We start from the raw sequence: 144179 nt of genomic DNA on the forward strand, positions 1-144179 counted from the left end.
CCTCTAATCTCATCTCTCCTAGAGCCAACTCAGGCCTTGGTTGATACCACCTCTCAGCTTCCTTTCCCCTCTCATTTGAGGGCTGGAGAGTAGAGCTCCAAAAGCTTCCCAATGCCTTCGTTTTAGAGGGCAGAGACTGGGCTTTTGGGCTGCCTCCTCTTTGCATCTGCTGCTCTGCCTTGTTTCTACTCCACCAGCACCCCTAAGGGTAGCCCTCCACCCCAACCCCCCTCCCTGTTTTCCTGCCCTTTTTTGTGTGCAGTCTTCCACCTTTAAGTAGTGAGCTCCTTGAGGGCATTTAATAAATGTTGATTGTATTGTATGAATTGCCACCATTTTGACTTTCCCTCTAAGAAAGAGCCCAGAGGGTGGGAACCCTACTCCTGTCTTTCACCCAAGAGGTGTTCCTCTCTTTCCATACTCCTGCTGAAGAACCAAGGCCTGGAGTCCTGTGACTTCATGAAAATTTGGCGAATTCAATCTCTTCACCCTTCCTGTGTTTCTCAGAACTCAAAACACTTGAGAAATAAATATGTGAGGTTTGTTGACACAAGACAAAAATGACTGGTTTGCCATCCCACAAAATTGTGCAAATTTCCAAAATGCTCTAGGATGGTCACTATAGAATATCTGCATTTGGAGGTGGGGGTGGAGGAGGGTTTGCAGAATGAGTGGTGTCTGGGACATGCCAATGTGTGATGGAAGATGGAAAGATAGCCACAGTCCAGGGGGAGGGGAGAGAGTCTAGGAGATGGAGAGGAGGGGCCCTGAGTTTCCAAGAACAGAGTTGGATCTAGTTGGATCTTCATTGGACCTTCCCTCCTTTTCCCTCTTGTATTCATTCTCTGGGGATGTAGCTAAGAAACTGAGAATCCACTGTAACACTTAAGCATTATAATATTGTCAGCTGGAGATGAGGGTGGGTTTACCTCCTCTCATTTTCTCCCTTCCCTGCTCTCAGTTTTTAAAATCTCTAACATGGACACATCCATATAACCTTTCTGTATCTTTTCTCATTCAGTCACCTCCAGAGCAAACCTGAGAGGGATCTGGAATCTGGAGTCTGTTTCTTCTCCTTCCAGACTCTTAAAGCTGAATATAAAACTGCTCGTCCTGGAAGCTCTGTTATGGAGAGAGGTTGTCTCCCTCCCAGCCCTCCTTAGTAACAGGGCATTTTTCACTTCCTAGGGCCCACCACCCTGAATGGGGAGGCACGTCAGGCACATAGGATACCAGGGAGGATGCTTTACTCTCAGTTAGGCTGGGAGCTGGAAATGGCAGGAGAAAGATGTTGGCTATGAGAGAATCACTTGAGCCATCACAAGTCTTTTCTTTACCTATCCCTTCTGACTTCCAGAGACAAAGGGAAAGGGGCTTTACAGGGTTAATTTTATATTGAGGGAGGGGGTAGGGGAAAGTCTCATTAGTCACAGGGAAAGCCCTAATTTAGGACTCACATAGAACCCTAGTGCTAGCCACTAAGCCCCAATGGTAATTTCACAAATACTGCATGTCCCAAAAGTCTTAGTGTAGTTTTAAGCCCTATGTGCTCTCCATCTTAAAGACCGGATGGGGAAGCATGGATGGCTTAGAAAAACCCAGTCCCAATGATGATGACAAAGGTCAGAGCCATGTGTGTCCTACTGATGAGTGGCTCTCAGAAAAGTTCTTTCCATTAGTAGGGGAGAGATAGAGGGTAGGGTAGGGTAGGGCTGGTGGCCACGAGAATTGTGAAGAACAAAGACTTCCCCCAAGGTGTAACCCCTCCCTCAGTGGTGAGCACTAGATGGCCCCTGAGGTCCAGAGAGAGAGAGAGGGAAGGCTTCAGTCACACTCCTGCTAAAGACTGAAGCAGCAGGTCAGAGAGCGTTACAGCCTGATGGGATAGACTGAGGATGCTCACAGCAACTAGGCTGAATTTCTTCTCTCATGGTCATGAGGCTCTGTCTACAACAGGGGGCTTCCTTTGGAAGACAAACATTGTCGTTGGAGTAAATAATTTATTATTCCAACTGGGAAGAAACCTGCTAACTCATAAATTACTTATGAACCTCCTTTGCTTGCTGGCCTGAGAGTTGATTTTCCAAAACATGTCAGGGAATAGGGGATAGGTAGGGAAAAGGCCAAAGATCAGCTGCGGCACACTGGGGAGCTGCTGGAGGGACTTCCCAGGCACCTTGCCAGGGAAAACAGCTAGATATGTCCCTAGGAATCCAAGTCTCATTCCCCTCTCTTTAATCAGGGTAGGCTGGAAAAATGCAACATTGCCTTCGGAGAAGTCCTACCCTTCCCTTTCTTTGTTGTTTCTGCTCAGAAGATTGGACAAATTCCCTCAATGCCAAGTCACTAGGCTAATGGACATGCAGCCATGAGAACCTGTACCCTACCATAAGGTGCTTTTAATCTAATTGAGGACACAATGAATATACGCTTGAAAAGAAAATAACTACACAATATGAGGTTATATACAAGCATAGCCCAGACTCTTGTCATTGATGAAGAAAATGATTATTTGATGCTATATGCCTGCATAAGGGGCAGAGTTGGTGGGAGTTTTGAAGTTTTTGCTTCTAGCCTGGAGAAAGGATACGCTTGGTTCCAGGGTCTCTTCAAGGAGAGACCCTGGAGAGAGACAAAAAGGTTTATCAAAATAAATAAAAATATGACAAAAAGATAATGTTAATATGTGGTTTTCTAAGTTAATATTGACTGCAGGGATCCATCTCTGTTTGAGTTTGACAATGCTGTTGTAGAAGTGAAGCCAGTGCTTCAACATGGCCTTTTCTCAATCCCCATTCTTCTTGACCTCCCTGGGGTCTGATTACTCTCTCCTCCTTCAGGACACCACTCTCCTGGTTCTCTTTCTACCTATCTGACCACTCCTTTTCTGGCTCCTTTGTTGGGTCTTCCAGATCACACCCTCAAAAGGCGGAGGTCCCTTAGGGTTCTGTCCTAAGCCCTTTTCTCTTCTCCCTCTGTACTACTTCACTTGGTGATCACATCAGCTCCCATGGATGGTTACATGGATTCCATGGATTGACCTCCGATCTCAATCTCCAACTGCCTTTCAGACATCTTAAACTGAACGTCCTGCAGACATCTTAAATTCAGTATGTCCAAAACAGAATTCATTATCTTTTCCCCTAAACTCTCCTCCCTTCTACCTTCCCTGTCGCTGTGGAAGGTAACACCTCCCAATCCCTCAGGCTCACAACTCCTTAGGAGTCATCCTGGATTCTTAACTACTTCTCATTCCCCATATCCAAGCTGCTGCCAATGCCTGTCAAATTTTGCCTTTGCAACATCACTGGAATAATCCCTCTTCCCTCCTCTAACACTGCTACCATTCTGGCACAGGCCCTCATCAGTTCATGCCTGGATTATTGCAATCGCCTGATGGTGGGTCTGCCTGCCTCAAGTCTCTTCCCATTCCAATCCATCCTCCATTCAACCACTAAAGCGATTTTCCTAAAGCACATATCTAATCATATCATATATACCCCCTCCTCTGCCCTGCCCCCAAATTCAGTAAACTCCATTGGCTTCCTATTGCTTCCAGGAACAAATACAAAATGCTCAGTTTGGCATTCAAAGCCCTTTATCACCGGGTCCTCTTCTACCTTTCCAGTCTCTTACACCTTACTCTCTTCCTTCCAGTGACACTGGCCTCCTGGCTCTTCTAAGGAACAAGGTCTTCCATCTCTTGGCTTTGGGGGCCAGCTAGGTGCCACAGTGGATAGAGTGCTAGGCCTGGAGTCAAGAAGACTCATCTTCCTGAAGTTAAATCCAGCTTCATATACTTACTAGCTATGTGACCCTGGGCAAATCACTTAACCCTGTTTGCCTTCAGTTTCCTCATCTGTAAAATGATCTGGAGAAGGAAATGACCCACCTAGGCAATATCTTTGCCAGGAAAACTCCAAATGGGGTCACCAAGAGTCAGAGAGACTGAAAATCTCTCTGCTTTGAGTATTCTCTCTGGCTGTCCCCCATGCCTGGAACACTCTCCCTCCTCCGCTCTGATTACTGAACTCCCTGGCCTTCTTTAAATCTCAACTAAAACTTCACCTTCTACTGAAAGCCATCCCCATCCCTATTAACTCCAATGCCTTCCCTCTGTTAATTATTTCCTACTTATCCTAAATATAGCCTGCTTTGTATATATTTGTTTGCATAGTATCTCTCCCATTAGATTGTAAGTTCCTTGAGAGCAAGGACTGTCTTTTGCCTGTATTTGTATCCCTAATGCTTAGCACAGCATCTGGCACATAGTAAATGTTTAAGAAATGTTTACTGATTGATTGTATAGCCCTAACTTTCAGTTTGCCTCCTTAGAGACTTTTGGGAATTGCTTACCGAGATTAGGGAGCTAAGATATCTTCTTCCCAGTAGGAGAGCTCATTCGCTTAGTGTATTATCTATAATTTTTTAATCTGTAAAAATTCTCTGATTTCTGTGTATTGCTTGGACAAATGGATTTATTTACCATTCACCATTTGTGATGGTCTTTTTGTAACTAACATTTAGTGGGAGGTGAATCAAGTCTTTGGATATAGCCTGAGGCACTTCTTGCCCTTTAAGGAATAGCACCCAGCAAAGCAGTTTGAACCTAAAAAACATTTTCCCCTAGACTTCCCCTTAGTATTTAGGGGAGCAAATAGGTATAATTCTAGTCTAGTACTAGTCAAGTTCTAATCTGAGGAGAGCAAAATGGCCAGCCTTGTGGCCCCAATCTCTTACTCCCTTTCAGGCAGGAATCAAAATTGTCCTTGGAGAATGGGACAGGCAAGATTCCAGGGTTATCTTATTCATGCCTCCTTGTGAACCAAAGACAGATCCATGTGGACATAAACATAACCTACGTAGGTTACACACAACCTACATAAAAAGTGACAAATGAGTTGGATAAACAGAATATGCTATATGAATTCAGAGGAGGGATAGGGAGATTATGAAAAGCTTCCTGAAGTATGAAGGATGTGAACTGGGTTTTGAAAGATGGGGTAGGCTTTGGATAAGTGAAGGAGAATGGAGAAGGAATTTCAGGAAGGAATAAATATGGAAGCAGGAATGAACAATAGACAGTGAGTTGACCAATCTGACTAGTCAGGTTTAGGAAGGTTAGTTATGTTTGTTGAACACATTAATGAACAACAGATAGGTTGGGACTAAATTGAGGAGGGCCTTGAATGTCAGACTAAAGGGTTTGGATTTGATCCTCTAGGCAATGGGGAATCATGAAAGGATTTTGAGCAGGGAAGCAAGATGATAAAAGCAGCATTTTAGGATAATTAGGAACGTAGGGCAGAGGAGCATCACACTGGTAAAGCACCTGTTATGTATGGTCACTAACACAAAGAGGGGCTTCAGCTGTGTCCCCAGCACAGCTTTGACTGGAGGCAGCCATGCTGCTGGCCAGGAGTTGAGAACTAGCCTTAGGTGGCCATCCTGAAATATAATGATTGACTGTGGGTGCTTGAGAACCATGTGAATACTTTAGGGAAAGAACTTTCTCACTCTCTGGCAGAATGATTTCCTAGACTACTGGATCATCTGTATGCGATGACCTTCTTGGTTACCCCTTCTTTGTGTTCCTATCGCAGCACCTGGCCGACATATAGTAAGCACTTAATAAATGCTTGCCAATTGAAAAAAAAAAAAAACAGAGACTTCTGATGTGCAGCCTTGGCCAGCCTCACCATGCTGTTCACTTTAACTGTGAACTGGGAGATTTTTCACTTTTCACACATGGGAAACTGAAGCACAGAGGCCTCTTAGGATCACCCATCCACCTTCTTCTCTCAGCCCCTACATCCACAATTCAACCCAGGGAATGGCATTTTCCTAAAGGATCCCATCACTTATTCAGCACCGCCCACCTCATCCCCCCAACTTCACCCTAGTTTTTATTTAATGAAATATTCATAGATGCCTGGAGCATCGTAGCGCTTCTCCTCCCCCTCTGGCCCCTAGGGATTCCTTCTCTTTGTTAGAAAACTCCACATCTTGTGTTATCAGGGCCTTTGATGAGGAGCCTTGCTCTCTCTCTCATCATTTCCAGGCCCCATGTGGCCTTAGTAAGGATACAGTAAGGATACTGAAGCCCACTCTCTAACCCTCATCAGGCAGAAGGGGGTGGGAATCACACCATCTGCCCAATGTGGCCAAAGGGGAGAAAAACTAGTTCTGCCAGTGGCCCCAGGGAAGAAGAGTGCTCCAGAACCACGAGGTAGTACTGCATTCACAGCAGTTGGGGAGGGGGAAGAAGGGGGATCATAGTGGGAAGAATGCAAGTACAGTTTTCACCAGGATTGACTCCAGTCTTGGACTCAAAACCCTGCCACCAGCTGATGCAGTTATTACAGGCAGATGTGCCATTCCTCAGGGCTCTTCTCCCTTTAAAGCCTCTCATACTGCCAACAACATGAGGACAGAAGCAGGGCATGAAGGACTTCACAGTATTTTTTTTTCTCCCCTAGAAACTTCTGTGGTACAGTGGGTGAACAACACAAAGCCTAATCTTGCCTCAGACGATAGATGTGTGACCCTGGGCAAGTCATTTCACCACTGTGTGCCTCAGTTTCTTCATCTATGAAATAAGGAGGTTGTGCTCTATGGCTTCCAATGTCCCTTCCAGCTCTAAATCCACGAGACAGACTATGGACATCCTTCCCACTTGGGACATAGGCTGCCCCTTTAGAGGGAGCTGTTGGATCCCATCCAGTCCCCACTTCACCCTACACTAGGATATCCCATTCCTAGTTATTGGACTTTAGAGTTGAAGGGCCTTTAGGGGTCTCTGGTCTAAGCGCTTCATTTCAAAGATGAGGGCGCTAAGGTCAAGAGAAAGGAAGTAAGTGACCGCTCGATGAGATCGCAGAACCGGGAACGGCAAAGACCCCTTCCCTCTAACCTGTAACTCTAGCCATGAACAAGGACTACGTGAATGCTGCAGCAGTGATTAGACTGGGCTTACTTTTTGGTTGTTCAGAGGACAAGGAAGGCTGTGTTTTCACACTGGGGAAGTGGAGAGCGTGACTCTGTCCTGTTGGTTCCTGATTCAGTCTAGGCAGGTCTTAAAGAAACCTTTTACTGAATTCTTCTATCCAGAGGATCAGGGATTAAGAAGTAGGTATTTGGGAGAGATCCAAAGGGAAGGTACAGAATTAACCCTCACCATCTTCATGTAATCACTTCTGTTCCCCTTCTGCCTCTAAGCCTGGACCTATATTCAGGTCCCTGGCCCTAGGCAGTTCGGAGGTTGCACACTGTAGGGGATTCTACTGCCTCCAATGGGAGAAGGCCTCCTGGTACAGGATGGGAGTCCCAGTTTCTCACATCACACTAGATTAAGCAATATTAGCTAGACCCATATCGGGGTAGCCAGAAAGACCTACCTCTGCTCTGTCCAGGAAGGCTTATGCTTAGGAAGCAGCAAAAGGGCAGAGTCCTTCCCTAACCTCAGCTGTGTGCTCCTAAAAGAGAAATTTGGATCAGTACAATAGGTAGGAAGGGCAGTCCTGCTTCTCTGGTTTAGATTTAATTCTAATCACATATAGGAAATAAAGGCTAAACGGCTCCTATTAAGAAACAACAGTAAATTCCAGCTGTTTCCCAGAATTCACATACAATATACAAGTTCTCTCTCCCTCCCCTGGATTCAGGCCCTGCTCCCTGCTGAGAAGGGACAGGGAAGGCAGGGGCTAGAGCAGATTTGTTTAGTGTCTAACGAAGGTATCTGGTATGTATTAAATGTCTGGCTAGTTATTGGTAATTTGGGTATTGTTATCTGGATGCTTCCTAGAGAATGTTCTTGGTATATATATGAAGTGAGAAAGATTTAAGAAATTATGAACAAAGGGATTTTCAAGCTTCTAAGAGGTCATTACCCACTAGAGCTGGGGAAGGCACCTAAAGTTCACCTATGATACACCTCAGACTACATTACAGCATAATTAAGTGCATTGATAGAGAGGGCCTGATCCATGACACCAACAGATACCGTATCACCACAGCTTTGTTACTCACATCATCTCCAGACTGCCAGTCTGTGAGGCTATGGGGTGAGTAGGGGAGAAACAGTGTGAGGCATACACTCACTACTGTCTTACCTTAATGGGCTCAAGGCCAGCAAAGCAGAAATTACAACCCTCCAAAACAATTTACAAAACTTATTCTCATGCAAGGAAAAGAGGGTTAAATTAAAAGGTAATTGGCTAACATAGTGGATCACAAAGTCATCACATACAATCCAGAATACTCTCGTGTTCTACTACCTGGCTAGGTGTGTCTGGGGAAGAAATACATTTGTGGTGCTAAATGTCCCTTTTCTTTTTTGGGGCCAAACCTGGGAGCTGGAGTTATCAACCTATGGGCTTGTCAGAAGATCGAAACGTAGTTACAGTTTCAGATGCATAGAAGGTAGGAAAACAGGGGAGTAACTCCCTTTCCCATACTAGAAAGTGCTCCCCCAGTATCCCCCCCCCCACTCAATGGCATGTAAAAACCGCACTCTGTTTTGTTCATCCCAATGATTAATTTGGCAAAACAACAAAGTAAGTTTGTAGGGATGGGGTATTGTGGCATTCCCTTGGATTTGTGCTGCCCCACCAGAAACTGGAGAATCAGAATCCTTCCTTGAGAAAACTCCAGGTGGAAAGTCAGGCTCAAGTGTACCAGGAGGGCAGCACATACCAGTTACAGCAAAGTTCTTACCTTTATTCTGACTTCTTTTGCTCAATCTTATTTCTTTTGGGTATATGCTAATTGTCATTTTAAAAAGTTTTATTGCCCAAAAAGCACCTACATTTTATAGGGGCTTTGTTCATTATGCAGTTGGCAACGGACAAGGGGGTCCTTTTAGAAGATTAACTTGCAATTGGAAAGTGTTCCCCTCCAAACCACCCCTATTCCCACCTCCCACCCCCAGCTGAATCTTAGGGCACTGAACGAGTGTTTCTTCCCTCATTCCAGAATAAGATCATGCATCGTGGGGTACTGACTCGTCAGCATTATGATGCTAATCATTGAAATGTGACCTATGCTTCCCACACATATAAGCAATTAGAACAGCAAGCTTCTTGCGTGGGGGTGTCCCTACTATCGATACCCACGAGACAAGAGAGGCAACAGAGAAGAGACTACTGTCTACCAGAAGGATAGAAAGTCCAGGGCTGGGCTGACAAACGTTTCCTTTCTGAACAACCACCCACATCTATTGTGACCAAAAGAAGTGAATACTCCAGAGCCTGGTAACCCACTGAGTACACCTTCTCAGGGGTATTCATTTAGTTGGCAGAATGGAAAATGCCACTAGTTAAAGGAACAACCTTGTTTTTACATCAAGCTCTTGACAGCATCCACTGGCCTGTAGGAAAACAACAGGGGAATGTGGGAGGAATTTTCTTGCATGGAAGCATCAAGAATTGGTCATGTTGTTTCTGCCATTTTGCATATACACTAAAAAGGAACAAATGAGTCCAATGTGAACTGACTGCTAGGGCAGTTGGAAGGATGCAGGAGTCTAAAGGGCTGCTCTATTAAGAGTACGTGAGGGTGCCAGAGACTTTAAGTGACTCAAAGCAAGATCAGTATTTTCTTCAAAATAAACTTTTAGCACTATTAAATTAAGAAGAGTCCTTGATACTTAAAGCTTCCTAACAAACCTCAAAAGGGCTTCCAAGGAGTCCAATTTCCACGTTTCCTCTTTTTACAAATAAAGTAATGGAGGCTGAGAAAAGTGACCTACTCTCAGGTTACTGTAGACTTGAAAGAGAATCCAGGATCCCTGCTTCCAAGGACCACTGATGCACTTTGACCTGTTCATGCCTTTTTATCTGTTCAGTTGTTGTCAATGTTTTCCCACATAACCTCGACAAAGGATCCATCTAACATATTAGGTCCCTTTGTCAGTCTTTTTACATTTTCCGGGTACCACCCTTGGTCTCACCCCATGACGAGCCCATATCCATATTCAACCATGTATTTCTTCAATGATAAATCTTTTCTGCCACGTCTTGTACACAAGTCCCATATGCAGCAGCCTACTTTTGCCCGCTATCTTTTGGGTCACCTGCAACTTTGACTCTTTTAACATTCTGACATTCCATGGATAACGACGTTGTATCATAGGGAAAACATTTAATAGAATGGGGTTTTTTTTTGTTTTTTTTTTTTTTTGCTGTGGAGTAGCTTGGGATCATTAAAAGAACTACAAAATTCTCCAAAAGCAATCCATCCTGTTCTCTTCTTTCTGTCCAATATGCTTTGCGCTTCCCTTCAATTTTGAGCCAGTTTATGATCCATCTGCAATCCACGTCACAGATACACACACACTCAATACTCTAGTCACCTAACTATATCATAATCAAGACAATGGGAATTTTGAGCCGCTCAGTTTTTCCTACATGGCAGTCTCTTTTTGGAAATCATAGTCTCACTGACGAGGTAATGATCTGGAGCTTGATAGAATTATAATATTATTTGCAAAATGGAATGTCTCACTAAGTAAAGGGAAAATCTCTCTTCCATTTGGACCTTGCACAATGCATCTTCCATTCAGTGGCAAATACCTTTGCCAAGCATACATCTCTCCATTTGTGCCTCTCTTGATCTTAATAATAATCAATTATTGAATAGTCATCTTTGTAATTGCATTTATTAGGAGTTTTTGCATGATTTTAACAGGTGCATGAGACCCCTTATTGATCTATCAAGTCAAATGCTTTTGTCTAACAACAAAAAAATCTGAAATGGATATCTTGCATGCTCTGCACATTTAATTCAATAGAACTGACAAGATATCTGCCTCAGAGAAACATTTGTGAAACTCCACCTATTCCTTATAATATTCCATAAAGATATTCTTTATATGCGCATAGAACAATCCATTAAAGATTGTATAAAGATCAGAGACTATATATGTAGCTTGCTAGTTATTAATGGTCTCAACCATCTTTTTGCGTAATAAAGCAGTCCCATGCTGTTTTTTTCCCCCAGTTTTAGTGTGTTCCCCTACCTAGGATATCTTATTAAACAATCCTTCAAGTGCCTTCACGGTTGCTTTACTACTAGATTTCTTGAATATGTTCAGTCTAATCTAGCACTGCTCCGTGCAACCAACTTCTTAACATCAGGGACTGAGGCAGTAGGATTCATGTGATGATTCTTGTCACCGATTATGACAATAGATCATTATGGAAATTTTGAAAAATTTGTTCCATTTTCTATTTGCTGGTCTCCTGCCTGTTTCATTAATGAATGCTCTGCTTTTAGGATGCTGATCTCACTCGTCCTCATTTTCATCACTTTTTGTTGTCCTATGAGGGGACACTTGGATATTTTGATACAGCTGTGATCTCCCTGCCACAGGTACTTCCTCCAAAAATGATGACTGTAACCAATCTATGCCTTCTCATCCCATTTTAACTCTTGGACACATCCTTCTGTAAATTCTCTACTGGGAGTGCTAGGGGCTTTTTCTAGATCTCTTGACATGGCATGGACAGCAATGAAAAACATAGGCTATTAGTTATCCCTCACATTTGGCCCACTTTCTTTTCTAGTTATACATTTCTGTGATGGCTTTATGTTTATCCTATGGAATTCTTGGCATGTGGTCTGCTCATGACTACCATGCATTTCTCCAATGTCCTTTAACTTCAAGTCTTCATTGACTATGGCATTCTATGACTTAAAGTTATACAGCTCCACTAGAAAAAATGTTATTTAAAAATATAGTTATTTGTTTCAGGAAGAAAATTGGGGTCAATTAAAAAAACACTGTACAATTTTCTAAGGCAAGCTTGCCTGCTTACCTTCTCCTAATAAATTCTTAGCGCAGGTTACAGTAATACTACTTATAATCTTCCACCATCCTTTGTAGTATTTTAACAAAAGAGTTTATATTCTAAATTGATATTGCCTTTGGCTCCATGTCTTGACTTAGTGAGAAAGCATAAAAGCACTGTGCCAAGGAGATCATGTTATTGATTAGTTTTGAGGCTCTTTTGGCCTCCCTGGTGTGGTAACTTTGCAGGAAATGATAATTGTTATAACATTTGCATTTTTCCATTCCCCTTTTTTGCAACATCAGTGACTTATTTAAATAGGTCAGACTTGTAGCTGTCATTTTCCCATCTTTATCCTTTCTTCTAATTTAATGTTATTTTGACTGTTTCTTGCTCTAGTCAGTGGTCTGACTGCATGACTGGATGAGAAGATAACTAATTCTGATTTGACTCCCAAATCTATAACCAGTCTGTTAAAATCTAGTGAATCAAATTTTGTTATATCGTTCAATGCTTGCCATATCCAACACCTTACCTACATCATGGACTGAATATGAAAACTGAATTAGATAATATTTGTCAAGTACTGGATATAGTGTCTGGCACATAGCTGCTTAATATATCCCTTTCTTTCCTTCCCTCCCTCCCTCCTTTCTTGGGGACAGTATTCATGGCATTTTGCAAGAAGAAATCAACTCTGAAAATCACACCTCTTCAACACTACACCCCCCCCCCGCCTCCCTCTGATTGGAGAGTTTGTTTCAGATGCTCTACCATTTAAAGAGGGCACGCAGAGAATTCATCTCATCATTTTCTTGTCTACTTTTCTGGACTTCATGATTGCTAGGAAGTCCATTATTCTGCAAGATAAAAATCAACTCTGAAACTCTCACTTCCTCAGATCACTTTCCACTCCAGCTCCAAGACTTCATTGTGCCAGGTAACCTCCCTTATCTCTCTCCTCCCTCTCCACTCCCACTTTTCAGTTTCTTTTTAAGCATTGTCTTTCCACATTAGATTGTGATCTCCTTGAGGTCAGTGACTGTTTTATGCCTTTCTTTGCATCCCTAGTGCTTAGTACAGTGCCTGGCACATTGTTATTGTTGTTCGGTCAGTCTGCCTCTTCGTGACCCTGTGAACCATAGCACATCACGTCCTCGACCTGAGGAGCTCACCTTCTGATGTCACGCACTTTAATTAATACTTTCCAAGGGGTTTTTTGGGAGTTGTTTACTATTTCCTTGTCAGAACTCTCCACTATGACTTGTCCATCATGGGTAACTACCCACTTGCAAAGCATAGCTCAGTTTCATTCATCCCTCCTGGATCATTGCCCTCTCAAAGGGGAGGGACTTGCATAGCCTTGCACACAGTAGGCACTTATAAATGTTTACTGGCTTTATTGAAATAAAAGCATTAAGCTTCTAACCTTTGGCCTTCATTGTTTTTCAAACCTGTCACTTCTCAATGTTTTATTGATGATTTTTTAATACTAGTCATTTCCCAATAAGTGCTCCCATAAAACCCTTCCTTATAATAAAGATAAACAGCTAAGGTAAATTCCAATCCAACAACTACATGTGATAGCGTATGTAACATTTTGTACTCATAGTCTATTACCTTTCTACTAAGAGAAGGGAAGTGTTTTTCATTATCAGTCCCCTGGAACCAAGATTGATCATTATATTTAATCTGATTTTTGGTGTCTTTTAGAGTTTTCATTTACATTATGAGTCACTGTGCATATTTTCTTCCTGATTCTGCTTTCTTCACTCTGCATCGATTCATAAAGTCCTCCCGTATTTCTATGAATTCCTCATTTTTTACAATGCACTAATATTATATTGCATCCATATATCACAGTTTGTTCAGCCATTCTCCAATCAATGGGCATGCACTTTGTTTCCAATTTTTTTTGCTACAATGAAAAGGGCTACTATAAATATTTTGGAACGGGATCTTTGAGGAATAGATCAAATGGTAGGATACATGAGTCTAAGAGTATGAACAGTGTAAGTTGCATAATATATATCAGGTTGTTTTTCAGAATGGTTTATTGGTGTGCCTTTTCCCCCCATAGTCCCTCCAAAATTGACTCTCTTAAAACTTTTGATAATTTAAGGAATGTGAGGTGAGACTAGGGTTGTTTTAACTTGCCTTTCTCTAATTATTACTGATTTTCATATAGTTGTTGACTGTTCTTTTGAAAACTGTATGTCATTTGACATATCTGTTCAGCAGCATGCATCATATTTTCCAACATATTTTCATCCTCCTCACCTTTCTAACTGAAGTCATTCAGTGTCAAAGTATGGGCTTGGTTTGGAGGATCTTATCTACTTCTTTGTAGAATTTCTCTACAATGGACACTGATGCATAAGCTGCAATTATTTTCATGGGGGGCTTTGCTTATGCTCATAATGAGTACTAAAAGATGACCACAGGTCCTATTAAATTATGTTTCTAATTGCCATTATAAATGTGATGAAACCAATTCTGCTAACACTTTTGTCTGACTTTCAAAGGAGAAAAACATTTATCAAATGCTAGTACACTGTCAAACTTAAATTAAGATTGACAGTATAGTAAGCACTGAAATGGTCAAGATAAATTAAGACATGGTCCCTGTTCTCAAGAAGTTTACAATCTAACCAGTTCATATCTTTTAAGGAGACAATTATTTTCTCCCCTTCAAGATTTGTTAGTACAAGGTGGACCCATGTTTATCAAAACTATTTCAGATTCTCCAGAGATGTAAATGCAAGGTTAGGAACAAGGGACTAGAAGATCCTAATTAGGAATCCAAGAATTATTTCAAAAGAAGTACTATAGTTTATATCACTGGAGGTAGATGGTAAGTGATCGATCATTTGTGTGTGCAAACCCAGAACACAAACAGAAGTTGCTCTGTCATCTTTGGAACCTGTCTTTAGTTGTCCACATAGAGGCCTGGCTTCAAATGGTACTTTCATCATTCAGGCCCCCATGGTGGCTCATTCTGAAAATTTATTTCTCCATGAAATTTTTGCAACTGGGGAAAATTCTGTTGAATTGGTTCAGCAAGAGATTTAGGCCACTTTCCCTGAGCTTCCCATTAAGTGGATCTTAAGTAGGCTTTCTGGGGCCAGATAGGTCAGGCCCAATGTGGGCATGATGGCTGCTTTGATCTCCCAAAACTGCTGAATTTACAAATGACTATCTTAGGTCAGCTCAGAAGAAACCCTTCTGGAAAGCCCTCAGAAATGTTATTTTAGCAGGAAATACACACACACACACACACACACACACACACACACACACACACATTATCTCTCTCACAAAGGAAATGAGATATTTTTAGGTCTGACCATATAAGCTCACCAAAGAGATTATAATTGTAGGGAGCAGAATATCCTTAAAGGACATTCTCTCTGTTCTGTCCTCCAAAGAGAAATTTTACTCAAATAGAAGTGAGAGTCACGATTTCAGAATCCTGTGGCAACATGAAAAGGAAGTGGTATCCAGGGAGAAGACCAGAATTTGCAGCTCTGCTTATAATGCAAATATGAATTTGAAGTGCCAATTAGTGCCTACTACCTTTAAATCTCTAGCAAGTGGAAAGATCGATCTTGTACAATGTTTCTTAGTACAATCTTTGAAAAGAAGAGAACACAGATTTCTGTAAAAATATATATGTATATATAGATGTAGAGGAGCAATGTGGAAGATTCCAAACACACCTGGGACAGGGAAAACATTAGAGAGCTATGGTGACAACTGGAGGCTTGAATCACTTATTAACATTAAAGGGAGTTGATGTCCATTAGGTTAACAGTATGTGGCACAAATCACAGAGTGTGGCATTTGGTAACTGAATCAGAAGAGAATCTCAGAAAACAGAAAAACAGTGAAAGGAGAAAGTGAATAGTCCTACAGCAGCCAGCTCTTTCTAGCAATGGAGCAGAGGTCTATCTGGGGGAAGAGCTATCTACTCAATATACCCTCCTGAGTGCTTCAGGGAAGGGAAAGGTCAGTTTTTCAGCAAGAACACATGAACTGATATAAAAAATAAGTGTTTCCTACCATGCCTGGGGAGAGGAAGCTGTATGTTTGTCAGCACATAGTCTGAATGCTGGTCACCAGCTTCTGAAATGTTCAATGACATACTCTGTTAAGTAGAGTGGGAAGGCAGCCCACACTGAACACACATTCCCACCACAGTCATGACTGACAGCAGCAACTGCTCATGTTCAACAAAACTTACCCTTAGAAACTAATCTTATAACAAAGGACCAGGCAGGACAGAGGAGAAAGACACTATGGGATCCATATGGGCACCATTGCACAGGGACATCATCATCTTGTGCTTGAGGCACCTAGGATACTGACCTTTCTTTAAAAATAGCTGCTGATCCCTGGCCTGCACAGGAGGCATTAGTGTAATGGAGGATGTAGCAACACTTCACTAAAACCCCCAACTCCTCCCCTCAACCAGTCAATACTACCTAAGTGCTCAGATGGGAAGAGAAAAACTAAAAGAGAACCCACAAAGTGCTTTCCACCTTAAACCTTGCTCCTGTCCCTGCTAAAGTCTCAGTGTCTTGGCCAAAGGAGTTCAGGCAGCACTGAGCCAGCAGCTGTTGGCTTCAAGCTGCCTTTGGCCCGAGAGCAGCAAGTTAAAACGTTTGCTTTGGCTCAGGCTTGCACATTTGGCTGATTTCCACTCTTCAGTCCTGCTTATCTCCTTTCTGCTTCCAGGGGTAGATGAGCTCACCAAAAAACAGCTTCTTACACAGTGAGCCCCAGGAGTCCTTAGGGTAACAGCTGTACGTGGGGAGACGGTAGGTTTGTACCACACGGCCATACGACAAAGGGTTGATCTATAAATACACAACCAGGAAAGGCAGGAGCAAAGATGAGACAGTATACTTTGAACATTTCTTTTTTTTTTTTAATTTTTTTTTTTTGCAGGGCAATTGGGGTTAAGTGACTTGCCCAAGGTCACACAGCCAGTGTATCAAGTGTCTGAGGCTGGATTTGAACTCAGGTCCTCCTGACTCCAGCGCTGGTGCTCTACTCCCTGTGCCACCTAGCTGCCCCGAGACAGTATACTTTGGACTTAAACTAAAGACAGTAAGACATGGAGTAAATTATGTATGTAATTGGTTGTACATGTATAATCTGTATCAGATTGCTTGCTGTATTGGAGAGAGGGGAGAGAAGGAGAAAAACTTGGCCCTCAGAATCTTAAGAAATGAATGTTGAAAACTATCTCTACATATAATTGGAAAAAATGAAATACTACAAGTGCAAAAAAAAAATAAAATGAAGATTTTTTTAAAAAAGGACTAGAACTTTGGTCCACAGCTTCAAAAAAAAAAGTATGTATATATTTACCTCCTTGCTTTAGTCTTGATCTTTCTTACATATTCCCAACTGTGCTGCTGGGCACCTCAGGGGATCTACAGGAGGTAGAAGAATTTGCTTTTGGGCTCATTGCCAGATTTCCTCCTGATGACTATGTGCCGTGTTTAAATAGTTTTGCAGTAAAAGGTACAGGCCATGCTGAGAATTCAGAGCAGTGCCACATATGTATGACATCTCTTAGAAGATTCCTGCTCCTTGAGGATGTACAGAGTGCAGATGCAGACGAAGTAGCTAAAGGTCACAGCGTGGCAGGTCACAGCGAAGACCTCTTACAGTACTTTAACCTAGGATTTTTCTTGGTCTAGATTGAGGGCTTCCCCCATGCTCTAAGTGCTTTGTAAACTTCCCTTCACTGTTTTTCTAAGCAATATATCCTTAGGTGACTTTCTGGGATAACCTAGGTCATGTACAACTAAGCTCAGAAGTGAAAGAACTAAAGATTTGAGATCACTTAACCTATGGTATGTCCTTAAATGTTCTATTTCTTTACTAGATGTGCTCAGAGGGGAGGGGAAAGGAATGGATCCTTTGAAAAACTCCTGTGTCCCACTTCCTCCCAGTAATAAGGGGTTTTCAGTGGGATGATCCAGGTTGTAAAAGAAATAAGCACAGTGGCAACTGCTGTAAGTATATAGGATGTGGAACCTACCCAACTTCTGCCTTCTTGTTATGAAGCTATAAGGACCCGAGTTCTTGTAAGAGGGCACTAGGTTAAATGATTACAGTGAGACTTGTATGCAAAAACTATAACAACTTTTCATTGCATAGTTTTAAGTTTCTGAAAACCAAATATAAAGTCCCACCTAAATCCTAGATTGTAGGTCATATAGAACTCTAAATGAACTAGGAATCAGGATATTTGGTTCCAGTCTTGCTTCTGGAAGATGTCTTCTGAGCTTCTGGGCAGTCTAATAAACCTTCAGGACCTCAGTTTTCCCAGCATTATCCCTTACTACAATGCCATTCAGGAGTGGAGGTACTTAGAGAAAACATTTTACTGAATTCCCAAAAGATCTTAGAAACTAAACTTCTTTGGATAGGTTCAAAGATGAACCTGACTTATGTAGTGTTCCTATTTATTGGAAATGGTATTTCAGAGATGTATCAGTGGACTAATATGGGGTCATGTTATAAGTTGGTTTCAAGGAAAGGAAACCTCATCTCTATGCTATTGGTTTGCTATTTCTTAACTTTTCATTCTGTACAGGATCACAGAATGAGAGTTGGGAGGGGCCTTAGAGATTGTCTAGTCTAGGCCTTGCTCAAGGTCACATAGCTAGTAAATAGCTGAGTTGACACCTGTACCTAAGGTCTTCATGTCCCTAACACTGGGCTCTTTTAATTCTATTTCTACAGGTTATCAAACCTCTCTTCTTCGGACAGCAGAGTATAAACCTTTATTTAACCTAGCAGTGAGGAAAAAAAAAAGTAAGACAAAAATTCTTGCTTAGTCCATGTTTTGTAACTTCCAATGAGAAACTATTGTTAGTGACAAGTCACTCCCACTGAAAGATTTATTAGTCATCTTTCATATGTTCCTTCAGAGAGAATGAGCTTTATATACTGAAGTATGAAGCTCTGACGTTTGTTGTTGTCAAGGCAAAGCTGGGCCTGTAAAAACCCATAACAGTTCCAACTTGTCTGAAGCTTCACTTGAGTTACTACAGTGACTCAATATTGTTAAATAAGAACAAAGCATTTCCCAAATGGACTGCTCTGAGGTAAAAGGACCAAACTAGAGCTGTAAAAAGGCAGACACATTTATAAAAGGCTTTATGTGCAGTCATCATTCTTGTTCCTAATTATGATGTGTAATATTCCTCCTCCTCTAAACAGAAACCAGTTTTATTTAAGACACTACAACTAGTAGGGCAAGTTGTTTGGAGGAAAATTACTGAGAACAAACCAAAGGGAACATGCATTTTAGACAAGGTTGAATAATGTGGTCTTGCTGCAGGCTGTTTTATATTGAAGTGCACTTTTAAAAGCATGAGGATTGGCTTCCTGAACTAAATAAATCAATGGTGAGCTTTCTGTGACCTGGTACTAATGGATCCTCTCCTACAGAACAGCAAATTTTCCTACTTCCTTCTCTTGGCTCTAAATGGGTCACTGTCTAAAATTAATCTGCTGGAAGCTGATGGCAGGTGGGGCTCTAAACTCTAAAAGATCACATTCCCACAGGTCCTTTCATAACTCAGCTATGCACAATATGTTCACACTCTTGGTTTAGGGCTGAGAATATTTTCAATAGGTTTGCCGATGAATAAGCTTAAGGAATAGCTGGTGTGTGGTTTTAAAATACATTTTTAACAAGAAAGTTGGGGGTAACTTTGTAAAGCAAAATATTTAATTGCCCAGTGGACCAGAAAATCCCTAGACTATGAATGATGACTTTGAAGGGCTCCAAGATCTCACAGGTTCTACTCTATTTCCATCTAAGTTTCCCTACTAAAGAGACGGTAAGAACATTTCAGCACAGGTTCGTTACTATGTCATATGGGTGCTACTTTCTAGAGAGAGGAAATAAGCCTATCAGCAGCTGAATCTTCATAGGGAAGTAAAACCAAAGCTATTTCAGCAATGTTGCAGGTGAGTCCAGTTTATCTCCCCATTTCGAGAATAGGTACAAATGGACATTTCTGAGAAGTCTGAGGTAGAACAAAATGGGCTTCTTTTCTCTTCTACCCTGTCCATAAAAACCCGAAAGGTCATCAGGGAAGGTAAAATTACTAGTGGGCCCACATTTTTATGTAGCTGGGATGTTTATGTTAGCCCTGGTCACAGGCTGAAAGCAAGCATGATTTTCCCTGGTGTTACCTGCATCAACAGTCGAAGAGGCTTGCCTGCTTCCTGCTCCAGGACTCTGAACTTTACACCAGCTGAAAACCAAAGAAAAGATGTGTGTGATAAAGGAGAAACACTGCTGTTTTTGGCTCCCTTTGGCCTAGTCTTACTGTAGCCAAGGGACAAACACTAGGGGGTGAGTCAATACAAGCTGAAATCACCTGACCGTATGGATGAAATGACTAAAAATATCAGTCACCCTATTCTGCTCATAAACAAAGGGGATGAGTGGGTGGAGGAAGAAATTTCACAGATAGAAAAAGAAAATTTCTCTCTTATCAGTTCCAGGACCTAGAAGCCTATCTGGGAACTACATACAACTTTTGTCCTCTTTTCTGTCTCCCTTTTCTGAATTTTCTTATCTTTTTTTTTTTTTGAGAATGGGGAGTAGGGAATAGTTGGTTATCAAAAGAACCTCACAGAACTTTATTGCAATAAAGAAAGCTGAGATTTCTAACAGAGAGGGGAAAGGTGGTTACTTTTTATAGCTGGACTTGGCTGCCAGTCTGGTGATAATGTTTTTGTTCCTACTGACTACCAAATCAATTCAATTCAACTTAATGAACCAACTCCTCACTCCAATCTAGTTGTACCTACCTTCCACACTCTTCTCTACCATGCGTCTGTCCTATGTCCCAGCCCAACTGGACTACTCACAAATTACCACCTCTATGCCTATATTTTTTGAAGGTTCTCTTTGTCACGGTCTGCTGAAATCTCACTCATTCTTTAAGGCCCAATTTCAAAGCAACTGATTCTTTGAGGATTTTCCTGATCATCCCCCATGTTTTCTCTTGGTCTTTGTATAGCATTAGATTTTTCTTATGCTTTTATAGTTTCTGCTGATTAGAATTATTACATAGTGAACAGGTAGTTATATATTAATAAATGTGTTACTTCTTCCCTCGAGACAGCATGATCTGGTGGACAGAGTTGTTGTTCAGTCATTCAGACCCCATGGCCCATAGCACACCAGGTCCTTCTACTCTTTACCATCTCTCAAAGTCTGTCCAAGTTCATGTTCATTTATTCCTTGACACCATCTATCCATCTCATCCTCTGCCATCCCCTTTTCCTTTTGCCTTCAATCCTTCCCAATATCAGGGTCTTTTCCAATGAATCCTGTTTGGTCTCTAGTTCCTCTGCCTCTTTGAAAACCAGCCTGCTCTTCTGCTGATTCTCAGTTCCTATATTGCTGAAGCCTATCTCGCAGAATCTTACGCATAACCACGTTGGTGTGTGAAATGAACACAACTGTTCAGTAATTTGAACATTCTTTGGCACTGTCCTTCTTTAGGATTGGGATGTAAACTGATCTTTTCCAATCCAGTGGCCACTACTGAATTTTCCAAATTTGCTGACATACTGAGTGGATAGAGAACTGGCCTCAAAAACTGGAATTCTTCCCCTGACAAATCTTGGTTAAATGATCCAGGGTAAATCACTCAACCTCTCAGCGCTTTAGGCAACTCTCTAATACCACACGTTACAGAGATGTTAACTTGCATTGGAAGAAGGAGTTTTCTTACCTGGCAGTTCCCTAGATCTATGAAATCACAGGTCCAGTCCCTATCCCTATACATCCCTATTAGTTTATAACCCCTTGAGGCCAAGGGTTCATCTTAATTATCTTTGTATTTTCCCCAGCATGAAGCACAATGTTTTGCACATTGTGAGTGCTTAATACATTATTATTGTAGGAATATTTTGGTTTTCTCTTTTATTTGCAGAATGGAGAAAGACTGATGGCTATGGTGACAGGAACCTTTCCTTACCACCATGTATCCGAATGAATTCCAAACAATGGATCGATTTCATTTTTATCTTAATTGGTTTCACATCTTGGATACCCCTGGCTAATTACCAATCCTGTGATACCCTTGTATAGTGAACATATTGCAAGGTAAATGATCAATGCACATTCCTCAAATTCTTCATCCAGTGATGATGGAACTGGTTGGAATTGGTTCCCCTCACTAAGGCAATGTGGCAAAAATTCATCAAATGGCTTCTGAATTTAGAATCCCATACAACCCCCTCAGAATTAGTATCTTTCCTTCTGGCTTCTGCCTTCATGGGCTCAGTACTCAGTACCTTTGAGGCAAGCAAAACAACAAAAGTCAAAATGTGGCAGCTACAAATTTGTTCTTCAATGACGGGCAGCTTAGGTGTCCTTTAGATCCTTCTGGCTATCTTAAAAGACAGTAGCTTTGAAAAGTTGGTTTTGAAAATATTTACCTCTCAGAGCAAGGATACCGTGGGATACAGCACTTCCTATTTATTTAGCACTTTGATATTTACAAAGAATTTCCTTACAACACTATGAGGAAGGTAATGCAAGTGTTACTAACCCCATTTATAAAGTTAAATGACTTGTCCGTTATTTCACAATAAGGGGTCAGACAGAGATTCAAATTCAGGTCTTCCGATACCAAGATGAGTACTCTTGATCTCATTAAACGCCAAGTAGGAAGCTAGGTAAGATTACCTCTAAAGTTTATTCCAACTCTCAGTTTCTCTTGATCACCTAGTCTGGTAAATCAATCAGATAAATTTACATATCACACAGGCTAATCCAAGATCCAACTTGAACATGAAGGCCTGAGCATAAATGTCTTCTTTGTGCCGTCTGACTCAACATAAACAAGGGCCACATACCAGGTAAGAAAGACTGAATGACACTTAGGCAAAAACTGGGCCAGTGAATACTGCCTGGGGAATAGCCACTTAATTGTAAGCCAGGCTGGTTCTGATCACTCACGTGAATGTCCTGGGGATTCAGGCCTAGATCAAGCTCATCTCTTTTGACCAGATCCTGGTGGGTCATTTCACTGAAGGCCTTTGCCCTTACCCTTATATTAAAGGAATGCTGCAAAATCACACACTTAAGAGCAGAAGGAAGCCTAGCATTAAGTACTTTCTTTTTCTTTTTAACACTGCCCCAAAGTTAAAAATGCTAACATTTTGGCATGTAATTATCTCATCTGTTTTGCATGAAAATTGTTGGGCCTGGGTGCTTGTTTTGCCTAGTGTCAAGCTGAATGATGGCACTCAATTCTGTGTGTGAAGAGAGGACTTATGAAGGAAGACTAATCTGACCAGAACTTGTGATCTGTCCACACACCAAACTGCTACTTTAGTTAGTTTTAAACTAAGTCATACTAATGTTTTCCCTTCAAGTTGATCTGGAAAGTAATTGTCAACAAACATTTTGGAGACCTTTAATGCCAAGACAAGAGTGACTCTGGATGGATGGATGAACTGAACAGGGTTTGGCTCAGACCTGGGAAGTCACTCAGCTGACCTGTCTGGTCTAGGGACTGTGCAGGGAGGAACCTTCACTTATATTTTAATTAAATTTGCACTAGAAACTCTAGATCAAAGCAAATGGGTAGTCAGTGAGAAATATTACAAAAGCACAAAGAACATTTGTGCTCTGAGCCAAGACAGGTGTGAAGGAGTGGGTTTTTATGAACCAAGAGGTTCATTAAAATGGGATGAGATTAAAATCTGTGCCTTACATGAACAAGTCTGCCCAGCCTAAACCTAAACAGGTTTTGAAAAATGATTTTTTTCCCCTGAGACTTCTTTATAATGCCTATTATAGCTTTACTTTAATTTTTTTTTGCCAGATTTTCCTAACTTGATTTTGCAGACTCTCAGATTTGGAAGGAACCTCAGAGGCTATCTTGGCCAATCAGTGTATTTCTTTAGTTTAACTGGTAAAACAGTTAACTTATTATCCAAGTCCAGGCTCACTTTGGAGCACAGACTCTGATAGCATTCCGCCAATTAAAGAATCACTTTGGAAGGAGCATAATAATGGCAGCATTAGATGTAGTACACAATTTTAGATGTAGTAAGTATTTAATATTTATTGAATTCTCTTGCTAGCACAAAAAAACCAGTACCCAGACATAACACCTACCTGCAAGTCTGTAAGACCTGCATAGCCGAAGACCAATGGAATAGAGGGGAAGAGAGTCTATGAGGTCCACTAGCAAATGGATCAGCCCTTGTACGATCACCACCAATAGACGAAGCTAGAACAAGAACAGCAGCACTGTGAAAAGGGCCTCCAGGAGAAACAAGCAGGTCAGCCTATACAAGACATTTCCCTGCCAGCACTGCCCAGTGTAACCCAACTCTGGACCTCCTTGCTGCCATCATGGAAAGAGGCTCTCTATGCATCTAAGACTTTCGCAGGGACTGTACCTTTCTAATCTAGAAAGTCAGAAAAGTACACTGTTGGAGCCTATGAAGACTAATAAAAATAACTAAGCATTTATATGGTACTCTAAGGTTTGCAAAACACTTTACATGTTATTCTCACTGGATTCAGACTCCGAGCGCATTGTCTATTTTAATTCTGAAACTCAGGTGTCAAGGAATCAAAAACGGAGCCAGATTTTCTAGATGAAATTACAGACTTCTTAGCAAGCTTTCTATAACTTTCCCTGAAAAAGGAAGGCAACTAGGTAAGTCAAAGTTGGCAAGGAGAAATCATGTAACAGTTTCTTGAATAAAGGTTTGTCTTAGCACAGGCCACAATCACTATCCTTGCCAATAAGTTATTTCAGAATAGCTACTACTACCTAACACAAAACTTTGTCAGAAGAGGAATAGTGATCACCAGCTGGCCAGTCTTTCATTCATTCATTCATTCATTTATTTGCCAATGTTTCAAAGAGACATTGTGACTTCATATACCCAGTAGCTAAATCCTTTCTAAGGACTGAGGTATTCAGAGGTAAGCACCATTTTAGGCCCCTCAGGGACCACTGAGGCTCCAGTAGGAACGCACTAAATCAAGGGTGAAAAATTCCTGTCATAAAAGACAGAAGGTGGCACAGAAGGCCCTTTGATTGCTGACTGTGTCCTGTCTTAAAGTCTCTGCTAGACATTTCCCTCTACCATTGGTCTCACTGTTTCCAGGGCTTTTCTAGTCAATGCAGATGGCCCAGGACATACTCTACACCTTTTTTTCTTTTTCATAGGCAAAAAGAAAAGAAAGAAAAAAAAGGAGATCCTTTGCTAATATCTATGCTTTATGTTTCCCTACTAATTGCTTTAAAGAGCACCTATCAGCTAATGAGGGAGGCTTGAACCAGAAGAATGCCTACTGATTTCTATCTCAAGCCTAATCTTAAGGTTTTTGGCATCAAAAAAGGCATGGTGGACGCTGACCATCTGCCAGATGGACAAGGATCAAAGCAGACAAGTGGTTATCTTAGCAATTCTGTATGGGAAAATTAAATAGAATCCAGGGGAAAGACAATGGACCAGGTTTTAGTTGAGAGACTGTTTTAAGTACTCCCTAGAGAAGGCAGAACTTGGCAGTATGTACTTTTATCTTTTTCACCTGTGGACCCAGCAGGAAGTATAGCATATTAAATTGAAATGGGGCAAAAAAAAACCTCCCCCAAAACAGATTTTGGATGATTTTCCAACTTCACTCATGATGAATAGCATCAGACACTGGGGTTGTCCACTTACCAGAGTAAAGACCAAATAGTAGAGGGCTGTGGTGGGCAGAAGGAATAACAGGATGGTAAAAAGCAAAGTCCCAATAAATAGCTGTAGGACAAAACATACATTCACATATTGAACATTAACAGGAGGCAGAAGGACCTACACTTGAAAGTATCCTTTTACTAAAACTGGAGAAACTTCTGGTCTCTCCTCTTTGCTCTGAACTCATCCTATAACTAAAAAGAACTTCTGCTAATCTTTATGGTTTGGTTTTCACAAGAAAATTCAATAAACTATTCACTGTCTCTGAAAGCTTCCTTCTTATAATGCGCCTGACTCCGTTCAGTGTGTTGTACTTTAATTGTATCACAATTTAATTACTGACACTATGATGTTGATCACTTACAGCCAAGAGAATGACAAAGACTGTTATAAGCTAAAGGGGACAATTTTCTTTTGGCAGAGTAAAGGAAATATTTATCATTAAGGGGAGGGAAGAGGGATGCTAAAATAAGTGTTTATTAAGCACCTACTGTGTTAAGTGCTTTACAGATATTATCAAGATAAAACAAAAACACATTCCAAATGCTGGACTGTCACAAAGTCCAATGAACAAGAATAGGGTGACAGCAAAGGGGTTTGAAGGAAAGGTGCCTAAGGGGCAAAAAGGAATCAGGAGTAATCTAGGGAAAGAATGCTAGGAGAACTGGAGAGAAGTGAAGGTCAACAACATGTACTCCTCATACTTAGACAGCAGCTTTCAAAAATAATCTGTCCCCCATCCTGAGAATTACTTCAGTACTATTGATTCAGTACCATGAGGAAGAGACAAAGAAGCAGGAAAGGAAAACGAAATTGACTTGCCCAAGATCATTCAGTGACTTCACCAGTGGCACTTGAATATCATGCCTAAACAGAAAACTATTCCACAGGAAAAAGGAGAGTAAGCATTACCAGGAGCTTTCTATTCTGGATTGTCATCCATTTAGTAATTCACAGTTTATGAAAACCGATTATTCCCAAAGCAAAATGTACCGGAAAGCCCACTGGATTCAAAGTGTCAGGCTAAGCTTTGCCACTAACTAGCTATGTGATCTTAGGCAAATAACATCAATCTGGACCTCAGTTTCTCTGTTTGCAAAATGATGATGATCAGTAGCGTTCTATGATTCTATGAGATGCCACTGAAACACCTTGGTCAACTCCTAGACCCTATCCTCTCTCTCCCTTCTCCCAAACAAATGCAGAATGTTATTTTGTTCTACCTTGGATGCATGGATGAGCAGCCTTCTTGTATAAACCAGATCTTCCTTGTAGGCACATTTTAAATCATGATAAATACATGTTTTTCTAGGGCTGTGATTTCCACCCATGGCTATTTGTTAATTATTAATTTAGGAAAGAGTAGAGTCCAGCTATGACTCAATATTTTCATGACTCTGCTTATTTAAGGTTTTTACTACTCTAGATAACTGGATACTGGCTCTTGGCCTTGACCGTTGTGGTTTATTCTGAAACTGTACCATAGGAAACAAGCAGGATGGCCTAATGATGTTAGAAGGTGAGGGAAAAACCCAAACACCAGGCTGACCTGCTTGAAATTACTAGGTTAAAGGCAGGGACCAGGACAAATCAGGAAGGTGAGATATTCAGAGGAGACTATGGTGATAAATAGAGCTAAATGTTGTTATCAAACTATACAGGGGTGCACAATACTGCAGGCAGCCAGCTAGAAGGCTCCCCAAACATGGTTGGCTTGCATCAGCCGTCACCTTCCATTTCACGACCACTGGGTGCGAGTTTGCTCATGTTTTACCACTTAAGTCTTTATCCAAAGCGTAAATAATGATAAACATCATGAAGAGCAGGGAAAACAAGACCCTTTTCATGAGCTCAGACTCTTCTACTGTAAGAAGTATAGCAAAAGTAGTGGGCAGCACTGAATTTTCTTAGACTCTTACATTTAGTACTCTTTCTTTGGCTGTTTCTCATTCTCACACCAAATACCACATATTCTAGAACAAAACAGAGAAAGTGCCTCTAGAAATTCTCTGAACATAATAGATGTTTAATAAATTGCTACTGAATGAATGAATGCTTAGAGTAAGCACTGGTGAAGATTTTATGTTATATGCCTGGCAGTGGCTCCAGGAAGATGAGTATTGTATGTGCCAGCACATAAGAATGTCTTATGGTCTTATCATAACCTACCAGAGATAGATGGAGAAGAGTGGCAGCTAATCTGAGACAGTAGCAGGGATAGAGATTTCTGTTTGGGCAACATTAAAGGACGGACACCTGCTTTAGTCTTGAACAATGGGTAATTCAAAGGAACGGCCTATACTGCAGTCTGAGCAGAAGATGGAATTTAGGTGGCACACCAAATGCTAGAAACCACAGATGAGAGCAGCCTACATTGTATTCATTTCCAAAGACTGGAGAACAAGAATTGCATGTTTTCTGCTAATACCTGATCCAAATCATAGGAACAGGAATCCACCCGCTGCCTCAGGACATTCCATTTCTTTCCTCGGAAGAGACGCCAGAGAGAAGACAAGCCGTAGATCTTCAGACAATACAGTCTACAGAAGAAGGGAACGATTCACTTAACAATCATTTAGGACTCATGGGTCCTATGAGCTGAGAAAAACTGGGGATTCCACAACAAAAATATTTATCAGAGGTGATCTAAGATGATTAGGTTAGTGGATATTTTTCATTAGTTACTCAGAAAGGCTAGGTTACATCACTGCTCCCCCCCCGCCCCCCGCTTTTTTTGTTCAGAGATGTGATTTCATTCATGTAGGAAGGTCTCTTTCAAGGACTCTCTTTCTGCCAATTCGGACTGGCAGCTGCTATGCCACTCAGCACCTTGGAGGAGTATCTAGGGCACTGAGAGGTTAAGTGACTTGCTCAAGGTCACCCAGCCTCTGTCCATTATGATACGTTGACTCTTGAAGGTTCTTTTCAGAGAAATAAACTACTCCTCCCACCCATTAACTGTCCTACTCTAGTCCTCAGAAACTTTAGGTATAATAACAGTCATAATACTAAGTTCATATTTCCTTTTACATTTTACAAAGTGCTCTCCCTGTGGGGCAGTCGGTGGATGTATTACTACCCCCATTTTAAACCTGAGTGAGCATCAGCCCAGAGGGTTTAAATAACTTGCCCGAGGTCACACCACTAATAAGTGGGCATAATGAAAAGACCACTGAGTTTGGAGAAGGAAGACCAGATTCAGATTCCAGCTCAGATGGATGACTAGCAGGTATTTCACCTCTCTGGGCCTGTTTCTCAGCTGAAAAATGGAATCATTAAACTGGCTGGCCTCTCTTGTCTCCTCCAGTTCTAACTCTCCAGAACTCAGACTCGAACTTTTATTCCATGTCCAGTGCTTCTTCCACCACACCAAGATGACTTTGAGAATACTGTACACTGCTGTGGAGTAGGATTTTCCAGATCACACCCTGTACTAGCTGATTAAGATTTTGGTCTTCCTTGTCTGTGGAGAGTTTTAACTAATGAGGGGATTTGAAAGAGGTGGTGTGAAGTGAGTTTAATTTCCTCTGCTGTGAACCTATGGGCATGGTCAGAGGCCTATGCTTAGTGCCTTGGGAGAATAATTATGCTAATTGTACCCACCTGGCTCCATAGACGTAAAAGCAATAGATGTGGAAAGTGAGGAGTGCAATGATGTCTGAAAGTATGGACAACACCACTGTCAGACCCAGGCAGGCTGAAAGACCTACATACCACAGGATCATTTCAATGAATGGGGACAACAAATGGATATAACCTAGAAGAAAAGAATAATTTCCCCTATTTCAGTTGGAGCAGCTTTAAAAAGCTTTTAAAAGCAGTACCCAAAGCACAGAAGTCATACACCAGGAGAACTAGGTTTCTATCTCTATCTAACAAATGGCTTCAAACCATCTTTCAGACACTTGTGCCCCTCTAGGTATTGTGGATTAAGACCAGATTCTCTCCTCCCCATGATTTCTGTGGAGACTACATCTGGGAACCAACTAACTCCCACTACTTTCATTTAAGTTTGCTTTCCTAACAGCAAACATGGAAGCACTTAAGCCAAAACACTCCACTCACATTGAGTCAACACACAACTACTGAGGTCCTGAGGACAAAAAGATTAGCTTTCTTACTGAGAATCAGTGACAAGAATGGGAGGAAGAGGGCATGGTGTGAAAGGATTCCTAAAGCGTATGTACGCAATAAGATCACATTTCTGGAATGAGTTTGGTAGAAATTTTAGCAAAAGCTGTAAAACAAAGTGAGCCATAGGAACTCCTCAAGAAATCTGGAAAATGAAGGTTCAGCTATTTTTAATTCAGTGATACTTAGTTTCCTTGGGAACTATGAGGAAATGCAGCCTCAGAAAAGAACAGACTGGTCAGACCTGATTCTTCTTAGGGTTTTATTACTTCTTACTCCATACTTTACTCATTTTGGCTTTGTTTGATCAACCCAAAAGGGCTAGGGGTGGAGGCCTCTTCTTTTTCTCTGTTGCTGCCAACAGCCTGGGCCTTGCCTGGCCCCACTATTTTATCCTTTAGTTCATCCAGAGACAAGATAAATTTTACCAAAAGGGCTTTACCAGCCCCTCTAACAAATGGAGAGTTCAGGGCTCTTTCCCTGTGATCCTCCAAGTCTGTCCAAACTGGTCATCAACCAACTTTCTTGACCAATTAATTCCCTCTCCCATCAGCCTAGCCTTCCTATGTGACCAGCTGCCATATTGCCTTGAGAAAACTTGACAGTTATTTCAGCTACTCCTCTAACCCAAGTCCTGGGTTCAAAGCTGGCAGTGCTTGCTTCGCACTCTCCCACCAACTTCCAGTTGCCATTAGATGCAACATCAACAAACATCTATTCATATTAAGTCACCAGGCTTGAAACACCTTATGCAAATTCCACATAAAGTAATATTAGTTATAAAGCAATATATTGTGATACATATAATTTTCACCAACAATAAGGGAAGGGACATTTCTTTACATGCATAACACAACCTAATCTTATAATTACGATGTAATTAACTAGCAAGATTAAGAATGGGTGGACCTGTATAGCCTATCAGAAGAGGATCTGGGTGAATGTCATCCTGTCTTCCTAAAATCAATGTAACTCTTCCCTGAATTCCTAGATTGGATTCCCAGGTCTTTTCTTTTGCTCTGTCACTGACCTCTCCCACAAGTACAATCTGAGAGCAAACACTTAATAAATTACTTTCATTCATTCATGCTACTCTTTCCCACCAATGCTACTAGGCCTTCTCATTTCTTACTGGGGCATTATTTGACAGCAGAGCATAGAAAACAAGGAAAAGCTGTACTTACTAATCCAAAGGTGAATGTGGTAGAGAAAGAAGCGACCCAACACCTGATCCAAAGCCCGGTTCATTTTTAGACCAGCAGGAACTCCCATCAGCCACTGCAGCAGGTCCTGGAGTTCCCGGGCTACATGCTGTCAACATAAAACAAAAAGCCCATAGGAGAGAATGATACTGAATCTAAAGTTTAGCAGGTCTTAGCTCTGAGGAGTTCACTGACAGAGCAACACAAGCTTAAATAGGAGGTATGTTATTCTTCCACAGAAAACAGGACAGAGATTAAAGAACTTACCCAAAGGCCCACGGCAAGTCAGAAACAGGTCAAGGGTCAAGGAAAAAGGACCAAACACAAGTATAAAATGGGCCAGGCAGGCCCATTCTTTGTATTCTGTCTTGCTGACCATCAGCACCAAAGGAATGTTTCACTGCACATGCGCAATTCTCTTTAATTTCATTTAAAAAGTGTAGACATGCAATTTAATCTCTTTTAAAATGTTTTATTGAGGACTTTTGTTTGTTATGGCATTTATTTCTCAGTACTTTGCTGTAGCCCTCAGTTATTGAACATTCTGTTGTAACAAAGAAAAAGTTCTGCAAAACTGATTTAGAGCCACTGGGTGTGCAACATTCTGCCCCTCGAGTCCCTCACATCTCTACTGAGAGGAAGTTTGGTTCATCACCTGTTCTCCGGAACCAAAAGTGGTCACCGCAGTGGCTCTGAGTTCGGCTGCCTTTTAGTACTGTTTTCATTTACAACGCTGCAGTCATTCTATAGAACAATCTAATTCAGGCCAATTCAATTCAAACACAAGTAGAATGAGGGCAAGAAACTGATGTAATCTCAGGGTGTTGATATAGTGGAAACAGCAGTGGACTTGGACTTGAATCCCAACTTTCTCATTGATTAATAAGTTATTTTCATCTATAAAACTGTGATCCTAAAGCACAGGGTAATCCTGTCACTCTCCAGCTCATGAAGCTTCAGTTGTTCCCTATGGCCTCTAGAATAAACACAAACTAGTCTATCTGGCATAATGTCCTTCACAATCTGGCTTTCCAGACTAATTGCACACTTCCCTTCATGCCCTCAATGTTCTAGCCAGACTGACCTCCTTGTAAGCAATCTTCTATCATTTTACCCTGTGCCTTTACACAAGTCATCCCCATATCTAGAATGGTCTCACTCCTCACCTCTACCCTGAAGAATCTGAGCTTCCTCAAAACCACAGCTCAGCAAGGGGATTTCAGAAAATCCTGGAAAGGCTTACACGAACTGATGCTGATCGAAGTCAGCGGAACCAAGAGAACGTTGTACACGACAGCGGCAACGCTAAGTGATGATCAACTGACTTGGCTCTTCTCAGCAAGACGATTCCGAAACACTCATGATGGAAAACGCTATCCACATCCAGAGAAAGAACTATGGAGTCTGAATGCAGAGTGAAGCACACTATTTTCACTTTATTTTTTTTCCACAGTTTTTCCTGCTTCTTTTTTCACAACCTGACTAATGTGGAAATATGCTTTGCATGATTGCACATACATAACTTATATCAAGTTGTTTACTTTCTTAGGGAAGATGGAAGAGAGAAAAGGAGGGAGAAAAATTTGGAACTCAAAATCTTATGAAAATTAATGTTAAAAATTGTCTTTACAGGTAATTAGAAAAAATAAAATACTTATTTAAAGGGGAAAAAAAGCACAGCTCAGTTGTCATTCCTAACAGGAGGGCTTTCCCAATTGCATCAGCTGTTAGTTCTCCCCTACCAAATTACTTCATATTTACTCTGTATATATTTTGTTGTAAAAGAAAGTATTTTGTAAAGCTGAAAGAGCCCCATAAATGTGAGTTACTATTAATTAAATTATATATTCATAAATAAGGATTGTATCAATAAGCATTTATTTATGTAATTAAGCATTTAGGTGCTAGAGATACAAAGATAAAAATCAAACAGTCCTTGGCCTCAAGGAGTATGCACTCTGTGGGAGGAGAAAACATGGACATATATAAATACATACAAGCCACCTCCCAAGCAGACAGAAGATGATCTTCAATGGAAAGGCACTAGCCGGAGGGAGGAGGGAGAGGCCTGTGCCAGGAATGGCCTCCTGCAAGAGGTATTAGGCTTAGTCTTCAAGAAAACCAGGGACTCTTGAGATGCAGAGGAGAGCATTCTAAGCAGGGAAAAGGACAGTGAAAAGACATAGAGATGGGAGATGACATGTTCTTTGTGAGGGATGGCAAGTAGGCAGAACTAAATATGGCTGAACCACAGATTACATGGAGAGGAGTAATATATAAAGAAAATAGAGAGAAAGAGAGAAGGGGGGGCAGATCATGAAGAGCTTTAAATGCTGAACAAGGGAGTGTATATGTGATTCTAGAGACAATGGGAAGCCACTAGAATTTATTGATTGGGGGTGGGGGGTGGGAATTAGGTTAACATGATCAAATCTGCACTTTAGAAAATATCACTTTAGTGGCTGTGTGAAGGATGGAATGGAAAAGCCTGAGACAGAGAGAACAATCAGGAAGCTACTAGAATAGGTTAGGCAAGAGATGATCAGGGTCTGAACTAGGGTGGTAGTTATGCGAGTGGGGAGTAAGAAACACTGGAGAGAGAAATGACAAGATTTGGCAACAAATTGGGTATGTGCTGTGAAGGAGGGAGGAGTTGAGGATGATAGTGAGTTTGGGAATTGGAAGGATGGCATTGCCCTTGACAGTAACAGGAAAGCTCAAAAGAGGAACAGATTTTCTGGGGAAGTCTAATGGGTTTTGTTTTTGAGATGCTTACGAGATGTCTAGTCTGACATGTCCAATACACAGTTGGTGATGTATGACTGGTGCTCAGGAGACAGACTAGTCCTTCTGGATGTATAAATCTGGGAGTCATCTGCATAGAGATGATATTTAAACCTATAGATACCAAAGGAATCACCAAGAGAGTAAGGAGGAAAATAAGAAGAGGGTCTAGGATAGAGTCTTGGGCTTCTGAACTCACGGTCTGGGACATGAATGATGACCCAGCAAGGGAGACTGGAGAGGAGCAGGCAGATGCAAAAAAGTTATAAGACTGATGATAGCTTACACCCCTAACTGCAGTACTGCCTTAGACTTGACAATATGATACAATAAACATAGAGGTGGGTTTGGAGTCAGAAAAGCCTGCTTGCGTGACTGGGGCAAGTCATTTGACTTCTCTGAATCTCAGTTTTTTCCTGCCCAGGCATTTTCACCTCCATCCCTAACTCCCCAGCCCTGACTGGCCTACAAAGCTGACTGACTGGTATTTTCCAAATAAGGATACCCACAAGCATGCGATGAGCTGTGTCTAGGAAGACTCTCTGCACAACAATAAAGACATTTAGCTGGTCATCATTGTCTTCTGTATGCTTGTCTTTGAATCCCAACTGATCCAAAGTTTACTGTGACTTCAGAGTATGATGTTGACATGTAGAATGGAATCTAGGGGATTGCTATGTATAAATCTTCACTAAGTACTGTCTGAGACCACCCATCCTATAATACTTTATGAGTCCTATCCTTTCACCAGGTCTATGGCTTTTGAACAACACATGATCAGTATTTTTGTATTACTATAGCCCAACCCTCTTGTTCTGATAGTTTTTCAATGCCATTTGAGTGGTAGCAACACATAAGTGAGGTGTGTATGTATGTAACATACACATGTGGATTTGCCCTCACATTCCTGAAGAATTTATTAGGGATTCAAAGGTTTTTTGGAGTCCCTAATAAATGATTTGAAAGTAAGTTCACTTATTCCTTTTAGTATCAAAAACTTAAGAGTTAGCAGAGCAAGACAGCCACTACTCCCTAGAGAAATCCAAATAGTAATATTCCCTCCCTGCTGCAGGAGCAGATGTATGTCTTTTTTTTTTAAAGATTATTTATTTTATTATTCGTATTAATTTATTTTTAGTTTTCAACATTCACTTCCACAAGATTTTGAATTCCAAATTTTCTCCCTATTTCTCCCCTCCCCCTCCCCCAATGTGCATTCTGATTACCCCTTCCCCCAATCTGTCCTCCTTTCTATCACATCCCCCCTTTTCTTATTTCCTTCCCTTCTATTTTCCTGTAGGGCAAGACAGATTTCTATACCCCACTGCCTATATATCTTATTTCCCAGGGCATGTAAAAACAATTTTTAACATATGTTTTTAAAACTTTGGTTCCATATTCTCTCCCTCCCTCTCCACCCCACCTCATTAAGAAGGTAAGCAATTCGATAACACTTCCATAACAGTGACGTATTTCTTTCTTATCTCTCTCTCTCCCTCACCCACCTGGAACACTGAGGACCAGTACTGGAACCCTGCTATGCCACCATCTAATGACAGATGACCCTTGGATCAGAGTCACGCCCATGGAGAAGTTAGTTATCCATGGATTGGTATTAATTAATATGAGAGAAAATTAGCACCAGAGAACCAATTTCCAAAAGTAGAGCTTGGGAAAAAAGACAATCCTGGAATTTTTAGCTTTGTCACTAATGCTAAATGTAACAAGAAAGTACAAAATGTGACTCTACATTTCAAAGAGATGCACGGGAAGCTTATAGAATTCTGGAACACTAGGTGTATTCATTCTGTTCATTTTCCCAACCTCTAAAAATCCATCTTTCTAGTCTAGTACTTGTTTCTCAACTCTTCCAACATTTACCTTATCAGTAACTGTCATGAAAGCACTACTGCTTTGTGCCAACAAATCTTGCCCTTGCAGCTGAGAAAAGAACATACTTTATAAATAGAACTTATGTAATATTTAAAGCATAAGAGCCTGGCAACAGGAAGAGATTTTCTTTTTAAAATTAAATATTTATATATCTGTGCAATTTTGAAGTCAAAAGGTTTCCAGTCAAGGGTGTCCAGGGAGCTTTGCAATGATTAGAGAAGTTAATCCCCGAACCTGACATAGCATTACAATTTTGGGTATAGGCCATGCCCAACGATCTCAGCCATAATGCTTTGTAGACCTTTTTGCCCCAGTGTGGGTTTCCAGATCTCCAAAGACTTTGCTAGTTTTCAGAAGAAACAGAATAAAACATATGAACCCTCTGAACTCAGATCCTTGATCTGCCTCTGCTAAAAAATGAAAAGACAGGAAAGAACAGGGAGGTAATACCTCACTAAGAATAATAATAGTTCATATGATATAAGGTTTGCAGTGCGCTTTACCTACATCATCTCACTTGATTCTCATAACAACCCCATGAGAGCAGTGCTATATTAGGACACAGAGCCCAATAGCAATCATTTGGAGCAGGAACGTTCCCCTTAGACAAGAACTCATCTGAAGAGGGGCCAATAAGTTAATGAGAAGGGAAGCTTGAGAACATTCAGAAGGATCATGAAACCAAGTCACCAATAACTTTAGATGTATATGTTGACACTTCTTTGAGAAAAATGGGAGTCTGTCGCTACAGGCTCACTGGCTTCTATTGAGAATGATCTCATTTAATCTGAGGATTATTGAAAAGTCAGCTGGCTTTTTCTTTCAACGTGCCATGTGCACATTACTTTATGAACGTGGGATAAGGAATAACGTGAAAAGGCTGGTGAGATTTGTAGACGCCTTCAAGAGATTGCCATGTAGACAATTAGGGAAAGGGAAGGAGAAATAGTGTAGGTTTTACTTCATCTCCAATGGGTAGAAGTTATTAGGGGTTGAGGCACAGGTTTAGGCTTCATAAAGAAGAAACTTCCATTATGAAGGTGGAATGGGCTGATTCACGAAATAGTGAACTTCCCAACATTGAAAGTTCTCAGACAATAGCCAGGTGACCATCTCTCAGGGATTTTGTGGATAGGATGGGTCAAATATGACTAGGGTTAGATGACCTCTAAAGTCCCTTCCAATGATAAAATTCTATCATTCTAATAAGAAAATCAAAACAACAAGTTTAACTAAGTGAAAGAAAGGGGAAGGTGGTCCCAGAAACATAAAGGTGAAGAAAACCAGAACAACTGATACAATACCCATCAGAGGGAGTAAAACCACATTATTGAATTAATCCTTTTGTGTCGTGTTGAAAAACTGCAAAATCAGCCTAAATCCCTACAAAACTCCTTTACTTCTGAGGTAAGGATATAAGAGGCAAGCAATAATCACACCAGGAATTGTTTATTTCCAACAGTTCAAAGGGCCAACCATTATTTTATAAATTCTCAGAGCATCTCTGAGATATAAGAGATGGATATTACTGTCCTCACTCAGGAAATGGGGAAACTAAGACAAAGAATTTAAAGGTAAAATGAGAGGCACCATCTCATCAAATCTGTGGTACAGCAAGAACTAAAATCGTATTTTTGATGCTCAGCCCACTATTGGGTCTCTTTCACACACTAGCATAACTAAGGACAGAGACTGAGGAAGAATATAAATTATTTAAAACAATGTACAAAACAAGGGTTATCAGGTTCCATGGTTCCCAAAGGACACCTAATGTTATAAATATGTCCCTTAAAATTTAAAAATGGCTAACTCCTAGTAGCCACAGGAAAACTCAATAACAGTGAGGATAAGGCATTTTCATGGAGGCTGCATGGGAAAATGCAGCGAAGCCAACACTGCCCTCTCAAATATTCAGAAAGACCTGTGGTCTAATTGCTATTTAGTCATGCCTGTCCATACTGCGCAACTCCTATTCCTGTTCCCCCATTTACCACAAAAGGTCCTCCTAATATGCTAAGAACCTTCCTAGATTTCTTTTGACCTCCAGAAGATTTTAGTAGGGCACACCGGCTGTCAACCCATAACCCCCTCACCCTCATCACATGACCAGTCCATCTTCTTTTATATCCATTTCTCAGATGTCATCCTTTATTCTTGCTCTTTTTTCAAAGTTCCTGTTCATAATCACCATGCACCTCTTCACTGACCTCTGTGTAATATCTATTTTTAATTCTCTGGATCTCTATCTTACAACCACAGAATCACACCAGGAGAATACTGAGACTTAAAAGACGGGTCTTTATTTTGGAGAGAAGTTTCAGTTCATTAAAGGAGCTGTGCAACACTCTGAAAGCATTCCCTTCCTCCTGTTTGATTCTGGGCCCAAGTCATTGTCCATCTGTACTACCTGTCCCAGACAGACACACCGAGGGACCAGCTCCAGGCTGACTAACCAATGCTGTAACCTAGTTAACAGATACAGTCCTTATCTACTTGGCCCTTCTTCTGTAGATGACCAGGTAAACTCCTTTGAGGGGTTACATAAGTCTTCAATGTTCTAGGACTCTATGCAACCAGAACGATGTCATCTGCAAATAGAAACCTCTTGGAGGACCCGACCATTCATAGAAAACTCCTCTTTAATGTGAGCTCTATGATGAATCTCCTCCACTAGAGCATGGAACACCTTTGGCAAGACTATATCTCCTCGTTTTAAAACTCATGTGAAAGTTGTGATCAGAGAGTTATTGAACAGGGCTATTCTTATTGTTATACCTTTTTTGAATGATTTTGAGGCATGGGGGTATTATTGGAAGAGAGCATTTAACATGGCTTTTTGCCAATAGCAATGGTGGGATTTTACATTCTTTACTTCCTTCAATCAATTGTATGACGGTAAAGATGTGGTGAATTGTAGAATGCTGCTTTTAAAAACCTACCCTATTCCTTACTAATGCCCTCACTGAATGTACGTGTAGATTATTCTCATAAAAATTTTGTATGGATGGGAAAGGAGGCATGTAACTTGTTAGTTATGGATGTTCTCAGTCACTACTTTATTTTCTCCACTTCCCTTCAGATAACCTGTGAATCAATATCTTCACACTCTAGCAATTTTGTCATCTCTACTACAGATCACTATATACATCTGTGTAACTCACTGAATGCTGATGATATAAGGCAGGGATATAGTCCTGGTCTTCTACTTCCCTCTAAGGAGAAGGCAATAGAGTCCCCAGAAACTGTGAGATGACTCGGGCAAAGCAGCAGAGAACAAGTTTAGGCATCCAAACTCTGTGGTATAGAAGTGAAATGAGTGTTGATTAGGAAAAATTATTCCCACTGGGATGTGAAAAAAATGAGGTCAAGAGGTCATTTCATAGCACAGCTCTCCTTTATTACCTTAAAACAGCAAGAAATGTACCAAGTGCATAAAAAAAATAGGAGAAAAGAAAGAAATTCTCATAAGGAAAACCAAGAGACAGACTGAAGAAATGAGTAAACAAAAAAGACCTAATAATAAGGGGTAAAAGAATGTAAGTAGAAATCTCCAGAAAGAATAATACTGTAATAACTATGACTAAGAATCCCCCAAAAGAGACTATATAAGAAAAGTAAAAGAAGAATTAAATAATTGGAGGAATATTAATTTTCCATGTTTGGACCATGACAATGTAACAAAAATGATGATACTACATAAATTAATTTATAAATTTAGTGTCATATCAATCAAATTACTAAGGAACTTCTAAGGGATTGCAAAGGGTTTTTTTTTTAAAAAAACTAAATGAAAGGATAATAAAATTAATTTGCAGGAATAAGAATCTTAAGGAAAATAATGGGGAAAAAAGTAGGAATAAAGGTGCCCTAACAGGCCCAGATCTCAAACTACTATAATGCAATAATCATAAAAAACAATTTGGTACTGGTTTAAAAAAATAAAAATTGATCAGATGCAACTGAACATACTAGTTCAATAAATTCAGACACCAACCAATAGAGCAAAGACTTCCTATTTGACAGAAACTGCTGGGAAAATTTGAAAGCACTCTGGCAGAAATTAGGTTTAGGCCAGCATCCTACACCATATAACATAATAGACTCCAATTAGATATATACCCTAAACATAAAAAAGTCGTATCATAAAGAAGTTGGATGAGAAGGGAAATAGATACCTTTTTACAACTTTGGCTAGGGAGATAATAAGCTTTTGCACAAGAAAAGTCAGTGTATGTAGAACTGGAAAGGAAAGTTATTTTGGATAAAAAAATATTTGCAGCAAATTTCTGTCATAAAGGTATGATAGCCAATATATATTTGGAATTGGTACAAGCATAAAAAACAGGAGCGCACATTCCACAATCAACAAGACAGGCAGTTCTTAAGTGAAGAAATATATGCTATCAACAAACAAACAAAAGACTTCAATTCACTAAATATGAGAGAAATGGAAATCAAAGCAACTCTGAGGCTCTACCCCATCATACTGGATAAGATGACAAAAGAGGAAAATGGCAATTGTTGGCGGAACTCTCACACTGATACACTGTTGGTAGAAATGGAAAGTGACCTGGTCTGTCCAGAAAGCAATTTGTAACTGTCCTGAAAGTCATTAAATTGTACCTAGCCTATGACCCAGAGAAAGCACTTCTAGGAACTAATAAATAAAACTAAGATCTGGTTTTATGAAAAAAACCAATAAAATTGATAAACCCTTGGTCAATTTGATTAAAAAAAAAGAAAACCAAATTATGAGTATCAAAAATGAAAAGGGTGAATTCACCTCCAATGAAGAGGAAATTAAAACAACAATTAGGAATTATTTTGCCCAAATGTATTCCCATAAATTTGACAACCTTAGGGAAATGGATGACTATTTACAAAATACAAATTGCACAGGTTAACAGAAGAGGCAATAAATTACCTAAATAATCACATCTCAGAAAAAGAAAGTGAGCAAGCCATCAATGAACTCCCTAGGAAAAAATCTCCAGGGCCAGATGGTTTTACATGTGAATTCTATCAAACATTTAAAGAACAATTAATTCCCATATTTTATAGACTATTTGGGAAAATAGGTGAGGGAGTCCTACTAAATTCTCTTTATGATACAAATATGGTACTAATACCTAAACCAGGAAGAGTCAAAACAGAGAAAGAAAATTATAGAACAATTTCCCTAATGAATACTGATGTAAAAATTTTAAATAAAATATTAGCCAAAAGATTGCAGCAACTTATCAGGAGAATAATACACTACAACCAGGTAGGATTTATTCCAGGAATGCAAGGCTGGTTCAATATTAGGAAAACTATCAACAAAATTGATCATATCAATAGCAAAATTAGCAGAAACCATACTATTTCAATAGATGCAGAAAAAGCTTTTGGCAAAATACAACACCCATTCCTATTAAAAACACTAGAAAGCACAGCCTTAAAATTATAAATAGCATCTACCTAAAACCATCAGCAAGCATTATATGTAATGGGGATAAGCTAGATGCATTCCCAATGAAGATCAGGGGCAAAACAAGGATGTTCATTATCACCCCTATTATTCAATTTGGTACTAGAAATGTTAGCTTTGGCATTAAGAGAAGAAAAAGAAATTGAAGGAATTAGAATAGGCAAAGAAGAAACTAAATTATCACTTTTTGCAGGTGATATGATGATTTACTTAGAGAATCCTAGAGAATCAAGTAAAAAACTATTTGAAGAAATAAAAAAAACTTTAGTAAAGTTGCAGGATATAAAATAAACCCACATAAATCCTCAGCATTCCTAACATTACTGACAAAGCCCAACAGCAATAGATAGAAAGAGAAATTCCATTTAAAGTTACTGTAGACACTATAAAATATTTGGGAGTCTATCTGCCAAGACAAATGCAACAAAGAACAGGAGGGAAGCAAAAATTGGGAGAAAATATTTAAAAGTTCAATTCATCCAAATGTTCAGCTACAATCCTATGACAAATAGTTAGGCTATGCAGATATCTTTTTGGCAAGTGTGTAAAAGTATACGGTCAGTGCTGCCACACGAAAGCAAACTGGTCCCATCGTCTGGAGTCTATTGGGACGGTAAAGAAAGCATTGGCCAAGTCAATAACTGCGTACCAAGTCCCATCATATTTCTAGAGCCTTTCTGTTAAGGTAACAGTATCTGAAACATCAGCATAAAAGGAAGGAGTCATTTTATTCAGTTGTCTATAGTCCACTGTCATTCTCCGCGTTCCATCTCATTTTCGTACTGGCCATACAAAAATATCCCATCCTTGTCACCAAATGTAACAGTAAGGCGATAAACACAACATCAGCGATAATCATGAATATGCCTGTGTAGTTCTGTATTGCAAAGTATGAGAAACTCCATAAAGAAGGTAAAAGAGAAATTCCATTAAAGTTACTGTAGATACTATAAAGTATGTGGGAGTCTACCTGCCAAGACAAACCCACGGCCTATAGGTACATAATTTATGAAACACTCGTCACACAAATAAAATCAGATTTAAATAAATGGAAAAACATCAGTTGCTCGTGGTTAGGCTGAGCTAATATAATAAAAATGACAATTTTATCTAAGTTAATTTACTTCTTCAGTGCCATACCAGTTGAACTACCAAAAATTATTTTACAGAACTGGATAAAATAATAACAAAATTCATCTGGAAGAACAAGAGATCCAGAATATCAAGGGAATTAATGAAAAGAAATGCTTGGGAAGGTGACCTTGCCATACCAGATATCAAACTGTACTATAAAGCAGCAGTCACCAAAACTACCTGGTACTGGCTAAGAAACAGAGTAATGGATTAGTGGAATAAAAGATGCAGTAGTCAAACTCTATAGCAATCTACTCTTTGATAAACCCAAAGAATCCAGCTTCTGGGCTAAGAATTCACTATTTCACAAAAACTGCTGGGAAAATTGGAAAATGGTATGGCAGAAACTGGACATAGATGAATATTTTACACTGTATACCAAAATAAAGTCAAAATGGGTTCATGATTCAGGAATAAAGGCTGATACTATAGGCAATTTGGGAGAGCAAGGAATAGTTTACCTGTCAGATTTATGGGAAAGGAAAGAATTCATGATCCAACAAGAGATAGAGAGTATTACGAAAGGCAAAATGGATAATTTTGGTTATGTTAAATTGAAAAGTTTTTATATAAACAAAGCCAATGCAATAAAGATTAGGAGGGAAGCAGAAAATTGGGAGAAAATCTTTATAACCAGTGTTTCTGATAAAGGCTTCATATCTAAAATACACAGGGAACTGAGCCAAATTTATAGGAATAAAAGCCATTACCCAATTGAGAAATGGTCAAAGGATATGAACAGGCAGTTTTCAGGGGAAGAAATTGAAGATATCTATAGGCATATGAAAAAATGCTCTAAATCATTATTGATTAGATAAATGCAAATCAAAACAATTCTTAGGTACCACATCTCCCCTGTCAGGTTGGCTAACATGACAAAACAGGAAAATGATAAAGGCTGGAGAGGATGTGGGAAAATTGGAACACTGTTACATTGTTCGTGGAGTTGTGAACAGATCCAGCCATGCTGGAGAGCAATTTGGAACTATGTCCAAAGGGTTATGAAAATGTGCATACCCTTTGACCCAGCAATGCCATTTCTAGGGCTGTATCCCAAAGAGATCACACAAGTGGGAAAGGGACCTGTATGTACAAAAATATTTATAGTAGCTCTTTTTATGGTAGCAAAGAAATGGAAATCAAGGGGATGCCCATCAATTGGGGAATGGCTGAACAAGTTGCGGTATGTGAATGTAATGGAATACTATTGTGCAATGGGGAAGATATGGACTTCATAATAACGTGGAAAGACCTATGTGATCTGATGCTGAGTGAGAAGTGCAGAACCAGGAGAACACTGTACACAACCACAGACACATTGCTTCTGTGATGACTAACTTTGACAGACTTGGCTCTTCTCAGCAATACAAAGCTCAAAGACAGCTCCAAAGAAATCATGATGGAAAAAGCTATCTACATCCAGAGAAAGAACTATGGAGTCTGAATGCAGATTGAGGCAAACTATTTACTCTTTTTTTCTCTTCTTTTTTGTTTTTGTTTCTTGTTTCTCATGATTCATTCCATTGGTCATAATTCTTCTTTACAACTTGACTATTGTGTAAATAAGTTTAATACAAAGGTATATATAGAATCTATATCAGACTACATGCTGTCTTGGGGGGGAAGGGGGAGGGGTGGGAAGGGAAGAAAATTTGAAAATCAAGAACATGTAGAACTGAGTGTTGTAAACTAAAAATTAAAAAAAAATCTAATAATAAAAAAAAGAAAGCACTTCTAGGCCTATACCCCAAGGATGCCAAAGATAAAGGGAAAGGGTTCGATACCTACAAAAGTATTTGTAGCAGTATGTTTTGTTGTACCAAAGAAATGGAAAGAAAGTAACTACCCATCCACTAGGGAGTGACTAGACAAACTGTGACAAATGAATGGAAGAGAATATTATTGCATTATAAGACACGAAAAATATGAAGGATTCAGAGAAATTTGGGAAGACTTCTACGAACTGATGCCAAGTGAAAGGAACAGAGCTAGGAAAGCAATTTACATGATGACCACAATATTATACAGGACACAGTTAAAATATTTGTGTTGTAAAGGACAACACCTTTGAAAAACTTCAGAATTCTAATCAAAATGTGACCTTTAGTCAAGTCAAAACACGACTTTAAAGGACTGATGATGAAGCATGCCTTCGACTTCTTGGCAGAGAAGTCACAGACTAGAGGTTATTAGACTAAAGGTACATTTTCAGACATGGGTAATGCATTAATTTGTTTTGCTTAATTATACATATTTGTTATAATGGTGGGCTGCTATTCAGAAGAGTATGAGTTAAGAGATATTGCTAGAAATGCAAAAAACTTTTAAAACAAAGAACATCAATAAAACATGTAAAAATACACAGAAAATTTTTTTAAAAATTCAGAAAAGTGGGACAAATGGTAATCATTATTACTTTTAAAAATTTGACAGCCAGCTTAAAAAAACAAGCTGCACAGATGTGACAATTTCTTACACTATTCTCTTTTTTTGTATGTTGAAATAGTTTTGTTAATCATTGAGTTCATAACAAAAACATTTTTAAAGAGACTAGAATAACCCCAACAACCCCTAAAGTAGCCAAAATGCTTAATTTTTTAAAGTAGAAGGAAAACATGATGAGCAAAATTATAGTTCTTAAAGAATTTGAAAAGAGAATCAATGGTTTAGAGCAGAAAGTGGAAATTTTTAACAAAGCACAGGATACTCTGAAAAATAAAATAGAAGCAATGGAACATAAAATGATTTGTATTTATAAACAGCAGATCCAAAAGCAGGTGCCATGGTCCAATGCCCTTTGAGTACTGTGTGTCCATCTGCCCATGGTATGAGGCAGATGGAGGATTTTTTTCACCGTGCTTATATAATGGGTTGTAGCCAAAACCCTGCTGCTTCTAAGGTTATTATAAGAGAATCAGACCAGGGCAGGGAGTTTACTTGTCCTTTGAAAAATCAGAAATATTAATATGCGTTAGTAACAGAAGGAAGTAGCTATATCTGATCAAATGAAAGAGAATGTTAACTTTGTTTCATTCAACAAATTATGATATGACAAAGTTATCCTCCAGTTAAAATATTTCTAAATTGGGTATCTCCAATAAGTGGCATTAAAAAATCTGGTTTTAAGACCAGAATATAGTCTTTAAAGACAGGTAAAATGGCACAAATTGGGGTAACAATTTGGAATGAGAGTCAAATATTTTATTCTTTCTTGGCTCTATTTCAAGTTTTATCACTACTATGTTCTCTCACACAAGTCACATGACTGTATAGATTACTTTGTTTAGCTGTAAAAACTTATTTTCTGAGCCTTTTTTAATTGCCTTGAACAGAGAAGTTGGTGTTAACTATTGAATACTCTTAAGATTTTAAAACATCAGTTATTTTATTGTGAAATCTGCTAGTATATCTACGATTACTTTACATTTTAGTAGTAGCAGCAGCAAGGAACAATCTTGTTTATTCAAGAGTAATGGTATTTTGGATTTCTGAGTTTCATCAGGCCAGAACAAAGGATACAGGTTGTAGCTACACTCTCCACCCACTGCCAAGAGAGCTTTAAGTATTCAATCACACCAGGAGAGCTTTGGGGAAAATCAATCGGCCAACAGATCTTTCTGAAGCACCGACTACATGCAAGGCATCGTTCTAGCTACTCTGAAAGGATACAAAGAAATTTAGGTAGAAAGGGCTTTTCCCTTTAAAGGGAGGAAGGAAGATGAACCAATTCCTGGCTCAGTCATAGGGCTTCAGGTCTAGAATTTCAACTTAACTCACATCTGCAACTGGGATGAGAGCATCAGCCAGCTGACCAATCCGATTCTTCCTGTATAACCAGGACAGCAGCATGATCCCCAGAGCCATGTCAAGAAGGAGGGAAACAAAGACGTTGGCTTTCCTGTGAGAGGGGTAAAACGGTAGAAGAGTAAGGTAGTGAGTGGGATGTAGTGGAGAGGTACTTATTTAGAGTGGGAAGACCTCAGTTCAAATACTGGCTCTGTTCCTTACTACCTTGCTGACCTTGGGTAAATCACTCCCATCCCTCTAAGATTTAGTTTCTTCATCGTTGGACTAGAGGATTTCCTAGTGCAAAATTCTATGAAAGGTAGAACTTGGTCTTAGGATGGTCTACACTGGCAGTTAAAATACATACAGAGAGGAGACTGTCTCAATAACAATAACAACTTACATATGTATAGGGGTTTACATTACGAAACACTTTTATATCCACTCTTCTGTTGTATTCTCATTACAAGCCTGTGAGATAGGCAGGGCATGAATTAGGCAGAGAAATCTGCCAGGGTTCACACAGGCATTAAGGAACAGGGCAGTATTCAAATGCAGGGCTTTAGACCCCAAGGTCAGTACTCTTTCCCACTGCATCACCCTCTTGAAGGACCCTTAAAAGGAGTTTAGGTGGGATTTATCAGGATAAACGTAGGCTATTTTTACTTTCTATTAATTCCTAAAATTAGAGAGTGATGGTGAGGGGCAGCTGGAGACATAACAGAAGGTCAGAACTCTCTGCCAAGGAGTCTTCTTTAAGGTTTACTATTAGTGAAAACCTCAAACTGCCCTAGGGAAGGGTTATGCCTCAAGATGCTAGATGAAAAAACAAGAGGGTGAGAATACTGTACCTCATCAGTTGGGTTTGGTTCTCAGCTTTTTGGTTGCTAAAGACAAATCTGAGATGTTCTAGTCGACATCCAACCTGCTCACAAGTTGAGAGTTTGCTCCATATGAAGGACAAAGGCCAAAACTTAAGTATTCTGCAGAAATAAAATGGAAAAATATATTTCTGCCACTAGAAAAAGGATAGAACGTTACATGTCAGTATTAACACTACCTAATGATTCCATTTTGCCTGAATTTTTATCTCTTAGAAGGTTAGGAGTGAGAATTGCTCTATCATGGGCCCATGAGCCTCTCAAAAGTATCTAGTAATGAAAGGAATGTGAAACTAATCTTACAACTGGGAAGCAGTTTCTGAGGTCTCCAAATATTGGCACTCATGCCAATGAGCCTACTGCAGGTCAACTGGACAGTGGAAAAGCACTAACAGAGGCCTAGAGGACTGCTACTAGGACTTGAATAACTTCAGAACTACTCAAGTGGACTAGGTACAGTCCTAGGCATATCCAGAGCTGGTTAGGAGTAACTGCTAAGGACACTAAGAGAGGCAGCTTATTCCAGTTACACCATCAACTTCACTTTTTAATATTAACCTAAACCAATCTTCTTCAATACCATCTCCCCAAAGCCAACTTCTAAATAGCCTTCAACCTGCTGAATTCTCTAAAAGATCCAAAATGTTTTCTAGATTCAGAGAGGAAAATGGCCAAGATCATTCAGGCAACAGAGCTGCCCTCCAGCTTTCCCCTGACTAGTTACCCCTATGATATTCGAGAACCTCCTCCTGTTGTCTATAAAACTTACTTAATGAGACGAGACTTCTTATAAAGCAAAAGAAACAATTCTTGGATGCAGTTCAATGAGCTATTTTGATAACATTTGACTGTTATACAGAAAAGATGGTTTCTCAGGAGGAGAAAACAAAACTGATATGTGGCCTGTTTTCAACACCCTGTATTTCTAACTCCCATTAACTGAGGGCTCAGGACCTTCACTTTCAGTTCAGAATACTTGCTGCATGCAGGCAGATGTGCCTCAAGCTCATTAAAAAAAAAGTGGTGCTGCCAACTGCCTGAATTTAGAACCTCAAAAAGAAAGAGGTCTTAACTCTGGGCAAATTTTAAAGGTTTCTGTATTACACTAGTTGCTCTGAATCATTTCCAAGAAAAATCTGCATGAAAATGTGAATTGCACTGCTTCTAGGGCTGTATCCCAAAAAGATCATAAAAATGGGAAAAGGACCCACATGCACAAAAATATTTATAGCAGCACTCTTTGTGGTGGCCAAGAATTGGAAATGGAGGGGATCCCCATCAAGTGAGGAATGGCTGAACAAGTTGTGCTATATGAATGTAATGCTATAAGAAATGACGAACAGGTGAACTTCAGAAAAACCTGGAAAGATTTATATGAATTGATGCTGAGCAAAGGGAGCCGAACCAGGACAACTTTGTACACAGTAACAGCCACAGTGTGCTACGACTGATTTTGATGGACAGCCCTTCTCAGCAATGTAAGGACCTAAAACAATTCTAAAGGATTCATGATGGAAAATGCCATCCACATCCAGAGAAAGAACTATAGAGACTGAATGCAGAGCAGACTATTTTCTTTTGTTTTGTTTGTTTTGTTTGCTTTCTCATGGTTTCTCCCATTCATTATAATTCTTCTAAACAACATGACTAATGTGAAAATATGAAAATATGTTTAATAGGAATATATATGTAGAGCCTTTATCAGATTGCAGGATGTCTTGGGGAAGGAGGGGGAGAAAATTTAAAACTTACGGAAATGAATGTTGAAACCTAAAAATAAATAAATTTTAAAAATTTAAAAAAAGAAAACATGAATTGTATAGATTGGAATCCCCTACCAAGATTCACTAGGATTCATGTCCTGTAGAGTTAGCTTAAAGATGTTCCCCTCCTCCCACACATAGCCCCTCTTCACCCCTTGCCATATTTTCTTCGGAGAATGTCTCCAACTAAATGAGCCTTGGTCTTACTACTATTCTAAGGTGATTGGTTAAGGACCCTGCACTAGTGAGCAGAGAGTTCTTGGACTCAGGACCAGAAGATTTTGGTTTAGTTTAAATTTCTGCCACAAGGGTAAATCACTCCTCCTTTCTGAGCCTTGGTTTCCTCATCTACACAACAGTAATAATTACTGCCTCTCTCTCAGGTTTATTATGAGCCTAAAATGAGGTAGGATAATGTATGTGAGAATACACTGTAGGTGGTAACGTTCCATATAAGGTATTATTATTATTACGTATGAGGGATAGACAAATGAAACGGACTCCACAAGAAATAGGAAAATTGATCTGATTGCATTGTTAAAAAGCATATGGTTAAAATTAGCTAATATTCAATATTTAACAAAAGGCTGATTCAGTGTACACCAAACCAAAAGAAAACTGTTTCTCCTTAGATGTTAAATGTTTAAGCTACCAAATAAATCAGGAAATATAAAATTTTGAAATCAAAAAGGTACACATCGACCAGGTAGGTGTTATTTTCATGATCACCGAATATTTGAATAATTGCGGAACACTGCTCAGCTCAGAGCAACAACTTGCAGTTACACATTACATATATCATAGAAAGGTTTCACTGTAACAATGTCTTGTATCCCATTTAGACTATGAGTTCTTTGAGGGTCAGGAATTGACAGATGAACAATAAATGATGATAATGATTCCTGAATTTCAGCATTCTGATAAAAAAAAAAGTAACTCTTACCAGGAAAGGAACAGGTAGGCTTTCATAAATAATATTCTATGACAGAGCACACCTTTATAGTCATATGCCTACAAGTTAGAATATAAGATCCCTTTGTGCTTATTGTATAAGGACCATAAGGAAACATTGGGTCTAGAAGTGCAAAATACTTAACAAGGCTCTTGTCCTGCATCATGAAATTCTGAAAACTATAACAATGGAAATAACCTTGCTGACAAGATGCTGACCACATATCGAGGAAAGCATTCTCCATCAGTGCCTATGCTTGGCTTCCACTCTATGGAACAACATACCCCACCCCATCCCCTTTTTTGTGTTGTTTCCTCCTTTAGACAGTAACCTCATTAGGGCAGGGGCTGTCTCTTTTTCTGATTTGTGCCTCTAGAGCTTATCACAGTGTCTAGAACGTAACAGGCACTTAGAAAATGTTTATATTACCCAAAGGTACTTGCCACTGTCATTGAGGCTGTCCTGGGGGCGCAAGTGAATGAGTGAATTAAAAAAACATTTATTGAGTACTATGTGGAGAGCACTGTGCTTAGCACTGATGGCACAAATAGAAAAGACAGTCCCTACTCTCAAGATGCTCATAGTCTATAAGGGAGACAACAAATGTGGAAGGTTTTAGCTGCAGTCAGATAAAAGGGTCCCTGGTCCTTAGGGTGTAGTGGCAAAGCAGAAGGCAATGCCTCTTCTTTAATGTCATTTCCACAATTAAAATTATATCAGTTTCTGATGTTGAACCATTTGCTGGTGCCAAGGGCTCTGGTGACAAGAGCTTTCTTTTCTGGGTCTTCAAGTAGCAGCAACTACAGGGGCAGTTTCCAGGCTACACTGGAGGCCTGGACTAGAAGCATGGCTGTTGCCAAGGCTCTTGGGTTCTGGACCCTGGGCTGCCTCCATCAGGGTCTGAGGGGGGAGAGATGGTGGTGGTTTGACTACTGCTTCACGAGGCTGGCTTACCTGCTCTGTAGGTGGCAGCTGTTGGGATGGCTGGCCTATCTCCACAGCAGGAGTTTCCCTAGATTCTAGCTATAGTCAAGACTAGCAGTCTGGGGGCTGCTATCACTCCCTGGGTTCTTGTGCTTATCTGCCCATTGGTGGCAATTGGTCAGTAGATGCTGCTGGTGATGGTGGTGAGGAAGGCCCCCTCTCCACAATGATTTTTGTCCTCGGTGTTGGGTATGGGGCTGGCAGCAGGTCTGGGGGTGTGGAGAGCACTCAAGACTCTTGGGTTTAGGTTCTTGGGCTGTCTCAGGACTTGTGGGGAGATGGTGTTCGAGTTGGTGGTGATTTGACTTGCTTGGCAGATGATGCCTCCTGTTGTAGCAACAATGTGGCTTGCAGCTGCTGCTGAGGTGTAAGACACAACAAGACCAGCAACAAGAGCTGCCAGCACAGGTTCTTTGATCTGCTTTTCTAAGGAAAGCAACTTTAAGGGGTTAACAATCTCACTTTAATCAAACATACATATATCATTCATTTAGTTCAGGGGGAAAAGCCATCACCCTGAACTTCAGAGCAAATACAAATAGAAATTACAAACTGAAAATATCAACAGATCAAATAACACAATTCAACAGACAGGCTTTGTCTGATCAAGACATCATACACATAGTTACCAAAAAGAGAAGTACCAACATCTGGGTTTTCTTCAAGGTGGGGGCGCAGGGGGGCCTCCAGTGGCCACCCAGAGTCTCCACATCAACACTCTTCCAGTGAGTGAGGGCCCCAAACAAAATGCTAACATCTGAGTTTATATACTCTTCTTAGGGCCCCAAGGCTTCATGCCTAATCAGCAAAAGGGTGTGGGTCTGGGGCTTCATACCTAGTTAGCAAAAGGGTGTGGGCCTGGGGCTTTTCACCTAGTGAGACTTAATCAAAGGCACTTGATTAGTTTAGCATTCTAAAAGAGAAAACAGTAAAAAAAAAAAGTCTCACCAGGCTTAACATTACACCTGTCTCCCCACCTCCCCTCTTCCCCAGGGAAGGAAGGAAACAAGCATTTATTAAGTGCTTCCCATGTGCCAGGCACTGTGTTAAACCCTTTACAGATATTACCTCATTTGATCCTCACAACAACCCTGGGAAGTAGGTGCTACTATTATCCCCACTTTACAGTTGAGGAAGCTGATACAGAGGTGAAGTGCCTTGCCCAGGGTTACACAGCTAGTAAGTGTCTGAGGCTGGATTTGAAACCAGGTTTCCTGATTCCAGGCCTCCATCTACCATGCCACCTAGGGGTGCTTTGCTACTTGCTTATTTGTGGATTATGTTGTCCTGATTGCATCAAATTGTGGAATGCTGAAAAGCCTCCTAAGATCCATAATTACTCAAAGGAGCTCAGAATTTAATCCAATTTTGGGAGAGAGGGAGCAATGTGGTGACATGGAGAGAAAGCTTCCCTTGAGTCAGAAAGACCTGAGTGAGTTCAAGACCCTACTTTGACACATACTGGCTCTACAACCCTACTCAAGTCATGTAACTTTTCAGTGGCCCAGGCAACTCTCCAAGACTGAATATTTCAAAGATGGTAATGATCTGCATTGATAGAGGGTGTGACCATCTTGGGAATTCCCTATACCAATGAAATCACATATCCAATTCAAGAAATTCTCACCAATCATCTTCTGCACTCTCTGCCGGCCTGACACTGGTTTAAGGCAGCATGTTGGCACAGAGGCTAGTTAGAAGGATTCTTTTCAACTGGATGCAAGCCATGTTAATCATATAATTTTGTCTGTCTCCCTTAGGTTACACAAGCCCCAAAGCAACTTGATTGTTGGAAATATTCTGCAATTACAACTGTTCTCCACCAGGTGGCGCCAGGTGCACTCATCAGTTATAGTAATTAGGAGTCCTTTAAACATCCAGAGAGATGGAAATGACTCTAAAATTTATTCAGTCCTATACCCAAGGGCTTTCTTTGTGTGGGAAATTATCTACAGTATATCTTCCTGGACCTTTTGATTCCCCCTTGATTAAAATGTTCTAATGAAAGCTGCTTCTGTAACTTTCCTAGGGAAAGTTCTTCCCCTAACATGACAGTTCTCATTATGGGGAGGAGTATTAAAAAAAATTATGTGTGTGTGTGTGTGTGTGTGTGTGTACACATATATATAAATATGTTAGATATATCTATATACGTGTGTGTGTATTCACCCTGAATTTTCTTCTCCAGTTTTATTCTCAATTATCTTTTGTTGTGTTTCCTGTATGCAATATTAAATGATTCCTTTTGATTGCCTGGGAAATCCTACTTTAGGTACAGGAAGACAATGAGAAGAGGTTGGCAGAAGGTAAAATAAGGACAGAATTATCTGTTGTCCTTCTCCCATAGTCTGGCTCTAACTTATCTTTCCAGACTTTTCATACTACTCCCCTTTATATACTCTATGCTCCAACCCAGACATATGCTTCACCTCCTTACCTCTGACCTTTGGGCCTTATACCCTATTCCTGAAATGCCTTTTCCAAATCTGCTTGCTGACATCCTACCCATCTTTGAAGGCCCAACTTAAATGCTGTATCCTCCAGGAAACCTCCGAGCCTCTCAGTGGGAAGCCCTCTCTCCAACCCATTTCGGAGAACTTTACAATCCTCTAATGTAGCTGCCATTATTTTCATTTATATTATTTTCATTTACACACACACACACCCCACGTATGTGGATGTATGTGTATATCTAATGTATGGACATATACACACATGTATACATGTATATATACACACCTTATTCTCCTTCCTCCCTACACAATATGGCAAGCTCCTTGAAGGCAAGTTAATTGTGTGCATTAATTATCCCTATATCTACCCTAAGAGATCTAAGTACTAAGCCATAGTACATGTAACACGTGCTTAAAAATGTGTGTTGAATGATGAAAAGGGATTATCCGTATAAAAGAAAGGAGCCTGTTGTGAGAACCACACAAACAAAAACCAAATTCACCTCCAACAGCAGGAAAGTCAAACTCCAGCTCCCAAATGGGAAACAGTAAGAGAGTAACTGCACCATAGTATTCTTCCCTTAAGAGTCTTCCTAAGAGGCCTGGCTCACTGAAGTGATCAACATGTATTAATGCCAAGCAGTACGCATTTGTTGATGTATTCACTGTATTTGGCACATACTTTAAGCCATCTTAAATGACAAGCTCCTAGAGAAAGAGACATGTCGAATATATTCTCAATGCCTAATTCTATAAGCATTCAATACCACCCTACTTATGAAGATGATCAGTCAGTCACTGCCAGGAATACATGAAATGTTACCTCACTGCTTAGTCATCCTGGTTTGTGTGAGTACACACACATATGCAGGTACATGTGCATACGTGTCCGAGAACTCCTGTGCTTCCAGATTGCCCATTATGCCACACTATCAGTTTGATAGTCCAGAATTCCGGTGTGGCTTTAGACGATAGTAAAGTACAGAAGACATTTTTACTATATAAGAGATAGGCAAGTTTAGGGAACACTTCCAAAATATCTACATAGCATTCAGAATTACAGCCATCACTTGATATGACCAGTATGCTTGTTCTCTGGAAACTAGTCAGGCCTAAGCTCTGGAAGGAGAGAAGTACAGTGATAAGAGCACTAGACTAGGGCTCAGAAGACTTCCAGTCCAGTCCTGGCTCTGCCCCCAGCTAGCTTTGTGATCTTGGCAAATCACTTAATGACTCTGTGCCTCACTTTCCCCATTTGTGAAACGAAGGGTTTAGTGAAAATTCTTCCCCTTCTCCTGTTTATTGTTATGCCATGTAGCTAGTGTGGCAACTTCCATCTAGATCTCCTTCTCTACTTGCTTTTGGCAGCAGAGTACATGACCTCTAGTCCTATCCATTCCTTAACAACTGTGCCTGCCGAAAATTTATTCTTATATGAATGAGGAAGCATTTATCAAGCACCTACTATACACAGAGCACGCACATCTTATTGAATATGATCTTCACAATAATCTTGTGAAGTAGTTAGTACAAATGTTATCATTACTATTTTACAGAGGAGGAAACCAAGGTTCAGAAAAGGAAAGAGTCGTCCACTGTCCATGATCTCAGAGAACTCGAGCACTCTGCAACACTGGGACTTGAGCTCTGGTCTTCCACGTCTAGGGCGCTTTTCACTGCCACCCAGGGCCACTCTATGGCTGCTCCATTACCATAGAACTACAAGATAGAACTCCACCATGAGACAAGTCTTGTGTTATCATCTGCCTCTCTGGCATCTGCCCTTTCTTCTTCATACAGACGACATATCTTAGCATTAGCATCATAAGATAAGTGCTGGAATCTACTCGCATACTTTGACCAACACCTGTCCATTTACTGTATTCTGGTGCTTCACAAACCTAGTGCAAGGATGATAAAAGGGAAACAATTAGAGTTGCTTACCTGCTTCTACAAAGTCCAGAGACAAGGGAAAGCAAGAACGTCAGCAGCATGCACACAGGCACAGACGCCTGCTTTGCCAGTTCCACAATGATGCTGGCCTCCACACCCTCCGACTGCCAGTGGCTCAGTTTGATGGGCCCATCGTCGTACCTGTCTGTCAGGAACAGCACCTCACTTCTGGCCACTGTGTCAAACACAGCTGTAAATTTTGAAGCATCACGAGCAGTGACAAGCCCTGGCTGGTTATCCAGAGACATTTCAGGGGGATGCAATTGGGATAGCATGGCTTTGCGCTGGTCATAATAGATCAAAATGATCTGGTCTTCTTTGGGGGTGCCTGTTTGTCTGGAAAGGATGTGGCAGCTCCAGAACTTACTTCCTTTCTCTTTGCTAAGTTGGAGCCAAGGCTCATGAGAAAAAATGGTGCCCAGGTCATCTAAGAATTTGCCCAGGCTCTCTTCCTTCTCCTGCTTGTTGTTACACCAAGTGCCCAGCACAACAATCTCTACCTGGCTCACCTTCTGTATGTCAGAGAGGTACTGCTTTACTTGGAAAGGAATGAAAGGGAAGTGAATGACAGCTAAGATAACCACAGAGTTCTGTTCTGGGATCCACCGGCCAATCAAAAGGCCACTGTCTGCAGAGGAACAGCAAGAAGGGAAGAAGATCTTGAGCACCATGATGGGAATCCTGAAAAAGAAAACAAAGTGAAACTCAGATCCCTCTCCCAAAGTCATGAGGGAAAAAAATAGCTTCCAAAGTAAAACAATAATAGTTACGAAAGCCAAAGGGAAGTGTGAGATGTCTAGGGTCTTAAAATTAAACTCTCTCTTCTCCGTGTGCTGGAGATTATTAGTGTTCTTGGACAACTTATATTTAAATTAATGGTAGAAGTGGCGGCTTGCAGCTAGGTTCTGATCGATTTAAAATCTTGAAATAATCCCAGGATAAGGCCTAAAGGGCATCTTCCATCTTAGAGAGGTTTTGGGTAATGTCATGCTGGAGAAATCAAGACTTGCCAGAACTGACCAACTTTCGCAGGTGTGGTCCCTCTAGACTTCTCCAACAGCTTTAGGTGATGCTCTATTCTCCAGAGAGCAAATGCACAGGTAGAACATGTAGAGACACTGATATATTTCCATGTGAAGACTACACCTGACAAGGGATCTGGGTTATTAACCACACTGAGTTGTTGCCATAGCTAGCCAATGTGCCCAAGTTACTTTGGTAGATTTTAGGGAATTGAATGAGTGAATTGAATAATTCACTACCCTATGAGGTGGCTGTGGTACACTGCACGGCTCATATTTCTTTTTCAAAACTAAGAAAAATGAGGCAAGGAATTTTTATGACTGCTTTAATATCACTGAGCCGAAGAGCAATGAGGGGGGTTCAAAAAGAAATAGAGGGAGAGTGAGGGAACACAACCAAGAAGATAAGAAAGTTCCAAATTTAAATAGTAAAATGTGATCAGAAAGAAAAATCATTCAGTACATAGAAGAGAGATCTGCTGGACAAAGAGGTTTTCTAGCTCCTGTAGGAGTATCGGTACTCCAGGGGCACCTGCTTAGCAAACATCTATTGAGTTGATTTGTTAGGAGGTAGACATGTTCCCTGATAAAAAGCTAAAGTATTTGCTAAATTTCATAAATATAAACATTCCACTTATATCCTAGCAGATAGTACTCTGGGAAGGACTATTATTTTCTCAAATACCCACAGGATACCTATGCCTATATTTCAGTGGCAATTTATGGTTAACATCCTACTCAAGCAACTGAATAACTTTGACCTCAAAACTTATCTGAGATCAGTTTAGAACTGTGTGGTGTAGTGGGAAAAGCAATAGACTATGAGTTAAGAGACCTGGGTTCAAGTCCTCGCTCTATCCTCAATTTGACCTTTTAGCAGTAGAAAGAACTGTCTTGAGCAGTTGCAATGATTGAATTATAAATGATCTTGAACTCTGCTTCCCTAGGCCTTCCCTCTTCCTAACAAGTGAGTTCCAAGGCTCACAGGAGGTTTGTTTGGAATTTCCCGAGAGTAGGTAGGAGCTGTAATTTTTGACTCCTATTTCCTGTAGATTAGACTTTGACACAGGATTCCATGTATCTTGTGGGGGTGGGGGAGAGTGATAATAGAAAAGGCAGTGCAGAGTATAAGAATAAAATTCCATGAAATTTGTTTACCTAAATAGTTTAAAAACAAAGCAAAATGTCCATCATTTTTACCTTTTCAAAAGCTGATCTTTAGCTATGTCTCAATAAGTAAGAGATGATCACGTCAAAGGACTACAGATTTCGAATTTAAAGGAGCCTGAGAAGAAACAGAAGCTGAGAAAGGTTGTGACTTGTATGATCTGGGCAAGTACAAATAATATGAATTTTACTTGGTTTAAAACATTTCATGGAACTTTGTTTTGATCACAAAAATGTTTCTGCTTTGCAGTTCATTTATGTATTCAACAGTGCCTCCTGCATGCAAGATAAGTCACAGTCTTATCCCTACCTTCATGGAGCTTAAAGTTTAGTAGCTGAGATAAACTTATACAAGTCTTTCTAGGTTTCTCTGAAACCATCTCCTTCATTATTTCTTGAGGCATAATAGTATTCTATCACATTCGTATCCCATAACATGTTCAATAGTTCCCTAACTGATGGGCACCCCCTTAGTTTCCAATCCTTTACCACCACAAAAAGAGCTGCTATAAATATTTTTGTGTGCTTGGGTACTTTTCCTTTCTTTGATCAGAAACAGGTGGCACAGTGGATAAAGCACTGGATCTGCAGTCAGGAAGACCTCAATTCAAATTCCACCTCAAACATTTACTAGCTGTGTGATTCTGGGCAAGTCACATAAGCTCTCTTGTTCTCAGTTTTCTTATTTGTAAAATGGGGATAAAAATAGCACCTATCTCCCAGAGTTGTTGCAAGGATTAAATGAGATGTTCATAAAGCATTTAGCAACTTTAATGTACTATATAAATGCTAGCTACTGTCTTTTTGGAGTTTATAGACCTAGCAGTGGTATTGCTGGGCCAAAAGGTATATGTAGTTTAATAGCTTTTGGGGCACAGTTCCAAATTGTTTTCCTGAATGGCTGACCCAGTTCATACTTTCACCTACAATGCATTATGTATATGTATCACCACAGCCCCAAAAACATTTGTCATTTTCCATTTTTGTCAACTTTGCCAATCTGATGGATTCTAGGTGATGTACATTTCTCTAATTATTAGTGATTTAGAACACTTTTTTCATTTAGCTATTGAGAGCTTGGATTTCTTCCTCTGAAAACTGCCTGTTCAAATCCTTTGAATATCAGTTGAAGATTGGCTATTATTCTTATAAATGTGAATAAATTTTCTATATATCTTAGAAACAGACTTTTATCAGAGAAACTAGTTGCAAAGATTTTTTTTCCCTCATTTTTCAGCTTCTCTTAATTTTGCAGCACTGGTTTTATTTGTGCAAAAATTTTTTAATTTTGTGATCAAAACTGTTTATTTTTAACAGTTAATTTTTTTTTTAAGACTGAGTCTCTCTCTAATTTTCCTGGGCTTAAAGTCAGGGAATTACTCACAGGCTTGATCCTACCCTGATCAGCTCTATTTCCAACCTGGACTATTTGCCTTTCCCTAGGAAACCCAATCCTTAGTCCCCCAATCCTGGGGGCTCACCATTTAAAATTTTATTTATTTTTACTTTTTTCTTCATTTCTTTTTTCTATTACTATTGAGGGCAGCACTACCCTCCCATTTACTCAGGCTTGCAGCTAGTGTCATTCAAATCCTCATTCTCACGCACCTACATATCCAATCTGTTGCTTTACGTTGTTTCTACCTTCACCATGTTCCTCATATATGTCCCTTTGTCTCCACTCACACATCAACCACCCACTAGTTCAGGCCCTTATTGCCTTTGCCTGAGCAACTGCAACAGCCTCTTAGTTGACCTTCCTGCTTGTAATAAACTTCTTATTGGTCTCTGCATCATGTCTCTCCTCCCTCCGATCCAAAGTGTACCCCTGACCATGGCACACCTACTCAGTGAGCTCCAGTGGCTCCCTATTACTTCAGGATCAAATAAAAAAGCCTCTCTTTTGGCATTTAATGCCCGTCACAACCTGGCCATTTCCTGTACTTCAAGTCTTATCCGTTACTCCCCTTCACAAACTCTACAACAGACACACCGGCCTGCTTGCACACAGCACCTCATTTTCTGTCTCTGCACCTTTGTACTCTCTCTCCCTCATTCTTGGAATGCTCTCTCTTCTCACCACTTGTTTAGGTTCCCTGGCTTCCTTTAAGGCTCAGCTCCAATCCTGCTTTCTGTAGGAGCCCTCTCCCAAGCCTCCCACTTGCTAATACCTTTCCACTGAAATTAATTTCTATATACTCTGTAAACATCTTATACATACCTAGTTATCTTCATGTTTGTCTCCTCCATTAGAATGTGAGCTACTTGAGGGAAGAGCCTCTTTTTGTCTTTTCCAGTATCTGGCATATTTATGTAGTAAATGTTTAATAAAAGCAAACTGATTGAATGGATCTTAGGGAGAATGGGTAGGACTTCAAGAAGTGGAAAAGGATATTGTAATCACAGAGAATGTGAAGAACAAATAGGATCATAAAATGGCAGAGCTGCAAAAGACCTCAGCCATCATCTAGTGGAAAGTTTGGCAGGAGTATAGGGTATTTGGGCTTTAGAAAACAATGGGAAACGAAAAAAATAGGTCTTGAATATCAATCCAACGATTGCTCTGGTCTTCGTCTATTAAGATGACCTGACAGTTAAACATGGAATCAAAGTCAGGAAATGAAGCACTCTTTTTTGTTGTTGTTTCTTTCTAATTTACAAGAGGTGGCCCACCTGAGAATCTGATTTGCCTTCACAGAAAAAGAAGGTTTAATCCTCTCCAAATAGTGATTTCTTAGAAACAACAATATTTTTTAAAAACCTACAAGGTTTTCCAAATTGATTTTTCACAATTCTTGCAATGCCTACCTCACAAGGTTATTGTGAGGAAAGTGCTTTGTAAAACCCCAAAATAGTATGTAACAGAATTATTATTAGTATTAGTGTTTGTTTCTCAAGGCTTTGGAGCTTTTAAGATGAGAGTTTAAAAAATATTACTTGTAGGCATACAATTTGGAAAGAAAGGATTGTTGGTCAAGCGATTTATCTTTTCAAAGAACCAGTTAAGCATATGGATGGTAATCACTGTCAGTAACAATATTAGGAACATCCACATCTGTGGCTATTTAACAACTGATTAGAAACAACTGTGCTTCAAATCTGTAAGAGCCACTAAGCTGCTCTCTGTTTCACTGCCACAAACTACACTATTATTTTACCTGTTTTGCACATATATGTCCTTGATCACAAGAGGGATGAACTCAAGAGAATGTTGAGAACTATATTAATGCTATGTTAAAAAAAAAGACCCAACCCTTCAAAGCCCATATTCTGCTGAGACTGGGCACAGCATCAGTGTTGTACCAGAAGCGAGTGAGACACGCCACAGAGTAAGTTTTAAATGGAGAATTTATTAGCCGGCAGCCATCGGGGTCTTGCTACCCGAATCAATGGCCCCGTGTTGGGGTGATGGTGTGACTTATATAGGACATGTGGGGTTAATTATCTCCTGGAAACTACAGGCCAGGTCACAGGGTGGAGGGAACAGGAACAAAGGTCCTGGGTGATCAAAAGATTCAGCCAGGTTATCGTTAGGTGGGAAAATCTCATTGACATTCCTTCCTGGAGTCATGGAGCCCCAGGGATATCTGCTAGACAGAAAGGGTCTGCCAGGTTATCCTTCAGTGGGATGGTCCTATCTATTGACATTCCTTGGAAGAGTCACAGAGCCCCAGGGATATCTGCTAAATGCCGAAGAGATCTGAGTCCATTCTTTCTGGGGGTGCTTGTCAGTAGCTAGGGGTTTCTCAGGGGTTCCTAATTTTTCCAGTATTACAAAAGCAACTTAGATTAGAAGGGTCACTAGAGGCCTAGTCCAGTTCTACCTGAAGTATTAGTCCTTGCCTTTGATCTCCCCAACCAGTGGCTATCTAGCTTTCATATGAAGACCACTCTTGACAAGGAATTCCCTATCTCTAAGGAATCTCAATCTGTTGTTTGGAAACTCTGATTGTTAAGAAATTCTTCCTTATATTGGGCCAAAAATAGCCTCTCCGTAATTTTCACCCATTGGCGCTGGTTCTATTTGCTGGGGCCAAGCAGAATGAGTTTAATCCTTTAACATATGAAGTAGTGGCATATAACACACTTATGTTCTGTTCTGTATAATAGTTATTGATATATGTGAGGAGTTTCAGAAACAAATCAAAAGCCTGGCACTAAAGCTTTAATGGCCCTGATGGGATATTCCAATTATACAGACATCTGTTAGAGATCCTTCTCTGCCAAAAACAGAACAGCTAATAATTTGTTGATTTGCCTTAATTATAATTTCATCCATCAAAAGGTTGAAGAACTAACAAGGAGTACTGCTATTTGGGTGTGATGCTTAGCAACATAAAAATAAACACGTTGCAGGGCTAGAAATAATGGAATCCTGGAAACAAGCTGATTGATCCATTTTAGGATTTGTGACAGTGAAGAAGAGAAAGGCAAGGCAATACTGTATCTGACATGTACCTAAGACTTTTGGAAATCAGATTTCGAAGGGCTCAGAGAAAGGATCGCACAGACTAAGATACATAGGAGTCATCCCAGGAGAAATTAAAAGCTTTCAAAAATGACATTGGAAAAAAACTCCAGTAATTACAATGAGGATAAGTTGTCTAAAGAAAGATAAATGTGAATAGAGAATTCACCAACTGACTCAGATTTTAAGATGATATGCACATAAGATGGAAGAAAGGGTAAATAATGAAGGATAAATATAGCTAATTGTCTAGCAACACTGGAAAAAAGAGGATCAAAGAAGGGAGGGAACTGCTATTTAGGGTTAATAGAATGATCACAAAGGACTACAGACAGAAAGAAGAGAGGATCAACTCTTATGTTGATTCTGTTTTCTCTGCCAAGCAGAACAATCTTTGTATTTGAAAGGGCAGAAAAATAACAAAGAGTTCATATATGAAATATAATAGAACACTTAAATGACCTTAAGAATTTCAAGTCACCTGGCCCATATAAACTACATCCATATAAACTACATAATGAAAGAATTGGCAGATGTGATTGCTGAACCAAGGCCAGTGATTCTTTAAAGTCTGTAGAGACATAAATGTCCCAATTTAAAAAAAAAACAAAACAATAGAGTCAGCAGACTATAGGCCAGTGAGCTTGACTTCAATTACCAGAAAAATCATAGAATATATATTAAAGACTTGGTTAAAGACCTACTAGAAAAGGAAGCGATGCCAACAACTAGGAGACACAGTGGACAGATTGATGGACTTAGAGTCAGAGAGACTCGAATTCAAACCTAGCTGCAGACACTTACGAGTTGTGTGACCCTGCACAAATTGCTTAACTTCTCTTGGCCTCACTTTCCTCCTCTAAAAAAGTGGGGATAATAAGAGTACCTACTGTGAGGATCACAAGAGATAACATATATAGAGTGCTTTGCAAACTTTAAAGTGATACATAAATATTGGTTATCACCATCATCATCATCAAAAAACCTTACTATTGGCAGACCAGGGGATATAGTTTATCCAGACTTTAATAAAGCATTTGACAGAGTCTCTAATGCTATTCTTACGCTATGTAAGCAAGATAATACAATTAGGTATGTAAGAAATGGGAGGAGTTTTGTTTCCACAGAACTAAAGGTATACTTCCCCCCTTTCCCCCACCCCAGCTTTAGCAGAAACCAGGCCTCAAGGTCGGTCAGGTGAGAGGTCAGAGGCTTGTACGCATGCCCATGCTTTTTGAGAAGGCAGTCAGGGGAATTAGAGAGTCCAAACCGCTTGAACCAGTTCAAGATTATCTAGGGTCTGGTCTTGGTCAAGAATCCAGGCCTAAGAGGGAAAGTAGGGGAAGTAAAAGAATGTAGTTTAATCCTAAACTAAGACAAGGAAAATCTAATTAACTTCACTTTTGCTTCTGTATCCTTATTATCCTACCTGTATAACTGTATAACCTAGGAGAACTGTGTAAAAAATAAAGATTGTAAACTAACCGTAACTCTAGCATGAGTGGAGGGAATGGTTACCCCTGCTCCTGCAGCTGTATCAGTGTGAGTGTTCCAGTGAACACTACACCTGCTCTCTTGAGGAATGTGATAAAATACCTCCCCCTGCCCACTCTGGTCTTGAGTTCTTTGGGTGAGAATGGGCAAATCACCTGGATCTTCCTAAGGTCAAGTAAAGGGAAGCAATAAGCAGTGGAAGCTCCTCTTGGGCTTAACCCTGGATCTTGCCTTGGGGTGTCCTGTGATTCCCCACTGTGGTGTTAAGAGGGTGACCACTCCTGATTCTCTTGGGGAACCCTGTGGTCTGCACGACCTTCTTAAGGGGACGTCACATGGGACTTCTGGCCCTGTCTCGGGAGCCTTGTGATCTTACTGCCATCCTAAGGGGCCATCACTTGGGTCTTCCTTAGGGTTTGACCCCTAGGAGGCCCTGTGATCCCCACATATTAAGGAGGGGCTACCACTTGGTCTTTCTCTGGGACTTTGGCCCTGCCTAGGAAGTCCAGAGATCCCCAAAGCCGCGTTTCTCACAACTGGTAGATTCTGCGTAGACTTGAACGTCAGTACCTCAGGAGTAGTGATTAATAGTTTGCTACGTTATTCACAGTTGTTCATGCTACAATATCGCTGTTACTTTTGCACAATGTTCTCCTGATTATGCTCACATTGCTTTGTATCAGTTCATGTAAGTCTTCCCAGGTTTGTCTGAAAGTATCCTGCTCTTCATCTCTTATTCCTGTAAGTACTGCATAGTATTCTATCACAAACATATACCATAATTTGTTCAGCCATTACCCAAATGATAGGCATCCCCTCAATTTCCAATTCTTTGCCACCACAAAAAGAGCTCTTTTTTGGTACATATTTTTGTATATATGGGTCCTTTTCTTTCTTTTTTTAAAATCTTTTTGGGATACAGACCTAGCAGTGGCATTGCCAGGTCAAAGGTATGCACCATTTTACAGCCCTCTGACCATAGTTCCAAATTGCTCTCAAGAATGGCTGGCTCTGTTCATAAATCCAATAGCGCATTAGTGTCTCAATTTTCTCAAATTCCCTCCAACATTTGTCAATTTCCTTTTCTGTCATACTAGTCAATCCATTAGGCATGAGGTGATACCTCATAGTTGTTTTCATTTGCAATTCTCTAATAAATAATGATTTAGAGCATTTTTTCACATGACTATAGATAGCTTTGATTTCTTCATCTGAAAACTGCCTGTTCATATCCTTTGACCATTTATCAATTGGAGAATGACCTATATTCTTACAAATTCAACACAGTTCTCTATATATTTGAGAAATGAGGTCTTTATCAGGGAAACTTTTTATAAAATTCCACCTCCCAATTTATCTGCTTTCCTTCTAATTTTGGCTGCCCTGGTTTTTTGTTTTTTTTTTTTTTCGTGCAAAACTTTTTTCATTTAATGGAGTCAAAATTATCCATTTTACATCCTGTAATGCTCCTTATCTCGTTTGGTCATAAATTCTTCCCTTATCCATAGATCTGACAGGTAGATTATTCTATACCTCCCCAATTTGCTTTTAGTATCACCCTTTATGTCTAAATCATGTAACCATCTTGATCTTATCTTGGTATATGGCGTTGAAGAGGTTAAAGGAAAAATGATGATTGTATGGAACCATGTTTCTAGGGGTGCTTGAGACCCCAAAATACCGACATGCCGGGTCCTGCCGAAAGAATTCGACTCAAGCCTTCTCAGCCAAGGGAAAAGAGAAAGTTTATTCACCATAATGGGCTGTCTTAAGAAATCCCACCCTTTGTGATGCCTGTTTTCACAAGCCGGACAGATTCAATCTGAGCTGAACTAGATTGAATCTGAGCTGAGTTAGATTGAACCTGAGCGCCTTCATGGAGGCAAGACAGAGATTATATACACAAAGATTGTAGGAGGGATTGAGGGGTGGTCTGGGGTGACTAGAGGAGGGGTTTAGGGAGGGTCTTGAGGAGGAAGTCTAAGGAGGGTGAGATGAGGTCAGAGTCCAAGAACCAAGAGAACGGAATTAAGGGTTGGAAGTAGCTGAAGGCATGGAAACTGATAGTATCACGGGTGGGAAGTAGCTGGACAATAAAGGGCGAGACTAGGTAGAGATTTAGGCCTAATGATAAAGTAAGGCTTATGGCCTTAGGGAAAGGCCAGATCTAGTTGGAAGATTCAAGGACAGTTCAAGGGGGCTCTCAAAGACTGTACTCCAGGTTAAAGGGGGTTCCCAGAGACTGTGCCCTCATCAGTGTAAGATGTCAGTCTATACCTAGTTTCTGCCAAACCGCTTTCTAGTTTTCCCAGAAGTTTTTGTCCCCCAGGAGATGGGATCTTTGTATTTATCAAACATTAGATTACTATGGTCATCACTTACTGTGATTATGTACCTAATCTATCCCACTGACCCACCTCTCTAACAGATTGTTTTGATGATCACTCCTTTATAATACAGTTTGAGATCTGGTAGGAAGGAGCCACCTTTCTTCACATTTTTTTCATTAATATCCTTGATATTCTTAACTTTTTATTCTTCCAGATGAATTTCATTATCAGAAAATACCCTTTTAGAGGCTGCTTTGTAGAAGCAGTAGAGAAAGTTCTAGGCTTATAGTCACTGGGTTCAAATCAATACTCTGATACAGTCCTAGAGAAGCCAGCTTGAAATTTACAAAACCTCAGCCCCAGATTATTTGACCACCTATCTCTTTCAATGCTATTCACTATAGCTGGAATAAATCTGACAATCATGCTAACTGCGCGTGTTGCAAATTCATGTTATCAAATAAATGCTTAATTAAAAAATAAAATTTTAAAAATTTTACATTATCCAACCTCCACTGGGCCTCACTGCAGCCAGGTAGTTCTTTTATTCCTCCCTAATTTATTACTTTTTATCTCACTCCCCACAGGAGCTATTCCAAGCCTTTTCTTCCCTTCTCAAACGTTCTACAACTCAATCTCTTTCTACCCCCAGCAAAGGACATCTTACTTTGCTGAGAAGATTGAGGTCATTCAACATGATCTTCCTCTTTTCCCCTTCTTCTTCAACTTCTCACTCTCCCTAACCCTATAATTCTAGTCAGTTGCCAAATCTTGCATTTTTACCTTCACAGTATCTCTCATATCCAACCTCTTCTTTCTACTTACACATCTTAGTTCAGGACCGTAGCACTTCTTACCTAAAGTACTGCAATAGTCTCCTCATGGGTCTCCCTGCCACAAGTCTTACACCTCTCCAGTCCATTCTATATACTGCTGCCAAAGTAATCTTCCTTAAGCAAAGACCTGACCAAGTGATTCTTCTACTTAGTCAACTCCAGTGGCTTCCCATTGCCTTTTTTGGAAGGGGGAAGGCAGGGCAATTGGAGTTAAGTGACTTGCCCAAGGTCACACAGCTAGTAAGTGTGTCAAGTGTCTGAGGCTGGACTGAACTCAGGTGCTCCTGATTCCAGGGCTGGTGCTCTATTCACTGCACCACCTAGCTGCCCTGCCCCCTACTGCCTTTAAAATAAAGTATTAATTCCTCGGTTTAGCTTTCAAAGTCCAAGACAACGTACCTTTCCAACTTCATTGGATATTGGTTCTATTCCTGCAATCTAGCCAAAATGGACTTCCCTCTATTCCCTATACAGGACACCTCATTTCGAATCTCCATGCCTTTGCACTGGCCATCTCCTCCATTCCTGGAAATATGCTTCCCTGCCCCCCACTTCCACCTTTACCTTCATCTCATAGGATCCATCTTCTCTTCCTTTAAGATGCAGCTCAAGGATCATCTTTTACATGATACTCCCAACTCCTAGTGCTCTCCCTCCCAAGTTATATTGTAGTTAAATACCATATGTGTCTGTGTGTATGTATTTATTCACTTTCTGCTTAGAGGGTGTATGTGTATCCTTTCTCTCTAGCACCTAGCACAATGCCTGGCACACAGTAGGCATTTGACAAATACTGACTGAGGGAGTTCGCACACTGGGAGACTCTTCTGATGGCAAAACACTATAGCTCCTTGTTTTCACCTGAAACTTACAAATCTCCTAAGCTGAAGTCTTCTTGAGGGATACAGAAATATGGGGAAAAACATACAGTATTTTAAGAATGTGCAGAGTGGGGGCGGGGCCAAGATGGCAGCTGGACAGCAGGGACTTGCCTAAAGCTCTCTCTCAGGACCCTCCAAACACCCATAAAAAATGGCTCTGAACAACTGCAGAACCCACGAAATACCAGAGGGAAGCAGGGCTCCAGCCCAGGACAGCTTGGATGGTCGCTGGGTAAGGTCTATCACACTGTGCTGGGAGCAGGGGAGAGCAGAACCAAGAGTGGGCCACGCCCAGACCAACCAGACCCAGGAGCTGGGAGGAACAGGCCATAGCACCGGCCATAGCACCCTGAATCAGTGAGCTGTGGCAGTTACCAGACATCTCAACCCACAAACACCAAAAGAAACAGAGAAGCTTAGTGGGAAAAACTTCGGGGACAGAGTGAAAGCAGTTCGTGGTCGGCCGCTCCAGGGGCAGTGGAGGTGGTGCAGCTCTGAGGCTGCTTACAGAGATACAGCTGCAGTTGCTTCCGGCCCCAGGCCTACCTGGTAGGAGGAATTCAGCGGTGGATCAGAGTGGCAGTGCAGAGACTGCTTAAATCTGAGTCAGGTCCAAGTTGGTGGTTCTTGGGGGAGGAGGAGCGCTGGTGTGGCAGACCTTGCTGTGTAGAAATAGCCCTGAAAACAACAGCACAGCCCCTCAAGATTGGAACAAAGCACACTCTACTCTACATGTAGTCGTACCCCAACAAAAAGCTCAAGGGTCAAGCACTTCACTAGGAACATGAACAGGCAGTGAAAACGGACTCAGATTCAGACTCAGACTTTGGAGTCTTTCTTTGGTGACAAAGAAGACCAAAACATACAGCCAGAAGTCAACAAAGTCAAAGAGCCTACATCAAAAGCCTGCAAGAAAAAGATGAACTGGTCTCAGGCCATGGAAGAGCTCAAAAAGGATTTGGAAAAGCAAGTTAGAGAAGTAGAGGAAAAACTGGGAAGAGAAATGAAAGTGATGGAGAGAAAAATATGAAAAACAAATCAATGACTTGCTAAAGGAGACCCAAAAAAATACTGAAGAAAATAACACCTTAAAAAATAGACTAACTCAGGGGCAGCTAGGTGGCACAGTGAGTAAAGCACTGGCCCTGGAGTCAGGAGAACCTGAGTTCAAATCTAGCCTCAGACACTTGACACATGTACTAGCTGTGTGCCCTTGGGCAAGCCACTTAACCCCAATTGCCTTGCCAAAAAAGAAGAAAAAAAAAAGAAAAACTGAGTCTAAAAAAAACCAGACTAACTCAAATGGCAAAAGACCTCCAAAAAGCCAATGAGGAGAAGAATGCCTTGAAAGGCAGAATTAGCCAAATGGAAAAGGAGGTCCAAAAGACCACTGAAGAAAATACTGGAGCAAGTAGAAGCTAGTGACTTTATGGGAAATCAAGATATTATAAAACAGAACCAAAGGAATGAAAAAATGGAAGACAATGTGAACTATCTCACTGGAAAAACCACTGACCTGGAAAATAGATCTAGGAGAGATAATTTAGGACTACCTGAAAGCCATGATCAAAAAAAGAGCCTAGATATAATCTTTCAAGAAATTATCAAGGAGAACTGCCCTGATATTCTATAGCCAGAGGGTAAAATAGAAATTGAAAGAATCCACGGATCCCCTCCTACAAGATCCCCAAAAGAAAACTAGGAATATTGTCGCCAAATTCCAGAGCTCCCAGATCAAGGAGAAAATTCTGCAAGCAACTAGAAAGAAACAGTTTGAGTATTGTGGAAACACAATCAGGATAATACAAGATCTAGCAGCTTCTACATTAAGGGATCAAAGGGCTTGGAATATGATATTCTGGAGGTCAATGGAGCTAGGATTAAAACCAAGAATCACCTACCCAGCAAAACTTCTCCAAGGCAAAATATGGATTTTCAATAAAATAGAGGACTTTCAAACTTTCTCAGTGAAAAGACCAGAGCTGAATAGAAAATTTGACTTTGAAACACAAGAATCAAGAGAAGCATGAAAAGGTAAACAAGAAAATCATAAGGGACTTACTAGAGTTGAAATGTTTTGTTTACATTCCTACATGGAAAGATGATGTATATAATTCATGAGACCCCAGTATTAGGGTAGCTGAAGGGAATATACATACATACATACATACATACATATATATAGATATAAATATAGATATAGATACACACACACACAGAGGGCACAGGGTGAGTTGAATATGAAGGGATGATATCTAAAAAAAAAAATATCAAATTAAGGGATGAGAGAGAAATATATTGAGACAGGGAGAAAGGGAGAGATAGAATGGGGTAAATTATCTTGCATAAAAGTGGCAAGAAGGGGCAGCTAGGTGGCACAGTGAGTAGAGCAACGGCCCTGGAATCAGGAGGACCTGAGTTCAAATTCGACCTCAGACACTTGACACACTTACTAGCTGTGTGACCTTGGGCAAGTTACTTAACCCCAATTGCCCTACCTTCCTCCCTCCAAAAATAAAAAAAAAAAAGAACTCATCAAAAAAAAGTGGCAAGAAAAAGCAGTTCTGCTGGCAGGGAAGAGGGGCAGGTGAGGGGGAATGAGTGAATCTTGCTCTCATCAGAATTGACCTGAGGGGGGAATAACATACACACTCACTTGGGTATCTTACCCCACAGGAAAGAAGGAGGAAGGAGATAAAAAAGGGGTGACGATAGAAGGGAGGGCTGACAGGGTGAGGAGGTAACCAAAAGCAAACACTTTTGAAAAGGGATAGGGTCAAGGGAGAAAATGGAATAAAGGGGGATAGGATAGGAAGGAGCAAAATATAGTTAGTCTTTCACAACATGAGTATTGTGGAAGGGTTTTGCATAATGATACACATGTGGCCTATGTTGAATTGCTTGCCTTCTTAGGGATAGTGGGTGGGGAGGGAAGAGGGGAGAGAATTTGGAACTCAAAGTTTTAAAAGCAGATGTTCAAAAAAAAAGTTTTTGTATGCAACTAGGAAATAAGATATACAGGCAATAGGGCATAGAAATATATCTTACCCTACAAGAAAGTAAGGGAAAAGGGGATGGGGGGGAAATGGGGTGACAGAAGGGAGGGTTGACTGGGGTATGGGGCAATCAGAATATATGCCATCTTGGAGTGGGGGGGATAGAAATGGGGAGAAAATTTGTAATTCAAACTGAAAACTAAAAATAGTAAATAAATAAATAATACTTTAAAAAAATAGAAGACAATGTGAAATATGTCATTGGAAAAATCAATCACCTGGAAAATAGATACAGGAGAGACAATTAAAAACAAAAACAAACACAACATGCAGAGCAACCTTGTTCTCAGTTTCTTTTGTAGTTTAACAGTAGACAGTTAATTTAGTTAAATGAGGTACACTATCTGCCAGATTTTGGGGGGGAAAGATGATACTTGTAAAGGATGGGGTAATGGGGTGAGCCTAAGGTCACAACGATCACCTCTGATGACTTAGAGCCAAGCACCTGATGCCAACTATGGCAAGGGAGAGTTTCTGGTCACAGAGGATCTTTCAGTTCTTTGATACTGGGAGGGAAGGTTTTGGCATCAAATCTGTTGCAAGAGGCTATCACCTCCTGTGTTTCATGTTATCGACTAGAGAGAACACTGTGGTATGTGCTTTAAAAGGTGTTTGTATAGCATATGTATGTATGTGTGTGTGTGTGTGTGTGTGTGTGTGTGTGTGTATGCAGTGAACTCAGAACTCTAGTTCCGGAGTCTCAAGTGAAGCCCCTGTTATAAATGTGAGGAATAACAAGTAATCTGTAAACAGTCACTTTAAAAATTCCAACCTAGTAACAGCAATATTATACTATGAATGACTTAGCTATTCTCAGGAATACAAAGACCCAAGACAATTCCAAAGGACATATGATAAAAAGTGCTATCAACTTCCAGAGAAAGAAGTGATGGAGTCTGAATACAGGTGGAGCATACTTCTTTTTTTAAACTTTATTTTTCTTGGGGTTTTCTTTCACAACATGACAAATATGGAAAGATGTTTTGTATGACTGACTGCACATGTATAATCTATGTAAAATTGCTTGCCTGCTCAAGGAGAGGGGAAGGAAAGGAGGGAGAGAATTTGGAACTCAATTTTTAAAAATGAATGTTAAAAATTATTATTATACATAATTGGAAAAAATAGAAAAATTTTCATTTAACAAATAAAAAATCCAACTTAGTCTAATACTGCATGGCATTAAGGGGCATTTTCCATACCTGTTAATGAAAGATCTTTATGTCTATAGAGAAAATAGACCACAGAAGGAATTTAGGGGTCAAAAGTGGACGTATAATCCTAGACAGTTTAAGGAAGAAATATTTAGTAATAGCAAAAATTGTTCACATTTATAATAATCACAGCATTTATATAATGCTTTAGACTTTGCAAAATGTCTTAAAATAACCTTGTGAGGTAGATAGTTCAAGTACAGAAACTATATACCATAAAGACAGAAAAGTTTTCTTGATTTTCTTTTCCCTTTCCAGCTACAGTCTCTGAAACTATTTCAACTATTTTATTATACATGTATATATATATATATGTATGTATGCACACACATACATACACACATGTGTGTATATGTATATGTATGTGTGTATGTGTACGTGTATGTGTGTGTGTGTGTGTGTGTCTATTACACAAAGTTTAACTACACAAGTGTCAAGTAAAGCCCGACCTCAATCACTGCCCCTTGGACAGCTTCCCTTGGGCCACCCACCAAACACAACTATAAGAAAAATTACCTTACAAATCACTAGCAGTTTTCCAACTCCTCCAGCACGACAGAGAAATAAATAAATAAAGCTAAATAATTCTCACTATTACTCGCTAGCTCCCCTTTCCAACCCTCCCCCGCCACTCCTGCCCCTAGTAAGTCTGTGTCTGGGCAGAAGGAGCCCGGAGATGGAAGAAAATAGTTAAAAAACAAAATAAAACAAAACCACTGGAAGGAGAGAATGAGAAGTTAGTGCAATAATCTTGGTAAAAAATGAAATGAGTTAAAAAAAACCCTTAACATTACCATAAATCAGTAACACAAACAAAAATCAATAAACAACAGTAAGGAACATTTCTGAAAGTCTACTTTGAAAAAAATCCAGGCTCTCTTTGCATAAGAAAAAGCTCAATCAACCCCTTTCACAATCCAAACAACTGCTTCCCATGAGAGCCGTCCACAAACACAACCACAAGAAAAAGGTTAACCTTACAAAACCAGGAAGAGTTTTCCTACACCTTCTACTCCAGCCCCAGCACCTCAGAGAAACAAATACTCAGGAGGGAGCCAGTTATCAACTAACACAATAATGAGTACCACTAGGCTTTTAGGTAAGCTTCACTGTTAACTGCCCTTCTTGACTTAATATAAATAAAAGTTTATTCCCAATAATCATGTGGTTTAAAAAAAATTATTATTCTCTAAACCACAATTTGCCCCCTCTCCTATTACTCTGGGAAGAAAATAACATTCTGTATTTATGTACTTTACTGAATGAATATAACTAACTTGTATCCAATATGTCATGCCCAGTTTTGAAGAATAGTTTGAAAAGGTACTCCACAAAGTAAACTAACTTAAAAATCTGACCTACTGGTATTAGAGAAGCTTAAAATCAAGGCTGTAAAAGAATAAACTTCAAGCTCAACCTGTCTTCAGATGGCAAAAGCAGGAGACTAAGGAACAAAAATTAACTACAGGAAAGTCACACAGTCTGGACTACTTTATTCCTAATGGCCAGGTTTGTGAACGATGAAGCATAGACAACACTTCAGGTTACTGCCTCAAAATCAAGACCTGAAACTTTTCCTTCAGTAACCAGCTATCTCAGACCTAGAGTTAAATGACAAATTTTGCATTTGGGCTAAAGCTGTCACAATGGGCCCTATAACTGTGGATCTAAACAAAAAACTTCAATTTACCAAAGACTTATGCAGTGCCTACCATGTGTAATGTATTGGTGCTAAGTGCTGGGGTGTATAGACAAAAAAGAAACATTCCCTCCTTTGAGAAGCTTACACTCTACTGGGGCAAAAGTCTACAGTAAAATATATTCCATTAATGTTGGGCACTTCAAGGCTAGAAGAACTATTATGGTATTATCTATTTTTAAAACTTTGCAATTTTAGATGGGGTGGTGGGGAGGAAGGGAGAGAAAGCAAACATGTCTTTATACCATCTGTCAATGGCTCAAAGGGAACTGACTCATCACATAGGAAAATTAAGTGCGATCTACAAGGGGTTGTTGCTACTAAACTCTTGTCAAACTTTGGCTTTCTGCTCACACGAGACTTCATTTTCTCTACCAACTGGTACTAGGTTTTAGAATCATTTGCTTCCAAGTCAACACCTCAATTATGAGTAATGTGACTTACACAACATTCACATGAGAGTTCATTGGGGATGTGTGTTCTAGCCATAATTTTTTTTCTCATACTGCCATTGGAACTAAGTAACTTTCCTACTTTACCCTACAGCAAGGTAATTAGAGTACAGAGAATTGAGCTCCCCCTACTGAACAGGGTTGGAGTTGCCTCAAATCAGGCTGCACAATAACATGACAAGTCTTTCTAAAGGACCCTTCAAGCTCTGCAAATTCACACCAGCAAAGCCACAAATTCTTTGGGTTCATACCTGATGGTATCTTTTGATTCTTATTTCTTCTCCTGCAGAAACTTGGTATTCTCCTTGCTGAAGGAGAGGGACTGAATCACACATTTCACTCATCACTCACCTACTTCAACTTAAGAGAATGTTATGTTAAGGGCCTTAGAGGTCATCCAATCAATCCTGAGGAGACCATGAGGGTTCATTCAAGTGTCAATCCTAGCTTAAATTCTGCTCTGGATGGACTACACAAGGAAGAATCAGGAACTCAACAAGCCAGAGTTCAATAAAGCAGCAAACAAAAATTACTTAGCAAAAAACTCCCTACTTGGTAAAAAGCTGCAGCGAAAACTGGAACGCAGTCTGGAAGAAATTAAGCTTGGATCAGTAACTTAAACTACTGCATATTCCACAATATTTTCTAAATGGATGTGTAATCTTGAGACCAGTTCACATTCCCTTTTGAGGTATCAGATGTGGGTACAGTGTCAATGCTGTCCTCTTCTGAATTGGTATTTTGATCTTCCCTGTCTCCATAAAAAGAATCAAATTTTTTTTGGATGTGTAATCTTAGTATTAAAGATCTTACTATAAAAAAAATTAGAAATAGATCATATACCTTTCACAGCTACCTGAAGGAGGTGCATTCTTAAGCAAGATAGGCAATTACTAAAGAAAAAAGAGAACTAAGATTACATTGAACTGAAAAGCTCCTGCACACACCAAATTAACTCACCTAGGATAAGAAGGGAAGTTGTTGAATTGGGGGGGGCGGGGAGAATATCCTTGCCCAATTTCTCTGATAAGGATTTAGAATTCAAGATAATACAGAGTGTGCCAAAAATCTTGGTGAAGTTTAAAGTTTAAAGCTAAGTTATTAAGGCTTAAGACTGCACTAAGACTTTTGGGATACCTTGTATAAACAATTTGTACACACACACACACACACTCTCTCTCTCTCTCTCTCTCTCTCTCTCTCTCTCTCTCTTTCTCTCTCTCTCTCTCAAATGAATGTATATCAAAATCCATTCCCCAGTAGAAAAGTGATCAATGACTATTAACAAACAAGAAGACTTACAAACTATTAACAACCACAGGAAAGTATGCTACAAATTACTACTAATAAAAGTCCAAAGTGAAACAATGCTGAAACAACCTCAGCCCCACAAATCAGCAAAAATAACAAAAAAGACAGGACCAGTCAATGTTATAGAAGGATTGTAGTTGGGTTATAGGCCCAGTAGTGCATTGTTGGAGGAACTGTGAATCAATAGAACTACTTTCAAAATCAGTTTGGAATTATGCGAATAAAGTGACTAAAATGTCCATACCCTTTGACCCAGCTATTCCATTACTAGGCTTATACCTCAAAGAGACCTTGGATAAGAAGAAATTCCCTATATATACTAAAATATTTATAAGCAGTCCTTTTTGTGATAGCACAGAACTGGAAACAAAGTAGACATCCACTGATTATGGAAGCCTAAACAAACTGGTACATGAATGTAACAGAACATTAATGGAAAATGTAGAGAAGTATGGGAAGGCTCATGAACTAATGAGCACGAACTGATGCAGAGTAAGGCAAGCATCAACAAAAACTTTTTAAAAAATTCAGCTCAGAATGAATGGAGATAATAATTCTGAAGCCCTTAGCACAGTGTCAGGCACATAGTAAGTGCTGTATAAGTGTTATTATTATTAAACTCTGAAACTTGCTCAAGACAGTGGTGTCCAACTCAAAGAGAAACCCTTCTGGCTGTACATTATCTTAGAAAACCACATATTAACACCATCTATGTATTTTTGTCTTGTTAAATACTTCCTGATTACACTTGCGGAGTGTTGCAGGCCAATATGGCCTAAGGACTGTGTGTTTGACTCCTCTCCTCTACAGCACACTGTCTTGGAGGTGTTTAAAGCAGAAGCCATTGTCAGGTATGTGTTGGGCCAGAAAGACTCTGAAGTCCCTGTAATTCTGACAGTGCTGGAGTTGGAAGGGGCCTTAATGATCACCTAGTCCAGGGGTTCCCATTTAGTAGTTTGAAAACTTCCTAGGGGTTTGCAGCTATGGTCCAAGCAAAGGATTCACACTAAAAATTCCATCACTGCACAGTAAATAATTACCTAAGTATCTTAAAAATATATCCCCCCCCTTTGGTATTGAGCCAAATATTGCAAACCTTTGTTCAAATAAAAAGTCTACCATCAAAACTAAGTTTATGTATGATTACTAGGTGGCAAAATGGACAGAGTGTACTGCCTGGAGTCACCTTGGGCAAGTCACTTAACCCTGTTTGTCTCCGTTTCCTCATTTGCAAAATGAGCTGGGGAAGGAAAAGGCAAACCACTCCAGTGTCTTTGCCAAGAAAAACCCAAATGAGATCGAGAAGAGCTGGGCATGACGAATAACATGATTATCATGTTAGATATCAAGTTGTAACTGATTTCATTAAAATATTACTTATAATCAACAAAATTTGTAAAATAAATTTAATATTATGTATTGCCAATAATAAGTTTTTCTAGGTTAATTTTTACAGAAAATCTCACATAAAATATTTGTAGCTATTTTAAAATTAGCTTTATAATTTAATATTTAGAACTTTCATAATTATTGGTGTAATAAAATGTATATTTTAAAACTGTATACATATAATTATATACCATACACATATGATTAGATGATTAGATTAACGAATCTTATATGTATTCTATTATATATATAATATTGTATATAATATTTACTATTTATTATATATATATATATATATATATATATTCAAAACGCAAATTTTGGGGGAGGACAGAAGTTATTATTGTAAGTTGTTTTTTTTTTAATTGTTGAAAAGGGTTTGCAGAACAAAATACTTTGGTAACCCTAGATCTGGTCCAACACCCTACATTTTATGCGCCAGAAATCGGAGCTCCAGGAAAGGGAAGAGACTCGTCTAAGACGACACGGATAGTAAGTGGCAGAGCCGGAACTCAAACCCCAAGCTCCCAAGTCCCAAATTCTTCCCACCCAGCCTCCAAGGTCACAGAGCCAATCGGTGGCAGACCAGGACGGCCGGAGGCCTTTCCCGACCCGTCCCGGCGCCCAGTCCCCAAGCCTCTTGCTCCGGGGTCCCCGCTCCCAAGCCCGGCACGGCCCCGAGCCGCCCCCAATGCGCCGGCGCGACCTCCGCCTCCTTCCTCTCCCCTCCCCTCCCCTCCCCAGGAACTAGCTTAGCCCCCAAATGCTCCCCGCCACGCGCGTGCGGCCCAGGGCCCGGGGCTTCCCCTCCGCTCGTGCCCGCCCCGGCCCGCCTTGCTCGGAGACCTGTACACACCGGCTTCCCGGGGCCGGGGCCGAACCCTCGGGCTGCAGGCGGCGGCTCCGCGGGGCCCCGAGCAGCGCCGCCGGGATGGCCTGCCCTTGCCCGGTAACTTCCGCGCCTCCTGCCAGGAGCCCTATTTCCGCCCGTTGCCGGGCAGTGACTACGCGGTGGGTCCTTCCCCCAGAGACTCTCGGCTCCACGCGCGGGTCTCGGCTCCAACGTTCCGCCGCCGCTCGGCTCTCGGCGCTCGGCAGCCTCGGTGACTGTGGGCCGAGCACGAGCTGGGGAGCCTGGGAAGAAGGAGCTTGTCTGTCGTTCGGCCTCGGCTTCGAACGACGCCCCGGTCCCCATCCGCAGGGGAGAGGCCACTTAGCGCTGGCCCAGGGAGGCTGATGGAGCCGGAGGAACCCTGAAATGGTCACCCTAGCCCCTCATCTGGGGCCCGCTCTCAGGGACCCCCCCCCCCGCCCCCGGACTGACTCCTAAATCCCACCTAGTTGTTGTGTTCCCCTCTTTGGTGCCTGCAGTGCCACATTTGGAGTTTTCTAGGCACAAATACTGAAGTGGCTTGCCCTTTCCTAGCTTATTTTACAGATAAGGAAACTGAGGCAGAGTTAAGTGACTTGCCCAAGGTCACACAACTAGTAAGTAGCTGAGACTGGATTTGAACTAGGATCTTCCTGACTCCACACCTGGCACTCTATCACCTGTGCCACCTAGCTGCCCAAAATCCTATCCCAGAATGACCCCCAAACCCAATCCCAGACTGCCCCCTAGAGCCCCAGATTTGCCTCCCTAATCACCAGTTGGCAAATAATTATCCTTGGCCACAAGAAGAGGAAGGAAAATATAATGATGCTTCATCCCTCCTTTCTGCTAGGATCATAGCTCTTTGCTGTTGCCCATTTACTCAGTGGTCACACAATGCCAGATTTAGGGTGATAGTCTGTTATGGCTCAATCTGTGGATGAAGTTCAGGGTCTATCTGTGGCCAGAGTCAGGGCTGTGGATAAATTTTGGGGTCGGCCTAGAGCTATGGATGGATTTAGGCATCGGTCTGGAGCTAGGTTTAAAGTCAGTCATAATTTCTGTACCTTATCATTAGAGGAGGAGGAGAAGGAGGAAGAACTCCTGCTAAGGTCAGACTTCTAAAATGTTCTTCACCATTCCTCCACCTCAGTACATCTTTTGGTTTTCTCTCTTATCCTGAAAATGACTGTATAGGGGAAGTATATGTCATTTCATGGGACATGCCTTTTGTTTTCTTTGAGATGTTGAGTAGATCGCAGTGTTCAGGCTGTAGTTTATAGCCCCATCTACTTCATCTACTCCATGTTCTCTTTTGTTCTCTTCAGGACAGAAGGTGTGGGGAGGTCCCTAGGGCGGAGGAGGGAGGGAAAGGGGACCCACCCTAGATTCTCCCTGTGCTCTGACTCTGCTGATAATCACCCCACCCCATGTCAGGACCTAATGCTACCCGTAGATTGTCAGGAGGGAGGCCCCAACAGCTGCTCTAAGCCTCTGTAAGATCCAAAGAAGTGACCACTGGAGAACAAAAAACCTTTCTTTATGCCCCGCTTTATTTAAAAGACATTGAGTACTCCCAGAACGGTTTGTGATACATCTCCCTATTTAACATTCAATTCAGATCCAAATCCTCCCTTCCCAAGACTCTCCAATGAGCTCCATGTCCTAACCTTGACAGTGAGACTGAGGGGACCTTGCACTGTGCCGACATGAATGTGGAGTCAAGAAAACTATGTTGGAGTCCCAATTCTACCCCTTAGTTTCCCCATCTATAAAATGGGCGTCCTAATATTTGTACCACCTGCCTCATAGAAAGTGCTTTGAAAATTGTAAAACACTGTGGAAATGTGAGTTATTAATATTATTGGTTATTACTTCAGCTGTGATCTGGGGGCATGGTGGGGAGCTGCTTGGCCACTCATTCTGGTCTGGGAGCAGAGATGGGATGAAAAGAGCATAGGATCATAGATCTATCAAAGCTGAAAGGGACTTCAGAGATCAGCCAAGTCCAGCCTCCGCATTTTACAGATGAGGAAACTGAGGCTCAGAGAGGTTTGCCCAGTTTCACACAGCTAATAAATGCCCAGAGTGGGATGCTACAGAGATGAGTGCTCTCTCCGGCCCCCCCACCTCCAAAGAACTGTGATACACCAGATTGCTCTAAATCCACATGGATTCCATTTCCTGGTGCTCTACTGCCTGCCACCCAATGAAAAAAGACAGAGACACACCTTATATCAGCTGGCCCTGGGAAATCTCCAGCAATGGGAAGTCTTGCTGTTGGGACCTGAGGAGCAGCAGCATTAGAAGCTTGGACAAACTGAATGAGCTGAAAACCAGGTCATTATCCCATCAGAACTCACTTCCAGTCTTCCCTTGGGCCCCACCTACCCTCAGGCCAGCTGGGGGCTGATAAGAAAGCCAGAGAATTTTCCTGGGGAGGTAGATACAGGCTATGGGTAAGAGTTGATACTGGAGACTCAGGTCTAACATGGCAGACAGGCAGAGTGAGGGGAACTGGAAAACCTCAGAATACAGAACAAAATTTCAGAGCTAAAAGGGACCTTCGAGTCTAACCCCCTTAGTTTACAGATGGAAAAACTAAGACCCATAGAAAGGAAATAAGTTATGGCAGAGCCTCTAACTTGACTAGTTACTTTCTTGATGGTTCTAGAGGGAGACCTGCTCCAGAATCAAATCATCCAAGGTCAGGCTGGTAACATGTTCAAAGAGTTGTGAAACATCTCTAGAGCAAAATACTGATCAAGGGCTCACTCGCCCAGGTCAGCAGCAAAGGATGGATGAGCTGAAAATGAGCCGATATTTCCATTAGACTTGTTCCCCTCTCCTGACCATAGTTATCGCTTCCCAAGACTTTCTACCCCGCTCACCCCAACCTTCCAGGGCTCAGAAGTCACCTCCTCCACAGTGACTCAGAAAAGCTGCTCTCCTCCTCCCCACTCTCTTCCTTCACTATTCATCCCTTCCAGAGAAGTCTTATCAGGAGAGGCCAATCGAGTTTCTCCCTCCTCCAGCCATCTCTGACTGCTCAAACCCAACTCACAGTGGTCTTCCCCTCTCGTTAATTGTCCATATGGCCTTTATTAATTGCCTGGTATTGTTAGTTAATGTTTATGTTTCTCATTTTGTTCCATCAGAAAGCAGGAAACAGAAAGGAGTGAGCAGGGAGGGGATATGGCACATGAGAGTCAGTAATTAAGGGAGAATTTGCGAATTTGAAGTCTATTAAGATTTAGAACTTTAGAGATTATCTAATCCAACTCTCACAATTGAGTGATGAGGAAAACTGAGGCTCAGAGAAGGTCATACGTTCATAGTGTGAAAGGGACCTAAGAGGCCATCCAACCTAAACCTCTCATTTCACAGATGAGGAAACTGAGGCATAGAGGTGTTAAGTGACTTGTTCAAAGCCATATTGCAAGGAGCTAAGCCACAATTGAAATCCAAGTCCCCTGTCCCTCTATCTAGTCCTCTTTCTGCTTGTCTTGGCGATCAAGATGGGTTCTTAGCGCTTATTCAACCAAGTGCCCTTGAAGAGTTTGGCCTTTATCTCCTTGATTAAATTAGGTAACTAAGGTGGGGCTCCCGGTGGGGCCCATGAAGGGAGGTCTGATTATAGTAGGCCCCAAACCCCTAACTCAGGGTCCTAGGGGGAGGTGCTAAGACCAGGGTCAACAGTAAGAGCTTAAGTTTTGACAACGGCTAAAGAGTGCATAAAAAGAGAGGACAGAGCTATTTGCTTAGGCCTCTCACTCTTGGCGGTAAGCTGATGTGGAGACTCTGGGCAGCTGTAGTTAAGAGCCCTCCAGCTTGTAAACCTGGATGTTCGGACTTTGTTAAACTCTGGTAACTATGAATTCAGATTTGCATCAGACAAGGTCTGTCTGTTGATGTTTGTAATTTGTTTGTATTTGCTCTGAAGCTCAGGGTGCTGGCTTTTCCCCCTGAGCTGAGTGAGTGAATGATATTTGTATGTTGGATTAAAGTGAGATTGTTAACTCCTTAACGTTGCTTTCCTTAGTAAAGCAGATCAAAAGAACCTGGCTTGCAGCGTTCTGTGAACTGGTTGTTGGTTTTACACCCCTACAGCAGCTGCTAGCTAGATTGTTGAAACACTGCTACAGAAAGTTCTTACCTGGGAGAGTCCATGGACCAGGGTTTGGGGATAGGGGAGTGTCTCTAGATAGATTCTGTGAACTTGGAACTTATAATGTCCTGATGAAGACATAAATTATGCTGTATTTCAATATAATTGGTTTCCTTTATGATCTTATCTATATTATTTTATGCATTTAAGAACATTGTTCTAAGAAAGAGACTATAGGATTCACCCGATTGCCACAGAAGAGAGGTTCAGAAACCCTGAACTCCAGGGGGCAACTTTATCCCCTCAAAATACTTCACTTCAGAAATAAGAAAAAAAATTCAACTTTCTGTGGCATAAATTGAGCCCTATAGATAGCTTTCTCCTCTGTAAAATGAGATTTGATTGGATTTGTGAAGTCCTACTCAATTCTAAATCCTATGATCATATGTTTGGATGCAGTGATAAAAATCTATCACAGTTAAGAAGGATCTTATTATGTATCTAACAGATAAATCATAAGTAAATTGTTGTTGTTCAGTCGTTTTCAGTGGAGTCCATTCTTTGTGACCCGGTTTGAGGTTTTCTTGGCAGAGATACGGGAGTGGTTTGACATTTCTTCTCCAGCTCATTTTACAGATGAGGAAACTGAGGCAAACAGGGTTAAGTGACTTGCCCGGGGTCACACAGCTAGTAAGTATCTGAGGACAGATTTGAACTTAGGAAGATGAGTCTTCCTGCCTCTAGGCCTGGCACTCTTATTCATTGTGCCACTTAGCTGCCCCTTGATAAGTAAATACTGTCTACCAAAAAGAAAATGTATATCCATATTGGTTGTTGACTCTTCCTCAGAGACTATGAAGTCCTTCAGGGAAGGGACCGAATCTCTGCTGCCTTCCTTCTCTGCCCCCAGTTTCCTATTCCCTTGCTCCCCCATACCACACCCCTATACATAATACAGTGCATGAGTGGGCACATAAGGGACTGGGGAAAGACTTGTTGGTTAATTGGTGGATGCTGGATTAACCTGCAGACCCAGAATCTCTATTTGGAGCTATGTGAACCCCATTCAGCCCCCTACTCCTGGGAGTCAAGGCCAAGAGTCCTAGAAACATGGTGCAGGTTAGCAAACAGCTGTTTGATGTTCCACGAATGGTCCCTCTTACTCCATTTGGAAGAAACCTTTTGCAAACTGGAATAAGTCTTCTCACAGTTCAGATGGGGAAAGTGAGGCACAGACACAGACCCTTTTAGCATGGAGAGTTGGGACAAGAACACAGGAGTGCTGACCCTCACTTCTTGAAGTCCTGGTACTCACCTTAGTGTCAAGAGCAGAGATTCTCCCTCTCCTCCTGCTCTTTGCCCCCCAGACTATCTTAAGGGCTACATTTGGTATTTAAAGATTTTGACATAGCTATCTCCATTGTCAGCTACCAACAACCGACCATGGGAAGCACAGGCCAACCCTGTGGGCCTTTGCAGACCTTTAGATACCAGTCTGACTGGGGGCCCAGCCCTTGGGAATAGGGTTACTTCTTTTCGCTGTTCATCAACAACAATTATGTTGCCCTGGGCATCCGTGCAGATACCAGCTGGGTTACCAAATGGGTGCTCAAGTCGGCTGCCCAGTGAGCCCAGTGGCTGGTGAGCATGGCCAAAGAGTTGGACGTCTCTACACTCTTCACTCACCACAAAGCCCCCATCTGGGCCACTACTGACGTAACGGGGGCCACACAGGCCTGGGACAGTGGTCAGACCAATGGCCTTGAAGGACGAGCCCAGTGAAAAACTGTGGACTAACCCTGAGACATAGTCTGCTACCAGAAAGCGTCCCAGAGCATCCACTCCCAGCCCTCTCGGGGATTCAAAGGTCAAGATCTTCACCCATTCACCTTGGGAGGCCTTAGAAAAGTGGTGGAAGGCATAGACTGCTCTGTGAACCAGGCTGCTGACCAACACTAACCCTGACCCCGTCACAGTCACATCTTCTGCCACAAAGGCTCCTGTCCCTGGCAGACTGCAGGGCAGAGAATGCACAGAGTGGCCAGAGAGGTCCAGGATCTGGATACAGGGGGCCTCATCAAAGGTCAGGTAGAGGGTACCATCCAGGGAGCAATGCAGGCCTCTGACCCCACCAGGAGTGGGGATCTGTCTCAGAAGCTGGTCCTGCTGGAATCGGAGGAGGTGACCCACACGGTCCAGCTCCACACACAGGCCTTGGCTCTGTTGCACCAGATGGTGAAGGTGAGGGCCAGTGAGCGGTCCCAAGCCTCCAGGGTGTTCCAGGAGGGGGCTGGCCACCTGTAGGGCCTGATCGGATGTGGCTTGGAGGGCATGCATGGCCCGGAGGAACCTTTCCTTCTGTTGCCGACTTGTGTCCCAGGCATGCGCCATCTGTGCCTCCTCCAAGCCAAAGGGAGTCAGGGAGGATAAGAAGGAACTTCCTAACAACCTGAGCAGTTGATATTGAGTTCTCCTTCCTGGAAGTATTCTAGCAGAGGCTTGATGACCACTCCTCAGGCTTACAATGGAGGGGATTCCTGCATGGGGTGGAAAGTTACACTAGATTACCTCCAAGTGTCTTTTCAGCTCTGAGAGTCACTGAGGTCATTAAGTGAAGTATAATGATCTTTAGTACCCGTTGTGCCAAAGCCCACCTCCTCAATGAAGCCCTCCCAAGAACCTCTCTCCTTCACTCCTGGTACACCTGGAGGAGAGGGAGAGTCTCTGCTCTAGACACTAAGGTGAGTACCAGGACTCTTGGAACATTACCACTTAGTCCCCTTCCTCTCATGGAATCAATTTAAGTTGGCATTAATCAACTGAAGCTCCCAAGAAAAATGCCAATATTCTACTGTCCCACCCTAGCCCTGTACCATCCTGTTTAGGCACCTTGGAGGCAGGAGAAGGCATTCTTTCCTGTGCCCTTATGTCCTGCAAGGACTATGGGTTACTCCCTCCCTCTACCTTAGCACCTATCCCAGAGGAAAAGATAGATTTTGAAGCACTATCGATGGAGTCTTGAGAGGTTCTGAAGAGATCACAAAGGGAGCCCCCAGACCCAGGACTAACACTCCCCTCTATTGAACTACTGGCCATGATCACCCTTGCTGTACCTTCTATGCAGCCTTAGGACCCAAATATCCTGGGATTCTTCCCCTTTCATCCCTAAATTCATTTGCTAATGGGCAGACTAAGATACTCTGGCTCAGGAGAGGCTCCCAATCAGCCCTAGGTTGGGGGTGGGGGTGGGTGGGGGATGTCGGTTCCTCCTACCTATTCAGGGCCACTGGGGAACTTCAGTCTCTATTCCAGCTCCCCATACACCACAGAAACCCATTGGAGAAGGGGAGGTGAGGAAAGCTTCTGTTGTTAGAGACCAGACTTTTGTTGACACAGCTTGGCATAGCCCTGCCCCTGGGCTGTATCCCTTCTGGGACTGGGAAGGTGAGAGAGGGAAAAGGAGTAAAACCATTGGATGGGTTCCCAGCCCATTTCCCTGCAGGGCCCCTGGGGCCATAGAAAAACTTTGACTAGTGCCTCCAAGGAAAAAGCACAGGGGCTGGGCAATTAGAAGAGTTTACTGGGAAGGAGAGGGCCAGGCTTTGGAAAAGCAGATTTTGAATCCTAGTGGACAGTGAGTGAATGGAGGTTGGAAAGATTGGTGGGGAGGAAGTGTCTGGTGAAATGTGGGCACATAAGAGTATTTAAGCTGAGCAAACAATGGTGTAGGCAGGGCAAATTAACAAGCATTTATTAAGTTCTTTCTGTGTGCTAGGCCCTGTGCTAAGAGCTGGGGAGACAAAGAAAGGCAAAAAAAAAAAAAAAAAAGTCCCTGCCTTCAAGCAGCTCCCAGTCTAATAGGAGAAAGAAACAACTATGTACTAACTATATACAAATATGTAAACAACTATATATAAACAAGATATATGCGAAATAAATTGGAGATAATCAGTAGAAAGAAAGCATTAGCATTAAGGGAGATTGGGAAAGGCTTCTTGTAGAAGGTGGCATTTCATTTGGGATTTGTTGGAAGTTAGGGAAGTCAAAAGATGGCATGGAAGGCATTGAGTGAAAATGTCTAAGAGAAGGGATGTGTTGTGGGAAGAATGGCAAAGATGTCTGTGTCACTGGATCACAGAGGACTAGAAAGGTAGGGAGGGGCCATGTTTTCAATGGCTTCAAAAGCCAAAGAGAGGACCTTTTATTCTATCCTGGCATTAGTAGAGGGTGCTGAAGTTTGTGGACCAGAGAGGTAACACGGCCAGGCCAGAGCTTGAAGATCACTTTGACAGTTGAGTGGGGGATGGGCAGGAATGGGGAGAGATTTGAGGCAAAGAGATCCGGGATATAGCCGATAGTCCAGGTTTAAGGTGAGGAGGGTTTGTCATGGGATAGAAGGGTAGGGGGCAAATAATGAGAAGTGTTACAAGGTAAAATTGATTGGATCTGCAGGGTGGGCTGAGACAAAACTCTAGGTTGAGTTAGGAGAGCTGTATTCTTGCCCTATCACTGTGAGACCTCAGGCAGACAGCCAGCCTTTTCTGCACCTCACTTTCTCCGTCTGCAAAATGAGAATTATCGTTAAGGTATCTCACAAGTCTGAAGTTGATGATTCAGGGATTCTTGCTGTTCCTTGTTTTAGCCACCAGGGGGAAATCTAGATCAAAATAAAAACGACTGGGAAAGGAGAGAAAAGAATGGACCCCTTTACTGAGTCATAATCTAGTCAACGCCATCATTGATTGGGACCCAAGCAGCGTAGAATTCAAAAGTTCACTTCTAGTTAACTTTGGAAATGCATCACTGGGCTTTGGCAGGGGTGGAGACCAACATATCTCTTTTCCTGGGAAGGTCCTGCTCCATTTCCTGGATATACACCAAATGCTCTAGGGATAAATGCATGAGGAAACCAGACCGGGAGGAAATCTTTGCATTAGACAAACCACAAAGCAGGGCATGGAGAGCCTTCTCTTTCGGCACTTTCCTCACTGTCCCTTTTATCACAACTGTTGATGCTACGTGTCTTCCTGGTGTAGTTCAACCAGTCTCAGATTTGGAGATAAGAACCTCAGTTCAAATCCCTGACCCAGGCATTTATGACTGACTGACCTTACCTAGGCAAGACACTTTCTCCCTCTGGGCCTTAGTTTCTAAATCCATAAAATTAAGAGACTGGGCTAGACCTTAGAAAAGTGGTGGAAGGCATAGACCATAAGGTTCCTTCCAGCAATACATCAATAATCCTTTAAAAATGTAAGTTCCTTATAAGTAGATTGTAACTCATTTGTCATATCCTCCCTAGTACCGCACAGTACTTTATATCTTTTATACATAGGTATTTAATGATTTTTTTTTAAAAAGGAATAAATGACTGAGTTGCCTGTCATTGGGATCACAAAACTCTCAAGAAATGGGAAGATATGGAGAAGGATCTAGCCCAGGGGTGCAGAACCTTCAGCCTCAAGGCCACATGTGGCCTTCTAGGTCCTTGAGTGCGGCCTTTTGACTGAGTCCAAGTTTTACAGAACAAATCCTTTTATTAAGAGGATTTGTTCTGTGAAGTTTGGATTTAGTCAAAGGGTCACACTTGAGGACCTAGAGGGCCACATGTGGCTTTGAGGTTGCAGGCTCCCCACCCCTGTTGTAGCACATCCTAGGCTGAGCTTCACCTCTTTAACAGGTATTTAAAAGCCAAAGAGAGGACTTTTTATTTGATCCTGGAAGTAAATAGGGAGCCTCTTTATTGGGTGTGGAGAAAGAGGAAAGGAATTAGAAGAGGAGAACCAAATGGTTGCATGGAGCTTGTCTCCAAACCTGGGGTAAATAAGAGAGGCAGGGTCCACTTTTCTTTTTCCGTGATAAAGACCAAACAAGAAGGAATGAGGTTTTGCACTGAAGTATACAGGATTCAGGTTAGGTCTGGTGTTTGTAACTGTTTTTGTATCATGGACACAAAGCCTATGGGCCTCTTCTCAGAATAATATTTTTAAACACATAAAATAAAATACATAGCATTACAAAAGGAAATAATTATTGAAATATAGTAATCAAAATATTTCTAAAAACAAGGTCATGGGTCCCAGGCTAAGAATCCCTGGTTAGACTTAAGAGAAATCATTTCTAATCTTGACATCTTGTGCCAAGTGTCTGAGGGCACTCGTCAAGTCCCCCCCCCCCACAACAATACCCCACCCTCTTAAAATATAACAACAGCCCATATTTCTATAATGCTTTAAAGTTTACAAAGTATTTTGCACACATTTGCTCATTTGTTCCTCACAGCAACCCTGTGGGGTACTACCATGTTGGTGAAGAGTTTACATGAGTTGCCCAGAGTCACACAGCTAGTAAATGTCAGAGGTGGGATTAAGTTTTCCTGACCATTACCAGCACTCTGCAGGAGAAATAACAGAAAGGGAATATGGGCGTATTGAAGGAGAGGAACGCTGTTTAACCTTCCTTCTAATAGGGAATGGAGTGGAAAAGGCTGCCATGAGAAGACTTAGGAGCCTGGGAACCACAAAGCAATCTCACATCCTTTGAACATTAATTCCAAGACCATAAGCAGGGGTTATGGGAAGAAGAGAGGAAGAGAACAAGCAATGATTAAGAGCCTACTATGTGCCAGACTCTATGCTAGGTGCTTTATAAATATTCCATTTCATGTTCACAATAACCCTGGGAGGTGTGTGCTATTATTTTTTACAGTTGAGAAAACTGAGGCAGACAGAGATTAAGTGACTCACTTGGTCACACTGTAAGTCTAAGGCTGGATTTGAATTCAAGTCTTCTTGATACCAGCTTTATCCATTGCACCACCAATGGGACAGGACCCAGCTAGAAGTTTCTGTCATTTAATCCAGTTACATGTGAGAGACACTGTGTTGTAGCAGAAAGGAGTCCAGGAATTAAGAGCAGAAGACTTTGATCAGCCTCCAGCCCCACCAACTAACTGGCTGCGGCTTTGGGCAGGATGTATCTATCCCCTTTCTGAGCCTCAGTTTCCACATCTGAAAAAGCAAAGGGGACAGCAGTGTCCTATGGTAGAAAGAGCTCCATCTGGAGCAGGGAACCTAGGCTTGAACTGGTTGAACTGGTTCAGCTTCCTATTTGGGTAACATTGGGCAAGTGAGTTCTCCTTATGGGCCCCTGTTTCTTCATCTGTGAAATGGAGAGTTTGGACTAGATGGTCTTTTCAATCTTTTCCCAGCTCTAGACCACAGGGTCCCACGAACCTTGCATTACCCATTAAGTATTGGCAAGGTCTTCCTGGTCAGAACTTCAATTTCTTTTTTCTTTCTTTTTTTTTTGGAGGGGAGAAGGCAGGGCAATTGGGGTTAAATGACTTGCCCAAGGTCACACAGCCAGTAAGTGTCAAGTGTCTGCAGCTGGATTTGAACTCAGGTCTTCCCGACTCCAGGGGTAGTGCTGTATTCACTGTGCCACCTAGCTACCCCAGAACTTCAGTTTCTGAGAGATAACTAATCTGCCATCTCCTCAAATAGGAGTTCTTTTTCTCTGTAATCTCACCCCTAATGATCTTCAAGCCAGACATTTTTTCAGTTGTGTCCAAATCTTTGCAACCCCATTTGTGGTTTTCTTGGCACAGCTCATTTTACAGATGAGGAAACTGAGGCAAACAGGGTTAAGTGACTTGCCCAGGGTCACACAGCTAATAAGTGTCTAAGGCCAGATTTGAACTCAAGAACATGAGCCTTCTTGACTCCAGGCCCAGCGCTCTATCCACTGCATCACCTAGCTGCCCTGATGATCTCCAAAGCCCTTCTCAAAGCATCAAGCCCTAGCACTTTTGTTTTTTAAATCAAGTATTGAAATATTTTATTTTTTTTGTTTTCTACCCAACACATACTTTCCAACAAACACCCGAATAGTGCCCCCACAAAATACATTTCCTAAAAACAGTTAAGCAAAATTGTCTAATGGTATGACTGCTACTGATTGCCCAGGCCCCCTTCCACCTCTGTGGCTGCCTGACTGTTAAAAAGGAAGGGTACGTGCTTTAACCTCAGTAGTAAAATACTTAACACTGACCATCATAGCCTCTCCGTGTACAATGTATTTCTATTGTTCTGGTCACTGTATGTGTTGGTCTTTGGTGGTCACAATATCAGTTCTGTAATACTTGATGCAAGTCTTACCAGTGTTTCTCTGAATTCTTTATATTCCTCATTCACAAAAACCTGCCTAGGGGCAGCTAGGGAGATAGAGGGTTGGACCTGGGGTCAGGAAGACCTGAGTTCAAATGTGGCCTCAGACACTTACTAGCTGTGTGACCTGGACCAAGCCACTTCACCTCAGTTTCCTCATGTATAAAACGGCAGTAATACTCACACTGACCTCCCAGGGTTGTTGCAAGGATCAAATGAAGTAATAACTGAAGAGTACTTAGCACAGTGCCTGGCACATAGAAATGTCAGCTATTTTACGCAGTTTTTGATATGTAGAAAGGAACTCAGAGAACATCTTGCCCAACCCATGCTGGAAGGAGAACATCTCCTATAAAATATCTAACTGGTGAGCCCACTTAGGATTCCAGTGAGAAAGGAAATGCAGACCATTTCTTTTTGGACATCTCTAATTGTTAGAAAGTTCTTCCAGACATCAAGCCTAAATTGGCTTCTTTGCAACTCCTATCCATTGCTCCTCTATGATCCAACAGAGTGAATATCCCAAATGTCTCCTATATGTTGCTGTTTGGTCGTGTCTAACTCTTTGTGACCCCATTTAGGGTTTTCTTGCCAAAGACACTGGAGTGGTTTGCCATTTCTTTCTCCAGTTCATTTTACAGATGAGGAAACCGAGGCAAACAGGGTTAAGTGACTTGCCCAGGGTCACACAGCTAATAATTGTCTGAGGCCAGATTTGAACTCAGGAAGGTAAGTTTTCCTTCTGCCAGGCCCAGCGCTCTGTGCACTGTGGCACCACCTGGCTGCCCCACTATTCATATGGCATAACTTTAAAACTTCACTGTCCTGGTTGTCCTCCCTTTATTTTCTAGCTTATTAATGTTAAAAATGTGGGTCCCAGAACTGAACATAATATTCCAAATGTGGTCTAACCAAGATCAAATGAGATAACGTTTGTAAAGCTTACTTAGCATAGTGCCTGGCACTGTCTCCCCAAGCTAGAATACCACATCCCTCTTCTACACAGTAGACTGCAGTGGTTTCCTGTTAGCTGCAGGAGCAAACATAAACTCCTCCAGTTGGAATTTAAAGCCCATTACAACTTGACCCCAACCCACCTTTCAAGCCTTGTTGCACTTTATTCTGTGCCCCCCCAGCCCACCACCCCATAATGCAGTCCAACCAAATGGATGTTTTTGCTAGTTCTCATGCATGACTCTCCATCTCATGCCTCTGGGTACTGTCTGTTCCCATACCTAGAATTCACTCCCTCCTCACCTCTGTCTCTCAAAATCCCTAATTTCTCCCAAACCTTGGCTCAAGTGCTCTCTTCTTAAGCTTTTCCTCATCTTCTCTTCCTGCCCTACCCTCCACACCCCCCCAAAATTACTTTGTTTTCAAATCCTTACCAGCTTGTATTATTTTGTATCTACTTTGTATCCCCAGTGCTTACCATAATATCTGGCACATACTGAGTCCTTAATAAATGCTTCTTGACTGCCTGACTGACTCTCTTTATAGATATACCTGTTGTCTTACCTGACTAGGCAGGAGCTGCTTGAGAGCAGAAAAAGTTTTCACTTTTGTCATTATATTCTCAACACCTAACACAGTGCCTAGCACATAGTAGGTGCTTCACCGATGCTTGTTGATTCATTCATTAATTTATTATTATGAATACCCTATTTCCGAAAGCTGTCTCTTAAGTTTTTATTTTGGCCGTCATATCACATCTGGTGACTTATATTTAGCTTGCAGTATGCTAAAACCTCCAGATTTTTTTGTTTTTTACTGGAAAATGCTATTTAGCCATGATTCTCCCATCTTGTACTTGTGAGGTTGATTTCCGGAGCCCGTATCTATGACTTTACATTTATCATCATTAAATTTCATCTTATTAGATTTGACACAATGTTCTCTAGCCTATCAAGATCTTTTTTTTTTTCCGGGATCTTGGTTATATCATCCGTTGTGTCAGCTCTTGTCAGCTTCCTATTATCTGAAAATTAGATAAGCAGGCTATCTATGCCTTTATTGAAGTCATTAATAAAAATGTTAAACAGCATGGTATCAAGCACACATACCTGGGTCACTACAATGGAGACCTTCCTCCAAGTTGTCATCAATTAATTTAATGTCTGTATTTTATGTTTGGAATTCAAACAGTTCTGAAGCATCTAATTTGCTGTTATTTACTAGAGGGTCAGATAACTATGACCAATGGTCCTTTTGGCCCAGCGTCTGTTTTTCATACAGCCTATGAGGTAAAAATGGTTTTTATATTTTTAAGTAAAGTTTTATTGTATTTAAAAATATAAAAACCATTCTTAGCTCACTGGCAGACTGGGTCAGCTCTTGGGCAGTAGTTTGCCAACCCCTTGCTAGCCCATGTTTTTTTTTTATCTTGTACATAAGAATAAAAGGAAAAATAAAATATTAAATGCTTAGCTAAGCTCTACAATAGTAACAATGCATTCATATACCATGGAGTATTTGATGTTTCCTCAGTAGGTGTGCACCTAAATTGCTTTCAAAGCTTTTTGTTGACCACAAAAAAATGCTGCTATGAATATTTTTGTATGTAATGGGTTTTGTCCTTGCTGTCAACCGTCTTGGGGTATAGTCCCAGTAGTGAGATATCTGGGCCAAATTTAGTAACTCTGCTTGCAAAATTATCCCTGGACCTTCTCAATCCTAGAGCTAGTTTGGCTTCCTAGGTTCAGAAATCACTGATTACCTGTAATTTTTTTCTGCAGCTGCTGGTCTTCCCTGGATGTTCACTCACTTCCTCTTTCCCTTTTCCTTCTCTTCCAACACACCATTAAAGCTCATCTTTTCTCTTTCTAGGGCTTATCCACAAAGGAAAAGGGTGAATAATTCAAAAAATATTTTGCAAGTAAAGAGCAAAAGTAATCATGTAGATAAAAGCTTCTACCCAGCCCAGGAGAGAAAACACCAAAACTTACTGATCCCTCCTCCCTAACTATAGGTCCCAGGCCAAATCCTTAGCCTTCGGTGATCTCTTGAGGTCTGATGTATCTTTCTCCAGCATGGTCCAAAACTACTATGCCTTTTCTCGATACCCAGCTTGCCAGGCAGATTGGCTGCCTTATTACCCTCTCCAGGGGAGTGACCATCTCAGATTCAGAAGAAATATAGATCAATATTTTGGCTCTTGGTTCTACTCTTCATTTCAACAGAGCTTCTTGAGTTCAAAGGGCATTCCCAGATACCCAATCCACTAGTCTCAGACTCCCTCTAGCTCAGAAAGAACAAGTCTTTGAAATCAGGTTCTTATAAACTCTTCACTTGTTAAGCTTTCTCACTCTGCCCCATAAAGGTGAGGAAAGGAAACTTACAGGAATACAGGAGTTAGAGCCAGACAGATGAAGTCTGACCCCTACAGAAGACCAAACTGAGACTGGAGAGGTCACAGGATCATGGATTGAGAGCTGAAAGGGTCCTTATAGTTCAGCTAATCCAGCCTTCCCACTTAAAGAGGCAGGTGTGAAGGACCACAGGGGTGAAGCAATTTGTCCAAGGTTACATAGGCAAACAGCAGACTAGAGTTCAAACCCAGGTCCTCTAGTTACAGATCCGGAGTTCTTTCTACTCTGCAGCTCTGCCCCTACTTAGTATACAAAAAGAAAAAATATAAACAGTAAAAGGTAGTTTTCTCATCTTTTTAAAAACAAGCTAAAACACCCACAAAGCCTGCCCTCTGCTCCCAGGGCAGACTTAGAGATTTTAGTTATATCTAGCACTTTCAGGTTTGCAAAGAGCTTTAAAAATAATCTCATTTGATCCTCATGACATCCCTGGGAGGTAGGTACTAATATTATCCCCATTCTACAGATGGGGAAACTGAGGTAGACATAGGTTAAGTGACTTGTCCAGGGTCACACAGCTAGGGAGGTATCTTTGGCTAGATTTGAACTCCAAGTCTAACACTCTACTGCCTTAGATTTCCTCATCCTGAATCCAGGATACTTTCTGCTCCGTCACTGTTCCCCTCCTTCAAACCCTTGCAGAATTTACAGTTTGGACCACCCAATTTATATTTTTGAGGGAGAAGGCAGGGCAATTGGGGTTAAGTGACTTGCCCAAGGTCACACAGCTAGTAAGTGTGTCAAGTGTCTGAGGCCAAATTTGAACTCAGGTCCTCCTGACTCCAGGGCCGGTGCTCTACTCACTGCGCCACCTATCTGCCCCCTGGACCACCCAATTTAAGCCTTTGCTGTTTCCTACCTTGAATGTGCCCTGTCTCCCCACTTAGACTTGGAGCTCATCGATGGAAGGCACCGTGTCTGATGAATCTTCTTATCTCCCAACCTTTCCATCCCCACAGCATAGCCCATCCTTAGTTAGGGGTTCGGTAAAGCCTTCTTGATTTGTCCTCGAAATACCAAGGTGAGGAAGGCGGGGCAGTGTTTTTAGATGGGGAAACGGGGTTAAGAAAGAGAAAAATGACTTGTCAAGGGAAGCTGGTGGCATGGCCAAGCACTAGAACCCAGGACTTTCCATTGTGTCATGGCATTCATTGGAGTCTTTAAAAACAGAGGCTTGCTTGAAGCTGCAGAGCTTGAAACAGCATCTTTAGAGACCTGAGGTTGGGTAGCCACTCAGAGGTGAGTCTGGCAAATACAATTCTTCACCCTTTAATGCAGTTGATTATTGTGAAGACAAAGGTCTGAGAAGGAGGAGCCAAGATGGCGGGCTGGTGGATTGATTACTTCTCAGTGACTGGTTTGTCTTTGAGTAGTAAGGAATGGATTGGTGGTGGTTTGGGTTCAAGCTTAGGGCAGCTGGGTTGACTAGTGAGAACAACGAATTTGGAGTCAGTAGACCAGAGTTCAGATCCTAATTCTGCTACTTATATTTGTGACCTTGGGCAAGTCTTTAAACTTTTCTGGGCCTCAGTTTCCTCATTTGTAAAATTAGGAAGCTGGATTAGATAATAACTAAGATCCTAAAGCCTATGATCCCCTAAGCATATGGGCTGACCCCTGGACCCTTTACCACCAGGGGAGGGCCTAGTGAAATTTTTGGGTGACAATGAAGTCCCTGATGTCAGAAAACTTCCCCTTGCTAGACTTCAGACTCTTCCTCCATTGTTGGGACAAGACCCTGGCTGCCACTGCAAGGTACACAGAGTGGGGTGGTGTTTTCTCCGGGGGTGGAGTCAATCCCATAATATGCACCATCCCATAATACAGCGCCACAGGCGAGGGATGCTCCAGTGGCCCTGAAGTGCCTGGCGGCCCAGCCTGAAAAGAGGGGGGGCTGAGGCAGGGGACCCCCTGAGTCCTTGATGCTGATGCTATCTCCCCAGAAGCCATCCCCCTAGGGCCCAGCTGCCCTCCCAGCACAGATGTTTAATGGGGCGGTAGGCGCAGGGGGCCAAGACCCAGTGAGACCAGTCATAGCCAAATGGCTGATGACCGGCATGGTGACAAGGCTGCTTGGTTGTTAGAGGACCATTGTTGAGGCCGGCCCACCTCAGGCCCTGGGGGCAGTTTTAGACCCCAACCTTCATCCCACCCCACTGTAGTTCCTGAAAGGCAAATCTTTCCCATGGGAGGAAAATAAGGAACTTAAATCTACCTAAGGACCACTCTGTACACCAGTAAGAAATTTGTACCATTGTCTTGAATATTTGATTCATGTCCCCACTCCCTTTCCCATCCCCCCATCCTTCCCCCTTGTATAAAGAGAGAAACAGCACAGGAACACACACTCCCCCCTCTCATTCCCCACTTCACGTAGTATTTTGCCTTTATTTCGGTTGTCATGTGGATATTCCCGTTCCATGTGGGCACTCTTCCTTAACTAGGTGACAAGTTCTATGGGGGTAGAGACAATATCTTATCCTAACTTTATACCTCAGGATCTGCACACAGTGCAAGCAATGTTTGTTGAATAAACACAGTAGGATGAAGAACACTGACTTAGAGTCAGGAAACCTGCCTCCCAGCTCTGCCACTAGCTTACTAGGCAATCTTGGACAAGTCTCTGGGCCCTAGTATCAACTGCAAAAATGAGGACGGTCCCTTCCAGCTCTGCTGTCCCATGTCCTGTAACCAAGTGCCATCATGTACCCTTCATTCTTAGAAATGTTGTTAGCTGACATCCAAAGAACTTAGAAGGTTCTGGGATGATTTGGCTAGAAAATCAATTGCCTCCATCTCCGGCCTGCTCAGGGGAGTCTTTCATCCTTTCCAGGAAAGGTGGGGGCTTAATCAGAGGGATTAGTGAGGGGATGGGGATCAGGGGTAAGATGGAGCATAGGGGAGAGGACAGGAGCTTCCTGAAGGAATGGAAACTCAGTGAGAGGTATGAAGGCCCAGGAAGGGAACGGAGGGTCAATGGTAAAGCAAGGTATATTGAAGGGTTAGGAGCTCAGTGAAGGGCCGTGGGCTCATTGAAGAGGGATGAGGGATCATTGAGAGGATTGGAAGCTCACTGAGAGTTTGGGGGCTCATTGCAGGGAATGGTATCTCATTGACAGGGATGGGGGCTCAGTGAGGGAGGTGAGAGCTCATTCCTAGCCAGTGTTGACAATTCCCAACCAAATGTAGGTTACTGCGGGTAAGTGGATGGGAAGGTCAGTGGGAAGTCAGCATAGTTAGCGATATGGGGGCTTAGTGAGGGAATAGGTGCTCAGGGGAAGAGTGGTGAGCTGAGTAGGGGTTATAGGGGCTCAGAGAGGGAATGGGACCTCCTAGAGAGGGAACTCAAAGAGAAGGATGATAGTCAGGTTCAGTGAGGGTCTTAAGGGATCCAGAGAGAGAACAGGACATAAGCACTGTCACATTCATTCTGAGATTCCATTTCTTCTCTTTCTGGAGGTTTGTGAAACCCCTAAAATCTTTTCCTGCCAGGGTACACCAATCCTGGCATCCTGGCTGAGAGAGAGAACTTAACTAAGGAAAGGGAATCCCAGAAGACAAGGACAGGGAGGGGGATTTAGCTCAGAGCTAGGAAATGGGTGTCAAGAAGGTGAGGTCTATGGAGGAGTCAGGACAGCCCCGTAGAGGAGTGGAGTACCTAGATCTCCTCTCAGGCAGGGACCGTATGCCATCTCTGTCCTTTCTCAGAGCTGAAAGGTGTTCTACCTGCCCTCTCCCCACTCCCCCAAAGAGAATTTCTGATGGCTGAGCCTGGCAGCACCCACTGTGGGAAAGTGAGAGGATTGGTGGGGACCAGGCAGGCTGGGGGTCAGCCGGCTGTGACTGCCGATGTCTATCAGACTGCCTGTCCGTAAAAGGGGCCGGAATGCATGGCCATCTGGTGCCGTGGCCAGAGCTGGGGAGCCCCAGGCACAGATGCATCAGGATAAGCAGGGGGCTGGGAAAGCTAAGGAGTTAGGACTGTATTCATTCTTTCTCTTCCCTTTGGCTCCCCCAAACCTGTCCTCCCATAGGGCCCCACTGAGCATACAGCCTATGTGCCCTTTGCTCCAGGCTGGCATTTAGGGAAGGGGAGAAGGGGAGTTCCTGCAAGAGGCTAAGGAGCATAGTTTTATATCAGACTCAGGAATTCCTTAGTCCAGTCCTAGTTCTGGGCAGCTAGGAGGCACAGTCGATAGAATACTGGACCTAGATACCCTGTTTGCTTTATCTAAAATGAGGTGGAGAAGGAAATGGCAAACCACTCTAGTATCTGTGCCAAGAAAACCCCAAATAGGGTCACAAAGAGTCAGACATGATCGAAAAATGACTGAACAAGAAGAAATCCTATTTGTGCCTCAGTTTCTGCCTCTCCTAAAAAAAAGGCAATGAACACTTCTACCTTCCTCCCCTTATCTCTAGGAGCCTGTAGAGAATATGGGAGTGTAAGAGAAGATAGGACCTGTAGAAAGTGACCTAATGCATCTGTAAGACAAGCTAAACAACTAGGTGAAGGAAGCCTCAGTTTCCTGGGAAATGGGGCTCCCGCAACTGCTCACTCGAACCGTCCCTCATCTGCCTCACCCAGAGGATTGACACAAACACTAATGTACAAGAAAGATTTTGACCTTGGAAGCAGATCTTCCATAAATACACACTATTATAGCCTACCTTGAGTAAATTCTTACAGAATTGTAGGATGTAGAAGGTGGAAGCGACCTCAGAGAGTGTCCAATCCAGCCCCACATTTTACAGAGAGAGAAAATAACTTGTCCACAGTCACTTAAGTGTTAAGTAGCAGAGCTAGGATTCAGTCCAAGGTCCTTAGACTTGCATTTTCCCCCCACTACACAGCCTTCCCTTCCAGGTCAACTGGCCCTGCCCCTAAGTATGCTTCTGGTAAGTCAGTATGAGCTGGGAGGGGGTGGGGAGTGGTGGGAAATGGGCAACTTAGACCAGGAGCTGCATCTAGACATCCTGCAAATGGCTGAATTTCAAAACCTGCTGGGGAAGGTTCAAGGGATGCTTTGTGGATTATACACTGGAGGGAAAGGGTGAGGGCTGTGTGTGGATTATTTGATTTTTTTTAAAGTATCTGCTGTTTTAGAATACCCATTGTTTGGGGACTCTCCATGGTTTTGGATTATCTGCTGCTTCCATTTTGGGGCATTTATTATTTTAAAAAATTTTCCGTGTGCTTTTATTATCCTTTTCTGCTATTGTCCATGGTTAGCTTCTGGTTTTGGTGTTCCTTTTTTTATATTACTGTATTATACTATCTGGTATTTTGGAAGTGACCTGCTTTTGGATCATTTGTACTTTTGAGTTATCTGTGGGCTTTTGATATTTGCCTATTTGGGGAATATTCTAGGGAAAGAGAAGCTTTCTGAATAATAAAGAGCCCCCAGAACCCACTTGGGCAAGAAGGTGGTTTATATTTTTACATTTGTAAAACTGTGAACAGTAAATAAAGGTGACTGTGGAGCTCCCCCAACCCCTGCCACCCCTATTACTCCCTCTGCCCTCTTCCCATTTCCCCAGAAATGAATAATCACTAAGAACCCAGGAAGTGATTGTCCTTCCATTCATGCACAGTAGAGGTTATCCAAGAAGCTGTCCCCTTTCTGAGGGGGACAGAGGAAGGTGAGTCATCATACCAGTTGGGGGAGGGTGAAGGGAGATAAAAGCCCCATCTTGGAGTCCTGATATAAAGGTCCTAGGGTTAGGGTAGGGTTACACAGGACAAATATCCTCTCCCTTTATGCCAGTGCCAATGACCACCTAGCTCGCTTGCCCATGGAGGGACTTTCCCTGGGGCATCTGGAAGGGAAGGTATGACCTGAGCTCAGGTTCAGTTCACCTCAGTGAGCGTGGGCTTCAGTAACTTTCTCAAGCTACCCCAGGCAGGGCTTGCTTAAGGCAAGATTTGGGAAGCCTTCCTACCAGATCTCAGCCTTCATTTCTCAAGAGATCCTTCAATCTGACCTCCTAAATGGGATATCATCTTCCTTCATCCACATGGGGTCAGGGAGGGGGAGCACTTCTCTTATACTACATTTGGTGCGGCTTATGTGCAGATCTGATTCTATAGAACTGGATATGGAATTTCTTCATGACAAACTCAGTAAACATTTCCCTAGTAGGGGTAGTGAGCTAGCGTGGTTCTGGATAGTGCCTTTGGAAGGTGGACTAATAGAGACTAGAAGTAGGGCTTCAGAGATTGGGGTGGAGACAAGGAAAGATCACAGGATTTAGGACTGTAAGGGACCTTAATGATCTTCTAATCTAGTCTCTTCGTTTTACAAATGAAGATAGTGTCAGCCAACAAGGTTAATGGACTTATTCCCTGGTCACACGGTTAGCAAATAGTTGGTGTAGTCACCAAGGAGAGAATGATCAGTCTTCGTCCTTGGGCAATGGAGCCAGACTAGTTGGGAAGGGACTAGAAACAAAGTTCCTGCCTCTAGAAACCTCTCAGAAGATCTCCGGACTTTGTAACTTCATAATCTCATATTCTCTGTAAATTTCTTCTTTTCCTTAAAGTCTAACCCTAATAAAGGGTAAGGAGAGGGACTGGACCTGGGATTTCATGAGTACAGGGGACTGCCAGGTAAGGAAATTTCCTTTACCAATCCGGGTCTGTACTTTCTTTCCAGTTTCTAGTTTCAGATTGCTGCCTGAGGCATCGACATGTTAAATGACTTGCCAAGGTCACATAGCCATTATATTAGTCAGGCAAGACTTGAACTCTGGTCTTCCTGGATCTGAGACCAAGTCTCTATTTTCTAGGCGGCCCCTTGGAAAGAAGCCAATTTGGTTTCTAGGGTGCACTCAGTGGCTAGAAGGTCCCTTCCATCTCTAAATCCGATGAGTCTCTGATTCTAGGGGCAGGTTCCAGGCTTGGCCAGGACTGGTCAAGAAAGAGACTAGGCTATGGAGCTGTTTTGGAGCTGGGTAGAAGGGTGGAATAAGGCAGAGAACAGTAGAAAAGAAAGTAGAAGACAACCTTCTGCTGAGAATTGGATCTAGTAGGTTTCCCTCTTTCTCCCTAGGGTCCCTTGTATGAGGAGCTATTTCCCAAACTCATCCTATACCTGTAATAGCACCAGATTTTCCATGCAATGAGGCCCTTTTACCAGTCTTAAGGGAAGGAGCATTTACTTCTCCAGAACCCTGGGCTGGGAGGAGGTAGTAGGGATGGTATCTCGAGAGAGGGTGTTTTGGTCCATTCAGCCTGGGGGGGGTGGTATGTGAGGGCAAGTGGAAAGAGAGAAGGGAGGAAGACAAGGGAAAGCAGACCAGGAGAAAGTAGAAGAGAGTGGGGAAGGAGAGGAGGTTCTGGGACATAGAAGGGTAAAGTGGCAAAGGTGAGAAAACCTAGTAGTCACAAATGACATCACATCAATGATGCTAAGGAAGGTAAAGCTGGGAACCACCATAGAGAAGAAAGACCAGCTTTGGATTGCTTGGCAGTTTGGGGGCAAGGGTATGGGTTGGGTGGTGTCCAGGGCCCTTATCATTTGGGCTTGGGGATTCCAGAAAGACCTACTGGGCTGAGAATCAGAGGAAGCAATGAAGAACTTATGGTTGGGGTGGTATACCTAGAATAAGATTCTCCAGAGGGCAATGCCCAAGGGGATCTTGACCTTTCTGGAAGGAGGGAGTGACTTCTGTCAGAGCCCTTTCTCCTGGGGACTCAGATGGTGGAGAGGGGAGACCCAACCCAGTCCAGATAAACACTGAGTCTTTGGTTCCTGAGGGACATGGTTGTTTCCTCCTCCCCAGGGTTATGTTTTTGTCCCCTCCTTGACTCATAGCTCCAGGAGGGAAAAAGACTGGGAGCTTTGGTGCCCACTTGGGGAATCTCCATGATCTGAGATGGCCCATTTTCTGGGCCTGAGAGAGGGCAGTTGGACAGGATACGTAAGTCCAGGGCGCTCTGGAGGATGAGGGAGGGGGGAGACCAGGTCAGACTTCAGTGTTCTCAGGGCTATGGAGACATGTGGCTTCTGGGTCCCCAGGAAGGACCCCCATCCCACTTCGAGGTCCCCCACCCCAGCCACCTAGAGGCCCTTCCTCAGGAGCCAGGAGCTGGGGGCCCCCGGGGGTAGACCCAGACCCCCCAGGAGCTCTCCCATCAGCAGCCAGTAAGACACTGGAGTCTGCCTCACATTTAGTGGTATGCCCATAGAAGGACTCTGTTGCCAGTGTTGGGGGTAGAACTGTAATAGGCACCCCAGGGGACTCTGAGGATCCTTGTCTCCCCTCTGGCTGGCCCAGCTGCAGTAGCAACAGATCCAAGGGTGTCTTGGTGGTCTCCAACCCAGTTTCCTCCCAGCCACCCTCTTCCAGCTCCAACCCAGTAGGGGATGGCCCTTTGTCTGGCACTCTCTTCACAGACAGGTCAAGGGGCCCCTCAGGAGGCCTGGTTGCCTTCTCCAGGGCCTGGTGAATGTGATAAAGCTCCTGACGTATCTTTCCCAGCTGTTCCCATAGTGGGCCCTGAGTGGGACCACCTGTGGTAGCCAGCTGACCCAGCCGTCTCTCCACTTTCTTGTAGTCTCCCAGGGCTTTGGACAGGTCCTCTCCGATTGGACCTGGGCTCATTGGCCTGTACCCCTGGGGTTGTTTGCCAGGGGGTCCATCCAGGGCTGGGAACCCAGGGGAAGTAGCCTCAGAACCGGTTGTATCAGAGTCCTTGGGCCAAGGGAGCAGTGGTGTAGCAGCTGGCACACTGGAGAGGGAAGAATCACAAAACAAAGAATGCTGGGAGAGGGCTTAGATATCTGATTCATCCACCCCACCCGCACTGTACAGATGAGCAAACTGAGACCCAGAAAGCAGAAATGATTTGCTTAAGATTGCCCAATGGATAAGTAGATGGCCTGGAAATAGAACCCAGGTCTCTTGTTTCGCAGAGAAATAATCTTTCTCCTCTTCCCTACTGAGAGGGAAGGGGCTGTTAATGAGGACCAAGGTAATTGTGGATGCCACCTGCAGCCAGACTGGGTGTCATGCTCCCTTCTAGCAGTCTGGTCATAGGGCCCCAAAACCTTCCTTCTCTGAGAGAAACCTTGGCAACCTGGAGCCCCCTGCTTCTTGGTAACCTCTCTGGTCTCCTGAACACCTTTAGTAACCTCTCCTTGTCCTTGTTAATTCTTGAATCTACACCGGCCAAAACCTCTTCACCCCCCTAACTTCTCAGGGCTCTTGTATCTAGGAAGAAGAGTCGGGTTCCAACCCCCGGAGGAAGGTGGGTGAGGGATACAAGCAGAGAGATTCAGAGAGAAGCCCAGAATTGTGCCTTTCCTGCCCTGGGCGACTGGTGGGTATGGGGAAAGCAAAGCTGGAGATGACAGTGGGAAGGGGGACTGGCAGCACTGAAATCTGGCCTGTGCCCATTCCTTACTAAGAAGGCCTTGAATCAGTCCCCAGTAGACACAATCCATGTCTGTCTTTGAGAAATACAAAGACTATTTTGGGCTTCCATTTTTACAGAGGCAGAGAAGCCCCTGGAAGCCATTCTCTAGCGCTGTTCATTCATTTTTCAGTTGTGTGTGACTCTTAATAGCTCCATTTGGGGTTTTTTTGGCAAAAGATACCAGACTGGTTTGCCCCATGTCTTTCTCCAGCTCATTTTACAGATGAGGAAACCAAGGCAAAACAGGGTTAAGTGACTTGCCCAGGGTCACACAGCTAGTAAGTGTGTCAAGTGTCTGAGGCCGAATTTGAACTCAGGTCTTCCTGACTCCAAGGCCAATACTCTACTCACTGCGCCACCTAGCTGGCCCACAACCACTGTTAAACTGTCCCATCTCCCCTACTCTGCCCAGCCCAGAGGTCCCTATAGCATCTCCACACTGCCCTTGACAGAGAAGACCACACTCCCCACTCTATATAGAGATGAGGGGGAAGGCCTAGGGAAGATGTAAGGCCCTCTAGGGTATGGGACCTACTCATACAGCTGAAACCCAACCCATCCTGATCTTCTCCATCCCCCAGAACCAGCTGTACCTCAGTGATCTATAGGAGAACCATGCCATCTCTACCCTCCCACCAGTACCTCTACCACTCACCTCCTCTGGTAGTCAAACTTCCCCAGTGGCAGGCTGTCCACACCTGAGGGATCCTTCAGGAAGTCAAGTCCACTCCCAAAAAAGGACTTTCTTTTCAGAGTGCTCACAGTTGTTGAGGTGCTGGCTAGGGTCCCCTGGACCTTCCTGGAGCAAGTCCCAAGCAGGCCCCGGTAGATCTCTGAAGATGGTGTTCTGCTTGGCCCACTACCTTCCTTCTGGGAACCCCGACACCTGCCTTCCTCCTCCTCCTCTTCTTCTTCTTCCTTGGTTCCTGGAGGCCCTGCTTTGAGCTCCCCCTCCTGGACTGGGTCCCTACAGGACCTCCGGGGCCAGGAGGCAACAGCCTTGGACATTGGCACCTTGAGGAGCCCTAGAGCTGTGGGCATCTCTCCCAGTGTCTTAGCTGGAAGGGCAAGGTTTGCTGGGGCAGGTTGGGTATCTGTGGCTTTCCCACTGGGTGTTCCAAGGGCATGCTCAAACAGCAGTGGGTAGTAGAATCGTGGGAGGAAGGCTGAGCGTTCAGGGCCTTGCAGAGTCTGGAAGGGTGTAGTAGTTGCAGCTGCAGCAGCTGGTGGGGGCAAAAGTTGAGCAGCTGATGCCAAAAAGGGCATCTGGGTTATGGGGGCATGGGTGGCAGTAGCACCAGTGGTGAGTGTGGGCCCCAGGTAGGAGTAGAGCCCAGGGCTCAGGGGGTAATTTATGCCCAAAAGGGACAGGTTGAGGCCTTGGGCCTCCTGATAATCGCTATAAGCTGGAGGGGGATAGCAAGGGATGATGCCACTGCCCTCAGTGCCCACTGGGGCCAGATCTACACTGGTTCTGCTCTTCTGGCCACCAGCTACCAGCCTCCATTGTTCCATAAGGAGCCCACCAGTGCTCAGAGATTTCTTAGGTGCCCTTCCTGCCTTTGGCTTGGGATCAGCCTCTGGTGAGGGTGGCTCCCGGCCTCTGGCCCCGGCATTCCGGAGGGAGAAGACATCAGTGATGATAAAGTCAGGCTCTGGCTCCCTGCTCTTGTCTTTGAATCCAAAGAGGAGGGCTCCTACATCAGCTTCACCCGGGGCCCCAGCCTTCCTACCTTCACTGGGGTCCATGGCCCTCAAGAGTCCACCTGCCATTTCTTCCTCTTCCTCCTCCTCAGGGAAAGCTCCCCCATCACTGGGTGGCCCTGGCTCTGCTGGGGAACTGTCCCCCAGCCTGGGCCCTGGCTTTGGCCTCTTAGGTGGGGCTGGGTCAGAAAGGTCACCCTTGGGCAGGCCCCGGGGCCCTTCAGCAGTTGGGAAGAGCTGTAGCTCAGGCTGGAGAAGATGACCCTTCTTGTAGGCCCAGTCGGAGCTGTCAATGAGCAAGGACAGGGAATTCTTACAGAGGCTGTACTTCATGTGGTTGTACAAGTGGGACTTTTCCATGCAGGTGAAGGGGCACTGGAAACACTTGTAGTTGTATGGCTTGCCCCAGGGCCTGGGGATATAGTGTGGTTTTTTGGGCTTACGCTCCTTGGGCTTGTAGGTAGCGCCCAGACGGCAGTTCCCAACTTCCTTGGACATGGCGGCAGGCAGCACAACTCCACACTAAGAGGCCTCCCTGGAGATCATGGGCCAACCTATGACAGAGACCTCGGGGTCAAACCCTGCTGGCCCCAGCACATTCCTTCCCACCCCCACCCAGCCCAGAGAAGGGCAGACTTTCCTTAATGGCCTGAGTCCAGCCTCTTGGGACTCAAACCTAAGTGCCTCTCTTTCCTTTCCTTTTCTCTCATCTTTCCAAGGAAAGGACCTACAGAGTCTCTCCCTTCCCCCCATTCCATGCCTCTCTTTGGGTCCCTACCATGGTTCCCTACCTCTCTCTCCTATGTCTCTGTCTTTGTGGGTCACTGTCTTTCTGTTAATGTTGGTTTTAGCCTCAGTCCATTTTTGTCTCTTTCTAGGACTGTTAGTCTCTATCTTTTTGCGTGTTTCTCCATCTTTGCCATTCTCTCTAGCTCAGTTTTTCTGTGTCTACATTACTGTCTTTTTTCCCTGGGTGTCTCTGGTCTTTGTTGCTATTTCTTCTAATATTTCTCTTCATATTTCTATCTTCCTGTGTTTCTGTTGCACTTAATCTCTCTCTCTCTTTCTCTCTTCTTTCTCTCTTCTCTTCTCTCCTCTCCTCTCCTCTTTCTCTCTCTCCATCCTTCTCTCTCCTCTCTCTCTTTCTCTCCCCTCTTTTCCTCCTCCTCCTTTCTCCTCTCCTGTTCTTTCCTCCTCTCTTCTGCTTTCCTCTTCTCTCCCTCTCCTTCTCTCTCTCTCTCTCTCTCTCTCTCTCTTCTGTCTCTCTTTTTCTCTTGTTTCTGGATCAGCAAGGTAGCCTGGCCTCCCGTTCCCTGCACTGCCGTATCTGACATGTAGTCATTTTTGCCCTAGGTGCCAATCCTTTCCTTGATCCATCCTCTCTCACCCCAGGAATTTCCCACCTGCTGGGCCCTCAGCTTCTTCATCTCTACAATGGAAAGGGGAATTGTACTGAGCTCGGTGATGGATTCATTAGACTGTAGAAGCTCCAAAGGGATCTTGGAAAGGATTTTGTCCAACCTCCCACTCTGTGCAGAGATCCCCTCTATAACGCCCCTCCAAAGGGGTCCTCACTTTCTTGACTGAACACCTCTAAGGGCAGGGAGCTCACTACCTAATGAAACTGCTCATCTGTTGTCAGACAGCTTAGATTGTTAGAGAATTCAGCATTATACTGAGCTGAAATCGGCTTCCCTGTATCTTCCACCCATTGCTTCTAGTTCAGCCCTCTGGGGCCAAGCAGCACAAGCCTAATCCCTCCTTCAATGACAGTTCTTCAAATAATTGAAGACAGCTTTCGTGTCCCTGCTAACTCTTCTCTTCTCCAGGCTAAACGTCTCCGGTTCCTCAGAGGGATCCTGACAGTGAGGGTGGCCAGACACAACTAATTTCCTCCCCTTCTCTACTGCTTTGCCCCACAGTGTCCTCCAATCCTATCTCATGGGGAATGGTGGAGAGTTGAACTGGAGAGTGGGAGAGACAGAGGTGACTGGAGGAGGGGAGAAGGAAAGAGACAGAGACACCGTGAGAGAGGGGTGGGGGAGAATGTAGAGAGACAGAGACACTGTGAGAGAGGCTGGGGTAGGGGAGAATGTACAAGAGACAGAGACATAGATGGAGTAGGTATGGAGGCAATGTGATGGTTCAGACTTAGGAGAAAGAGAGGGAGGATTAGCAGAATGAAAGGAACACACACAGAGATGTAAGAGACTCATACACATTCACTATCTACTCCCAGAGACATGCTCACATGCACACACATACATATACATATAAGCATGCTCACCTAGACATTTAAAAATACCCATGGAGGCAGGCAAACTCAGAGACACACACACACACACATCCGTGTTTGAAGAAACACAAAGACACATCTCACATAGAAATCCACTGACAGATTAAAAATCTTATATGATATTCCCAAGTCAGATTTGCTGTGTGAGTGTTCCCTGCCCTCTCTTTTCCCCCTACACCCAAAACAAGCTGCCTTAGACTCCTGTACTCATCTGCCCTACCTCTGGTCTCCTCTCCCTGAGGCTATTAGAGTTGCTTCTCCTGAGAGACATTTGTGCCTCTGGGAATGGAAAACCCAGGATGGCTTTAAGCATAGGTTTATCCCATCCCCTTGGGATCCTGTCCAACCTTGACCCCACATCTGACAGTTTGCTCCCATTGGCTGTGGCTTGTGTTCAGGTCCACCAATTAGGGGAAGGATTCAAGTCATCAGGCAGCCTGGGTATCTGATTATAGGAAGCCCAGATGGCTTTGGACAAGCCTGTCTAAATATGGAGCCTCAGTTTTCCCATCTGGTTAATGGGAGGGTTACAGTGACACATGCTATTTCTCCCTCTCCTGCCAACTACATTTTACTTCCTTATACCCCAGAAGGCTATAGGATAGAACAGAATGAGAATTTTGGCCCACAGTGGGTGGCTAGGAAGGTCTTTTATGTGTGTATACATATATATGTACACATACATACACATATATACATATATAAAGTACATATAAATATACTTTATGTATGTATATACCATACACACAAATATCTATGCAAGTATGTGTGTGTGTGTGTGTGTGTGTATTCCTTTGTTGGGGTGTCCTACCCCAGGGGCAGGACACCCTGGGTCACAACTCTGATTCTTTTCTATCCTACAGTCTTCTGCAATGTAGGGGAGTGGAGTGTAGTAGGCAAGAAAAGGAGAAAGAGCGTGTGCCAGTGTATACTTCCCATTACCCAGAAGGGAAAACCGAGTGTCTTCAATATGAGGGGACAGCAGGGTGGTCCATCCTTCCAGGAGTTCCATGTAAGTAAGTATTGGAACTACTTGTGAAAGCCACCTGAAGAAAAAATGAAAACCTAAATAATGCTGAATGCCTGGAATGTGGAAAGAGATTGTGGTAGAGATAATAGAAATGACATCAATTCGACAGGGTTGGACCCTTCACCTTTATCACTCTGTCAGGGATCGTGGAATGCAGGACAGACTGACAGCCTCAGCGCTGACTAGGAATTGGGTCTGGCCTACAGTCTTGGGAGAAACCTTTGGGGGTGAGCTGCCACCTCCAGTCAGGCTTGATTTACTGTTTTCTTGATTGTCTGAACTTAAGAAAGTGATAGAGGAAATGTTAATGTGGCAGATTAAACTAAAAAGTAGTAGTCCCCATGGTCCCCACCCCCAAGAGCTGGTTGTTAAACATTTACTGCCTTCAGGCCTCAAGGAGTTGTGGTGGGGGAATCTGGAAGGGAGATCGTAACCCATAGACACAGAGCCACTAAAGGCTTTAGAAACCTACAGATGCAGAAACTGAGACCCAGAGAGAAGCGATTTCCTAAGGTTAAAGGGAGTAAAAAGGAGAGGTGACATTCTAGCCTGGGTCTTCAGATTTCTGAACAGGTACTCTTTCTACTCCTCAGAGGTCTGGGAACAACCTCATTCAATCTTTGCTTTTGGGTAGGGTGGAGCCCAAAACGTTGCAGACCTAGGGGGAGATTTTGAGTGTCCTCTTCACTCTTGCTCCCTCACCAGCACAGACCCTGGTCCTTGCTTGGTAGTTCAGTCCATAGGATCTTAGAGGGGCCTTATCGATAAGGTCACCCAGTCCAGCCCCTTCATTTCATCTGAGGGACTTAAGGGCAAGAGAAGTTAAAGGGACTTGTCCAAGGTCAGAGAGGTAAGTGGCAGAATCAGGATTCAAACTTTAGGACAGAATGAGACAGAATGATTGAGCAGGGGCAGGGGGGCTCTTGGATGTGGAATACCATCATTCTGGTTGCTTCTGGAGCCATGGAGAGAACTTAGCTCTAGGTATTGGAGAGACCCTGCTCTGAACTTCAGTGACTCCAAGGTCAGTGTTCCTTCCACTCTCTTCGAAGTTCGATAAACATGTATTAAGCACCTAAAGGCAGCACAGCATAGTAGATAGTAAGCTGGGAACATGTAGGTTCAAATCCTGTCTTTGAGACACACTGTGTGACCCTGGGCAAGTCAGTTAACTATAGGCAACTCTAAGACTATAGAAATTGTAATACAGCTTTGGTAGAGGGAAGTTCCTCACAGATAGTTCCCTATACTATCATGGATCTAGGTTTTGGGGTTTTTTTTAAGGTGTTAAGAGCATGCTAGGCACTAGAGAGAAGTGGGCAGGGGAAAAATTCTCAGCTGCTTCATACTATTCCTACCAAGTCTCTTTGGTGATAAAAAGGAGGGCACTCTTGCTAACTAGGTTTTACTCCCAGGCCTAATTACGAGCTACCCAAGTCAAGAGCTGCCCTTTTCCCAGACAGTCTCCCACCCAAAGACCTCAAGACTAGCTGGTATGGGACGAACTGGGGAAGCCCAGCATCCAACAGGGTGATGTGCCCTTTTATCATCAGATCAACCCAATTCACCTAGCAAGGCTCATCTTCCCCCACTCCCTGCTAATCTCTCTCTTTTTTTCTTGGCTGGGGATACAGAACTGAATGAGCAAATAGCCAACTAAAACAATTGGACACAATGCCAGGGCATAAAACCGAGCAGAAAGACCCCATCTGACCCCCTCCCATCCCCAAGTGCTGCCATCCTGCCACAGGCTTCCCGCAGAAAGCTGCCCGCCTGGTGTGCACAGGGGACTGGGGCAACGGAAGCAATGCCCAACCTCGCTGGGCACTCAGGGGACCTCCCGCGGAGCTCCCACTGCCCCGAGCATGTGCCAGGTGCCCGCTAGTCCCGGGACTTCATTTGCCAAGCGGGGGAATGAGAGAAGAGAAGTAAGGGCCCAGGGCCAGTCCCTCTCCCCCCGAATCCCCGCCTTCTCCCCCTTCTCTCCCCAGGGAGAGAGCATCTTAGAAAAGGGGGTGGGCCGAGCCGGGGGAGCGCTCTCCTCGTCGCCTCCCAAGCCTGGACAGCCAGCTAGCGGAGCGGTTTCCTCCTCCACCTAACTTTCCCCCACTTCTTTACTCCACCTGGGCCAGGACCCAGAGAGAGAAAAATCAAAGCTTCCTCCCCTCGTCTGGCTCCTTTTAACTTCGCGCCTCTAGAAACAATAAAAATTTCAGGACTCACGTTCCGCGGAACCGCCTGCTCCAGCCCACCTCCTGCGCGGGGACCCTGGAGATGGGGGGGGCGTGGCGAGGGGAGCCGTGGGGGCCCCCCCCGACCTCAGCGCCTGCCCGGTGCCCTGGGGGCCTCCCGGGAGTCCTCGGCAGCCTGGCGCCCAGGGCAGCGCTCCCCCGCCCTCCCCGCGGCCCCCGCTTGGCGGGCAGGCCGGCCGCTGAGCAGGGACACATCAAACTCGAGAACAGAGGCCGGAGCTGCCGCCCCGCGCCCCCCTTCCCCGCGCCCGCCCGCTCTGCTCTTGGCTCGCTCACTCTCTCGCTGGCTGGCTGGCGCTCTCTCATTTGTACCGATTTGCCCCGGGGGCGGCTTTCTGATTTGCAGCGTCCCTCGAAGGGCTGAGTTTGGGGAGGGGGAAGGAAGGGGGGGGGTGGTAAGACCGGGGAGACAGAAGCTCCGCTTGCCAAAAGCGGTTCAGTCCCAGAACGGGCACAGACGGAGCAGGCTCCGAGCAAAACCAGCTGGGGCGGAGCAGAATGTGCTTAGTGAGAGGCTGGTTTGGGTGTGTGTGTGTGTGTGTGTGTGTGTGTGTGTGTGTGTGTTAGTGAGAGGCTGGTTTGGGGTGTGTGTGTGTGCGTGCGTGCGTGCGTGTGTGTGTTAGTGAGAGGCTGGTTTGGGGTGTGTGTGTGTGTGTGTGTGTGTGCGCGTGTGCGCTTTGCAAACATGAGTATTCATGCCTCTAAGTGTGGAGGAGGGCAGCCTTCTACACCTGTCATCTTACCCTGTAGTTCTCCTGGTTAAGGGGATGGTTGAAGGGGTGGGGTTTGTGCTTGTGCACAAGTAGGGCCATACAAGTGTGTGCACTGCCTAATTGTGTTCATGCCTCTAAGTGTGGAGTAGGGCAGCCTTTAGACACCTGTCATCTTCCCTCCTTCTACTCCTTAGGAAGGGGGCTGGGGCATGAAGCCTGTGCATGCATGAATGTGCAGGTGTCTGTGTGCCTCTGGGAGCTGAGGTGGGATGGGAGATGTTCTTATGGGGTTTTCTACCTCATGCCTCTCCAAGGGGATGTTGTTGGTGGCTGGAGGGGTGTGAAAATTGGGTTCTCTGCAGTATTGCAACCCTTCCTGGCTTGACTAATTAATACTTCTCACCTTATCCCAGCTCCAAATGGAGCTACTCCCTCTCCCCCTTAAAACTCTCCCCACTGAGCCAGTGGCCTGAGGGGAGGAAGGGGGCCCAATAGGAAAATGTCCTTACCTGCCTCAGCCACCCCAGTCTGGGGCTTCCACCAAGAAGCTAGAAAGACTGGCCTGCACTGGAGTAAACATCTGTCCCTGGTGGAAGAAACTGCTCTTGTCTGGATTTGGGGTAGGGAGCCCTAGAAACCTTTCCTTCTTGCCTCTGCCCCACAATACTTCAGAGCAAGTATAGCGATTTTCCTAGTGAGACTCATTGAACAGAGGGACTCAAAGATCCTGTGCGTGTGGAATTGAGCTAGGGCAGGTAGCTTCTGGATCTGGGGGAAAGAGCCTGGGTCTACGGGTTGGGAGACCCAAGTTACAATCCCTGTTCTGGACCTCAGTTTCCCCATTTGTAAAATACAGATTAAAAACACCCAGGAGACTAAACTGAGAAAGTGCTTTGAGTCCTTAAGAAGAAAGCCATTAACTCCTCATCTGGGCCCTTTCCCAGGAGAAGGCAGTAGCTGATAGGAGGAGACCCTGGACCCTCAGCTCCCTGGCTTAGCCTTAGGGCACAAGCCAGAGGACCAGAGAAGGAAAGGGGTGTTGACAAGACATCCTACCTTTTTGGGAGCAAGCAAACCCCAGCCACCCCATTCCCAACTTAGACCATGGAGAACAGACCTTCTTGTCTATAAAAAGAATTATTAGCTTCTGTTGGAGAGAGCTGATAGTCTTCTCCTCCACCCCTCTGTTATCTTTTAAAATGGGGAAAGTCTCAGTTCCCCCATTTATAAAATGAAGGGACTGAAATATATGTCTTCTACTTTCTCTTTCAGTTTTAAATCTATGACCATCTTTTAAATCAGGGGCTCGGGCTTCAAAGTTCCTGACCTCTTTCCGTGTTCTTGCTATGTATGCTATATCTCAGTGCCTTGAATGCGTGTTGCTGTAGCTCTTTTTTGCTCACGTCTACATGTGTGCCTATTCCTGTGTGGATATATGTATATATCTTCTATGTGGTTTTCTTGCCCTTCAGTCCTCAGGTGCTGGATGAATCATTCAGTGGAGCTGGGGAGAGGTGGAAGAAGCAGAGATCACTCAGGAGAAGCAGAGAGGGGGGAGCAAAGGAGGCTGAGGCAGGAGGTAAGAGGAGGGGTGGAGGAGAAGGGAACAGAAGAGGGGCCAAGGAGTGGGAGACAGAACCAAGCACTGGGGGAAGGTCCTGGGAGATAGTATTAGGAATGGAGCAGGAGGGACATTGGTCAAAGAATGGGAGGGGGAGTGAGGAATGGAAAAGGGGATTGGGAATAAGACAAGGGATCTGGCAACAAGGAACAAGAGAGATCTGAGAATAGGATAGGGGGGTCAAAGAGGAAGAGAGGGTCAGAGAATGGGAAAAATAGGTTAGGGATGGGAGAGGAGGCTCAGGAAACAAAAAAAGGCAACCAGGGACTGAGAGAAGAGGAAGAGGGAGTCAGGGGAGAAAGTGGAATTGTGGAGAAGATCTGGGAATGGGAGAAGGGGTTGAGGAGAAAAAAGGAGGAAGGAGAGATTGTGGGTGAGGGCTGCAGTTTGAAAGAAATGCCTGCAGATTGGGGTGCCCATGCTCTATCACTTAGTTGAGTTCTGGGGATAGTGCTGTCCAGGTCAGCGTGGTTGGTCCCTGGGCCTGGTCCAGCTGGGTGCTGGTTGGGGGTGGGGCATGGAATCTTGGGGCTGAGCTGAGTCCAAGGTCCCTGCTCCTCCCTTCTCCTCCCCTAGCCTCCCTGCGGCTGGCCTCGCCCCCAATCTGCCACCGTGGGAGCAGCCACCTGTGCAGCAGGACTCCATCTGGGATCAGGGATGGGGGGGCGGGGCTCCTGTGTCCCTGAGTTGGGTCAGCCCAGAGCTAGGGGGAGCTGACATGATGGGGGGAGGTGGGAAGGGGAGGAGAAGGAAGAGTCCAGGAATCTGAGCCGCTTTGTCTTCCAAGTACTGGGATCTGTCCCCTGTTTCCTTCTGTCCCCACCTCAGCCTGGCTGTGCGAGCTGCTCTGAGTGCTTCTGCCTGTATGTATGCATTGGTTGTGGGTGTCTGTTGTATATGGACAGCTACGTGTGCACATGTGACTGTGTGTTGTGGGTTATGTGCTGGTGGATTCCTCTAGGATTGGCATCACACAGAACCTCATACAACGTAGGCATAACAGTCACAAGCACAATAGCTTCCCCACCAAAAACAGAACAGAAGCCCAAATAGTCCAAAACAATGGATAATGCAAAACAATTCTTACTGGGGCATGGACATAGCTGGAGAGTTGTCATACACATGAATGGGGCATGGATATAGCACGTAAAGTCGCACACACCACACACACATTCCCCTTTCTTTTCAGACTTATCCTGGTCGTGTGTGTATGTGTGTGTGTCTGTGTGTGTGTGTGTTTTGGGTGGGGGCTTAGTACATGACACTCTTAGACCCCACACCAATTTGGAAACTGGAAGAAGAGAAAGCCCGAGACCTTTCCCAGGCTTGAAGCCCTATGGGAAGGTTTTTTTTTGGGGGGGGGGAAGGGAGAACCAAGGGCAAGACTCCAGCCCAAGGAGCCAGCGAGACCTGGGCGGCCCTGTCAGTCCCCAGCCGGTCCCTGGACACTTCAAACCCACAGCTACCAGGAGCTACCCAGGACAATTACCTCTGCTCTCATTTAGATCCTTCAGACTGATTGGGTGCTTGTTAAAGGGACAGCCAAGTAGGACAGAGGCTTCAGTAACTGGGAAAGTTTCTCCCTGAGGAACTCTGCCTATGTACCTTCTTGGCCCCATAGAACTCTGGGTCAGAGCCCAACTGAGGGCACTCCTAGTATGGTCATTGGTGGGCTGAGTGGTGATGTTGGTGGGGAGATATATAAATATGTGTGTGTGTGTGTATGTAATGTGTATATAGAATGTATATATATAATGTGTATATATGATGTATATGTAATGTATATATAATGTATATATAAATAATGTTTCTATATGATGTGTTTATATATATAATGTGTGTATGTATGTATGTGTGTATGGAATGTGTATATATAATGCATATATAATGTGTATATATGGTATGTATGTATATGTATGTGTGTATATATATGTGTGTGTGTATATGTATATATCTGTGTGTGTATACACACACACACACACACACACACACACTTGATTCCAGTTATGTATAGGATTTGATCCACTTAAAATTTAAGTCAAAAGTGTCCTAGTCAAAGGGAGGTGGGTTGAGTGAGGGAGTTGGGGGGTGTTCCTTCAGATAGGAGCTGGGAGGATATGGAGCTCTGAGGGAGAGCCAGGATCAGTAAAGGCATAGGAACTGAAGGAAGGGAATGGATGGGGGTGTAGATCAGAGAGATGAACAATCAATAAGGGGATGGAAAATGGTGAAGGGAATGGAAGTTCAGTAAATGGAGGAGGGCTCAAAGAAGGCAATGGGGGTTCAAAAGGGAATGGGGGCTCAGAGAAAGAAACAGGATTTAATAAGGAGATATGGAGATTCGGGAAAAGAACAGGGACTCAATGAGAAGATATGGGTCTCAGGGGTTGGAGATTTAGCGAAGCCTCTTTGAAGAGATTGGGGCTTAGTGAAGGGACAATGGTTCAGTGAGGGGGATGGAAGGGGATCAGGGACTCAGGGAGGGATTGGGGGCTCAGTGAAAGATGAGTGAGGACTCAGTGAGAGGGGCCCAATGAAGGCTGTAGGGGCTCAATGAGAGGGGCTGGGAGTCAGGGCTCTTACTGTTGCTCGGGCATCCAGCCACTCCCTGGACAAATCTCGGGACCTAGTCTGCAATTCTCAGCTTGTCCTGGGAGTCTATGTTTGGGCTCTGTGAGCTTCTCTCTGAACAGACAGGCTCCCCCGAGGAGGGATGAGGATGAAAAATGTTCATGTGGGTCGGGGCGACGGCTGCGGCTGCACAGAGACCATCTATCAAGTGGAACTCACAGCGGCACAGCTGTGCCTGCCCTGATGCCTCCTGCCCCCTCAGCCGCCTCTCCCTCCCCATCCTGATCCTCCCCCCACCCCCAACCCCAAGCTTGAATAGGGGAGGGGTCTATGCCCTATTCTTGGGAGAGGGAAGGAAGACAGGGAACCTACCTGGGGGCGGATCCTGGCCTCTAGCCTGGGACCGCAAAGGCTGTGGTCTGTCTAGAGGTGAGCATGGATGGCGATCTGTGCAGAGAGTTACCTAAGAGGGAGGGAGGGTCATTCCCCACATAAAGTGGAGTTGGGTTTCTAGCTGAGTGAGTATGACATCTTTCTTTAGTTGCCCCTGAGGAAAGAAAAAGTATTTGAGGTGGACAGCATAGTGAAATGGGGGAGAGAGTTAGCAAGAATTTCATGATACCCAGGGCCAGTGGGGTCTGTAAGAAGGAACCTACTGGCCCCCGTACTTCTATCAATGACTCAAACCTTTGCTTGGGCTGGGGGGGGGGGTCTCCGTTTCTCCAGGAAGTCCTCAGGACAGAGTCTGGATCAGCTTGGTTGGCACTCTATTGCTAGTCTGGCATCCACTACTGCCCGCATTCCCATGTATATGTGTGAGAGTGTGTGTGTGTGTGTGTACTCAAGGAAATAGGTATACAGGCATACACATCTCCATTGTAGGTTAAAAAGATATTGGTGTGTACACCTTAATACAAATACTGACATGTACCCAGAAATCAAAACACATGTCCACTGCTATCCCGACACATGCTTCATGGAGAAGCGCTCTGACGTCACTATACATTTACACTCATCCCCTCATGCCTGAACGGGCCACATAGTGGATGTGAACAGTGTCATGCAACAAAACCCTGAGCTAGGAGTCAAGAGTCCTGGGTTCCAGGCCTGGTTCCAACGCCTTGTACATAGAAAGCACTTTAATAAAATGTGTGTTAAATTGAATTTACTATGTGACTTTCAGTAGGTTCACTCACCTCTGTGGGCCTCAGATATCGCTTCTGTAAAATGAAGGGGCTGGACTGAATGCTTCCTAGGACCCCATCTTGGCCTTATGGTGTATGTGGCAGAGTGCACACACGTGCAAACTCTTTAGATGTATAGGCATAGGCACAACATGCCAGACCCTTTCTTCACATGTTGCTTTGGGTAGGAAAGGAGGGGAAGAGATAAAGATCTAACCGGGACTAGTCAGAAGGAGGTGTAACTGAGAATTTCATAATAAACCCCATGAATATTGCAGGGTTTCAGGGTAAGTTTGGAGAGATGAAAGGGGGAGAATCTGAGGGCCCAAAGAATGATTCTGTGAAGGCAACCTTAGCACCTGCATCTAGTATTTCTCCCTCCCCAGCCTTCTCCTGTTCTCCATGCCAGTCCATTCTCCTCTCCTCTCCTCTCTTCTTCCATACACTGCTTGAGTATGGAGATTCACAGTGAAGGGTAACCAGGAATGGGGGTGGGGTGTCGCTGAGTCAGTGATTGGCAACTGTTTTTTCCAGGACGGTGGAATTTAGGTTCAGGAGGCTGGGAGGGGAGAGGGAGGAAGGGAGTACTTGGGTGAGAGCTAGATTGGGAAGCACATGCTCCAAGACCCTCATATTCTAACTTGGGGTGAGAGGAGCTAAACTTGAGCACCTGGGAGATGGGACCAAAGAGAATAGGTCTTTTCTGGGTCACTGCAGCCTGGCTGATTTCCCCCCAAGACTGACAGTTTCAAGGACGTAGTCATAGGACCACTGATTTAGAGCTAGAAGGGATCTTGAATCCATCCTCTTCATTTTAAAGGTAAGGAAAATGAGACACAGAGAGATTGAGTGACTCACCCAGGGTCATACAACTAGCACATGTCTGAGGCAGGATTTGAACCCAGCTCTTTGTGATTCTAAGCTTTAGCTATTATACCATTCTGCCTTTTAGGTGTTTGTTTGGAGCTTGCAGGTGTGAACTGGGAATATCTAAACAGATGAATAGTCCTATAATACCAACATCCTCCACTCTCCTCGACTGTCTTTGGCTTTTTGTGCCCAACCTAAAGATGGAGAAATATGTGACAGGGGCCACAGACACCATTAGAGTGCAGTGACTTTGAGATTACTCAGTTCATCTCCCTCATTTTAGTGAGAAGGAAACTGAATCCCAAAGAAGGAAGCAAGTTAGGAGCAAAGCTGAGGTCTGGAGCCCAGAGCTCTTGATTCCCAGCTCAGGGCAATTATATCCAGTTCATATTAATGGAGAAATCTCTCAGGAGCCCCTCACTTGTGGCAAGTAGTGGGGAGAAGGACATAAAGGACTTAGTTGGGCAGAAGGGAGCTGGGATCAGGGTGAGATTGAGGGTGTAAGCTCATGCCAAAGAAAGGACCCCTTCCCTCATGTAAATGAGCTGTGAATCCAGGAAATTCTAACCCTGGCCTTGGGATAACCTAGCTGTTCCCAGGAATGGTGCGAAGGAAGGGCCCCACAGAGAGCTGGCTCCGCAGGCATCAGGCAAGGACTCCATCTTGATGGCAGCCCAGATACCATTTTCAGGTGATGGTCCAGGTGGTGGTGATGCCCCACATAGAGTGGGGAGACTTGGGATGGTGGTGGGAGGAGTAACCCCTCTATAGCTTAGCACCAAGCAATCTGATGCCAATGAGACTAGCATTCAATCCGCACAAGGAAACTCCCATTGCTTATTTCCATTAGGCGAGATCACCTCTGTCCCCACCGATCCTGACACTCCTCTGCCACTGCATTTGTCAGTGTCATAGATTCAACTAAGCCCTGTGCTGGCTGAGGAAGGAAGTCTCCCTTCCTCCACCTGTCACCCTGACAACATTGAATGACAGAGCTAGAAGGAACCTTAGAGATTCTCTAGCGAACACTGCTCTTGCCTTCCCCACCCCCATTTTACAGGGGCAAAAACTGAGATCTAGAGTGAATTAGAGGCAGAGCTGGACCTAGGACTTAGGTCTCATGATTCTCAATCTAGGACTCTCTCAAATGGGATAATCTATATAAAGCACCCGGAGAACCTTACGGTGCTAAATAAGTGTTTATTAGTATTATTTCATTGCAGCCTGCTAACAAGGTCCAGTGTAACCACAATGCCTTTGTTCAGATGACTCAGGACTGACTATAAGACAGACAGGCAGGCAGGCAGACAGGTGGGCAGATAGCTCTTAAACCTTGACTTCTACATCTATTCCAAATTCCCAGTTTTGGGGGCTGCAATTACTTCTAATTGAGAGCTGAAAGATTAAAAAAAGGCCCTCGATAAAGGAGCAAATCTGGGAAATGACCCATTCCAGCCCTACTCTGATGGGGATCTCTAAGCATACCACCTAGGAAGACTTGACAGAAGTCACTGCCCCAGTGGGTGCCCTGGGGAACAGCAGGCCAAGAAGCCCTGGCCATTGACTGAAGCATGAGGAGGAGCTTTTTGCCATTTCTGTCCTCTCTATCCTCTAGTGCTCCAAGGAGGGAGAGTTAGAGGTCAGTCTGATCCCTGAAAGCCCACACATCTTTATGGATCCAGAGGGGCAGGGAGCAATTAGCTAACTTTCCAAAAGCTGGGTGGGGTTGGGGGGTTCCCTGGCTTTGGGAAGCCTAGGCACTTTGCGGGGGCAGAGGTCAGGGGCTTACTGTTTATTTCTGTTCCACTCTCCCAGCTCCCCTCACCCCATATTCAATGAGGACAGTTAACAGAGACCCCTCAACATATTTGTGCATGACTGTATCCACATGCAGAGACATGGACACAAACGCACACCTCCCTTTCCCCTGCCTGGCCAGACTCCTTCACTTCTCACACAGAGCCAGAAGGACTTCCAAACTTCCTTAGTCCCTGGTCTTGCCCCAGAGGGCGGGCTGCCTGGTACTTCTGGTGGTGCTGTTCTCTGCATCTGCCCATCGGCTGCCCAGCTCTTATGGTGAGAAACCTTGCCAAGGGACCTTCAGCCCCTGCCTCTCCCTGCCTCGGCCACTGAGCTACAGTGTCGAGGAGCGATGAATGGGGAGGCGACCCCACTGCCCTCACTTTGGGGACTTTCATGCACACACAATCCCATGCCAGCCTCCAGCTCCCAAGCCCCACTCCCCCCCAGCTTGCCAACTGGCTGGTCCTGGAAGCTGGCCGGTCCTCCCACGCCCGGTGCCCGCCTTGCCTTACCTGAGTCTCCCCTGGGCCTGCCCTCCCGGCTCAGAGCCCCTCCCTCCTTCCCCAGGGCAGTCCGTAAGTGGCTCGGCTGGGCGGGCGGCTCGGGCTCCGGCTCGGTCTTGGGCTCCGGCTGCGAGCGCTCTGCCAGGCTCCTGTGCCTCTCGCCAGCGAGCGAGTGCGGAGCAGTTCGGGCTGAGCACTAGGTATATATTGTCTGGGAGTGTGGCCTTAGGGCCTCTGCAGGGCGGTCTGGTGCCGTGCCTGCCCCTATATGGAAGACGCCATCACATGCTTCTCCACTCCCAGCCAGGGGCCGGGTGGCAACACGGGGGGGAGGGCAGCGCACCAACTTCAGAACCGGGAGAGAATGCCCACCCCGGCCGGCCCCCCTCCCGCCAAACCCCTCCGGACTCTCACCTGCCCCGCGCTCAAACTTCTCCCGCCACAGTTTCTCCGGCTCCTTGCGTGTCTCTGGCTCCTGGCTGCCCCTTTCATGTGGTGCTGGAGCAAGAAATCCGCTTGATGCCTCTTTCCCAGACTGCAGCAGCCGGGGAACTGGGGCTCCGAGGGTTAACCAAGAACCTGGCAAGATGCAGAGCTGGAAACTCAGTGCCTTCCTGGGCCCCCGACCCCTCCTTCCCTCCCTCAATGTTCATCCTCAGCCTCAATCCCATTTCCAGCCCTGGCCTCCAACTGCACGTGGGCACTGCATCGTGCCCAGAGACCTAGCTAGTCCTCGTGTCCACCTCCCGGGAACTTATGGCCTAGGCGAGGGCACATGGAAAGCAGAACCGAAGCACTGAACGCAGTCGTGAGGTATGTCCGTTTGCATGGGGGCAGTCCCCATGGGGGAGGGATTTATCAGTGTCATAAAAAGTCGGAGCTGAAAGGACCCTAGAACATAGAATGGAATGTGTCAGAAGGGGAAAGGATCTTAGAACACAGAATGGCAGAGCTGGAAGCGACCTTAGAACATAGACCATAGAATGCTGGAGCTGGAAAAGACCTTAGAACAGAATGTTAGAGGTTATGAAAGTTGGAGGTTAGAACAGAATGTTAGATCGTAGAACACAGAATGTCAGAACTAGAAGAGATCGTTGAGTTCATCTCTTTCATTGTAGAAACCGTGGTTCAGAGAAAATACTGGTGACTTGCCTGAGGCCACACATTGTCAGGGGCAGAGACTGGATGAGAGTTGGGTCTAACTTCCAGTCCATGTCCAGCTGTACTGACTTGAAGGAAAAACACACTTGAAAAGCTCTGAACCAGGTTCCTAATCCATAATTGTTCTAGCCCTTAGGGTGAAGGGGCTCTGAGCTCAGCCCTTAGACTGGTCACCCAGGGCTAGAGGGGGCAAGTTCCTTTCAGCGGTCCCCTGGAATTCTGTCCCACCTGTCTCCCTCCCCCCTCCTTATCCATTGGCACAGCTGGCTTTGGTATGATTTTCATTCCTCTCCCTGTGTACAAGTAGAGGCCGCCTCCCATTGTTTATAGATTCTCAGAGCTGGTAGGGACATCAGAACCCTCAAATCCAACCCTTGCCTGAGCAGAAATGCCCATTATTACATTCTGGATAACCGGTGATCCAACCTCTGCTTGTATCAAACCGAGAAGAGACACTGGTTATACTTCTGCACCGAAGCTCATTGCACCATTTCCGGGGATTCCAGCCACGTCTGAGGAAGTTTTCCTATTTCTCACATCAATACCTCCTGGCTCTATTTAAGCCCATCTCCCCAAACTCTGTACTTCTGTCCTCCGCCTCACCCTGGGGCTGCTTGGTTCTCCACAACCAGGGAAAGTCAGCTCTTTACAGAACTCCACGAAAGCACCTGTCCTCAGGCCTATTTGTTCTGTGCTAGGACTGACTATGGTCCTGGCCTCTAAGGAGCATGAAGAATTCAGGTCCTGCTCCCTGTAGCCCTTCCAGTCACTTATAAATTCCTTCCATCTTGCTCAGTGACTGACATGTGAACCAGGAACTCACCCCTGGGTCAAAGGGCCAAGGAAGTCAGACAATCACAGTGAGACTTCAAGGGAAGGGTGGAAGCAGCATGGTACATTATTATTGGACATGGTGTCATGAGAGAAATAGTGCTCCTAGCCCTATAACTGACTAGGTGTGTGACCTTGGATAAGTCTGGCGCATCAATTTCCTCATATGAAATTTCTTCCCTGTAAGATAACGGAACAACTAGATGGTCTTTATGATCATTTCCAGCTCTCATATACTACAAATCTAAGATAGCTCTATTTGCTGCTTAGAATCCTTTCAAGGCTCCCCACTGCTTGCAAGATTAAATTTAAACTCAGCCTGACATTCAAAGCCTGCTATGACCTGCACTTTTCTTCTCCAGTCAGAATAGTCTCTTCCTGGTCTCCCCAACCATGTCTTACACATTTCTACCTCTGAACTTTTGCTAATGCTCTTCCTCCTGCCTGGACTGCCTTTCCTGGTATGTCAAAATCCTTCCTATATGTCAAGCTTCAGCTGTTGCCCCACCACCCCACCATCTTCCTATATAAGGATCTTTCTTTTCCGAATCTCCATAGCAGTGACTTCTATGTTCTTCATTCATCCTTTTTAAAAAATACATTATTTATTTTATTATTTTCTAATTACATGTAAAAAAATTTTCATTCATGCTTTAGCATAGACCACGTCTAGTCTTGATTTCATGTATGTGAGTTCTATCAGGCAGGGCCCTCCCTCTCTGTCTGTCTGTCTCTCTCTCTCTCGTCCTCTCTCTCTCCCTCCCTCTCTCTCTCTCTCTCTCCCTCCCTCTCTCTCTCTGTCTCTCTCTGTGTCTCTCTCTCTCCCTCCCTCTCTCTCTCTCTCTCTCTCTCTCTCTCTCTCTGTCTCTCTGTCTCTCTCTCTTTCTCTCTCTCTCTCTCTCTCTCTCTCTCTCTCTCTCTCTCTCCCTCTCAGTCTCTCTCTATCTCTCTGTCTCTGTCTCTGTCTCTCTCCCTCTCTGTCTCTCTCTCTCTCCCTCTCTGTCTCTCTCTCTCTCTGTCTCTCTCTCTCTCTGTCTCTCTCTCTGTCTCTGTCTCTCTCTCTCTGTCTCTCTCTCTGTCTCTGTCTCTCTCTCTCTGTCTGTCTCTCTCTGTCTCTCTCCCTCTCTGTCTCTCTCTCTCCCTCTCTGTCTCTGTCTCTCTCTCTCTGTCTCTCTCTGTCTCTCTCTCTCTCTCTCCCTCTCTGTCTTCCTCTCTGTCTTTCTCTCCCTCTCTGTCTTCCTCTCTCTCTCTCTCTCTGTCTCTCCCTCTCTCTCTTTCTCTCCCTCTCTGTCTTCCTCTCTCTCTCTGTCTTCCTCTCTCTTTCTCTCTCAACATAACTAGACCAAGGACTGGGCACATGTACGTGGCAAGCATGAATAAAGACTTGCTGAATAATTGAAAGATAGAATAAGGGATAAGGATAATGTGGGAGGGTCATAAGAATGATAGAGATTGCTGAGTTCTTGAAGTCTGGGGGACCTCCCCTTGTTTATTGAGTCTCAGAGCTGGTAGGGACCTCAGAGTCCTCAAGCAGAAATCCCCTCTATAACAGTCTCGATAGCTGGTGATCCACCCTCTGCTTGAACACCTTCCGTGATGGGGAGCTCACTACTATTGGAGGTAATCCATTCCATTGTTGTAGAGCCGATTCTTAGGAAGCTTTTTGGCATATCGAGCCCAAGTCTGACTCCCTGTGACTTCCCATTTGGTGCCACAGAATTAATCTAATCCCTTCCCTGTGTGATAGCCCTTTGGTTTATTGGAAAAGATGGTTCTTTTGAGCCTTCTCTTCTCCACTCTCAACACCCTCCCAGCTCCTTCAAACCCGGTCTTCTATGACTCAGCTTGGTGTCCTTATTGGGACAAGTGCCCCCTCCCAAATGTGCTCCCTGGGAGACACTGAGTGGTCAGTACCGCCTCCCACCCCCGAATGACCTCTGCCCAAGTCACGCCCAGGACACAATCCATGAGAAAACATGCATTCATAAAGCTCCTCCTATGCACCAGGCATCGAGGATACAAAGGATTGAACAATCCCAGCTCTTAACCGTGCACAGTCTCCCTGCTCGATGTCCCCACGCCCTGCTTTCGTCTGTTCTTTGGTATAGGAAGGTTTGTAGCTTCTTATGGATATAAAAATCGGAAAGTTCTTTTTGGGAAGTGAATGCTCTCAGTTTGTTCTAAGGTCCAAACTGTGTCTTCTCCCCACCCTCCCTCCCAGCCTCTCCTCTGCCCGCATGTCAGTCCTGCACAGGAGGAACAGGGATCTTAATTTCTCCTTTCTGGGGATGGAGACGCTAAGGCCTGGAAAGGAAATGGGTCTGAGGGGGCCATCTGTGCTCTTGCTGGGGCTTCTCCAGGCAGGATTTCTGCAGGAAGGGCCCTCCATGGCCAGGCCCTTCCTCTAAGTGCTCCACTGAGCACCCTCTGGGGCTTCCCCAGGAGCCTCTGCCAGAGAGCTGGTGAGATTACAGGTGCACATGTGTATGCCTCTGTGGCTTGCCATGCACACCGTGTATGCACCAGCCAGCGTGAGTGTAAGAGTGGGTTGTACCCACAAAGCGTGTGCTCTTGGTGTGCTGTGTGTACCCAACTGTCTAGACACAGTATTTGGGCTGGGAGTTTGGGCAGGGGAGAGGTCATGTGTGTAAGCTTATGCTGCCGGTCTCAGTGAGTGTGCTAGGGAGGGGGCCCACAGCAGGGAAATGGGAGTCAGACGTGGTTGTTGAAAAGCCTAAGGGGAGAGGGAAGCTTGTGATGTGGTCAGAGAGTCCACGCTGGGATTCTTTCTCCTGTCTAACCCATTGGGGGCTTGGTAGAGGAGTAGGGGTATATGTAAATATAAAGGGTTATTGTGAAGGGAGCAGAAAAGAGCCCTGAAGGGTGAGTGGAAGGAAGGGGGACGGGAATGAGGAGAGGGTTATACATTCCCTAGCTTCTCAGTCTTCCTGTGTCCTTTCTGTTTCTGCTCGCCAGCCCTGCTCCCATAGGTATACACACACATGCACACACACACACCCTTAGTCACACAGGGGCTAAATTATCTACCTCCACCAGGCAGGTATAGTCCATGCCCCACCCCACACCCCCTTCGGTGGCACTCGCTCAGTGTTTTCTATCATGTGATGCAGGCACAGATATATAGCACAGGCTCACCAAGGCACACAGATACTACCTTTCCTTCCTTTTCCCTCTCCCACCCCCTTAGGCAGCTAGGTGGCACAGGAAATAGAGGGCTGGGCAGAGAATCAGGATAGACCCGAGTTCAAATCTAGCCTCAGATCCCTACTAGCTGTGTGACCCTGGGCAAGTCACTGAACTGTCAGTTTCCTTATTTGCCAAATGGACATAAGAATTGCACCTACCTCCCATGGTTGTTGGTGAGGATCAAATAACACAGTACTTTGTAAAGCACTCAGCAAAGTGATTGGCAAACAGTAGGCACTTAATAAGTGCTTGTTCCCTTCTTCTTCCCCCTAAGTCTTCAGCCCTATTGAGGCAGAGCCTGGCCTCTGCTCTGGGCTAGAGGACAAGAAGGATGAATGGAGGCAGGATGGAGGATGGGGTTTGCCTTGAGGAATTCGACTTCAGCTCTACCTTGACTCCTCCCTACCCCCTTACAGCTGAAGACACTCCTTTCTAACTCAGCAAACGACAGGTGAAAGCCTGCTTACCTCCTCCCATCCTGTGAGCGAGCATGCACAGGGATGGAGCTGGGGGGCCCGGGGGAGCACGTGTCTGTGTGCCTGGGAAGCGCTGTGGTACAGCTCGCAGGGCCTCAGTTTGGGAGTCACGGTATGGACACTGGAGGAAAGCGGACCCGATGGCTTTGGAAAATGAAGGGTTCTAGCTGAGGCCTCCCAGCTCCCTCCCAGCTCTAGAATCTATGATTCACACATGCATCTGTGAGCATACGCAGGAAGGAGTGAACATATGAATGAATGTGTGTGTGTAAAGAGATATGTGAGTGTATCTGCCTCTGTGTGAAGGTAAACGTATCTGTGGGAGAGTGTGTGTGTGTGTGATAAGTACTGGTGAGCATGCCTTCTCTTTTGCTCCTGCCTCTAGGCTGCTGGGGGGTGTGCAGAGAAGATGGCAGTGTGGGCTGGGTCTCCTGAGCTGCCAACGTGGCATCCATTGAGCCAATGGCAGTGGTTCTGTGCAGTAGGGTATGTATGTGTGTGTGTGTGTGTGTGTGTGTGTGTGAGTGTGGCAAGGGAGAAGGGCCATTAGGAGTCATCAGTCACAAACCTGTCATAAACAACACTGATATCACTGAGTACAAACTATGTGCAGGGTGCCCTAGGGTCACCAACCTCAGGACCCTCTGCATAGCATCCATCTGGGACTCCTTCCTCCTCAGCTCAGGAGCCCTCTGGAGCAGCTCTGGACGCTTGAGGCCCAAGCATATGGGGCCTGAGGAAGACCGAGAAAGGTGCCCTGTGGAGAGACTGACACCCCCAGTCTGCAATCCTCAGCATGCCCTCTAGGATGGACACCTGTGGGATCCTGAGGGAGAGAGATGCATAGACAAAGAGAGACAGAAAGAGATAGAGACAGAGATGGAAAGAGAAAGGAAGAGAGGGAGAGAGACAGAGGGAGAGAAAAGACAGACATAAAGAAACAAAGAGACACAAAAAGAGACAGAGACATAAGATATAAAGCCAGAGACAGAGAAACACAAAGACGGAGAGATGAATACATATCCAGACACAAAAGAGCAAAAGAGTCCCGTAGGCCCAGAAAGATGAAGAGGGAGATACAAGAAATAGCATGAAAAGGAGTCTGAATGAAGATAGAAGCATATTATTTTGTGCTTAATTTTTATGTGGGTTTTTTGGTCAATATTTTCTTTCACAACATGACAAATATGGAAATATGTTTCTTGTGACTGCACGTAGATAACCTATACCAAATTTCTTGCCTTCTCAACGAGGGGGGAGGGAGAGAGAGAATTTTAAAAAATGAATGTTAAAATTGATTTTTCATGTTATTGGAAAAATACTATAGTCACACGCACACAAAGAAATAGTGTGAAAGGTTAATACACCCATGGAAACAGTCAGACACACAGAAAATGAGAAGCAGAGGACATAAATGGGTGTTCCTGTGACAAAGAAACACACACTTCAGCTGGACACCCTGTGAACACAAGGAGATGGGAAGGATGGACTGTGTTGCTTGTCTTATTTCACTACAGGCAGTGGGGGATGCTGAAATGCCTAGAGACTAAAGGAGTTAACCTGGGAAGGCTTCCTGGAAGAGGTGAATTTAGAGGAGGAGCCAGAAAAATGAAAAGGGAGAAGAATGAGCATAGAGAGAGGATGTTTTAGGCCCCCTACCATGCTGGTGGGAAAGGGTTAAGGAAAGTCCCTTTACAACTTGACTTGGACCTCCCCAGAGCCCAAGGCCTCCTCTCCCTAGGCCTGGGCCAGCTTCTTCTTACTGACATCTCCCCAGCTCTGATTGGCCCAGGCTGCTTTCAGGATGCGTTAGCTCCAGGCTCGAGATGGCCAGAGCTGCCCTATCTTCTTACCTTGGGTTCCATCTTCCCAGTTTGCTTCTCCCAGGGCCAAGCCAAGGCGCCAGAACTTGGAGGCCTATCTGCTCATTTGCATAGATTTGTGTGCAATTTGCATACATTCCCACAGACAGGGAGGGCATTCCCAAAGTCTGGGGCTCTCTCCACACCCGAGAATCCTCAATTATGGGCTCTTACAGTTAAAAAGAGCCCTTAGTCCATAGACTGTCAGAGCCTACAGGGACTTTAGAGATCATTTAGTCCTAGGGTTCTTCACCTGGGGTTCACAGTAGCCAAGGCCAGACTAGAACCCAGGACTCATGATACCCAGCTCAGGCCTCTTGTTCCATTCCCTGAACAGGGTTTCATCTCAGTTCTAATTCCCAAAAGGAGGGCAAGGGGAAAGGTAGGTAGGTTTGAGCTGCCTGGTCTGGCTCTTTTCTTTCCATCTTCTCTCCCATCAAAACCTGCCTTCCTGTGTTGCATTCCTTCTCACTCCAGGGTCTTGCAGGAAGCTCATTTTAGTGATAATGGCAGATAAGGGGCTTAGTGTGTGACTCTTTCTATGGGATTTGCTTTTTAAAAAGTGTGCTTCAAAAAAAAAATCCAAAGCTTTGATGGTGGGATTTCAGGCACTTAAGTTGGTCAATGGGGAAGGTATCTTCAGGCCTTCTCACTCACTTATATTCTTCTGCCACATGGGACCCTGGAAACTTCAGTGGTTGCAACCTCAGTACAGGCTGCTAGATGGTGAAGTGGGTAGAGTGATGAGACTAGAGTTGAGAAGAGCTGAGTTCAAATCTAGCCTCTGACACTTCAATCAATAAACATTTAGTAAATCCTGTGCTAAATGCTGTAAGTCACTTTACCACAGCTGACTCTACTGTAAGGTGGGCATGACAATAGCTCTCACTCCTTAGGGTTGTTGTAAGGATCAAATGATGCAATATTTTTAAAGTGCATAGCGCAATGCCTGGAATATAGTAGGTGCTCAATAAAAGCTTATTTTAGCTTTGTTTTGTGGCTGAGGGAGCAGAGGACTTGGGTTGGGCAGATCCTAAAAATAACAGGGACTTAGAGCTGACAAGAGACCTGATCCCCGCTGATTGAAACCAGGGTTCTGTGACCCCAAAGCCAAGTCTTTTTTATCACCATGTACTCGATAATGAGGTGGAGCAGAAGGTATGCTGACTTTGAAATCACAGGAGCTGGAAGGGAGATCAGAAAGCATTTAGTCCAACTCCATTTTACTGAGTCCTAGAGAAGTTAAGTGACTTGCAGAGCTAGTAAGTGACAGAGGAAGAATTTGAACTCTGTTTCTCCTAACTCTGGAGACACTGTACTATGGTCAAATTCAGGCTGGGCCTTGGTTTCCCTCATCTGTAAAATGAGGTAGTGATACTGCACAATTTACCTTACCTGGCCGCTGTGAAGGAAGTTCAAAGCATTATATAAATGCGAGCTGTTATTTGATTGTCGTATGTGTGTGGGGAGTACAAGGGAGAAGAAGAAGGGGGCGTAAAGGGATACAGATGGAACCAAGAAAACACAGGAAAAAACCCTTTAGGAAGAGGTTCAGTGTGTTCAAGCCCCCCTCCTATCACCTTGCATAACCTTCAGAGAGTCAGTGTTTCTCCCTGGTCCTCTGCCCTGTCCAGCCCAAGAGAAGGAGTCTGGAACTCTAGAACCCAACCAGAGAGGTCGGAGATCAGGGGATACTCCATGGTTCCACAGGGGAGCTGGGGCTCCTGGGGTTCCGTTGGAGAGAGTACTAGCTTGTCCAAGGTCATGGTGTGGGCACTCGGGAGGTAGAGGGAGGAGGCAGGGCCTGCCTGGGCAGAGAGCCCAGCCTGCCCATCCGCCTGCCTGAGTTGGCTCAGCCCAGCTGACCATGCAGGAGGCCTGGGGCCTTGGAGACAGCTTGAGTCATCCCCTTGCCAGCAGCTCAGAGTCTGAGAAGGAGCCGTGTGAGGGTTGGGAGTGGGGGGCTGGGGGTGGGGAGCGACTCAGAGCTGGGAGGCGGCGGGGGGGGGGGGCGCGGGGAGAGGACTATATGTTTTCACTCAGTCCTCTCCGTTGGACAGAAATCAGGCCCTTTCCCTGGACCCAAAAGGACCCAAAGCCCCTTCGTATGCACTTTGTAGAGAGAGAAGGCCTTCATGCCTGGCAGATTGGAATCATGGACCTAGAGCTAGAAGTGACCTCAGAGACTGCCTAGTCCAGCTCCCTCATTTTACAGATGAGAGATTTGATACCAGGTTAGGTTAAATGACTGGCCCGAGGTCACACGGGGAGTTGGTGTCGGGGCAGAATTTAAAGCTAGGTCTTTTGACTCCGTTGCCAGCTCTGGGACAGGTCAGCCAGAGAACCAGCGCCTGCGGGTCAGTGATGGATGATTAACGGGCAAAACCCACTTTGTGACCATAGACCCAATGTGTGTATGTGCGAGGGCTTTCGTGTTCGTGGAGGGGGCAAAGGTCCAGGACAGGAGAGTGGGAGGACCTGGGCCTTTTACAGCAGGTCAGAAAGCAAACCAAAGGACACAATGGGGATCAGATCACCGCAGGATCACAGTGTCAGAGCCAGAAGTCGCCTAGAAGTCACCTAATCCAATCCTGTCACTTATAGGCGAGGAAACTGAGGCCAAGATGGGGAAGGGCTGTGAAATCCCTGCTGTTCCCCTCGGCTATTTATTCTGAATAATATGATAATAATATTTGTAAAGCACTTATGGACCAGACAAAAGCATTTTACAAATATTATCTCACTTCATCCTCATGACAACCCTGGGGAATAGGCGCTTTATCATTTTATAGGTGAGGAAACTGAGGCAGGCTGGCTGAGGGATGTGTCTGGGATATTAAGTGTGAAGGGCCCCAGATTATGAACTCAGGTCTTCTTGACTCTAAGCCTAGCACTCTATCCAGGTGCCACCCAGCCATCCTAAACTCACCTTTAATTTGTTTTTGGAGGGGGAAGGCAGGGCAGTTGGGGTTAAGTGACTTGTCCAAGGTCACACAGCTAGTACATGTGTCAAGCGTTTGAGACTGGATTTGATCTGAGGTCCTCCTGACTCCAAGTCCAGTGCTCTATTCACTGGGCCACCCAGCTTCACCCTAAACTCACCTTTAAATTCTTCGAAGTTACCCTTTAAAATGTTCAAATGTATGAACCCCTGATTTGCTCTCCTGCTACCCTCCTCCACTTCTCTCTCTGACCCTGCATGGTCTCGGCCAGGTCTTCCAGGGCTGGAATGAGTTGATCATAGATGTCTCTGGGCCTGGAGGACTCTCCTACTCCCAGGTGGTGGGGCAGGTGGACATTGAGACCCCTGAGGACTCAGAGTAGGTGCAGCCAATGATGAACCTGATGCTTCCCATCACCTCTAGCCCTCCCGCACTCTGCTCTGAGTCTCTCCTGCTTCTCCTCACCATTCCTCTGTCCTCTCTCGAGCCTGGATTTATTTCCCTCTCTTGACGCAGGGCATCCTCTGGGCCATCTGGGTCCCTACTCTGTTCTGCTTAAGGAAGTGGGGGCTGGGGTGGGGGGAGAGAGGCAGGCTCTCCTACAGAACCAATGTAAAAGACACTTGAGCTGACAAATTCAAAAGTATAGGTGGGCAATTTTTAAATTAAGATTTTAAAATTTTTTTGTTATTCTGTACTTGTCAAAATCATCCAATATGAACATTTCCATATAGAGAGAACAGAAATAGAGGACTGAAAATGAAACTCCAAATCTCTCCCCTGTACAATTTGCATTTTTAAAAAATAATACGTAAATTTAGATTTAAAATTGTCCTGCTTGTCTGTGTTTCCTTCTGGTTGTCCTTCTGGGTCTCTTCTGTGTATTTTTAAAAATGCTTCAATGACTTTCTTTTTTTTCTTTTTTTTGGAGGGGCATCCCTTTTGCTAATCCCCCTCTCCTTTCCAAATTGCTGCTAACTTTAAAAAAAAAACACCTCCCTTGCAATAAATATGTTTAGTCAAGAAAAGCAAATTCGTACATTGGCCAAGTTCAGAAATGTGCATTTCAATCTTCTGCCTGAGTCCCCCCTCTCTCTGTTAGGTAGTGGGGTAGCGTCCTTCATTACTGGTCCTTTGGAGTAGTGGGTGGTCACTGAATTGAAGTTCTTTAAAAATTGTTTTTCTTTACAAGATTGTGGTTATTGTATAAATTGTTTTTTGGTACTAGTCATTTCACTTTGAATCAATTTGTGTAAGTTTTCCCAGGTTTATATGAATCCACCCCTTTCTCCATTTCTTACAGAGTAATAATATTGCGTTACATTAAATTACCAGAATTTTTTTAGTCATTCCTCAATTGGTAGACACTTCCCCCCATGCATTTCTAGTTCTTTGCTACCACAAAAAAACAAACATATTTTTGTACACATGCATGGATCTTTCTCTCTTTCTTTGACTCCTTTGGGGTACATGCCTAATAGTGGCATCATAGGGACTTTTGGGACATAGTTCCAAATTGCTGCTCATCGTGGCTGGGTCAATTTGTATCTCCATCATAGTTCATTAATGTCCCTGTCCTTCACAGCTCCTCCAACAATTGTCGTTTTCCATTTTTGTTATCTTTGCCAATCTGTTGGGCATGAGGTGGAAACTCAGAGCTGTTATTATTTGCATTTCTTTTACTGTTGTGATTTAAAAAATTTTTGGCTATTGATAACTTGTATTTCTTTGATGATGACCTATTTATATGCTTTAACCATTCATCTCTTGGGGAATGAATCTTTTTTTTTTATAAATTCAAATCAGTTCCTCATATATTTTGGATATCAAACCTTTATCAGAGAAAAAATTTTTCAACTTTATCATTTCTTTTCTAATTTTAACTGCATTGATTTTGTTTTTGCAGAACCTTTTTAAGTTTAAGTAATCAAAACTGCTCATTTTCTCTTCCTTTCTATCCCTGCTTAGGATCATGTTTGGTCATGAACTATTCCCCTATCCATCGTTGTGAAAGACATTACCTTCCTTCCTCCTATATGTCCTTTTATACCTAGGTCATGTATCCACTTGGAGCTTATCTTAGAATATGGTGTGAGATGACGGTCTAAATTAAGTTTCTGTCAAGTTGCTTTCCTCTGTCCTAGAATAGTGAAACCCTTCCTCCAGTAGCTGGGGTCTTGGGTTTTATCAGACACTGCTACTACATGTGTTTATTTCTGTATGTTTTGAACCTAATATGTTCTACTGAACAACTTTTCTATTTTTTTTAAACCAACACCAGATAGTTTTGATGATTACTGCTTTTCAGCTCAGTTTGAGATTTGGAACTGCTAGGCTCCCTTCCTCCCCACTTTTCTTTGGTATTTCCTTTGAGATTCTTGACTTTTTGTTTCTTCAGATGAATTTTGTTATTATTTTTCTACATCTATAAAGTTATTCTTTGAGAGTCTGATTGGTATGGCACTAAAGAAGTAAATTAGTTCAGGTAGTATCATAATTTTTATTATATCGGCATGGCCTATCCATGAACATTAATATCTCTGTAGTTGTTTAGGTGCGCTTTTTACATAGTTTTCAGAAGAAGCGTTACAGGAATCACAGAACCTTGGAGTCTGAAGGCACCTCAAAGGTCACCTAGTCCAATCTGGACTTAAGCAGGAATCTCCTCTACAATATCCCTAACAAATACCATCTGGCTTCTCTTGGAAGACCTCCAATGATGGGGAGCTTTCTACCTTCTGAGGCAGCCCATTCCTTACTGAGGTCCCTAACACATTGGGTCTGGTACAGAACAGAGAGGAGGAGAATACCTTTTTACATTAATTTATTGCCTGTTTTCCTTTTTTTTGTCTGATGCTTTTCCAAGTACGTATTTATTGATTTGACTTAAGAACACTTAGACTTACCTTATCCCCCACCTAATTATACAGTTTTTCTCTCTCTCTCTGTTTCTCTCTGTCTCTGTCTCCCTCTCTCACACCCTCACACAGACACATACACACACACAAACACACTCCTATTTAGAGGAATTTTTTTTTGCATGGGGCAAGAGCATTTGGGAGAGGGTACAGACGGGGGAATGTGGCAAAACAGAAGCCTGACCTTAGGTACAATCATGCTGGAAGAGGAGGTGGTTCAGACCTCGCTCCCATGGGAGACGATGGGGGGAAAGCATGGCAATCAAGGCTGGTTACACAACATTGCTACCTGGGTCAGCAGAGGACCTCCAGATGAGCTGAGGGGATCTGGCTGTTTTGGGGAAATGCGACTCTCAAGAAGATTACCCTCCAAATGTCAGCGCCCTAAGAAAAAGCCTAAGTTTTCACCCTGTGCTAGTTATGGCCCTGGCTCCACTCAGATAGTCAGTTCCCTTCTGGCTTCTTTGCCTCTGCCTAGATACAAACAGATAAACACTCTTGCTGTCATTCTCACAGACTCAAATACACCACATGTACACACTGTCTTATGGTACACACCAACTTACAGATAGGCCAAATAATCACACATAAATTCATACAGTTACTTACATGCATTAATAAAAATCACACACAGGGAAAGCCACATATATTGACAAATATAAATAATCAATAAAGAAACATTTACAGATTTCTCTCTTACATGCATCTGCACATTCTCTCTCTGTCTCTCTGTGTCTCTGTCTCTGTCTCTGTCTCTCTCTCTCTCTCCTTCCTTCCTTCTCCATCTCTCTCTCTGTCTCTCCCTGTCTGTCTCTCTTCCTCCCTCCCTGCTCCCTCCGTCTCTGTCTGCCTGTCTGTGTCTTCCTCCCTTTCTCTCTCTCCCTCCTTCTCTCTCTCTCTCTCTCTCTCTCTCTCTGTCTCTCTCTGTCTCTCTCTATCTCTCTCCCTCTCTATCTCTCTCCCTCTCTGTCTCTCCCTCCTTCTCTATCTCTCTGTCTTTGTCTCTTTCTCTCTCTCCCTCCTTCTCTGTCTCTCCCTCTCTGTCTCTCTCCTTCCTTCTCTCCTCCCTCCATCTCTCTCTTTCTCTCTCTGTCTCTCTTTGTCTCTCTCTCTCCTCCCTCCCTCTCCCTCTGTCTATCTGTCTGTCTCTCTCTGTCTCTATCTCTGTTTCTGTCTCTGTCTCTCTCTCCCTTTCTCTCTCCCTCCTTTTCTGTCTCTGTCTCTCTCCCTCTCCCTCCCCCTACCTCTGTCTCTCTCCCTCTGTCTCTGTCTCTCCCTCTCTCCCTCCCCCCTCTGTCTCTTCCCCTTTTCTCTTTCCCTCTGTCTCTTTCTCTCTGTCTCTGTTTCTGTCTCTCTCCGCCACTCCCCCTTGCTCTCTCCCTCCTTCTCTGTCTCTGTCTTTCCCTCCTCCTCCCTCCCTCTCTCTCCCTCCATTTCTGTCTCTGTCTCCCTCCCTCCCTCTTTCTCTCTCCTTCTTCCTCTCTCTCCTTCTCCCTCTCTCTCTATCTCTCCCTCTGTCTCTGCCTCTCTCTGTCTGTCTCTGTTTCTGTCCCTGTCTCTCTCTCCCTTTCTCTCTCCCCCGCCTTCTCTGTCTCTCTGTCTCTCTCTCCCTTTCCCTCCCTCCCTCTCTCTCTCTCCCTCCATTTCCATCTGTGTCTCTCTCTCCCTCCCTCCTTCTCTCCCTCTCCCTCCATCTCTGTATCTCTGTCTGTCTCCCTCCCTTTCTCTCTCTCCCTCCTTCTCTTTCTCTCTCCCTATCCCTCCCCCTCCCACCCTCTCTCTCTCCCTCTGTCTCTGTCTGTCTGTCTCCCCCTCCCTCCCCCTTCTTTCCCTCCATCTCTGTCTCTTTATCTCTGTCTGTCTCTCTGTCTCTGTCTCTTGATCTCTCCCTCCTTCTTTGTCTATGTCTCTTCCTCCTCCTCCCTCCCTCTCTCTCTCTCTCCCTCTGTCTCTGTCTCTCTCTCCCTCCCTCCATCCATCTCTGTCTCTCCTTCTCTCTCCCTCCCTCTCTCTGTCTCTCCCTCCTTCTCTATCTCTCTGTGTCTCCCTTTCTTTCTCTCTCTCCCTTTCTCTCTCTTTCTCTGTCTATGCCCTTCTCTCTCCCTCCTTCTCTGTCTCTCCCTCTGTCTTTCCCTCTCTCTCTGTCTCTTTCTCTCTCCCTCCCTCCATCTCTCTCTCTCCTTCTTCCTCTCTCCCTCTGTCTCTCTCTCCCTTTCTCTCTCTCCCTCCGTCTCTGTTTCTCTGTCTCTGTCTGTCTCTCCCTCCCCCTCCCTCCTTCTCTCTTTCCCTCTATTTCTGTCTCTCTCTCTCCTTCCCTCCCTCCCTCCCTCTCTCCCTCCCTTTCTTTCTCTCCCTCCTTCTCTATCTCTCTGTCTCTTCCTTCTTCTCCCTCCCCCCTCCCTCTATCTCTCTGTCTCCCCCTCCCTTCCCCCTCTTTCTCTCCATCTATGTCTCTTTATCTCTGTCTGTCTCTCTGTCTCTGTTTCTTTCTCCGTCTCTCTCCTTCTCCATCCCTCCCTCTTGATCTCTCCCTCCTTCTCTGTCTCTCTGTCTCTTCCTTCTCCTCCCTCTCTCTCCCTATCCCTTTGTCTCTGTCTCCCTCCCTCCATCTTTCTATGTCTCTCCCTGTCTCCCCCTCCCCCCTCTATCTCTCCCCTTCCCTCCTCCTCTCTCTTTCCCTTTGTTTCTGTCTCTTTCTCTCTGTCTGTCTCTCTGTCTCTGTCTCTCTCCATCCCTCCCTCTCCCTCTCCCTTCTTCTCTGTCTCTCTGTCTCTTCCTCCTCCTCCCCCCTTCTCTCTCTCTCTCTCCATCTCTGTCTCTGTCTCCCTCCCTCCCTCCCTCCTTCTCTGTCTCTCCTTCTCCCTTTCTCTCTCTCTCTCTCTCTCTCTCTCAGCCCCCTGGCAAATCTGGAGGTCACACAGCTGGCAGACATCTGTGCCCTGGGGCATGTTCTATTTCTCCTCACTTTGCCAGCCTCAGCCTGCTGCTGCTGCTACCGCTGGTGGTTGTGGTGGTGGGTAAACCCAGACCAGGTGGTAAAGACAGAGGTGGCTGGCCCACTCCTCACTTACCCCAGTGTGAGAGTACTCTGGCATGGAGGAGATGGCCACAGAAACAAGTGCAACTCCCCGACTATCCCCACTCCTCAGCCTTAAGGATGGCACCTGCTGGTAAGTGCTCCCTTTGCCCAGGAAATGCCCAGCCAGAAGTCCCCCTCTGTGGCTAGAGCTGGCACCTCTATCCCTGGCCCCTCCTTTTCCAGGTGACATAATCCCATTGTATGGGAGGGCTCTATATATCTCGGTGCATATGTTTGGTAGGTAATTATTGCACTCCTGGTCAAAGGTTGCAAATAAGAGAAAGAAGGTAGCTTACCAACACCACCAGACAGGCACTAAGGTGGCACAAAAGAAGACAGAAGGAGCCTCAGGGATGCCAACTCCTGTTGTCTCTGTGCCAGGGGAAAGAGAGCTGGCCAAGGGTGATCATGGCTGCTGGATTCAGATCCATGAGCTCATAGAATGTCAAGGGATGGAAGACGTCATCTGAGTGAACTAATTTTACAGAGGGAGAAACCGAGATTCAGAGAAGGGAAGTAGAGACTAAGATCAGAACACAAGTCTTCTGCCTTCCAGACCAGAAGTTTTTCCTCTACACCCTGCCCAGACATCTCCCAGTCATCAAAATCATGACCTCAGGAATGCCTGTCTTTAGCCCCTCTCTACTCCCTGCTCTGTGGAAATCTCCCAAGGAGGAAGAGTTTCTGTTTATTATGTTGCTTCCTTGAGCCTCCATCTGTAAAATGAGAAAATTGACCTAAATAATCTGCTAGATCTCATACAGTTCTTGCCCCTGGGATTCTTCCTCTGTGCTAGTAGTCTCTAGCCTTCATTCCTTCCTTCCCACCTCTGCTGCAAGAGCTCTAGTCTGGAGCCCTTCGACTGCACTCTTGTAATAGTCTCCTCAAGGCTTTCCCTGCCTCCAGTTTCTTCTCTCTCCACTCCCCTGCTCAAAAATATTCCTTTGCTCTCCGTTCCTCATAGCCCAGAGTCCAAACTCCTTGGCCTGGCATTGGAGACCTTCTGCAACTTAGATGCTGTCCATCTTTCCAGCCTTAATTTACATTCTTCTTCCTTGTGAGCTCCATGTTCTAGCCAAATGAGACCCTAATTTGTTCCCTGATCTTGTCCTGCCCTCATCTGTCCTTCTGCATGACAGAGTCCATCCCCTGTGCCGGAAGCATCCTCTCTCTTCATGTCTGCCTGTTGAAATCCTTATCTTCCTCCAAGACTCAGCTTAAAGGTTCCTGAAGAGGGCTGAGGTTTGATTCCAGTGGAGAGCCTGGTGAGCCCCAGCCACTAACCCTAAACCTGATGATATCAGTCATCTCACAAGCATGAACAACTGTCAGTCTTAAGGAGAACTGGACAAGAGGGTGTGGATGATTCAGTGAAGTCCATCCCCATTGCTGGGAAAATAGAATTCATTGGGAGTGTCATCTTTGTTCACGAAGGACAGTACTTTTCCTGGATAGAACTGGAGGTCGAGACCTGAGTTCCAGTCCTGGTTTGGCCACTAACTTTTTTTGAGACTTTGGGCAAGTCATTTCCCTTCTCTTGGCCTCAATTTCTTTATCTGTAAAATGAGGGGTTGGATTTGATGGGCCCTAAGGTCCCTTCCAGCTTTAACATTCTAGGCTCTATTTTTTTAATGGCATCTTCCAGTCCTGGCATCTTATGTTCTAACATTCTTTGTTCTAAGGTCCCTTCCATTTCTGACATTCCATTATTCAATGAAAACCAGGCTGTGGACCCAAGGGAAATGTATTATCCTCCTCACCTCACTCCTACTCTCTATGACTCAGACTATGTCAAGTCTTAGCAGGGGAGTTGATATTTAGAGACTGTCAGAGCGACCCTGACATAACAGCTGCTTAATAAGTATTTTGTTGAATGAATACATGAATGCATATCCTACTGAACAGTACTAGGGGGAGTTATGGGTAGAGGTGGGTTCGGTGGCTGGTTATTATTGGAACTTCTTAGCTTCTAAAGTTCCTCAGTTAGCTCCCCTACCAACACCCCCTTCTCTTATCACCTCCTCACCCTCCTCCCAGGATGTGGGGAAGTTAATTGCTGCTCATCTCAGCAATTAACCCTCTACACCCACCCTATTCCCAACTGTTCAATGTCCCTTCCATTGATGCCCAGGATGTGAGAACCAAGAGTGGGAAGGGGAAGTGGAAAGGGATTGATGGTGTCAGACTCATAGGACATTAGATCTGGAGGGGACCTAGGCATCACCGAGAACAACCCCCTCATTTCCCAGATAGGAAACTAAGGCCCAGAAAGAGAAAGCGACTTTACTCAGGTCATATGACAATTTATTAGAGGTCAGGAAAACAGAGACTATAGAGGGAGGGAGGCCAGGGAGAAGGGGGAGAGAAGCAAGAGACTCGGAGAAGGGCCAGAAAGGGATGGTGGAAGAGGGTGGGGGTGGAGCATAGTGGTGGGAGGAGGCCTGTCACATCACATCAGTATCCCCAGCCAGGCCATGGCCCCAGTTTGCTTCGCCTAGGAGTCTCCCTCAGGGCCTGGACACAGCATTTCTCTCCATGCTTCTGGGGAAGAGCTCAGAGAACATATATCAGGGATGCAGCCTATAACTCACATGGAAAGGTACGCAGACCAGTACTAGGTACACACTTAAATCACAGATGGGGGCAAGACAACGATAGGCCTGTACCGTACGGGTAGGTAAGTGCACGGGCCCCTTGGCCCCACACCCACTGGCAAACACACACAAACTCTTCCTTCCATTAGCCACTCAGGGCTTTTTGTCTGTAGCAAAGTCTTTTCTTTCCCCTCTGGCCACCTCCCCTCACCACCAACTCAAGTGTGGGCTCACTGACTAGTTGCTTGTTTCACTTTCAGCTCTAAACAACACACTGAGGGAAAACCTGCCACCAGAAAATCATTTAGTGTCGTCTCAGAGCCAAGGAGAAACAGTTTGGGCTTTATACACTTTTGGACACTTTACACCTTTTTTTTTACACACTTTACACCTGCGCTTTCGTGTTCTCATCTAACAACCCGGAACAGAGCCAAAACCAGGCCAGAGCAACCAGGACTCTTCCTGAGGGTGCCAATATCTGAGGTGAGAGGATACTTCCAGAAAAATATGGTCTTCGAGTTTCATGGTCCCCTGACAGCCTGTGTTGTCATCTCCAGGATCCCAGGCCCAAGCCCTCCCTTGGCCTCCATGGAGCCACAAGTGGGACTCTTTGGAGAACACGTTGCCCACTTCTTAGTTCAGACTGTGCTCTGCACAGCTACCACCTCTTGCAACTATTTTTGGCTACAAGTAGAAGTCCTCATTATAGCTCTGGCTCAGAGGATTAAGAATGGAGAGCTGGCTATGTGGATAGAAACAGTAACATGCCCTCCTCTCATTACATAATGGTGCAATGGACCGAGTATGCGGTTTGGAGTCAGGGGACTTGGGTTCAAATCCTAGGTTGGACAATTTTTAACTGTTGAGCACATCACTCAATTCTCCCAATCCTTATTTCCTTCATCTGTGAAATGAGGAGTTTAGACTAGATGACCTCCAAAGGGCTCCTTCCAGCTCTAGAAAGAGCCTGGACTGGGGAGTCAGGAGACCTAGACTAAATTTCCAATATCATCATCCACTCACTGGTCAGTGTGATGTTGAATAATTCTGTTCTCTCTGAACTCCAGTTTCCTCTTCTGTAAAATGTGTATGATAATACCTGCCTTCATGAGCTTATGGGTATTGTGAAGATCAGTTAGGAGACTATACATACACACACAAATGGGGACTAGTGGTGATGACTTGTGACACATGTGCATGTAGTCTATGTACATTGCCTACAAAATGCCCCATGTAAAGGATCTTCTTCCAGGTTCTGATCCTGGTGGTGCTTTATGTGGACAAGGGACCCTGGGCTGGGAAGTATAGGATATATACCTCCTAGACAGTCATTCTAAGGAGCCTCATGTGGAGGAGGTGGTCAACTGCTCACCCCCTCTACTTTGTGGGGGCCCCTGTGTTTGTGCACACAGACCCCTGGGCCAGTCCTGTACTGTGGAACAAAGAGAAACTCAAGCATCTAGGAAGGCAGCTGGTAAAAGAGAGAGGGGGCGGTGGGTGTTAGGTCAGAGGAGTGGAAGACTAGGTTAGATCTGCTTTTCTGAAATTCAGAGGAGCTTGGCCAAGAGAGCTGGACCTCTGCTGGGGAGTTCTCCAATCCCTGAGTTCTCAGTCATTAACCAGTAAACATATGCTCCTCCTCAATGACCACATCTTAACCTGGAAGCACATTATAATAAGTGTATGTAAAGCACCTGATGGGCAGTAAATGTCAGCGGTTTATTGGTCAGTCAATAAACAATTATGAAGCCCCAACTTGGGACAGCTAGGTGGTGCGGTGGATAGAGTGCCAGGCCTGAAGTCAGGAAGACTCACCATCTTGAGTTCAAATGTGGCCTTGGATACTTACTAGCTGTGTGACCCTGGGGGAGTCACTTAATTCTATTTGCCTCCATTTCCTCGTTTGTAAAATGAGCTAGAGAAGGAAATGGCAAACCACTCTAGTAGCCAAGAAACCCCCAAATAGGGTCACAAAGAGTCAGGCACAACTGAAATGACTGAACAACAAAAAGCCTCAACTATGTGCCAGGCATTGTGGTAAATTCTGAGAGTAAAAAACTCCACAAAATACAGTTCTTGCTCTCAAGGTGTTCACAATCTAATGGGGAAGACAACAGGCAAACAATATGCACAAACAGGCTATGTCCAAAATGAATAGTAAATAATTAACAGAGGGAAGATGCTAGAATTAAGAAGGATTAGGAAAGATTATTGAAAGATTGTAGAAGGTGGCTATTAGTTGGAACTTGAAAGATGCCAGAGAAGCTAGGGGGCAGAGATGAGGAAAGAGAGCATTCCAGGCATGGGGGACAGCCAGAGTTGACAGATGAAGAGTCTTCTTCATGTGATAGTAAGGAGGTCAGTGTCACTGGTTGGATGAAAACACGGAGGGTTGTGAGGTATAATTATTAAATAGTGGGTTGATTGGGGAAGTTCTGACCTTACGGAGAACTGAGCCATTATTTGAGACCAAAGGAAATAGACAGGCCCGTTTTCCAGCCTGTACTGATCTCTACTAGAAATGAATTAGTTTATATTGTTATGGGAAGAGCTATGCCTTTGTGCCGGGACTTTAAAAAAGGGGTGGATTTGGTCTTTCCAACTGGTGTAGGTACAGAAAATAAGGGTAGGATAGCTGGTATTAATATGCTAAAGAAGTACAAAGATATAACTAAGTCTTGTCATCCCTTTAAGAAGTCAAGATCAGATGGTCGGCCTAGTGAAGATTGGACCTGCCTCTAGAGGCGTTTAAAAAAGCCAAGCTGGCCAAGGCCTGGAGAGAGGTGAACGGTTTGAGGGTTCAAGAGAGTTTGAGATTAGAAAAAGCTTTGTGGAGTGTGACTTCTGCACCTTTCCCAGAGAGCAGCAGGAAGGGGAGGAGATCTTTTTCTCCTCCATGACTACCATCTTTATTGACCATGACATCTAGCATTAGATCGACTTAGTACATCCAACAGGGAGCAGTTTGGAGAGTCAGACATTTGGAGGCAGAGAGTGCATCCTCTCCAGAGACACAGCCTCAGAGAGGTAGCTTTTAAGGTAAGAAGCAGCTTTGAGGAGTGAGACCTCTGGCAAACTGACTAGGGATTCAGGAGAGAACTCACCTCTGGCAGAGTGGAAGAGAGCTGGCTAGGGATTCAAGATAGAACTCACTTTTGGCAGCTGAGATTCAAAACTGTGGAGAGGAGCAGACCTCAAGAGTTCAGCAACCCACCCAACAAAAATGCCACGCTCAAGGGAGGAGCAGGTGAGGGCTCCATGAAAGGAGAAAGGACACTGGGCTCCTTCAGTATCAGACACAGGCTGTACATTTTCCCTAAAAGTGTGCCTTGTCACTAATGTACTCTAAGTTTTTGCCCACTCTTCTCATAGGTACTATGTACATCTATGGGAGAATATACCCCAGTTTTATGGGGAGAATGTCTTATAATTAATGTTCTTAAGCTCTGTTAGTAGATGTCTTTGCTTTGAGAGAGTTATGTCTACTGGCTGACTATTAAAGGGAAGCATACCAGTGCCTATAGTTTTAGGCACGCAGAATCATAGGATACCTCTTAAACCTTAAGTTACTAGCCACCATCTAGGGAGTCAACACATGAGAATGAGCATAAATTTGGGGGAGTAACCTCAGAAGAGGTGCTATAAAGAGTGGACCATTTGGCTCATTTCACCCTTATTTGTGAGATCTTGAAAAAAGAAGTAGACTTAGACCCCAGAGTAATTATTCTGCCTACCGGGGAGCTGCTAATGGCTGCCCTGGGTCAGAGGAACATGGGAGATGCATGTGCTCTCATCTGTCTGGCCCAAGAGGAAATTGCTGGACCCTAGTTTCTTTGCACCAGTTTTGGAGAGCTAGTTATGCAATATTCCAGCCTGAGAGACAGTAGCTGTGAAGAGGAGAACCGTGTAGCCAAGTAGTGGTAGTCACTGAATCCCAACTCCTGGAGAGAACAGAGGGAGATTTCTTGGGCATAGTAACTCCAGGATCCAGCCTGAGGGAGAGAAGGGGAGGTCCTTGGATGAACCAGCTTCTTGGAAGGAAAAGAGAATTTATATGTGTGGTGTACACAAACACACACACATATCCAGCTTTAGGGATTACATAATACATACATGTATATATGGATCACATACATACATATATGTACATATACATATATGTATGTATGTATGTGATCCCTAAAGCTGGAGTATCAGCAAGCCACAATAGGAAGGATTAAAAGACCTGGATTTTGTTCTCTGCTATTAGCGTGAGTCATTTGGATATTCTGGTTAGATGTGAAGGGGATTGCCTGTTTAGCAACTCCAAGTGTGTTTTCCTTCCAAAGGGAGTACAAGCCCTTAGGCTGGAGGCCTCTGGGGGTCTTTGGGTTGAAAGGAGTCACCAGAATGCCAGGGAGCTGTTCTGCTAGTGACCTCAAGTTTGTTTCTCAAATTCCATAATGGCATGATGAGTCTGGAGGATGGCAGGGTCCTGACGAAAAGTGGGACCCTCATGAAAGGGAGCAGAATTACACCAATTATTTGGGGGCTACTATGAGTCCTTTAGGTGTTATCAGCATTGTTCATGGGCTCTTGTGAGTTCTTTGAATATTCTACATTTTCTGTGGAGCTCTCCTGTACCCAATATGCATTACCTTAAATGCTTGTACAGGATCTAGGGACCTTTTCACTCACATCTCTGCAGACCTAAATGCAACCTATATTTGAATCTTTAAGATTGGCCAAGTACAGAGTCTGGAGTCATGGGCTACGTTGATTATCCAATAGCCACATACAAAATTGAACAACATCCAGTTTGTCCTTATTGTGTACAGATTTGATCAAGTTCAGCCACTCTTTCTGATTTCACCTTCTTAGGGGACATTGTCACTTCATTGGTTTAAAGCTGGGAGAAGACCTTAGAGACCATCCAACCCAACCCCCTTATTTTATAGAGGTAGTTAGGACCTGAGGCCCACAAAAAAGATGTCATTCCCCCCAGGTCACACAAGTAGAAAGTAATAGAATGACCAAGGTCAAAGAATGTATGTATGTATATATATGCATATATATATTCCTGAACCTAAGACGTATTTTTCCATAACTCTTGCTGTTCCAAGCCACAAGACACCCTTAGGTGAATAAGTCCATGATGAATCCAGATGAATCTGAGTCCTGAAGTCACTTGTTCAATTGTGCCCTCCCAATATCATCTGGTAATGAAGTGGTGGAGTCCAAATGAGATGGGTCTACTATCATTGCTAATGAGAATGCATATATCACTTATCAATGCACTGGCGTATCTGTTCCATTTCGCATCTGTTTGTTGTCCTCCTAGTTTCATCGACAAACACTTCTAAGATGGTCTAGTTTAGCCTGATCTCCCACTAAGCCCTCTGCAGGGTCATTTTCTCCTTCAATGCTTTTTGCCGTTTTATATGGGGACACTCACCAATCTTGGTATTCTATCTGTGATATTTTTCAAATTAGCTTATATTCCAAATTGTCATTGACCATGGCTTCCATATCTCTTCATTTGGCAAGGAGAGATATTGATCGTCAGGATGATTTCAAAGGAGGGAAGAGTTTGAAAATGGAAACAATTATAGATGAAGCTTTTTTTGAGGTGGGGAAGGATTAGGAAGACATATGGATACCTTACTTTCATCTCTATAAGATTTTTATTTTTATGTAGATGGATGCTCTGTAGATGGTGTGTGGAAGAACATTAACAAGAATGAGAATAAGAAGGCTGCTATCTACACAAATGGAGGAAATACCCACCACTTCAATGAGATCACAGATTTATTGAAGTATTGAATAAGAAGCATAAACTCTTTATTAGAATGGTCTATGCCCATTAAGTGCACTTTAAAGAAATACGAAAAAGAACAGGCAGACTTTTGTAGATGATTTTCCATAGCAGACCACAATCTTTATAGTCATACAAGTGACTGAGAATATACAAAATGCCAGATTGTGCTGTTTATATTTTGATTTTTTTTAAAAAGTCATTTGACTTAGTAGAACAAAATGCAGCTTCGGAGTTAAGATGACTCTCATACATATTTTAAAATTATGTGTCTCTCTGATAGATGCAACTGGAAATGTCTATTCAACAAACTGCTAATAAGTGATATCAGGCAAGGTGGAAAACATCCTCACCTAAAGCATTTATCAGTATAATGGTAGATGTCCTGCCCAGAGTCCAAACCAAAGAAAGGTCTCTGATTGATGGTAGGGTTCTCCAAATGTCCCTATTTGCAAAGGCATTATAGTGATTATATTGTGCCCTGGAATATAACATAGCTCTCAGCGAAATCCACAACAGTATAGTCCATCCATATGGGAAAGTCAAAGTGGATAAAACATGGATGTTGCCC

General features: G+C 43.7%; 2 protein-coding genes across 2 annotated transcripts; both read right to left on the reverse strand.

The window, feature by feature from the left end:
* Window positions 1-13172: 13172 nt before the first annotated feature.
* On the reverse strand, window positions 13173-77291 carry PIGQ (phosphatidylinositol glycan anchor biosynthesis class Q). Its single transcript, XM_036738780.1, has 11 exons — window positions 77118-77291; window positions 54934-55623; window positions 46808-46939; window positions 45948-46068; window positions 30872-30998; window positions 29160-29313; window positions 27985-28096; window positions 25539-25619; window positions 23971-24085; window positions 20016-20077; window positions 13173-16648 (listed from the first exon to the last, which is right to left on the reverse strand). The coding sequence occupies exons 2-11, from the start codon at window positions 55611-55613 to the stop codon at window positions 16496-16498; spliced, it is 1737 nt and encodes a 578-aa protein (XP_036594675.1). The 5' UTR covers window positions 55614-55623; window positions 77118-77291; the 3' UTR covers window positions 13173-16495.
* A 23453-nt stretch (window positions 77292-100744) lies between these two features.
* PRR35 (proline rich 35) lies at window positions 100745-104399 on the reverse strand. Its single transcript, XM_036737654.1, has 2 exons — window positions 102853-104399; window positions 100745-101510 (listed from the first exon to the last, which is right to left on the reverse strand). The coding sequence occupies exons 1-2, from the start codon at window positions 104397-104399 to the stop codon at window positions 100745-100747; spliced, it is 2313 nt and encodes a 770-aa protein (XP_036593549.1).
* Window positions 104400-144179: the final 39780 nt, after the last annotated feature.

This window comes from Trichosurus vulpecula, chromosome 9, assembly GCF_011100635.1.
Source record: "Trichosurus vulpecula isolate mTriVul1 chromosome 9, mTriVul1.pri, whole genome shotgun sequence".
Lineage (NCBI taxonomy): Eukaryota > Metazoa > Chordata > Mammalia > Diprotodontia > Phalangeridae > Trichosurus > Trichosurus vulpecula.

What these genes read in the sequence shown, in the direction of transcription:
- PIGQ (XM_036738780.1), bottom strand. Translation starts at nt 55,613, where the DNA reads ATGGTGCTCAAGATCTTCTTCCCTTCTTGCTGTTCCTCTGCAGACAGT. An exon ending in CCACATTCACCTTTGGATTA is followed by an intron (nt 29,314 to 30,871) that starts GTAAGTACAGCT and finishes CTTTTCTTCTAG; the next exon opens with GTTATATCCATTTGTTGTCC. An exon ending in GTTCCTATGATTTGGATCAG is followed by an intron (nt 25,620 to 27,984) that starts GTATTAGCAGAA and finishes TTTGTCCTACAG; the next exon opens with CTATTTATTGGGACTTTGCT.
- PRR35 (XM_036737654.1), bottom strand. Translation starts at nt 104,399, where the DNA reads ATGTCCAAGGAAGTTGGGAACTGCCGTCTGGGCGCTACCTACAAGCCC. An exon ending in AAGTTTGACTACCAGAGGAG is followed by an intron (nt 101,511 to 102,852) that starts GTGAGTGGTAGA and finishes TTCCCTCTCCAG; the next exon opens with TGTGCCAGCTGCTACACCAC.